Below are 144,179 nucleotides of genomic sequence, written 5' to 3' on the forward strand. Positions count from 1 at the left end.
AAAAGAAAGACAGCTATAGGGGAGTAAACTAGAGATACTATTACCCGTAATCCACTGCTGATGATGTCACATATTACATCATTCATGACATGCTCAGTGACATCATCAGCAGAGGATTGCGGGTTTTTTGGCAACGTGCCTTATCCACGGTTTAATAACGCTGCCTTTTGCTTTATATAAGTTTTCAAATTGTATGAAATATATACCAATAGGTCGTTATGAACCTTTAGGTAGTGCTTTTCTTCATGAGGTCTGGTCGCTTCCATACACATACAGATGTTTCAAAGATGATCAAGAAGTTTATCTGAATGGAGAGGAATGCACTGAGACGCCAGATCATTCACTAATGTGTAGGCACATACAGTTACACGGTTCATGCAACAAACACCGACCAAATATGGCTTGCGTGTTGCAAGGCACGCCAGTTCCTGCTATCATCCCCACGTTCAAGTTGTTGGAAAATGGTAGTTATTTGATGCTCAATAATGAAGATTGTTCTGAGTTAATTAAAAGTATTCCTTTTATCGTAACAGTAAGTGAACGGGTTATTTGCTGCAGAAATGTTCTATTTCCTCCCACACATGAACATAGGGAGTTTTCAATCTGGCCACAAATACCAACCTTGGGACAGATTTCAACGGCATGGCAAGAATAAGAGCTCTTTTGTCTCAGAGAGAGGTGGCCTTGAGTTCGGCCCGTGAAACTTTCGTGCTTCACATAGCGAACACCCGTACAGAGGTGCAGACCCTTTTCAATTCAGATTTGCCTTTCAATTTCAGCAAGATGGTTCCGACTATCTTTAACGCATCCTCCACAAAGACCCTGGCGCACTTTTTTAAAGTTGTTACCAGTGGTCTCGTGACTTCATTTGAGAAAATCTTTGGAGTCATCCCTGCTTCCTTTCATTCTATTTTCTCCACTCTGGTTCGTGGATTGGCATTTTTACTTGCATTACCAGCGGACGCTCTTGTGCTTTTTTACATTTTTAAATATGGATGTCCCTCCTATGCAACCTCCCACCCTGCAGCTGCTGACACTGTTCCGCAATCGCATGCTAGAATATTATGGCACAATGCCGTTGGCGATATTAAGCACGGCATATGGATTATCTTTTCGATTCTCCTACTTCACCTGTGTCCAGCCTGTATTTCACTGCCTGACCTGTGATTTCGATTGGGCCATTGATTTGTGTCTCTGCGGACCGGTTTCTCCTGACGTCGACTTTAATCAGCTGATGACTCCTATCATTACTCACGAGTTGGTTTGTCCTGGCGAAAGGATTATGGCTGTGGCATTGATGCATGGACTACTTGGTCCCTGGAATTTACTGGCGGCAGCACAGTCTTTCTTGGAACAGAGCTTTCTTGAAAACCCACTGAGCTGTCCTCTGATGGTGATAGAGGATCCGGTGCTGGGAGAGCACGTATGTTCTTTTCCGCTTTTAAATTGGATGGCTGAACTGTTTTCGGATGAAGACGGTGACTTCCTATTGGAGGCTGTTGCAGCTTATTTTGCATACACAGTTATGTCATAGACCTTTTTCATGTTTGATATGCTGAGTACTAGCATTTCATTGACAATTCATTGACTTATTTGTCAAGTTTTTATTATTTACCTTGCCTATTGGCTTAAGACTCGATAAAGTACTTGGCTGTTTTATTTTTCTTTAGCATTAAATTTTCCTAGTTTTTAATGCTTTACCTTGCGGACCGTCCACATATAAACTTGCAATCTGCTCTCATGAGATGGCACTTCTATTATCTTATTCAGTTCGTTTCCGGATCATGGGGAGGTGTCATCTAGGTCCTGGATATCTTTACACCGTGTTAAGTTAGCATGGGCTCATTACCGGTTTAAACGCCATTTTTCCTTTTTTGCAACTTCTGCACACGACACTTAGTTGTTGCTTTAGCTTTCCACCTAGTAGTTCATCGTGGTTTACATGAGAATAATATGTTATTGCTCTACTATCTGCTTTGCTTGTTAAACTATATCTGTACAGCGAGTGCTAAAGTTTCAAGAACAACACGATACAGAATTGTTATGAGGTCTGATCTCCACGACTTCATACTCATAACATAAGTGCAACTTCTGCCAATTCTGGGCATGAGGCGGGTTTTATATTGCTTTGCCGAACACACATACACAACAGTTGATGCGGTTCACATGAAGAGAGAGCTGGTGTATGCTGATGTGATTCCTTCAAATCTAAGACACTAAAGTATAGGCACGCCCTAAACCAACACAAAGAGACCTTCTTAGCAAATAATATAATATGTGTATTAGGGAGGGTGAGATATAAGCAGCCGTGGGCCGTGGAGGGAGTTACGGTGAGGCAGGGAGGCGGGGAGGGGGAGAAGCAGGGTGGAGCCCTCTCTACCTTGCCCCTCCCCCTCCCCGCCTCCCTGCCCCACCGTAACTCCCTCCACGGCCCGCGGCTGCTTATAAGTGTTGCTAACTCTTATTCATTTACAGCATGTTAACATACTGTCACCATTCGCTTTTTATGTACTAGTAACTATGCTGGTAATTTTGCTACTGATAATATGTGTACTTGTATTCTCCACCCTGCTTCTCCCCCTCCCCGCCTCCCTGCCTCACCGTAACTCCCTCCACGGCCCGCGGCTGCTTATAAGTGTTGCTAACTCTTATTCATTTACAGCATGTTAACATACTATCACCATTCGCTTTTTATGTACTAGTAACTATGCTGGTAATTTTGCTACTGATAATATGTGTACTTGTATTATCTAAGATACTACGCCTGAGAAGACGGCATTAGTAAATAAACATTTCAAATACACATGTGTTCTTCTTAACTCCATGTTCTGGTTTCTAAGAAATATATAACGACCGACTGTTCATGAGTTCCACGTATCCTGAGGTACTATAAGTTCATATTCTGGATTGTCTAAACATTGAGAGTTTGTTATATCCAATGTGACACTGTACCTAGCTTGCTAAGGAGTTTTTGATTACTAACGTGAGTTTTGGGACACCCTAATTCGCCGAGGTTCCAATCCTCTGTCCACAGTTCTGTGTGAGAACAGAAACCCTGCGACAGGGGCACCCCCGACCCTTGCTGGAGCTTCATCACACTTGCGATACAACTCCAGCAATGCGCCACCTTTACGGCACAGATACATCACGCATCTGTGCTGTTTTTGCCCCATGATGCGCCGCATTGTAAATGCAGCACACCATAGGTGACGGAACAGCGGCACAGAATGACTAACACATCCCTGGTGATGCGCCAGTCATCATAAATGTATCCCTATGCTTCTTATCTTGTTAGAGATGAACCGCCATATGTATCATCAAAGTTTTTTGCATTTCCTAAATAGCGAACTTTAAGGAATAAATAGCGATTCTTTACCATTCCTAGTTTGCGATTAGCTATTTGCTAATTACAAATTACCCATTCATTTCCTTCATTTCCATAGGGCGGTTGGACTCACTTTTAGCTCGAACGGCTGAATGGATTTCCACGAAACTTGGCAAAATTGTAGGGACTGGTAGCCCGATGTGCCTTTGCTATGTCTCAAGATATATGCTCCAGTGGTTTTTACGAAAATTAACTTTGAAAAATATATATTGGGCTACATTGGCCTATATATATGTTGGAGCCCAAATGTAGCCCAATGTAGCCCAATGAAGCCCAATGTAGCCCAATGTAGCCCAAAGATGGCCGCCAGACACACAAAAAAACAAATGTAGCCCAAATATCAGCCAGATGTAGCCCAACTATAGCCCAGTGACAGAATGACCAATCAGCTTCGCAAACCTCCGTTACGCGAAGCGGAGCGCTGTTACAGATATATATCTTTTTTTGAACGTTAATTTCTCAAAATCCACTGGAGCACATATATTGAGACCTAGCAAAGGCACATCGGGCTACCAGTCCCTAATATTTTGCCAAGTTTCATGCAAATTCATTCAGCCGTTCGATTATTTTTATTATTAACTTTTTTTTGCCCCGCGGGGCCCTTTTAAAACCTCCACATCAAACCTAGGGGGTCAGCGAGGATCTACTATGCCCCCTTATAGTTATTTCCCCCTTTGTTTTGACCTCCTCTTGTCTCTCGATCCTACCGAGAGACAAGATGGCGGCCGCTACGGACTTTTTGGAATGTTGACAGACGCCGGAGAACCAATCAGCTTCGCTTCACAAAGCTCCGTTGCGCGCAAAGTACGCGTCCTGGGACGCTGCCAGGTCCGCTGTTACAGATATATATCTTTTTTTAAACGTTAATTTCTCAAAATCCACTGGAGCACATATATTGAGACCTACAAAAGGCACATCGGGCTACCAGTCCCTACAATTTTGCCAAGTTTCGTGCAAATCCATTCAGCCGTTCGGGCTAAAAGTGAGGCCAACCGCCCTATGGAAAACTCAATGTTAAAAACACGTTTTGGGACCCCCCTTTTTTCTCGGCCCCCCCTTGACGAACCCCCCCCAAATTTTCAAGGGCTGCTCAGAAACAAAATGTGCCATTTTCCTGAAAATTTCAGCCAATTCCGTCCACAAACGCCAAAGTTATTAGACATAGAATTTTCAAAAATCCCATAGAGAAAAAATCCTAACTATATATACCTACTGGCGACCGCCAGTAGGTAATATATATATATATATATATATATATATATATATATATATATATATATATATATATATATATATATATATATTTACTGAAAAAGCCATAGGTTTCAGGCCTTATATAGTTAGGAATTAGCATTTAAAAACCTTTTAAATTCACTCCAAAAACTATAAGTTTTAGGGGTGTTATAGTTAGCTGGACATTTCACTCATACAAAACCATTGAAATTGCTCCTATATAGTTAGTTGTACTAACTATATTTCGCGCACCTGCAATCCACTGCTGATGATGTCACATATTACATCATTCATGACATGGTCAGTGACATCACTGATGACATCTCAAATGACATCACTGATGACATCATCCAGTGAATGTGGTTTGCTTCGTTATTTAAATATGCATTATATTTATAGCAATTTGCATTGAAGAATGAGTGGATATATAAAAATAAATATTTGGATGGAGGATTTAGTAGCAGTGTAATTGACTGTTTACTTGACCAATTTATAGTGTCTCACTAAATATAGTGGATAGTGACTAAACTGTTTGAATATCTGTATCACTTTGTCAGTTGTTGTGTAAACTGGTTCTCCAGTTGGTTACTAGCTATGTGAAAGTCTGTATTAGTTATTGATTAGTTAACTGAGTATTTGTATGGGAGAGTGAATGTGTGTGTGGTTCGGTGGGGGGGGTGTGACTGCCCAAAGATGTGTGAATAGTTGATTCACTAGATATATGAAGTTAAAACTACATGTTCTAACAGTTGTTTGGGTGAGTGAATATCTTTATGGGTGTGGTGATGAGCAAATATATTTCTCAATGGTACATGTCCAACAAACTAGAAAAATAAAAGGCAGTGTATGTGTCAGTTGTTGTATATTAATAAGTATACATAAGACTCAATGATTGTGTGAGTGACTGTATGGATAACTTTATACTTGTAATAATGATTTTATAATTCACTAAGTATGACTTACTATCTAAATGAATAGATGAAGTTGTGTTTGGATAAGTGTGTAGCTAAGTAAATATGTAAGTATGATCCATTGTTTGCATAAGTGAGTAGGATGACTTCATATGTGAATAGGATGTGTGCTGGTGTATAATGTCGATTTAGGTGTATAAGTATTTTTGATAGTGTTCTATTGTTCATTGACAGCATGTATGAGTGAATCTACAGGTAAGTGATTAGATGTGTGTATACATCTAAAATCACTGAGTGGGTTTTAGATACTTGTATTGCTGTAACAATGGATTCAAATATGATACTCTTTATTTTACAAAGAGTGATGAAAGATTTTACTAGTGTATGAAAAGGTGTATGTGATTGTCACGTGGATGATGTCATCAGTGATGTCATCAGTAATGTCATTTGAGATCTCATCAGTGATGTCACTGACCATTTCATGAATTATGTAATATGTGACATCATCAGCAGTGGATTGCGGGTGCGCGAAATATAGTTAGTACAACTAACTATATAGGAGCAATTTCAATGGTTTTGTATGAGTGAAATGTCCAGCTAACTATAACACCCCTAAAACTTATAATTTTTTAAGTGAATTTTAAAGGTTTTTATATGCTAATTCCTAACTATATAAGGCCTGAAACCTATGTTTTTTTCAGTGAATTTCAAACGTTTTTTAAATGCTAATTCCTAACTATATAAGGCCTGAAACCTATGTTTTTTTCAGTGAATTTGCAAGGTTTTTTAAATGCTAATTCCTAACTATATAAGGCCTGAAACCTATGTTTTTTTCAGTGAATTTCAAAGGTTTTTTTAATGCTAATTCCTAACTATATAAGACCTGAAACCCCACCAGGAATCTCCAGTGTGCGCCAGGGGACTGCATTGCAGAGAGGTGTAATGAAGCCACGCCCCTTTTTACACCTCTCTGCAACGCAGCCCCCGTGCATGTTTGAAGAGGGGGAACTAATTCCCCTTGCATACTGGGGGCCCCTGGGAGCCAACTAGCCCACCTTGAACCTCCAGTATGCGCCAGGGGGCTGCATTGCAGAGGTGTAATGAGGCTATGCCCCTTGTAACACCTCTCTGCAACGCAGCCCCCTGGCACGTTTGCAGAGGGGGAATTAATTCCCCTTGCATACTGGGGGTCCCTGGGTCATATCTGCCCAAACGCCGAAATTCCGAACGATTGAAAATGACTTTTCTTGAGAAACATTTGGATTTGGATTATCATGTCAAATACTTTGGAATTTTTGAAAGACTGACTTTGAGGATGCTATAAATTACTCAAGTCTGCCCGAATTGTGTGGGTAAAATTGATACCTAGTCACTTTGAATAAGAATGTACTTACGTCTCGTCTAACATTTGGAAGAAATATCTAGTTATATGACAACAGGATACCGACATAACTTGAAGGAAATAAGAATGCCCTGAAGAAGTTCTGTTGTACAGAACGAAACGCGTCAGCTGGCTGTGGTACAGAAACTTAAGGAAAATAAAAGCATTTGAATATACACCAAGATTCACCGCTTCAATAAGGACTCTAAGTGACATGATTTGATTGGACTTATTGTGCAAGTGGTGCTGTGCCAAACTTTGGAATATTCTCCACTACTCTCTACTACTTACTCTCTACTACTCCACTACTCTCTAATACTCCCTCTCTACTACTCAGTCTCTACTACTCTACTACTCTCTACTACTCTCTACTACTCTCTCTCTACTACACACTCCCTACTACTCACTATCTACTACTCTCTACTACTCACTCTCTACTACTCACTCTCTACTCACTCTCTACTACTCTCTACTACTCACTCTCTACTATTCTCTCTCTACTACTCTCTACTACTCACTCTACTACTCACTCTCTACTACTCTCTACTATTCTCTCTCTCTGCTACTTACTCTCTACTACTCTCTACTACTCACTCGTTACTACTCTCTACTACTCACTCTCTACTGCTCTCTACTACTCACTCTACTACTTACTCTCTACTACTCTCTACTACTCACTCTCTACTCTATTACTCACTCTCTTCTCTCTACCTCTCTACCTCTCTCTACTTCTCTCTCTACTAGTCTCTACCTCTCTACCTCTACCTCTCTACCTCTACCTCTACACCTCTACCTCTCTACCTCTCTACCTCTCTCTACACGCACACATATACACATATATATATATGCATATATATGCATATGCATTTATGTATGTGTATATATATATATACATACATATATAAACATATATAATCTGCATATCTATATAAATACAAATATAAATGCATGCATACATATACATATATGCATGTTATTTACATGAAAGTTTTAAAAACACTAATAAAAGCAAAGCTAAAAAGCCACCTCATTACAAATAGAATGGCTTTAACTTAAACGAGGGCGAGATCTATTGCATTTTCAATGCTTGTTTACTTTGGTTCCATCAAGAGGGCATTCAGATGTGTCACACATTTGCCATAAATTCTGAATGTTAGCACTCTAGTTGCTCATTAGATCACTGTAGTAAAGCTACTGCTCACCAGGGAAGTCTGCTGCTAATCATACTTTCTATGGCAAAATGAACCCCCTCATTTTGTTCCTTTTTAAATTAAATGTTTTCAGACTTACCACTTCATTCCATCAAGATGGCTTCTGGTGTGCCATACTTTTGTCATAAGTAAGACTGTTAGCGCTCTAGTTGTTCTTTAGAACACTCTGGGACATTTTGTCATTGGGCTATACTTGGGCTACATCTGGGTGATATTTGGGCTACATTTGGGCTCTTTTGTCTCTGGTGGCCATCTTGGGAGACTGCATGTCAGAATTGTTTTATGAAATAGAAGAGAATTTGGGAAGTCACTCAAAATGTGCCCTAATTTTTCTTTCTGCAGCACTAATCATACTTTCTATGGCAAAATATACCCCCTCATTGTGTTCCTTTTTAAATTAAATGTTTTAAGAGTTACCACTTTATTCCAATCAAGATGGCTTCAGGTGTGCCATACCTTTGTAATAAGTAGGACTGTCAGGGCTCTAGTTGCTCTTTAGAACACTCTAGGAGGCTGCAGTAGAACACAAAGGAATCAACTGACAGTCTCTGTCCTTGTTGGATGTACATGTTTTACTGAGAATGTCAGACTTCATGCTCACATGACTGAGAAAGATAATGTGAATTTACAGAAAATATGCTTTCAGTTTAGCTTATAGATCCCCTTCCAAACCACTGTGGGAAAAGCATGAGATAATAGTTTTCTTTCAAACATGATTCATGATATCCCAGTAGAAGGCTTTTTCACATGGTAAAATCACCTTAGAACACACCACAATTCCTAAAATGAGTATGGTACCATCAACAATTGATTAATAATGTAACTAAAGTCCTAAAACCCTCTATTAACTACAATGCTTTTTAATGAGGTGCTATCATGTATATTGGTCCCAAGATGGCTGCCAACACTTCTTGGACGAAGTGCTGACAGCCAATCAGATCTCACGATGAGATGTGTGGTTAGGCTCCGCCCAGATATATATGTGTTTTTGAAGTTAATTTTCATAAAAACCACTGGAGCAATTTTCACCAAATATAGCAAAGGCACTTCTGCGTACCAGTCCCTACAATTTTTTGGTGTAATTCCGTTCAGCGGTTCGGGCTGTAGCCTTGTCAGAACGTCCTATGGGAATGAACATGGGGAAAACACGTTTTGGGACCCCCCTTGTTTCTCAGCCCCCACTTCACGAATCCCCTCGAAACTTTCAGGGAAGGAGCGCAGCGGAGCTGGCCAAAGTTTTGGAAAATTACACGCAAATTCCTCAACCAGTGCCAAAGTTATTCCCAATAGAATGTTGCGGATATCCTATGGTAGCTAGGTCCTAACTATATATACCTACTGGCTATCGCCAGTAGGTAATATATATATTTATATATATATACATATATATATATATATATATATATATATATATATATATATATATATATATATAATGCAGCTCCGCATGGATAGCACTGTGCTAATCCTATGCCCAAAGACTTTGCTGTAGAAATGGTAAAACACTTTGTAACTTCCTATCTCTGCGTGGATGCACTGTGTCAATCCTCCGCTTAAAAACTTTGATAGAAAAGCAGACATTTGTGAAAAGTGACGCATCGCTGCGTGAAAACAGCGATGCGTCACTTTTCATTGCGCTCTCCTTGCGACAGGCTAGGTGGCCAGTAAGGACCCCCAGCAGCGAAGTGCACTTTAATCCTGATCAAAGAGCATGCCATGGAGCGCATTTGCAGAGTGGTTGAGAAAGCAGGTGTGGCCTGCTATGAGAACTCAGCAATGCTGCTGTGTGAGACTTACTTGAAGCAATAGGAGGGGTATTTGGCCCCCAGGTTTTCCCTGGGGGCCAACTACCCCTCCTGTTACCTCCACTGAGTCCCACAATGTGGAATTGCTAAGAGGTCTTCGGAGGCCACACACCCCCCTTTCTCCACCACTCTGCAAACGCGCCTCCTGGCACAGTACTGGTTAGGGAATGAAGTCCACTTTACTCCTGAGGGACTTTGGGGGCCAAGAAGACCTCCTAGTACCTCCCGTAATTCCCTCACAGCGGAATTCCGGAGCACTGGTTGGAGGCCCAGCCCCCTTTTTCCACCACTCTGCAAACTTGACTACCAGTTAAAGAAACATTTGTAATTTAATAGATCTCACATTTGCAAGAGTTAGAGCTATTGGCATTGTAAATGTGACAGTTATTTACTCATGTTTTTGGAGTGGAGTGGATGTACATTGTGTGTAGTGGAATTATGTGGTACGTTGTGCAGTGACATTATGTGGATAGAAAGTATGTGGTATTTAGTGCATAGGAATTATGTAAAGTGGGATTATATGTTATGGAGAGCAATTATGTGGTATGGTAGTGTGTGTTGTGGAGTGGTAACCTCAGGTTTAGTCATCCTCATTTCCATTGAAGCTAAACCATGAACTCAATGAGACAGAAAAATGAAGGAATCACAGAGGAGCACTTCTGGACCTAGTCAGAGGAATGAGCAGGGCCACTGCAATTATAAGACTGTTTGGCTGCACCAACTTTCGCACAATTATACATTTTCTGCATTAGCCACATATTCCATCATCTGCTGACCAATATGCAGATTTGAACAAAGAAAGCCTTGTTTCTAGCACAAACGGGTCAAACGTTACCAGAAATGCAGTGACAAGTGTTACAACAAGGTGGAAGGTCCTTTGCAAACCTAGAATGGTCAACGGTTACATATTGTGATATTGTGGGTGTTAAATTGGCACTAATGGTGTGCAAGCCACTCTTGCTTCTTTCTGCACCTCTCATGCCTCTTTCTGTATTTCTGTTGCTTCTTTCTGCACCTTTTTTTTCCTTTTTTGCACTTCTCTTGTCTCTGTCTGCACATCTCTTCTATTTTCTGCACCTCTTTTGTCTATTCATGCACCTCTGTTGCCTCTTTCTGCACCTCACTTGCATCTTTGTGCACCCTTCTTGCCTCTTTCTGCACATCTCTTACCTCTTTCTGCACCCCTCTTCTCTCTTGCTGCACCCCTCCTACCTCTTTCTGCACCTCTGTTCCTTCTTTCTGCACTTCTTTTGTTTCTTTTTATACCTCTTTTGCTTCTTCCTGCACTCCTTGTGCCTCTTTCGTCACCCCTCTTCTCCCTTTCTGCATGTTTGTTGCTTCTTTCTGCACTACTCTTGTCTCTTTCTTCACCCTTCTTCCTTCTATCTGCAACTCTATTGCTTCTTTCTGCACTTATCTTGCGTCTTTCTACACCTCTCTTGCTTCTTTCTGCACCCCTTGTGCCTTTGTCTGCACCACTCTTCTCTTTCTGCACTCTTCTTGCCTCTTTCTGCACCTCTGTTCCTTCCTACTGCACTTCTTTTATTACTTTCTGCATCTCTCTTGCTTCTTTCTGCACCCCTCTTGCCTCTTTCTCCATCCCTCTTCCCTCTTTCTGCACCTCTGTTGCTTCTTTCTGCACCTCTCCTGTCTCTTTCTCCACTCTCTTCCTTCTTTCTTCACCTCTGTAGGTTCTTTGTGCACCTATCTTGCATTTTTGTGCACCTCTTGTGCCTCTATCTGTACCCCTCTTCTCTCTTTTTGCACCCTTCTTGCCTCTTTCTGCACCTCTGTTCCTTCTTTCTGCACTTCTTTTATTACTTTCTGCACCTCCCTTGCTTTTTTCTGCACCCCTCTTGGCTTGCATTGAAGAAATATGTGTTGTAATGGTAGTCGTGTTGTAAAAGTATGCATTGTAATGGTGTGCATTGTAATGTCTTATATATTTGGCCAAAGACAAACATCAAAATTACAGAATGTTTTGAAAAAGAAATATCTCCATTCCTATGCGAGGAATATGAAATTCAAGGAACTTCGATGCAAGTTGTTTTGCAAAAGGGTAGTACACAGTATTATGAGATTTATGTAGCACATGAAGAGAAGAGAAGATAGAAATCAAGAGAAAGAGTTTGTAGATACTATTGTAGAGAGGGGTTTTGCTCTGAAAAGAAAGTCATTCATTCTCATTCAACCAAATGAGAAATTAAGACAGGTTATTGTCATCGCTTTCAAAAATGCAGACAAAAACAGCACATCAATACGCCAAAATGTTGTGCCATGTTTCAGGTAAGTGGAATCACACTTCCAGTTCCAAGGTTTTTTTAATGAAGAAAGTTATTTTCAAGAGACTAGTTTAGTGTTTGCAGTTGAAACAGATAGTTTGCATATGAAGTGCAACAAAGTTCAGCAACAGTAAAGGATAATTTAGAGCTTCATTAAAAGGGTGGTGGGACTGCCACCATCAGGCCTCCAGTGTTTGTCCCACTGCCATCAGACCCTGCATGAGCTCCTGCTGTATTATGATGGTAGGCGTAAAGTGACTTGGAGGCCTTTAGGGCCTCACTTCCCCCCTGGCCCCCTGATATAGGACCCTGGGTAGCACCGTATCCCTGCATTATGTGGCAGGCACCGCATGGTGCCTGCCACATAGTGCAGGAACATGTGCAATGCATTTATTTTAGACTGCGGAGTGCTGCAGCCCGCAGCACACGCCGTAATAAAAAATATACCGATTGCATCCTAATCCCAATGATGGGACCGCCAACAGATATTCACCAGCACCAGTCCCGACAGGATACCAGTTGTCCGCACGCTGTCATAAGCGGATCCTTAGTACCTAGAAACAAGGAAAATATAATTACAAATGATAGTGTACAACAGCGCCTCCAACTCCTAAGTATGAGTGGCAGTGCAACATTATTTGTAAGAAAAGACAAGATTAAATTGACAAGCTTAGGTTATTTTTTTTTTAAAGTTCAGCAGATGAACTATAAAACAGAAAATTAGGAGCCAGATGTAGGTAATTCTATTTTACCGACTCATAAATACCGAATTTTACCGATTCGGTATTTATGAATCGGTAAAATAGAAGTACCGAGATGTATGTAAATCCAGATGTGGATTTACCGAATCTGTAAAAGTCGGTATTTACCGATTCGGTAAATACCGACCGGTAATGCCCATTTATTCCAATGGGCTTTGAAGCCCATAGGAATGAATGGGCATTACCGATTCGGTATTTACCGAATCGGTAAATACCGAATTTCTCAAGGGTACAGGGGTGTCACTTTGACACCCTCTAACACCCCCAAAACAGGTTCGGGTGCCATGTGGCAGGCATACCTGCCCTAAGGGCAGGTCTGCCTGTCATATGGCACAGGTGTGCATGCACACATGTGCATGCACACCGGAATCGGTATTTTACCATCAAATTGATTTTGATGGTAAAATACCGATTCTGTAATGCTTGTGGGACTCTGAAGAGTCCCACCTACATATCGAATTTACCGAATCGGTAAAAATACGGATTCGGTATTTTACGGAATCGGTAAATTTACTGATCGGTAAATTTACCGATTCTGTAAAAATCTGCCCCTACATCTCAAATTCCATTTACCGGTCGGTAACGGCCGAATTCGGCCGTTACCGACCGGTAAATGCCTACCTACATCTGGCCCTAGAATTCTACAAAATCTTTAAGGACAGACATTGGCTTTCTAATATAAGCAGATCTGTGATAACACTTTACACCATTTTCAAATGCTGTCTGTTCATCACACAAAACAGCAGAATCTTTTCACAAGGTTGTATTTTATGAAAAGTCCAGCTCTGCATTTTTTGCATTAATAAAGCTCTTTTACATCAGATGTTACAAATATTACAGAAGATATTCAAATGACTTACTTTGGTCCTAAAAAAGAAAGTTAAAATTGAGTGGCAGTTGAGGGTACCACTGATAGGGAGAACACAAATGTTCTGCTACATAAATTTAGGAAAGAGATAAGTGATATTGCTGTAACATCAGAAGAAATTCGTAAACAAATATGTGTATGTTCCTGTCATACTCACTAAAAAGCAGAAACAAGAAAAGTAGATATGTGTGCTAAAACTGAAGAAAGTGACTTATCCAATTGCTCAGACTTGTACTGTATTTAATAGCTGAGTAGCGGTTTGATCGATGTATCATTAAGGTTGTGTACAAGTACAAACTTGATTATTATTATTATTATTATTAAATTAGTTTTGTAACGCGCGCAGCTACCCAAAAAGGGTTTCCCGGTGCCTAGCACACAAATTGCTAGAAAAGGAGCCGTCAAGAACCATTTGCTACTAAAAGAGCCAAGACGGGTCATTCTTCAAGGACACCGGAAGGGAATTCCAGATTTTGGGGCCAAGACAAGAAAAGGAGCGGCCTCCCATTCTTGCAAGTTTAAATCTGGGAATTACAAAAAGTCTCCGTGGGCTGTAGAGCGCAGGGGATGAGAAGGAATGTAAGGATGGACGAGCACTTGCAGATACGCTAGTGCCACACCTTGTTTGATTTTAAAGATGTAAAACAGGGTTTTAAATGTAATTCTTTGATCAATTCAAAGCCAGTGAAAGTCATATAAATACGGCAAGATGGAAGCCTGTCTAGGAACTTGACAAAGAATGCATACTGCAGAGTTCTGAACTACCTGTTTGGCAGCTACCGAGATAGAGAATATTGCCGTAATCGAGGCGAGAGGTGAGTGCCTGGACTACTGTGCATTGGGTTGAGGCAGGAAGCATCCAAATGATCTTACGAAGCCACCTCAAGATCGTGAAACAGATGGCAGCAACACTCGCCACCTGTTGTCTCATAGAGAGACTATCATCAATATTGATGCCCAGATTACGGACGTGGGTGACAGGCAGGGGAAAGGAACCCATTTCCTGAGGCCAATTGTGAGGGCCCCATAGGTCCTTGTGCTTGCCCAGGATAAGGACCTCAGTCTTATCCCCATTTAACTTCAAAAAGTTAAGGTGCATCCACTCTGTCACTTGCCGTAGGCCGCACTGAAGGGCAGATGTCGTAGCGTCTTTAGTGGTGGAAAGCGAAAAGACAATCTGCGTATTATCCGCATACGAATATAGGGAAAGGCCAGCCTCTTCCACTATCTCTGCCTGAGGTCTGACATAGATGTTGAAGAGCAGGGGGCTTAAAATGGATCCCTGTGGGACTCCATGTGCTGATACGCAGATCTTAGATGATGCCTTAGTAGAAAAGACTTGAAAAGTGCGACCATCAAGGAATGAAGCAAACCAGGATAGGGCAATGCCATCCAGCCCAAGAGACCTAAGGGCGTTAAGCAAGATGTTATGCGATACAGTGTTGAATGTGGCACTCAGATCTAATAGAATGAGTGTCGCAGTTTCCCCTTGATCTAAATGCTGGCACAGTTTCTCATTAACCCCAAGCAGAGCGGTTTCAGTTGACAAGTTGGCTATGAACCCGGATTGTGAATAATGAAGAAAGCCAACTTTGTCTATGTGTTGTGTCAGTTGAGTATTGATATGTTTCTCTACAATTTTGGAGAAAGCAGGAAGCAGAGATATAGGTCTAAAGTTAGATAGTACAGAAGGATCTGCTGCGGCCTTTATCAACAAAGGGATGACCATGGCTGGCTTCCACTCGGGGGGTACCAAGGCCTCCCGCATAGAGGCATTTAGAAGATCGATAAGGACGCCTTTAGATGTGGCAGAGAGCTGGCAAAGGATGTTAATAGGCAAAGGATCAAGAGGAGACCCAGATGTAATACTGTTTAAACAATTTTGGAAATACGCCTCTTCAAATGGGTGCCAGGAAGAAATCTTGGCTATCTGGTCACAATTACTGTGACCAGACTGGATGACAACAAAGTGCTGGCCATATGAGTTCACAATCAGCTAGACCTTTCTCCATTCCCTCCGGCAGTTGAATGTGTAAGGGAGTATCCTGATCCAGACAATGCACCTTTTCCAAATAACAGTTCAAAAGCTGCCAAAATCTGAAATATTCCCTCCAACCAAATTTGTAAAAGGTCTCTAATGAAAAGTTGAATTTCTTCTACTATAATTTAAACAGCATGTTGATCACTTGGGGTAGACCGAGAAGTAGAGGAACTGCTAATGGGTCTTTTAAATGCTGTGAAAAGAAATAATAAAAAGATTTGGAAGGAATTGGTTAGCATAGAGAAAGTAAAGAAAACCATACTATACCTTACAACAAAAAAACATGCTACAAGGAAGTAGAAGTAGATCAGCATGTTAGTTCACTGGGCACTTACTCTTCAATGTCAAGTGACAGTGGACAGTTTGAAAGGGTAGATTCTGGTAAAGCATACAAAATATATGAACATTACAGTATTTACCCTCTGCAATCAAGAGATATAATGTGTGACACATTAAAATTATACTGAATGAAACATGATACAAGTTAAAAATGAACTCATTAGTATGTGGAAAAGAGTTTAGAAACTTGCTGTTTTCCACATCTGTTTTCAACAAGGAAAGGAGGTCACTATGATGATCATCCATTGCAATTTCCTGCTTCATGAGACAGATCTACTAGAAGATTCATGGTTCAGACAAAGTATTCCTCATCTTTTTAAACTTATCTTTGAAAGTGATTTGTGTGTTTTGTCATATGCTGTAGCTCATGTTGTGAAAACAGGAACTTAAGACCTCATTATGATCGTGGTCGGACTTTCGTCCAACCGCCTTCCTGTCAGGAACGGGACTGCCCGACTAGCTGTCGGCAGTCCCTCCATCGGTATTAGGATGCGATCGCCTTCAAGGTGGTCACATATATATTTTGTATTGCGGTGTGTGCTGCAGTACAGAATAAACACATTTTGCAGCGTGTGCTGCAATACGGAATAAACATATTTTGCATATCCCTGCACTATGTGCAGGCACCATGTGGTGCCTGCCACATCTTGCAGGTATATGGGGCCAATATCGAGGGCCCGGGGAAAGGGGGGCCTGATAGGGGCCCCAAAGTCCCTTTCTGCCTGGCTTTTCTCTCCAGAGACCATCCATCCGACCGCCATCATAATGCAGTGGGCGGTCAAGCCTGATCGATGGCAGTAGGACCACCACTGATGGCCTGATGGTGGCGGTCCCACCACCAGCGTAATGAGGCCCTTAATTCTTAAATATGACTGCCAAATATTTTGTTCACAAAGTGTATGGCAAAGATGAAATTCTTGAGTGCAACCTTATCAATCTGATGGCATGTCACTGTGTAACTGATTCAAATTGGGTCCATCACCACACTGAGCTAAAGTGCATGTTGTGTAGCTTAGGTGTACCTACCTGGTTCAAAACTGTGCACCACTTTCTCACAGAAGCTACCTCAAACATTACTGGTATGATTTTTAAATTCTGAAAAGATTGTGATGTAGGGATCTAGCAAATGTTTGCTGCTACTTTATCTATAGATTTCAATCTAAACTTCACTTCATCTGTAGCAAAATAAATCCTACTCTAGGAGAGACCATCGACTTCTTCTGGAGAAAAGAATATCAAGCAAGAGGTATTCCATATATTTACAAGTTGCTGTGGGTAAACGATTCACCAACGTTTGATCAAAATTAGGCCTATTCGGAGATCGCAGAGCTTCACTCCATGGAATTCTGCAGAGGTAATGAAAACCTCTGTGAGATTCCATGAAGTTCAGTGAGCGGGTAGAGTACTAGAAATGTGTGCCAATGGATCCGAACCCGTGCAGCAACAGAGGAAAAAGCAGACTCAGAAATTTTAGAGAAACTGAAACACAGAAGATGTCCTGAGGCACATTTGTGGAGAATGTGGACAGAGCAAACTTTTAGCTTACATTAGAAGAACATCATGCTCATATTTATATTATTCACATCGCTATGATCAATAGTGTGAAACCGGTGATCTCTCAAGGTGGCTCACAAACTTCTTCAGTAGAAGCATTAACAAGGCAATCTCCTAACTGTAAGCAGGCGAATCCCAGATAAGGGCGGAACTGGATATGGAAATAAAAAAAAAAAATGAAGATGGGATAGTTTGGGACAGAGGGAGAGGGGTGATACACATAAAGCCTTCATGTTAAAATTGTGCTTCGCATTGTCAGTATGGGCTCTCGTAATCTGTACTTCCACTCCTGTGGTCCGAGTACCTACTGGGCTCGAGTCTGTTTCTCTGGGACCTTTCCTGACCCCTTTATCAGCCGCCAACGGACTAGGAATAAAAGAGAGAGAAGCCTGGTCCTGGCAGAACCCCGCGCATAGTAAACACGGGTGGGCATTGCAGCATTTTTGTGCAGTAAATAGCGAGGAATGCACTGCACACAGCTGGTGAGAGGATGTACAGTTGGTGTGATTCAAACAACGGGGAGTGCAGTGCAGCCTAACAAGGGTGGAGTGTGAGTGAACATTGTGAGAGCTGTGCACAGTGAGGTTTGCAAGCAAGATTCAGTGTGCGCTCTGCAATGTGACTGTGAGGTTTGCTAGTTTTGAGTATAGTGTGTGTGTGTGCATGTGTGTGTTTGTGTGTTGGTGCATGCTGATATAGTGTGCACTACTACTGGACGGTATACTTTGCAGTGAGATGGGCACCGTGTGAACAGTGACTGCATTGTTAATATTTCTTGTAAAGCGCAACATTCATCCTGGAAAGGATATCACGGCGCTAAATTTGCTAGTGAATGGCAGGGGGCACCAATTTGAGTAAAGCAATGTTAATCCAGTTTTGGGAAAAGTATGGTTTTTAACTTTTTTCTGAAAGTTAGATGACAATCCGTAAGACTAAGATCGATTGGCAGATCATTCCAAATAGTACCTGCCAGGTGGGAGAAAGCCCACCCTCCCATCCTGGCTCTTTTTACTCGCCAAGTAACCGCTCTTGCTGTAAATTGAGAGCGAAGGTTACGATAGGGAGCGTAAAACTTGATCCTATTTTTTAGGATACTTGGACCGGTGTTGTGCAATGCCTTGTGCGCTATACATAGCATCTTAAAGGAGGCTCTCTGCCTCATTGGAAGCCAGTGCAAATCCCGGAGGCAGCTCTTGGCTGGGTCATATTTTTTCCTGTTGCATATAGCCTTTGCTGCAGCATTTTGCACCAATTGCAATTTTGCAAATAAATAGTCTGCCATGCCAACAAATAGGGCATTCCCATAGTCCAGCCTGCTCATCAGCAGCGACTGGACCAAGATCTTTCTACATTCGATAGTGAGAGAGCGCAAATCGAGAAAAAATTAGAAGTGCACCATATTTACAAGCACGTTGCATTAGTTTAGTAAAGATTACATAAGAGTGTCGAATTTATAGAGTGAAAATACATAAGAGTGTTTAATAAAATAGAATGCATGTATCAGTGTGAAAAGCTAATGTAGAAGTGTGTAGAGGTGTTATAATGATGTTGAAATACCATGTTATGTGGCTGTTGTAGAGGAGAATGTAACGCTGCTAAACGTAGAAATGTGTAGGCCACATGGCAGTTCACAGAGAATGGAAGGGGTTGTTACACTTTCACCTGATATGAATTTTAATGTTGTTATAATTCAAAGTATTATTGATCATAGAACTGAAATATATGTTTTATAGAAGTGTTTCATATAACCATTGTGTGTAATGAGTTAGAATACTGTTTAGACTAAGAAATTAAAGGTTTACAGAGTGCACAGGCCTGTTTCATGTAATTCTAATAGGCTTGAATAGATAAGTTCATTTCCTTTGATCTGCATGTGTTAGTTACAAGAATGTCATGTTAAGCATAAATTGCGGAGCCTGCTCGATGGTTTACGACTTAGAAGATATGGTGGGGGCCGGAATTTGGGGCCCACTATACAAGTGTCTGTTTGCAGGTGCGAGGAGGTTCCAATCAAGAGAGTGATGAATAGGGTTTTGTTCAGAGAGCCAGGCACAGGCCTGGAGGAGGGTTCAGGAATTTCCTGGGGGGTACCGTCCTGCCGGAGAAGAGTCTGAGAAGCAAGGTCAACGCTAACGATGGGCCCAGAGGAGTATCAGCATGGAAAATGCCAGAACCAACACCACGTGAGGGGCGTCTCTAAAGGGCGTTTCTATTGTAAATGTGATTTTTGTATTAGGGACAGCACCCCTGGGTGGAGTTAGGACAGATGGTCTGAGGAACCTAAGAGAGCGGATGGGTAGGCACATAGGTTAACTGCGAGACACCGATTTACAACGAAGACTAAGGGAAGTGAGTGATCTTCTTTGGAAGTCACCACGGCTGACACCTTTTTAGGTTAAGATTCTATTAAGTAGGGATGTCACTTAGTCTAGTGTAGGGACAGTCTAATCTGAATTTTCTTCCTTTCTGTAAATGACTCATAAGCTACAGCTTGTGTCTATTCTTGCAACTCTGATGATTTTCGAATTGGTTTTGGTGATATTCTTCTGCCGACTAAGAGCATTTAGAAAATTTATGTTTGTATTGATACCAGTATATCTTTTGAACCTTATTTTAAGATGTTTGTATCTCCAGTTAACTTTGGCTTTATAATAAACTTTTAAACTTATTTGTAGTAAGTGGTTCTTTAGTGTGTGGTAAGTCCTTAACTGATTGACCTAGTAGTGGATTGCCTTTTACTCTATGACAGGCATCAACGGTTCAGTCGACCTGAGTGGGATCTAGACCTATAGAAATAGATCAGAAATCCCGCCGTAACAGTTGGTAGCAGACAAGGATGGTTACCTTCTAGAGAAAGGTGATCTAGACTAGGTTAAGATTACCCCAAGGTCCCTAGAGATCGAGAGATGAACAGCGGAAGAATCGCCTGCCGAAGAAGGTGCTGACGGTGCGAGAGAAAAGCAGCAGGGTCGGACGAGAGTGAGTATAACAAGGGTCATGCGTTGACAGATTGCGGTGTTTTGTGTTGTATCTGTATTGTAATGTCATGCGGAGTTGAATGCCTGTAGTGTGATTGAGAGAGGGTTGTGAGCGCGCGCAACCTGGCTGGGGGAAAATCTTAAGTTCGGGGAAGAGCTTAAGTGGTTCGGGTGTATCGAACATCCAGAGTAGTTGTCGACCAGAGAAGGGGGTCATGAGGTACCATTGATCGCCCGCAGGACCGAGATAGGGGGAACGCAAGAGTGAGTGTGTGGGTAACGGACGCAGGTCGAAAGTTACCGTGTGTAAGTAACCTATCAGTTAAGGCGATTGTCTGGACGTACACGGAAAGACATTTCGTCAGTTAAGGTGACAATTACAGTTAGACTATGGGCGTACAGTCAAGGAAAGTGATTGCTTGGTCGGAAGTAATCATTTTTCAGAGTATGAATGGGACGCATGCATGACCGGGAGACGAGCGGAGAAAGGAGGGGAACTGCTGCGAAGGGGGACGAGTGACGTCAGCGAGAGCCGCGCTGAGATAGGCCGGTTGGTGTGAAGCCGCGCTGTGATAGGCCAGTAGGAGTGACATCAGCGAGGGCCGCGCTGAGATAGGCTAGTTGGTGTGAAGCCGCGCTGTGATAGGCCGGTAGGAGTAACGTCAGCGAAAGTCGCGCTGTGATAGGCCGGTTAGCGAGAACCGCGCTGGGATTGGTGGATTGTCATCAGGAAGTAAACGAACGCGGAGAAAATAGAAATTTTGTAGATTTTGAACATGAAGTGTTTTAAATGTTTGAGAGCGATCTTTAAGAGAAAAAGAAGAGAATCTTATTACGGGGAAGAGGCACCGCCAGAGGGTACACCAGCTCACTATATGGCAACGAATGTTGGGTTGCATACTATACTGTGGCTTAGTACTTGGAGTAAGATTACAGAAGGGAATGAGGAACTGACTTTTCCGAAATACGGAACGTTTAGACTAGAAGTGTTGCATCAGCTGAAAGCAGTTATGTCCTCATTGAGACCTTTGCCTAGACCAACACAGTTTGAGGCGCTTAATGCGTGGATTAGGGCGGCGCACGACAGGAATCAGAATAGGCGCCAAGAAAGGGTAAGGTGATCAGTAAGGGCAGTGCAAGATGCCAAGTGGGATGCGGAAGCTAAGAAATGGAGGGTACAGACGATTGAGGTGGATACGTTGTACCCAGTGAGAGAGGTTACAGGAGAAAAGAGACCCATAGAAGAGGATGACGAGAGCGAGTCGGAGGATGGCCTAATAAATAGGTTGTTGATAGATAGACCGCCTCCGGACAATAGGGAGATAGAAGGTACTGAGCTCCCAAGGGAAGATAGGGTTGACATAGAAGAGAACAGGCCACTCCCTATAACGAATTGGGTACCTACCAAAGGTGAGGAGACACCTCAACTTAGTCCTGTACAGAGAGTAGTCGGAAGGGTTGTGGTGCAGAAGATGCCAGCAACAGAGAGGGTTGAGTCTTATGGATTGCCAGATGCTCTTCAAGTACCCGTTACCAAAGGTCCTATAGTGTCGGTTTATCACCCAGAGAAAGGGAGAGAGGAAGAACAGGTACGGCTAGACAGAGAAAGAGTTGAGATGGAAAGAAGGAATAACACGACAAATGCCTGGAGGAAATTGCCAGGACCGATAACGTGGAGCACCCCATTGGATTCAGCAGTGGATCCCGTAGCAGAACAGGGGGGTCAGAGAGGACCGATGGACCTGAGGGGACCACGGCCGAAATCCTATAAAGAGTTGAGGGCTGACTTGAAGGAATGGGATAGGTCCACAGAAGCACCGAGCAACAGGTCAAGAGCAGAAGCTGGATGGGGAAGTCGAGGCAACGGGACATTATCTCACTGCGGGGCTAGCGAAAGCAGTCAAGAGTGGGACGGTAAAAGTCAGGAGAGTAGAGGAGTTACACGTCATATTGACGGTGGAAATGGGCAGGAGCAAAAAGGTAGAAGTGTGGAGAGACGTCTCGTCTCATTCAAAGTGAGGGAGACCAAAGGACACAAGAGTACAGGGATAGGTTTAAGTGCACTCTCCACGCACCTGATGATAACGTACAGTATTGGAATTGTGGGAACATGGGGAACCACGAAGGATCTTGCCATGCGTCGAGTGATCAGAGATCACAGACAAATTGCGAAAGCATGGGGAATAATGGGATGTCTTACCATGCACCGAGAGAAACCAGGCAGAATGGGAAATGTGGGACTATGGGAAATAGAGAAGTGTTTCACTATACACCCAGAGAGGATGGAACTGCATGGGACCTGGAGAGATGGGAGCATGGGAGGACTCCCCATAACACGCCTGAGCCCAGACGTAGGACTCAGAGCTGTGATGGGAGAGATGTTAATGGGCTCTCTAGAGATAGCATACTGAAAGCTGTGATAAAAGCCAAAAGACTCGATGTGACCAGCTTAAAATCTGACCTGGACGAGATAATTGATGGTGTGTTGCCTTTAGAAAGGATTGACATGTACGAACAAGATGAGCTGCTGTTTATAGCAAAGGATGTTACTCGAAAGGCAAGAGCAACTCATGAGAAACTGTCTGAACTGGCAGACAAGTATATGGTAGATTTGTCCAGAACAAAGGCATTGCAGGGTAACCATAGGTTGCATTATTCAGATCAGGACTTAGATGAGAGGAGGACAACTGGATTAAAAACACACATAAGGGAACTGATCACAGGAATAAGAGCATGGAGAGATCTGGACAAATGGGAAGAGAGGTGGTCCAAGAAGGGAACTGTTAGGCGGAGCGCAAATGTGATGTCTCCGGAGGGAAGGCTACTGCAGATGGAGGCATTCCCTTTGCGAGAAATAGCGAATGGGAGTTATGTACACGTGCCCTGGAGTAGGGGAGATTTGGCTGCATTCACCAACTCATTTCCGAAGTTAAGGGAAAATCCTGTAGAGTGGTACAAGCAGGTAGAGAGGTTTGTCAAGATTTCAAAAGTATTGTGGATTGATTTGAACACCTTATTTGACATTGTGGTCCCAGGAGACTTGTGGATAGCATGCAAGGTTAGTGGTGAATGGCCAACTGCAGAACCAGAAAGGGATGCTCGTACTAATGGACCGTCAGAAACAGTAATGTTAAAATATGATAGGGTGATGACATGGTTGAAGGAGAAGGTGCCACCACAAGATATAGATTGGGTAAAAATAGACCGAACACGCCAGGAACCCAAGGAGACAGTTCATGAGTTTTATGAGAGATTGCTGAAAACGTTCAAACAATACAGTGGGTTAGATGTAATGGATCCCAAAGATATAGGACAGTTTGTATCGAAGTTCGTTTTGGGGTTGAGACCTGATATTTGTTTGATGATTCAGCAACATTTAATTTGTTGGCAAAACAAACCATTGGATGAAATTTTGAGATACGCAAGGTATTGCAGTGATGAAATAGATTCCAAAGCAAAGAAAGTAAAGAAGAAACTGATGATGGTGCAGATGCAGTCGGCTGGAAAGGGTAGACAGCAGCAACAGGGAACAGGGACGATGAGACGGAAACCAAATAGTCAGAATAAGGTCAGCGAGGAAAACTCGAGACCTAGAATAGACATTGCTACATTTAAAAAAACGACAAAGTGTCACCAGTGTCACCAGGTGGAACATTGGAAACGCGAGTGTCCCTATAACACTGAAAACGGAGAGCTAGAAGTAGAGGAGGAGGAAGTTCGAGAAGTTCCAGTTCAAGGGGTGACAGTGTCAAAGAGTAAGGTGGCCAAAGGGGGGATTTCGGCTCTACGAGCCCAGTTCCCGCAGCCACCAAAGATTACGACAGGGGGAAAGATCTATAGACAAATGCCTCTTTTTATAGACGAAGAAGAGTGTTACTACGTTGATCCATTGACGGGGCGACGTGTAAGTAGAGAGGAGGACTGTACCCTCGGGGCAGTTCTAGAGGTGGATCAAAGAGGACCGTTTGTTGAGGCTGAAGTGGCAGGGTGTCCTACAACATTCTTAGTAGATACCGGAGCTACTCGATCAACTTGGAGATCGGCAGTGGTTCCAGATCTACCAATGTCGGGGGAAACAATTCAAGTGGTAGGAGTTGCAAATAGGAGAATGACCAACCCTTTGACGGAACCGGTGCTAGTGCGAATAGGAAACCACAACTATGAACATCAGTTTGTAGTATGTGATTCTAGTCCTGTGTGTCTGTTAGGAAGGGACTTATTGTGCAAACTGAACTGCACAATATACTGCACACCTCAGGGAGTAGAGGTACAGACTACAGACGAGGATGCTACCTTTAAAGTTGCAAATTCGAGAGTATGCGTAGAATTGTATCCTACCCTGACTGTGGGGGACCTTCCTCGGGATTTGCGAGATACAGTGTCATCAGAGGTATGGGATTTTACTGGAGAAGAGATAGGATTGATCAAAGGAGTAGAACCAGTGAAGATCATGGTAAAACCAAATGTTGAATATCCAAGAACGCCTCAATACAAATTGACCCCGGAGACGATTGCAGGAATAAAACCCGTAATCGACTCTATGATTCAACAGGGAATACTGAAGGAAGTCGTGGGTAGTCCATGCAACTCCCCGATTATGGGTTTGCAGAAACCTAGTGGGAAATTTAGAATAGTGCAAGATCTTCGAAAGAATAATAACATAGTTGTTTCATGTTGTCCAGTGGTACCGAATCCATCAGTGATATTGTTTCAGATACCATTCCAAGCTGAGTGGTTCACCGTGATAGATCTTTGTCAGGCTTTCTTTTCAATTCCATTAGATGAGGAAAGCCAGTATCTTTTCGCTTTTAAGCTGGAAAATCGTGTCCTAACATGGTGTCGTATCCCACAAGGGTATACAGAAAGCCCATCAATTTTTAACCAGCTATTAAAGAAAAATCTTGAAAGTCTAGTACTGCCACAGAATTCGGTTCTGGTCCAGTACATACACTACCTACTTGTTGCGTCAGGAACGGAAGAAGCTTGTAAGATAGATACCATCGCCTTGCTGAACCATTTAGCTGAAAATGGACATAAGGTATCTCCGAGCAAATTGCAGTACTGTCTGACGGAAGTACAGTACTTGGGTCACCGGATAGAGAAGGGAAAGCGCAAGGTGTCACCAGATAGGATAGAGGCGATAATGACGATGAATGCGCCTACGACACAGAGAGAAGTCAGCATGTTCCTAGGAATGGTTGGTTATTGCCGACAGTGGATAGCTAACTTTTCCCTGAAAGCAAAACCCTTAAAAAAACTGACGCACAAGGAGGTGAGTGATCCGGTACCATGGGACAAGGATTGTTTGATGTCGTTCCTACAGCTGAGAGAGGACTTGTGCCGTGCTCCAGCTTTGGGGATGCCTGATTACGAAAAACCATTTTCACTTTACTGCTGCGAAAGAGAAGGTTGTGCTTCGTCAGTTTTAGTACAAACTCATGGAAATGCCCGTAGACCAGTTGCATACTTTTCGGCTACTTTAGATCCGGTAGCCGCAGCGTTGCCCGGATGTCTCAAATCCGTTGCTGCAACAGGTGTCAGCATCGAACGGTGTGAAAATATCGTCATGGGACACCAACTAGTGGTGTATGTACCTCATTCTGTAGAACTGTTAATGACCAGGACCAAGACACAGCACTTAACCAATAATAGGCTCACGCGCTACGAGCAAGTTATTCTTGCTGCGGAGAACGTGACCATTAAGAGGTGCCCTGTTTTGAATCCTGCTACATTGATGCCACTTCCAAATGATATAGAAGGCGAAGAATGTGAAGATCACGATTGCCTTGATGTGACTGAACTATGCACCAAGCCAAGACCAGATATTGTGGATGAGCCGTTGACTGACCCTGACGAAATTTTCTTTGTTGATGGCTCATGTTTAAGAGACGATACTGGTCGGTTGAGAGCAGCTTATGCTGTTTGCACCATTACTGGAGTTGTGGAAGCCGCTTGCCTGGAAGGAGTACACTCCGCTCAGGTAGCCGAAATCATTGCATTGACACGTGCCTGTTTAGCAGGTAGCAAAATTAGAGTCACCATTTATACCGATAGCCAATATGGTTTCGGTGTGGTTCATGATTATGGGCAATTGTGGTCTCAGAGAGGTTACATGACTTCCTCTGGTTCGCCTATTCGAAATGGGGAATTTGTGCGACTGTTGTTAGAAGCATTACAAGGTCCAGCAGCAATTGCAGTTGTTAAATGTGTAGCCCACACCAAAAATACAGATTTTGTGTCGCAAGGAAATCGATATGCAGACGAAGTTGCCCGCTACTGTGCGGAGCAAGGATATTCTTTCACGGAAGTGGAAGTAGGTGGGACTCAGGAAAAGACAGAGTTAAACATGATGCTAGAAACGGTTGATACTTGGGATGATTTAAAAGACCTGCAAGAGAAAGCACCAGATTCTGAGAAAAAGGCATGGGAAACAGCAGGTTGTGGGAAAAGTGAAATGGATTTGTGGGTTTCAGCAGATGGAAGGGCGGTATTACCTGATGAACTAGTGAGTCCAATGGCACGACAGATACATGGTCCAGTACACTTAGGAAGAGATGCCATGCTGAGGTTATTTAGGCAGACTTGGTATAATCCTAGGTTTAGGATTGCCACAGAAGCAGTGTGTCGGAGATGTGTCACCTGCCAGCAATTGAACGTAGGGAAAAGAACACCAGTTACAATGAGTCACATTGGGAGGTCTGGGGGGCCTTTCAACAGAATGCAATTAGATTTTATTGAGATGCCGAAAAGCAACCGCCTCAGGTATGTTCTGGTGGTTGTATGTATATTTTCCAGATGGGTCGAAGCATACCCTACACGCAGGTGCGATACACTCACAGTAGCAAAGTTGTTGCTTAGAGAATTGATCCCGCGCTTTGGGGTGCCGACCTCTTTGGAATCAGACAGAGGAACTCATTTCAAAAGTGAAGTTGTGAAGATGCTTTGCTCTGCATTGAACCTTGATCAGAAGTTGCACTGTAGCTATCGACCAGAGGCTTCAGGTATCGTGGAGCAGATAAACGGAACTCTAAAGTCCCGAATAGCCAAAGTATGTTTATCGACGTCCTTAAGCTGGCCTGATGCTCTGCCCTTGGTACTCATGAGTATGCGTAGCACACCAGACAGGAGGACAGGTCTCTCTCCACATGAGGTTTTAATGGGGAGGGCAATGAGACTTCCGTCTGTTCCAACTACAGCTTTGTTGAATATTACAGATGACCTGATCTTGGATTATTGCAAGGGACTTTCTGATGTCATTAATTCTGTGTCTCTTCAGGTGCAGGCTGCTGAAGTTCCATCTTCAAGAGACCTGTGTCACGACTTGTGCCCTGGAGACTGGGTGCTTATAAAAAGCACGTCCGGAAGAACTGCCTAGACGTGCATTGGAAGGGGCCCTACCAAATAATCCTGACAACGAACACTGCTGTAAAGTGTGGAGGGCTGCCAAACTGGATCCACGCTTCCCATACTCGAAGAGTTCCAGCACCCTTAGAAGAAACAGCTCCTCTCACAGATGAAAATCCAACTGTGGATGGCGAACCACTAGAGGGGATCAGTCAAGCTGTGGGGGTGTCGGAAGAAGTTGGGAGTGCTACAGATCCAGAAGAGGAAAGACAGGACGACAGTGAAACTGAAGTTGCCACCGAAGGAGAAAGTTGTTGTGAATACGGCTCAGAGACAGATCAAGACAAGAGTGATCATGAACCGAGTGTGAGGACAAGAAATAGGAGAACAAGGCGTGGAGAAGCTAGTTGGCCTGAAAGAAAGAAGAGGCAGAGCTTGAAGCCAACTCCAGAGAGAACTCTTGCTCCTATATCTGAAGACTCGGATCCGGACGAAGGTGCACAAAGACAGGAACAGGAAGGTCCGAGAAGATCGAGGAGGGTGCGAGTGCCCTGCAGAAGATACGCTACTCCTGAGTGGGCCTACCTAGCTGCAGATGTCCAGTGCACGGAGATCCGGGAGGTTGAGGGAAGTGACATTGACCAGTACTGACCCAATCATAACAGTGGAAATAGTGTTGGTGATACCCGGAGTGGAGGTCGAAGGGTTGCTGAAACTCACTATCCCCAATCCTCCTTATCTGAGCGGGATAAGAGACATGGTTTTAAACAGAATAGAATTTCCGACTTTTTGTTCAACGAGGCCAACGCATGAGGAGATCACTCTTTGTTTGGAAATATTAGAATACGTGATTAGAGCCGCTGGAACGCGCCTGATTCCAGATTGTTAAAGACTTTGTAAATAAACAGATTGAAAGATGACCTAGCGCCAAGTGGAAGAAGAAGAAATTTAGGGACTTCCCATTTAGTGGACGGAGAAGGGCTAGGGTTGTCTTTTGCTTTAGAACTCAAAGACTGATCTTGCTGAAGGGATTATCAGCTTCCAGATGTGGTTCTGAAAGACTGAATAAGCAAAGAAAAGAGACTTTGTGTTGTGATAGAAAAACAGAACTACACTGTCTTGAGATCATGGAGGCTGGCAACCCAAACCGCAGGACAAAATGCATAGTAGGCACACTTTTAGTGGGAGTAATTTTTCCTATAGTTTTAGTAGTTACTATATCATATGTAGTGGGACATGAAAATGAAGAAAAGGCTACAAAGGAAGCAAAAATTGTATCGATACAGAAACTTAATACTGCTGGTCAAAAGGGGGACAATACAGAGAAAGATAAAGCTTTACTAGCAGCAGAGACTCGTAGGTTGCATGTGGATGAATCACAGGGAAATTTCAAATCAAATGCATATGCTAAATTGCTTTATGAATATATTGATGCTATGGAGGCGAAAGATTGCTATGTCTGCATGCAATTGCCAGCCTCTGTAGACGAAGGTATTAGATATCATCATCTTCCATTGACCTATGGAATCACATGTAGTTTGTTGCTTAGTATATTTTATGAACGTGATGGTTTTGAATATTATTTTTCAAACTTTGATGCTGTTTTACCAGAAGTTCCAAACTACAAGCATATGAATACGTGGGATTGTTATAAGAGTGAAGATAGACTAAAGAAATTTTTCATTCCTTGGAAAACGTTAGATACTTCACATGCCCGAAGAAATAATTTGACTTGTAAAGTGTCAGAAATTGAGAAAAGGTTTATAGGGCAGGTGGATGATCGGTACAGGAGACAGAAGATTTTAAAAGCTTCAGGCCAATGGAAAACAGATTGGACAGAGGAAGAAAGGTCACACTAAAGAAAGGGTAGTAATGGTCCAATAGCTTTAGATCGAGAGAAGAAAGGGAAACTGTGTATATATAGGGGTAAAACCTATGATGAGAATGTGTTTGTGGGAGAAGTAAATTGTGAACATGCTTTCCAATTAGAGTATTATACAAAGGATTTCTTGAAGGGAATGCAGGTGATCCCGAATGTATATTTTGTTTGTGGAAGAAATGCATACGTGAAACTACCAGATAATTGGTATGGATCATGTTACTTAGCAATTGTCTTCCCCAAAATATACCATGCTAAGGATTTGGAAATTATAGAGGGAAGAACTCAAGCTAGAGGAAGAAGGGATGTAAGCGATGAGGAGGTAGTTGGAGACGTGTTTGGTGCTATGTTTCCTCTTTTAGGGATAGCACTGAATGATGTCAAGATCACAAGATTGGCAACAGTTGTGGATAGGTTGTCCGCCAGTACTGCTAGATCATTAATGCTGGTGGAGGGAGAGATGCAATCGATAAGGGCAATGGTTCTTCAGAACCGACTTGCTCTAGACGTTCTGTTAGCCAAAGAGGGAGGAGTCTGTAAGGCTTTGAAGGTTCAGGAATGTTGTACTTACATTCCAGACAATTCAAAACCTCTAGAAAAGTATATACGGAACATCACTGAAATTCATCATGAGATTGAGGATTTGGCACAGGTAAATGTGTGGGAAAAAGTAGGTCATGGAATGGATAAAGTTGGAGGTTGGTTTGCCAACCTAGGAAAGGGTTTCATTTGGTACATACTGAAACCTATCATCATAATAGTGATTTGTATAATCACTTTGTGGGGATTGGTGCGGCTGTACCAATGGTATAGATCAAATAGGTTGCAGAGATCCATGAGAGAGCAGGAGAGGAGATTAGCTGCGATGCAGGATAATCAGTACAGGAGTCTGAGGGCTCTAGAGATGATGAAACGAGAGAGTACTACAACGAGTGCAGTTTGAGTTAGTTCATACCTCAGGGATGGTGATGACTACTGAAAGTCATCAAAGGGGGGAACTGAGAGAGCGCAAATCGAGAAAAAATTAGAAGTGCACCATATTTACAAGCACGTTGCATTAGTTTAGTAAAGATTACATAAGAGTGTCGAATTTATAGAGTGAAAATACATAAGAGTGTTTAATAAAATAGAATGCATGTATCAGTGTGAAAAGCTAATGTAGAAGTGTGTAGAGGTGTTATAATGATGTTGAAATACCATGGTATGTGGCTGTTGTAGAGGAGAATGTAACGCTGCTAAACGTAGAAATGTGTAGGCCACATGGCAGTTCACAGAGAATGGAAGGGGTTGTTACACTTTCACCTGATATGGATTTTAATGTTGTTATAATTCAAAGTATTATTGATCATAGAACTGAAATATACGTTTTATAGAAGTGTTTCATATAACCATTGTGTGTAATGAGTTAGAATACTGTTTAGACTAAGAAATTAAAGGTTTACAGAGTGCACAGGCCTGTTTCATGTAATTCTAATAGGCCTGAATAGATAAGTTCATTTCCTTTGATCTGCATGTGTTAGTTACAAGAATGTCATGTTAAGCATAAATTGCGGAGCCTGCTCGATGGTTTACGACTTAGAAGATATGGTGGAGGCCGAAATTTGGTGCCCACTATACAAGTGTCTGTTTGCAGGTGCGAGGAGGTTCCAATCAAGAGAGTGATGAATAGGGTTTTGTTCAGAGAGCCAGGCACAGGCCTGGAGGAGGGTTCAGGAATTTCCTGGGGGGTACCGTCCTGCCGGAGAAGAGTCTGAGAAGCAAGGTCAACGCTAACGATGGGCCCAGAGGAGTATCAGCATGGAAAATGCCAGAACCAACACCACGTGAGGGGCGTCTCTAAAGGGCGTTTCTATTGTAAATGTGATTTTTGTATTAGGGACAGCACCTCTGGATGGAGTTAGGACAGATGGTCTGAGGAACCTAAGAGAGCGGATGGGTAGGCAGATAGGTTAACTGCGAGACACCGATTTACAACGAAGACTAAGGGAAGTGAGTGATCTTCTTTGGAAGTCACCACGGCTGACACCTTTTTAGGTTAAGATTCTATTAAGTAGGGATGTCACTTAGTCTAGTGTAGGGACAGTCTAATCTGAATTTTCTTCCTTTCTGTAAATGACTCATAAGCTACAGCTTGTGTCTATTCTTGCAACTCTGATGATTTTCGAATTGGTGTTGGTGATATTCTTCTGCCGACTAAGAGCATTTAGAAAATGTATGTTTGTATTGATACCAGTATATCTTTTGAACCTTATTTTGAGATGTTTGTATCTCCAGTTAACTTTGGCTTTATAATAAACTTTTAAACTTATTTGTAGTAAGTGGTTCTTTAGTGTGTGGTAAGTCCTTAACTGATTGACCTAGTAGTGGATTGCCTTTTACTCTATGACAGGTATCAACGGTTCAGTCGACTTGAGTGGGATCTAGACCTATAGAAATAGATCAGAAATCCCGCCGTAACAGTAGGAATCCATGGGAACACTCTTTTCAGCATTTTCAGCAGGGCAAAACTTTTACCACAGATTGACGATACCTGGTATTTCATGGATAGCGTGTTAGCGTGATAGCATTATATGTGTCCGTGCTCGTTGGTATGGGCCTGTGCACAGTGAGGCTTGTGTGTTGCGCGAGGTGAGCTCTGGTCTTTACAGAAAGTCTGTGAGGCATGTGTATGTGTGTGTGTGTGCACGCTACTTCAGCATGCACTATGGGGTGGGATCCCATGCAGGGAGATGGGCACCCTGTAAACACTGTGAGTGTGTTTTATGTCCATGCTCTTGTTCCACACTGTGAGCCTTTGCACAGCGAGGCTGGAGTTCAGTGAACAAAAAGAAGAGAACAGTGAGTGTATGCAGACTGCTGAACTGAATCTCACCGGCACTGAAACCGTCCCCTCCTTTGCAGGGGGCTGGACAAAGAAGCGCAGGGGGCTGAGCCGGACCGGGCTGTAAGAGGACATTATCCCCTTGAGGCTCATGGCTAGAGGGTACTGGATGCCACAGGAAACTGCCAAGTTTTGCTTCAAGTTTGGGTCAAGAGGCAGCAACATGTGGAGAGGCCACACGAGATATTTTTATGCAGTGACTGCTAAGGGGAATGGCGTTTCCTGCAAGAAACAACAGTCTAGAGCAGAGGCTAAGGGCTCTTTCACAGCTAGAAAGAAGGACGTGTCTCGGGCCGCTGTCGGCTATGGAGTGGGAATCTCCATCTCCGATCCTACCTGATTCAAAGGCATAGAAGCTCCTTGATGCTCTAGGCAGCAGACTCGCCATTTCATTGGCATCCAGAATAAAAAAAAGTCTAATTAAAAACTCGGAAAAATGTAATTTGGCCAGAGGTTGGGAGCAGACTACAGTCTGACCTCAGGAAGGGGACTGCTGCCCCTGCATATCAAGGTCCCTCCCACGAGTGAGTCAGATAAATACCCAAGTTCAAATGATGTGCTCTCAGCCTTTAAATACCTTTTCACTGGAGGCTTCCTTGCGAGTGGTTCTCGGACAATGCATGCCTGTACCTCACATGGAATTACCGATACCGGGCAGTACAACAGGCAGTTTGGTATTTCATTGAGCAGGAGGAGTATGTCACATTTGACATTACAAATGAGTCTCAGAACAGAACCCGTACACACCTAGTATTGCAATCTGAGTACCACAAATGTATAAAGTGCTTTCATTGAAGAAACAGAGCCAAAGGGAAGTTCTACACTAGGGCCCGATGTAGGTAATTTCGATTTACCTACTCCTAAATACCGAATCATACCAATTCGTTATTTAAGAGTAGGTAAATATGAAGTAGGCAGATGTAGGTAAATTTTCTTTTTAAATTACCGAATCTGTATGATTCGGTATTTACCGATTCGGTAAATACCGAATCAGTATTTGCCATTGATTCCTATGGGCCTTGAAGCCCATAGGAATCAATGGCAAATACCGATTCGGTAATTACCGAATCGGTAAATACCGAATCCTGCCAGGGGGAACGGGGTGTCACTTTGACACCCTGTAGCACCCCAATGTCAGGCTTGTGTGCCATGTGGCACACAGACATGCCCTAAGGGCATGTTTGTGTGTCACATGGCATAGGTGTACATGCACAGATGTGCATGTACACCTGAATTCGTTATTTACCATGCAATAGTATTACATGGTAAATAACGAATTCTGAGGGGCCTGTGGCACTGTTTAAAGCGCCACCTACATCTGCATTTACAGATTCGGTATTTTTACCGAGTCTGTATGTACCAATTCGGTAATTTTACCGATTCGGTAAATACAGATTCGGTAAAAATACCGAATCTGTAAAAACATGCCCCCTACATTGGAAAAGGCATTTACCGGTCGGTAACGGCCGAATTCGGCCGTTACCCACCGGTAAATGCCTACCTACATCGGGCCCAAAGTGTTGCTTACTTTTTGTAGGCCTGATATCTTACTAGGGAAAGTGAACAGTTTCATGTTAACAATCATACATACAGTCACTGCCAAATCCCTAAAGAATACATACAACATTAAGAGAAGAGAGGCTTCAAAACTAATCATCGACTACAATACTGTCATTTTGTCTAAGTGGAAAGCAAATATGGACATTCAGGGGCCAATTCATAGAACTAACTTACGACAAAATCCTAAACTTACTACTTTTGGTATTCACAGAAGGCATTTAGTAGTCTTAGGTTAGGATTTTGTCTTAAGTTAGGATGTTGTCCTAAATTAGGAGTTTGTCTTAAATTATGATTTTGTCTTAAATTAGGATTTTGTCTTAAGTTAGGATTGGGTCCTACATTAGGATTTTGTCTTAAATTAGGATTTTGTCCTAAATTAGGATTTTGTCTTAAATTAGGATTTTGTCTTAAATCAGGATTTTGTCTTAAATAAGAATGCTGTCCTAAATTAGGATTTTGTCTTAAATTAGGATTTTGTCTTAAATTTGGATTTTGTCTTAAACTAAATTTAAGACAAACTTAATTAACTTAAGAAAAAATCCTAATTTAAGACAAAATCCTAATTTAGGACAAAATTCCTAATTTAGGAAAAAATCTTAATTTAAGAGAAAATCCTAATTTAAGACAAAATCCTAATTTAGGACAAAATCCTAACTTAAGGCAAAATCCTAGCTTAAGACAAAATCCGAACTTAAGACAAAATCACTTAAGACTACTAAATGCCTTCTGTGAATACCAAAAGTAGTAAATTTAGGATTTTGTCGTAAGTTAGTTCTGTGAATCGGGCCCTTAGTTTGTAGCAGATTATTCCATTGCAGTTGCTTTATACATTACCTCATACATTACGAATTCTGAAAAGGTGGGGAAAGATATTCCAGCAGAGGCATCTTTAACTAACAAGTTGTATACATATATTTTGAAAATGCTTTCCCTCAGGGAAAGAAGTTGTTCTGAGGCCTGTGTTGATTCAGTTTGTTTAGCCTATATGGTAAAAGCAAATTGATAATCTGGATTAGTTTAAGCCCAACTTCTACATGCAAGTGAACATTGAAGTCCTTTGCTGATATTGAGTATCTTGCTCATGGTGATCCAAATGGCACTGAGATTATCAAAAACAACAAGATGGACACATATTACCCCAATCATAGTGTTCATTTTGAAAACCTCTGTTTGTATGAAGTAAACGCAACAGGATGATGGATGGAGTGCTGAAACTTTTGAACCACTCACCCCCAGTCAAGAGATCTAGGGTTAATCCACTGATCTTTTGCTCACGATGCCACCCCAGTTTGGACCCAGCCATATGCAAATCAGTCTTGACCCTGCTCCTCACGGGACCACTCCAGCCTGAACTGCCAGACCAGGACCTCCCTGGAATGGAAACAAGGATCCTGGGACTAGTTTCAGGGTATCAACCATCATCAGCCAGGATTGCTTGAATCCAGTGGCACAGTGAACAAAGGACCAACTTTAGGGCAAACACTTGGCCAGTTAGGGCAACCACAGCAAACCAACAAGACGGTGGATGGAGTGCTGAAACTTTTCAACCACTCACTCCCAGTCAAGAGATCTGGGTTTAATCCACCGTCTTTTGCTCACCATGCCACCACAGTTTGGAGCAAGCCATGTGCAAATCAGCCTTGACCCTACAGCTCACTGTAACAGCCCAAACTGGTAGGCCACGTCCTTCCAAGACCTGAAACAAGCATCCTGGGACCTGTTTGGGAGTGTCACCCCTCATAAGCCAGACTAGCTTGAATTCACTGGCACAGTGAGCAAGGTATCCTCATCCGGGCATACCCTCGGCCATTTAGGGCAAACTTAGCACACACAGCAAGATGATGGATGAAGTGCTGAAACTTTTCAACCACTCACCTCCAGTACAAGAGATCTGGGTTTAATCCATTATTCTTTTGCTCGTTATGCCACCCCAGTTTGGACCCAGCCATATGCAAACCAGCCTTGCTCCTGCCCCTCACAAGAACATTATAGTGCGAACTGGCAGGCCAGGTCCACCCTGGACCGGAAACCAGCATCCCTAAGTGGCCAAATAATGCTTCTCACTACCAGGTAGCACTGGGGCTGGCTCCAAGCAGCCATATCCACAACAGCGGAACAATGACATGTGTGATTTCTGTAACTGGATGACATTACCATTTCTGAAGCAACCTTAAGGGACATGCAAAGGGCAGGGACAGGCTTAGAAATGTCCTCAACTTAGAAACCAGAAAGTACAGTCCCATCCGTCAGCACTATCATCTACCAAATAGCCTGGCTCAGTTAATAAATAGTTAGCACCCCTTGCTAACAAAGTTAATGGAATAGCCAAAGGTACAACAACACCTTCTTTATTTTACTGTCTGGGTCTCCACACTCCAGTCAATGGAGGTAATACACTTCCAATGTCTGGGGAGGCTATTTTTACCCCAGCTTGTGTCAGGACACAACCAAGGGCATCCACCATAGATCCAACTTCACTCTTGTAACAAATCTTCTGAGCCAAACCTTGAGGGCAAAAATCTGAAGAAATTCACTCCATTAACTACTCTCAAATGTGTGCATTACTTAGCCTGCACACTCTCACAATGCTATGGTCATAAGGTTGCTGCTTCTGTGAGTGCAGCCTAGAGCTCTTCAAATGTTCCTGTATAAGCCTCCAGGCATTACTTTACACTTCCAGACCTTCATCTGATCTACTTTTCTTACTGAAGCGATGGCCGGTGATGACCTTGCAGGGGATAGAATGTTTGTCTGATTTGTGGGCTTTTCAAAAGTACCTAATATAGCATTGTCTCACACACAAATAATGCAGTTCCTTTCTACAGTTGTAAATTCTCAGTTTGCATGCCATCTCAAAGAAACCTGCTCTGTATTCCCATGAAATAGAACTCAATTTAAAAAGTCTAATTGTTGCCTCTCCTTTTCTTTCAAATTACCCTCTAATTCCATGCCATCCTTGTTATGCCTCCTCTCTCTATCTTCACAGCTTACTCTAAGTAACATGCATGTTGCTGTAATCTCTATTATTCTGTTTCTACAAATTGCCACACCTCAATTGGAAGAACACTACCTTCCCTTTAAAGTCAAACCTGTATGCTCAGCGTGAATCTCTTCGAGAGTAATGAGAGCTATATATATGCAAATGCAAAATAATACAATCTATAACCCTCCCTAATATTAATAGCATAACACTCAGTTAATTGTAGTTCACACAGGCTCCATAATAATTCATTTATGTTGCTTCACACTCTCACACTCATAAGACAAAACTACTGTGCATCATAGGCGTTGCCCAGTAATGTACCAGCCCACAGCAACAAATTACCCATCACAAAATGAACAGGCATGGAATAATTGAAGGTATCAGGGGCATGCCACAGCCCAATGGAGGAATTTAATTCAGTCCACCAGTGCACTTCCCAACTAGCTACATACTGTAACCACTTCTTGACACTTCCCAACAACAACCTGGTTTGGAGTGATTTCAAGAATATCTATCATGGCAGATCGCTCCACCGTTTGTCCCCTCCAACCTATACCTGCTCAGGACCTTAAACGTTAAACAAATTATCTAAAAATGGCCAACTAGTGAGCGAACCAGCTTAGTGGACAATGGTCATAAAAGATTACCAAAAGGGACCTGCAGATCTGTCAAAAATGCCAGCTTATTGAACACCATAATCGTTGCACCTCTGTATTGTAAGAAATTGAGTTGTTGGTTGACAGGTGTGTGAGCCGTGGTCAAGCAGCAACCACAATCCTTTTCAGGGTGAGGCATAAGACAACTCTGAATGAATCTGTGTTCAACCCTCTGTAACCTGGCGCAGAGAAGACGCAATGTGCATCAATTCAAACAGTAATACAGTGAAAAATATCACACAAAAGAGATTCCACACCAAGTTAGAAATGTATTTTTCTAATCCGCACTTTGCTCGCCTAAAGCAGACACTGCCTCATCACCAGGCATGTTTTAGGTGATACGGATCTTTCGCGCCTTCATTTGCCACTAGAGGCCCTCTCCCTGTGCCACCTGCCCCTGCCCCTGCTCCCCACTGCCCATGTGGGGCCTCTGCCAACACTGCTTGGTACGAGACGTTGCTAAGGGTGACACTCAGAGTTCGCACATCCCGTTAGCCACTAGTAGCCCTTCTTCCCAGTGCCACCTGCCCTGGGTCCTCTTGTGCGGACGCTGCCCCTATTCTGTATGCTCACACCCGAGATACGGATACATCCACGTCTCTCACAGCCACCAGGGAAAGTTTTTTCCCCCCACTGCCTCTGGTTTTTACTACGTGCACACACGCACGCATTACCTCCTCGTCCTGTCTCCCCGTCCCATTCCTTACATGTGAGCAGCTAGTCTGCTCTACAGAAACCCCTAACCTAGCTGAGCTGTTTGCACTTCCCCCTAGGATGACGTCACCCTCACGTGACTACAAAGGGGGAAGTGCATCAGAGAAACATCCTGTTCTTTTTTTTCTGCGATCTACGACCGCGTTCCTGGCTGTGCTGTTCGGGGGCTGCTGGTGTTCCGGGTAAGTTCCCTGCTGTTTGTGTTTTTGGTGCGGCGGCGTGCTTAAGCGGCCGCCTTGGTTCTAACGATGCCAATTTCCACGCTCTGCCTATTGTATTTGGGGCTGTTTTATTGCACGCGGCTCGCGTTAGCGGCCGTCTCTGTTTTGGGCACTGGTTTCTCACGCGGCTCGCGTTAGCGGCCGTTTTTTGCTCGTCTCCCTCACCGGGCTTGGGTTGGCCTGCTCCAGCGGCCGTTCCTGGGTTTCCTGCGGTCCTTTTTCGCCCTGCTTTTGCAGGCAGGGGCTTTTATGGTGTTGGTGTTCTGGCGCTCCGATGGTTTGTGCAATTAGGGGGCGTGTTGGCTGCTGATTGGGCTTTTTATGCCGGCCCTTTGCTTTTCCTGCCTCAGGTGTTCGGGTCCTCGGCCTGTATGTATGGGGTCCTTCTTGGGTGTTTTTTTGTCCTTGTTTTTGCCTGTTGGTGTGGTTTTTGGACTTGTGCTTCTGGAATGAATGCTGAGGCTTCATCTTTTGCGGCCCCTCTGGGTGCCCTGCGCCTCCTTGTCAGTGAGGCTGTGGCTGCTGCTTTCCTGGCTAGGGATGCGGCTGGGCCTCCTCCCAAGAGACCTCGTGTGTCTGTGGACCCGCAGGCTGACCCTGAGGATGACTTGGGTCCCGAGGAGGATGAGGGTGTGGGTGGTCGTTTTGTTCAGGGTGCTGAGCTCACTGAACTGTTTGCCCATGTTCGGTCCAATTTGGGGTTCTCTCCTCCTGCCGCTGATGTTTTGGAGGATGACTTCTTCACGCAGTATGTCCAGCCTGATCCGGACTCTTTGCCTTTGCACAGGGCGATCCGCAAGGTGTTGTCTCACGAATGGAAGGAGGTGGACAAATCTGCTTTTCCTCGTTTCCTGTCTCGGCGTTACCCTCTGGAGGGTTTTGCTGCTGAGTTCCCTCAGGCTGTGAAGGTTGATAATCTGATGGCTGGCCTTTCTTCTCAGGGTTTGGTCCTTTTTGAGGACGCCCTTCCTGCGGACGCTGTGGATAAACGTATTGAGGGGGCTGTGAAGCGTTCTTATGCTGCTTCCAATTTTTCTATCCGTGCGACTGCCTATTCGAATTATATGGTTCAGTCGCTCCTTAAGGATTTCCAGTCCCTGTCACGTCTGCTGCAAGACGGCGAGGATGCCACGCCTCTTTTGTCTTTGATGGAGTAACAGGTGCGGTACCTGTCTGATATTTCCTTTGACAATTTGGGGGCGGCGGCAGCTGCTTCTGGTGCTTCCATCTCTGCCCGTCGTCATATTTGGATGCGTTCCTGGAAGGCGGAGTCTTCCCAGAAGTCTGTCCTCCTTAAGTTGCCCTTTGAAGGTTCCAAGGTTTTCGGTCCTCGGTTGGAGGATTTGGTCAAGCAATCTGTGGAGAATCGCAAGCTGGTGGCTCCTGTCTGCCCCCCTTCCCGGGGTCGTGGGTTTGGTTACCGTCGCGCCTTTGGGCCTCCTGCTCGTGGCGCTTCTCAGCCCTTTTGTGGCAGGGGTTGTAGCCGGGGGCCCCTGGAAGTGTCAAGCCCCGGGCCGCTGCCGGTGTTGCCGCGTCCGCTTCCTCCTCTTCCCAATGACTGTCTGCCTTTGCCGGTTGGTGGTCGCCTTCAGTCCTTCCGAGCCCAGTGGTTGTCGATTCCAGATGCCTGGGCGGTTTGGACTGTTTCGGAAGGTTACCGGCTTGAGTTTTCCTCTCCTCCTCCTCCGGGTTTTGTTCGTACCCCTCTGCCCAGTCCTCCTCTGCGGAGAGATGCTTTGTTGGCCGGCGTACGGCTCCTGTTGGAGAAGCGAGCTATTGTGGAGGTGCCTCCGCTGGAGAGGGGCATGGGGTGCTACTCAATTCTCTTTCTGGTTTCCAAGAAGGACACTTCGGATCTTCGGCCTGTCCTGGATCTGAAGCGGGTCAATCGCTTCGTGCTCCATCGTCCCTTCAAGATGGTGACTCTCCAGTCCATCCTGCCTCTGGTCGTTCCGGGTGGCTTCCTGGCGTCCCTGGACTTGATGGACGCTTATCTTCACGTTCCTGTCCATCCAGACGACCGGGGTTTCCTCCGGTTTGCTGTGGGGAGCCGGCATTATCAGTTCAGGGTGCTCCCGTTCGGCCTTTCATCGGCGCCCAGGGTGTTCACCAAGCTGTTGGCCCCTCTGGTGGGTATTCTTCATTCCATGGGGCTGCTGGTTTTTCCTTACCTGGATGACTGGTTGATTGTCTCTCCTTCTTTTTCACAGGCTCTGTTGGATGTGGACCAGGTGTGTCTTCTGCTGGGGTCCTTTGGGTTCCTTATCAACCACAGGAAGTCCTCCCTGTTGCCCTCCCAGTCCCTGAAGTTCTTGGGGCCTCTCTTCCGCATTTATTTATTTATTTTATTTTAATTGCTTGTATCGCGCCAGAATCGACCCATGAGGTATCTCCGCGCTTTGCTCGCAAAAATTCTAAAGTATATTGTCTCTGCGGAATACCACAGGGAGGGTTATGCTGCCTGAAACAGAAAAGTTTTTAAGGCCTTCCTAAAACATAGATGGTTGTCATTGTGTCTAAGGTCAGATGGAAGTTTATTCCACATGGTTGGGCCTATAAATGATAGGGCACGTCCTCCTTGTCTGACTCTTTTTACAGAGGGGATTTCCAATAGACATTGGTTACTAGAACGTAATAAACGTTCAGGTTTGTATATCTGAAATTTTTGTGCCAGATATCTGGGGCCTTGCCCATAAAGACATTTGTGCAATAAGCAGCAGATTTTAAATGTAATACGTTGTCGTATAGGTAGCCAATGGAGGTGACTTAGCAGAGGTTTGGACGGGGTCCTTGCGGGAGCATTTAGAACTAGTCTGGCCGCAGTATTTTGGACCACCTGCAAACGGTTTAACGCCTCCTCATTTGCTGATATGAGGAGGCCGTTGCAGTAGTCTAGGCGACTTATCACCAGTGCCTGTACAAGGGTCTTCTTGTGATTGTCCGGCAGCATAGGGAAGATTCGTCTTAACTGGCCAATTGTTCTGAAACAGGCTCCTGTAACATAGTTAGCATGTTCCTTTAAACTCAAGTTCTGATCCAGTTTTACCCCCAAGTTCTTAACAGTTGGCTTTGGGCATGGGACGGGGCCAAGGTCTAAAGGCCACCAGTCGGGAGACCAAAGCATGTTAGCTTTCCCAAATAGCATTACCTCGGTCTTCCCGACATTACACTGGAGGCAGTTGGTAGCCATCCAGTGGGACACGGCTCTCATGCCCTCGGCGAATTTGTTCTTCACATCGGGCGTGAAGGAGTTGAAGGGGAAGAGCAGCTGGGTGTCATCAGCGTATGACACTGGGGTGAACCCAAACCTTCTCACAATCGCTGCAAGGGGGGTCACATACACATTAAATAATGTGGGGCTTAGGCATGAGCCCTGTGGCACCCCCTTAGTGAGTACCCTCGAGGTGGAACGATAGGGTCCCATGCTAACTGATTGTGAGCGGCCGGAGAGAAAACTCTCCAGCCAGGACAGTGCCAATCCTCCAATACCCACTCTCTGCAATCGGCCGAGAAGAATCTCATGAGACACAGTATCAAAGGCTGCCGACAGGTCTAACAGCACCAGAATCATTGATCCTCCTCTATCCTGTGACATCTTGATGTTATCAGTCACGTAGAGGAGTGCCGATTCTGTGCTGTAGTTGGGCCTGAACCCAGATTGTGATGGGTCCAGTCCCCCTGTCGCCTCTATGAACCTGGAAACATGGATGTTAACATGCTTCTCGGCCAATTTACCTAAGAAAGGTAGGAGAGAGATGGGACGGAGGTTGGAAAGTTCTGTCCATGGTAAGGCCGTGTTCTTCCGTATTGGGTTCACAACTGCCTCCTTCCACTGCCGTGGGAGCTGACCTTCTTTAAAAGAAAGATTTAGAATCTTTTGAATTGTGGAGCAAAGGATTTTATTCAAGGTAACAGTTAGTTTAGCTGGTATCAAATCAAGAGGGGATCCAGTTTTCATATTGTTTATTAGTGTTTGGGTGTCACTATAATTAATCTCAGGGAAGGTATGGACTTGGACATGGTTTTTCTCTCGCAGGACTGGCAATTGAACTTGTTTCGTCACCTTTCCTGGCTTCTGTCCCAGTCCCGGGTGTCTGCCCGTCTCTGGTTGCGGAGTCAGGGGGAGATGGCGTCCACTCTGCATCTCCTTCCTTGGGCCAGGCTACATCTGTACCCCCTGTTGCATCATGTCCTGTCTCACTGGGATCCTGCCTCCTTGGACTACGAGACTCTGATACCTGTCTCTCCGGGGATTCGGGAGGACCTCCAATGGTGGTTGTCCCCCTCTCCCTTTCCTGGGGGTTTGATCTCCTTCCTCCTCGGTCTGTGGTCGTGTTGTCCACGGATGCCAGTGCTCTGGGGTGGGGTGCCGTTCTGGGTGCCTCCAAGGCTCAGGGTCGGTGGTCCGGCTTCGAGTCCCTCCAGGCGTCGAATTGGAAGGAGTTGAGGGCGGTTTGGTTGGCTCTTCTTTGGTTCGCCCCTCTCCTTCGGGGTCGGGCGGTCTCTCTGCAGACCGACAATCAGGTGGTTCGTGCTTATGTGAATCACCAGGGTGGGCATGTGTCGTGCTCTGTTTCTGCTTTCCCGGAAGATCGGCCTGTGAGCCGAATCGAATTTCTTGTCTCTGACGGCGGTCTATCTTCCGGGGAAGGAGAATGGGCCTGCGGACTCTTTGAGCTGGGTGTTCCCTTCCTCAGTGTCCCTCTGTCTGTCCCCGGATCTGTTCGATTTGATTGTCCTCCGGTTCGGCCTTCCTTGGCTGGATCTTTTTGCCTCGGAGGATTCCGCCCTTCTTCCTCGGTTTTGCAGTGTCGTTCCCTCTCCACAGGCATGGGCCACCGATGCTTTCTTGATTCCTTGGTCGAAGGGTCTGCTGTTTGCCTTCCCTCCATTTGCCTTAATTCCGAGGGTCCTCCAGAAGATTCGTTGGGATCGGGCGGAGGTTCTCCTGGTTGTTCCGGAGTGGTCTCAGCGGTCTTGGTACCCCCTTCTGCTGGCCTTTTCTGTTCGCCCTCATTGGCGGTTTCCCCTGTGTCCCTCCCCTCTGAGGGTTCCTCTTCTCGGCCTTGCCTCCCTGCGTCGCCTCCGGCTGTGTGTTTGGCACTTGAGAGGTTGAGTTTGCTGGATCTGGGTTGCTCGGTGGAGGTTGCCCAATGTCTTCAGCTTTCTCGGCGTCCTTCCACTTTGAAATCGTATGCCCGTCACTGGAAGAGTTTCTCTTCTTGGTGCCTTGGGAAGGGTCTCTCTTCTGCCTCCTGTGAGGCGGTGAGGGTGTTGGACTTCCTGCGGGATGGTTTCCTCCTGGGTCTTGCGGTTTCTTCCCTGCGGGCTCAGTGGGCTGCCATTCTTGCTTTTCGGGGTTTCTCCGTTGCCTCTGTCTCCCCGTTGGTGGCTCGCCTTCTGAGGAGTTTCTTGCTTCAGCGTCCTGTCTCCCGTTCTCCTGTGCCTCCTTGGGATCTTCCCCTGATTCTGCGGGCTTTGACGGGTCCTCCTTTCGAGCCTTTGGACTCCGTGGCACTGAAATTCCTTTCTGCTAAGGTTATTTTCCTGGTGGCCATTACTTCTGGGCGGCGGGTTGGTGAGATTGGGGCGCTGATGGCTTCCCTGCCCTTCTTGCGCTTTTGCGAGGATACGGTGATTCTCCGTCCGAGTCAGTTCTTTCTCCCTAAGGTGGTGTCTTCCTTTCACTGTCAGGAGGATATTGTTCTCCCTGTGTTTTTTCCGGCTCCTGCCTCTCCTGAAGGAGGTGCTCCTCCATTCGTTGGATGTGCTGAGGGCCCTCCGCATCTACTTGGAGCGTACGGCTGCCTTCAGGAAGGTTGATTCCCTCTTTGTCACCTATGGCCTCTCGGGGCTGGGGCTTTGTCCTTCCTTGTCCACTTTGTCTCGGTGGATCCAGGGTGCTGTGGTTTCCTCTTACGACTCTGCCCGCTGTCCTCTGCCTTCCTCTGTTCAGGGTCGGTCCAATCGGAGCGTGTCGTCCTCCTGGGCCATGTTCAAGGGGGCCTCCTTGAGGGACATTTGCAATGCTGCCACATGGGCTTCTCCCCATACTTTTGTTACCCATTACCGGCTTCAGTTGGGGATGGCGGCCTCTGCTGCGTTTGGGTCTCTTGTCCTTTCTGCGGTGCATGATGTTTGAAATGTACTGTTTTCTGTGAATTAAATGGACCTGTTTGTTTTCTCGAACCTGTGTGGTCTGTTTTTTTCTGACAATCACTGTGTGCTTGGGTATGGGCTCACATGTAAGGAATGGGACGGGGAGACAGGACGAGGAGGTAATGACCGGTTACTCACCTGTAATATCCATTACTCCGAGTCCTGGTCTCCCCGTCCCATTCCTGTGCCCTTCCCTCCCTCCCTGGATTGGGTTTTCTTTGGGTGATTGTCTGTTTTTCGTTCTGGTTTCTTTGGTATTCTCAGGATGTTTCTCTGATGCACTTCCCCCTTTGTAGTCACGTGAGGGTGACGTCATCCTAGGGGGAAGTGCAAACAGCTCAGCTAGGTTAGGGGTTTCTGTAGAGCAGACTAGCTGCTCACATGTAAGGAATGGGATGGGGAGACCAGGACTCGGAGTAATGGATATTACCGGTGAGTAACCAGGCATTATGTTTGCCCCCTCTTTCTCATAGTATATATTTGGCTTCTCGCCTACCCGGCATATCATACTACCACCCGGAGCTGACGGCTACTACCAGTTTGTCATCAGGTATGTTTTGTACATGGCCGATCTTCCCGTTTAGGGGCCCGACCTGGCATTTCCAGTGCCGGCATTTTCCCCAGACCCTAACCTTCACCAGGCCCGGCGCGCAGTTCTTTATCAGTATTGCCTACATTGGTGTTTTTATATTCATTAGATGTATGCGTCGGACTTCGCGGCACCGGCACCTGCCCTCAGACCCTGACTCTCGCCCCGCTCAGCGTACTGGCCATTTTTCTCTTTACAGTATTTCCATTCAGTAAGTGATTCAGCATATATGGTTTTGCATTTCACGTTATGTGCGAACAGGCGTACCCCTGACTTTTTGCTCTTTTTGTCCTCACCTTGCCTCGCTCGGCGTAAAACCACTATTGTTTCCGTCTTCACATTGTCTCTTTTCCCCCCAGTGTGTGAGCCTTTACACTTGTCCCCTCACATCGACCTGGCTTCACAGGAGTTCCTCCCGCGCCCAGTGTACAGGCTGTTCTTTGATGACATCTTCGCCCATTAGTTTTTTTTTCATATGTGAACACTCATTTCATTTCTCCGAATCAACTAGCAATCTCCTGGGCCAACTTCTTGTGTCTTCTCCTCACCTTTATTCTCGTTCGGCAGGCAACCACCCTTTTTAATATCATTTGTGCATTGTGACTTTTCCCGCCATGGTGTGGGACCTTACTCTTTTCCAACCACACCTAGGGTGACCAACTGGCATGGGTGCAAATTCAGGACGGTGAGTGTAAAAATTCAGGACAAAGGGTCAAAATTCAGGACAAAAATTCAGGACAGGAGGTCGAAATTCAGGACAAAACTTCGGTACAAAAGGTACGTTTTACAGGCACATCAGAGGAGGTCGCACTATAGTATATAAGTAATCCAATCTATATCCAAACATATTCATCCATTTGCAAACCTATCCATCATGTATCCTTCCTTCCATACATCCCTCCAGCCACACTTTAACTCATCCATCCGTCCACCCTTTCACCCTATCCATTCGTACACTCATCCATTCAGTCTTCCACCCATCCATCCACTCATCCATCCAGCCATTTACCCTTTCACCCATCCAGCCATCCTTTCACTTATTCATCCATCCACCCAGTCACTCATCCTTCCACCCATTCACCTTTTCAGTCATCCATCCATCCTCCCTTTTTCTCTCCATTGACCCTTTCACTTAGCCATCCTTCCCTCCATCCATCCACCCATCCTTCTACTCATCCACTCATGAATCCATGCATTGACCCTATTAGTCATCCATCCTTTCACTCATCTATCCATCCTTTTCCTCATTATCCATCCATTCACCCTTTCATTCATCCATTCACCCTTTCACTAATCCATCCAGCTGTCCACCCATCCCTTCACTCACTCAATCGCCCACCTTTTCATATTAATTATGAGCGGAGTCTTTATCTGCAGCGTTGCATACAGAGGAGGACCATCAAGAATTTCACCCTTGTTATAGTCCCTAAGACAAGTTCCAGGATAGGCCATGGGACGGACATACCCCTCACCCTCAATCTAAAATGGCGAGCTTCTTCTCCGGATATCGTTGAACACAGAAATTGAGCAGGCAGGTTGAGTTCAGTAACTTGCGGGCAATAAACACCACCCCTTAATCGGTCACAATGAACTGAGGGACTCCTAAAGTTGCAACCAGGCACAGGCTGCTGGCCGCCTTCAGTACACACCGAGGTGCGCCTCAGATGCTTACCTCATTCTTGACCAGTGAAAGTTGAGGTGGAGAGCCATAAGGAGTCCTGGGCAAAGGTATGGGTGCCGATTGCACAGCAGACTTCTCTATGTATGAGGTGGGGTAAGAGCAATGCAACCGCCATAGTAGTGCTTCCGAAGACCTGCTGAAGCATGGAAATATACAAAAAAGTGACCCCAAGCCCTGGAGCTAAAGCGTGGCTTGACCTTCTGTTGGCAATTCATTGTACAGTGTATATACATGACTAGCTATATGAGCTACACATTAAAAACATGTGAGAGAGGGGCTAAGAGAAATGAGGGGCACCATGGTGGGCGGTAGTCAGGGAATACATAAAGACGGTCATGAAAGGGGCACCAACAAAGATTGTCGCCCTGGGCTCCACTAATGCACATAGTTTAGAGTTCGGCAGTTCTTCCAGAACCTTTGCAGCAACTACCTATAACGTTTTTGTCCTGTTTTAGTGGTACACAGTTACACGAAAGCTACGCCTCATTATTTAAAATAAGTTTGCCATTTGCAAACAAATACAGAGCAGAGACGTTTTAAGGCAAGGGCAAAGCGTGCAACTTCCAAGGACCCCAAGCTATAAGGCCCCCTCCCTCCCCTAGGAAGATGATCTATTTCTATATTATTTATGTCTATTTATTTCAACACCCCCCCTCTCCTATGTAGTTTTAAGGCTTGTTGGGCCCCAAGGGAAGATATCAGCTGTTTCTGCATGATTCAGTTTCTAAAATTCTAACATAGTTTAATATTTTTGTGCATTATGTAAGCTTCAATTTCAGAAAATGGTTAATAAAATTCACAAATGTTCCGAACAGGGGGCTACTAAACATGTCATGCACAGGGCCTCGAAAATCATTAAGATGACAATGATACAGGGCAGTAGCTATCAACGGTGGAGAAGGAGCATCGACACCGGGTCCATTGCACCGCAATTACTGTTGCCTTTTACTGTGCAGACAGCGGGGACTATAGGAAACCTCTAAAAATGCATAAGGCTCGGATTCTGACATTAACAGTTCCCCAGCCTCCAATCCAGCCAATGGCGCCTTGAGGCCTAGTCCCTTTATAACGCGTTTTACTGAGTCTACAGGTCAGGGGTCGAATGAGGGTCCTGGAAAATGTAAAAGAGGAAGGGCTCAAAACGATCCCTGCACGTCCAGAAGTGCTGTGGATGGGTACCCTAAAGCTGTTCTCATTGGCCTTGAATCAGGGACAATGGGAACAGCACTCCTGCAGTGTACCAGGGAGTTCTAGGATTGGCTGATGGCTTTAAATCCAATTCAATATCGCTTTGTTTGGTCTCCACAGCAAACGGTTGGTATTAGAAAGGCACATGATTGGCTGTCACCCAACAGCTGTTAAAATTACGGACAAATGGCGTCCGTTAAAGAAACCTTCACGGACAACGGACAGACAGACGAAATTAATAATAATAATAATCCACATTTGTATAGCGCACAATCACCCGTTAGGGTCTCTAGGCGCTGGGGGCCGTCGGGGAGATTAAGCAAGCTATTGCCCAGAGTCGCATGGTGCTGGGCTAACCTGTCCGTGAAATTTATGGACGGTTGGTCACCCTACCCACACCAACCGTACTCACGGGATTTCCTCCCTTCACTCCCTGCACTTCACACAAGTGCAGCCTTTAATCGCATGCTTCGCACATCTTTGCGGCTGCCCGAGGCAACCCGGTGGCCATCAGGAGGGCGGGCCCCTTAGTTCCAGAGGGCTTCCCCCACCCCCTTACCTGTGGTCCTCCACTCCTCCCCCGGGCAGGGGGAGCCTAGTGGGCTGTGATGCGCGTCCGGGGCGGCAGGCAAGGCGACGGGGTATATATCTCCCCCTCGCCATTTTAGTTGCCTCTTTGCCGCTCCGGACGTCGTGCATTGGGACACTCTTTTTTCTCCGTCCCCTCACCCTGACGCTGTTTATGGGGCTCTCTGGTAACTACTTCCAGAGGCCTGGTCTGGTGTCGGCGGGCTGTGTTGTCCGTCGTCCACCGGCGCGTTCTCTCTTGCGGTGAGTCGGGGTGATTAGCTGGTTTGTGTCCTTTTTTCATGGCGGCGGGACTGCCGGGCTCCAGTGCCCGGTCGCTGGTTTCCGGGGATAGGTGTGCTCACGTAGGTGGAACCGAGTTTGTTGAGTGGGCGCTGATGTGGGATCCCACGGAGAGGCCCCGGAAGGCAAGAAATAGATTGCCGTCATACTCGAGCGACAGATGTTGTTCTCTCTTTATGTAGGGGCAGTCGTTTCCCTGCCCCCCGGGAGGTACATCTGCCATGTTTGGGGAATTTTGGGGGTCACCGGACCGGGCCAGCGCCTTTTTGTTATGGAGTGTGCGTTGTGCCTTTTCCTCGGTGAGGCCAGGTTTGGCGGGAGGGGTCTTTCCGATTACCTTGTGCGCAGATTTGTGGCTTTGAGTGCGCTTTGACCCCCCTCCCATCGCCCCCCTTGTGTTCGGCAGTCCAGGGAGGTATGCTGGCTTGGTAATCTATTCTCCCCACAATTTTAACTGGGACGCGGTACTTTCTCTTGGACAGTGTCTGCCCTTTGGAGTAGGGCTGTTTTATTGCTTTTAGCGCTGCATGTGCACTTCGACACTAGTGTTGCTATACTGGTTCCGATTGCAATGGAACTTTTCATCGGCTCTGTTAAGAGGTTTTGAGATAGCGATCTGTATGCTGTGGCACTTTTCATCGGCCCTGCCACGATGTTATGCAGTAACGGCATGTAGGCTGTGGCACTTTTCATCGGCCCTGCCACGATGGTACGCAGTAACGGCCTGTAGGCTGTGGCACTTCCCTAGGCCCTGCTACGAGGCTATGCTATAGCGGTCCGTATGCTGTCCGTTTTTTGGGAGGCTATTCGCACAGTGGTGAAGGGATGCTGCACTTGCATGGGACCTGCCCTTCACATCCGAGCAGCTATCTTTTAGGTGAGCGCACCATCACCTCTGTAGGGCTGATGCACGTCTGTTGGGACAGTATAGGCAGAGCTATAGGACAGTGGGAGCACTTCTCAGCAGTGATGCAGTTCTAGCAGCTAGCTTTCACATCTTGGGGCAAATGCGGCATTTTTTGCTTGACTATTGGGCACTCCATCTTCCTAGTTATCTTGTTTTCATTTTGAAACCGGCAGACCACGTTTTACGCTTGTTACCTAACGGGTGCAGAGGTGGCCCATCAAAATATTTGGACGTGCAATGTAAGCTAGTCTGCGGCATGTTGGCTCCTTCAGCTATGTTTAGAGATTCATGCTTTGTGAGTTATGTTTACTTATTACCCTTTATGTAACCTCTAGACGACATGTTTATCTATCGGTCTAATCAGGCTGCATGCCCCGTCCCTGGGACAGGCAAGATGGGTGGATTGGAACCGGCAGCGCTATTATCGTTTCTAGCAAGCGGGGGTCAGTTAACAGTTGCGGGCTACCTTTTGTTGGGTGGGACCGCTGCTTATCTTTGGGTCTCCCGGCTGGCTGTCCACTGGACATAGGAGGGGCATGCACCTGGAGTCAGGGTGGTGCAGCCTGCGCCACGTGGTGGTGGCCATCTTGGGCCCGTCCTTGTGCAAGGCCACCGGCCCCACTGCAGTGTGGGCTGTTGTAGTTGTATACGAGCCGGTTGGCTCAGTGAGTTTTTCGATGGCAGAAGTGAATGCGATGATATTCACCTGGTGTTCGAATTCACGCATTACTTTCCCTTTTCGTTTTCCGAGCCCCGCATTCGGTAGTGGTGCCGGGCAGACTTTTATTCAGCGAGCGGAGCATTGTAGGTCTATGTAGACTGTTAGGTATTATTGGGGATGTTTATGTTGATTGCTCGTGCATGGGGTTACCCGGGGTGCGTAGGGCATGCAGACCACAGGGTGGCACTGCTCTTCAGTCTCGGCCTTTCCACGGCAGAGCTTTGTTGTTGTTAGCGTTAGGAGTTCCCGGATTGCAGACGCTGTGCCATAGTTCTCGGGGCGCTCTAGGAACATCTCGATGGCCAGCTATGCTCGGCGCAGGCCAGACTGGAATTGCGTGTGCAAGGGAAACGGGCCTTGTTTTGGCGCATACTGATGGCTGCTGACACGGCTTAGTTGCGGTTGGCCGGGCTTTATGTGAACTTTGCTTCTATCCCCCGTGTTGCACGTACACACCAGGCCTTGCCTCTTGAGGCTGGTGTGGGGGCCTCCTGGACAGGCAAGTGAGGGCACTTCGACTCAGGCTCTCCGCTCTCCGTGGCCCCACCGCTATGTGCCCTTTAGAGTCATTGCTTGATCAGGGTCATCGCGCTTTGTCGGCAGGTCATTAGGGTTGGTGGCCTGGGCTGCGTCCTCCACGTGCGGCTAGACTTGCCCGGCCCTGTAGCTTGCTGCAGGTCCACGGGGATACTAATGGATTTTCGGGGACCGTGCTGCCTTTATATGTACCAACTACCTTGCTGTAACTAGTGCCGGCGTTCTGATCATTGAGGTAGGAAGTGGTTGGTGCTTTTGTGGAGTGTTGGATTATGCTCTCAGTTGGAGGTGTAATACACTGTGGGTGTAAAGGCTCAGGTTTCTCCGAAATGTGATCCCGTATTTGCTCAAGTGGCGCAATCGGTTAGCGCGCGGTACCTATACAGCAGTACTTGCATTAGCAAAGCCGAGGCTGTGAGTTCAGGCCTCACCTGGAGCAGGAGATTTTTTACATCAGGGTTTTTGACCGGTCTGCATTCACAAGTCTAACACCCGTCCTCGTTTTTACACTTTTAGTAGCTGTTGTGTCCGGGTAGCTCAGTGTTTATGTGCCCATGCTATTTAACGGGAAAAGAGTTTTTATACACTTTCGTGAATTAGACTGTCTGGTTTTCCGCAGGGGCTATGGCGGGCTGAGCAGTCGAGAAAATAGGCGCGTTCCCTTGCACAGCTGCACGCGCGTGTTCTTTGAGGGTATGTTGTATTACTTCTTGGCAAAAGACGGTTTGGTTAGTCTGTCTCTGTGTACACTTCGCCGGGTACACATGAGTGCCGAAGTCAGCCCGTTTCTCAAGTTTTAGAGACTGCTGGGGTAGTATGCCTTCTGAACCGGGTAGCTTGTAGACATTTGACTGACCGTGGCCTGATAATCAACAGCACTCACACTGACCTGCCAGCTGGCCTGCAGCTTTGGGCGCTCTACCTCGGGAGCTGGGTTCCAATATCGGTCACGACAACGAACGTCATGTGATTCTCGGCAAAGAACTTCATTGCCCCATGCCGTAGATGTTTGTGTCCCTCGTTCTCCTGGCGCCTTGCCGTTGGACTCGGTTTCACTTGCCGGCTCGCACCTAGGATAGGCATTAAGGTTTTATTAGCTGCTACCAATCGGGGCATGGTAGGATGGGGTCGGAGCGGCTCGGCACGCTGGTGGGGCGATCCACGTCGGGGTTAGGCACTCAAAGAGGTCCGATTTTGCTTTTTTGGGCAGGAGTTGGACCGGGCCGGTGCCAGCGGGTTCAGTGGTGCCTGTTACAAGGAAGGGTAAGCTCTTATGCTTTTCCAGGCAGTAGGCTAGTTGGAGATCACCAGGACAGGCATGGCAGCGTGTTAGGTCCACCTTATTTAGGGAGAGGGTGGGGCCTTTCGGGAAAGCGGTCGACTAGGTTGCGGGGGAAGCGGGTTCCTGTCTTGGTCTTAGGCCCCGCATCCCACTGCAGTCGACAGTCATGCACACACTTCCCCCCCCCCCCTTTGAGCGCGGACATTACCCTAGGTGTCAGTGCGCTTCACATTGGGAACTGACATGAGGTAGGTCGTTCGTGATCAAACTATTCAGGAGGTAACAAACGGTAGCTTTAGGAGCGCTTCGCAATAGGAACGGAACCGATACTTATGAGCACAGTCTTGTGAACACTTCTCATGTTTTTAGTCAAGAAGAAAGTGACAGCCGTGAGCAATCTATACAAGTGGTAGTAAACGGCTCATTCAGGAAGTAAGTGTCATGTGTGCAAAGTTACCAATCACATATTACAAGTCGTGGTTTGTCTGAAAGAATTAGATCTCCATTCGCGGGAACTTAGGTTGCTTAGGCTTTGGGGCACTGGTGCAAGTGCCAGAACATATCCCATGTAAGTGGTAGCTAACAGGGGGTTACTTAGAAAAGTTAGTGGGCATGTTCTATAGAGTTCAGTCACGGGTAGAAGGACTATACTATCAATTCACAGACGCTCAATTCCAAGTCCACGGTGGAATAACTGGGTGTTTTCCCTTTTAATTGACTGAGAATGTACATTTTATTTCCCTGGACAATAGCGGTGTGCTCTTGTTGTAACAATTTCTTGAACCCCCTGTAACCATTAGTGTATTGTGTTTTCCGTTAGCCTTTGGGGAGTCAGGGTTATTTCAGGCATCTCCCGTGCTAGGACAGTATGTGTTCTTTGTGCAGCAACTGGTGCACAGGTAAGGGACCCGGATCTGCGAGCGAGTTAGCATGTCGCTTTCCGGTATATGCTGGTTCAGGCTGTTTTCATGGATCTTCTCTCTGTTCCAGAAACGCACAGTCTTCATCCTTTTGGTCAATCCCTCGCCTTGCTGGATGGCCTGCTGGGCGCGGAGCACGATCAAGGGAAGAATACACAGGGGGCCAGTGAATGGGTTTCTGTTCAGCACGTCCAGGATTTAGTGTAACTGTTTTCGAATTACAGGACAACGGGAGCAAGTACACAGGCTCCACCCGTAGTATACAGTTAGGGCCTCAAAAGTTTGGGAACACAAGGGTGTGCTTGTTGCACGTAAGTACTGGGGTTTATTGCCTCTGACTGTACTTAAGGTTATACTCAAGTTTACATTGGCTTGTGATCTCATGCACAGGTGACTGGCAGGCTATGTCTAAGTATCCACTGACAGGGCTCGCTGGAGGGCTGTACTTTATAAGTGCAGCTGGTGGAATTGTCTATTAAGCTATTACTGGGTTTTGAGCTACCTCGTGGAACCATTCTCACTTGTGGTTGCAATAATACACCGGTACTCACTAAGTATAACTATTTTATGCTTCCTGTCATGCAAGTCTGCTCCGTCACATATAGGGGGGGGTGCCCGTACATATTCCTCGCCACTTGGTCTCGGGGTACACATTGGTCATACTGGCATTTGCCTAGCTCAGCCAGGTGAGAATGTTTAGGCTTGGCTTCCTCATGCTGGAGACGGCCCGCCGATGCTACTTTCTAGAACAAGATAATCGGTGCCTTTTTGCCCAGGGGGGGTTGCTGGGACACTGCACCATTCCCCAACGGCCGTTAAGTAGCACTGCTGGGCTCTCGGATATGTCCTCTCAACAGGCACGGAGTAAGTCAAGACCATGGGTGACCTTCGCCGTTGAGATAGCGTGCTTTGATTGCTGGGGCCCAGTATAATTCGACTCTTGCTGGCACGTCCCCGGCCAGATAGGGTTATGTCTCGGCAGGAGGACCTGCATTTCTCTTGGCAGGAGTTGCTGGTACGGCCCAGAGGTGGGCAAGCATCAACATTTGTCTATCGAACGGCAAGGGTTTACACGTGGTGGAGGGCCCTCGGTTAGGTAGACTGGTGAGCGTTCGATCAGAGACAGCATCTGTATGGTTTTTCGGGTTGAACCCGGGTAGCTCTGAAAAAGTGGTGGCCAGTTCTTGATTGACTATGCGAGAAAGCTTTATTGTGGCCCCTTAGCTTGTGCAACTAGCAGCTTTGACCATGCAACAGATGGGCTGGTGGAAGTGTAGTGCTCCGTTTGTAGAATTTTAGGGAGGCTATGGCGTGCAGCTATTACCAGGCTATGTTCAGCACTTTACCTGACTAGATGGGCAGCCCTGCATTTAGATGGGCCGGCTTGAGCCACACAGCTAACCCTTACTTCCTGGCCCACGCCGAGACACTCACTTAGTTGTACCACAGCATTGTCAGTTTGCGATACTCCGGCTAATTGACACTTTGTGATGCATTGTCTATTTGCTCAGACTTTTGGGCCTGCATTAGCCACACATACCTCCTCCAGTCTGATCCCACGAAGACCTAGCAGCTCTAACTCCACTGTGGTTCAGGCTGACACTTTTAGCCTCTACTTGTTAATTTCGTGGGACATTGGGTGGTCCACATGCGGCTAGGTAGGAGATTGCTTTACCTGTTTTTACGTGTCCGCAAGGAGCAGGCAATTTCCACAGCCTAAGTTCCTCAACAGGGGTTGTCTCACAGTGGAGGGCCCTTGGCTAGGTGCTTGGGTAAGCTTTTCACCCAGACCGTATTAATTTAGTCATTTTCAGGTACGAAAGTTGGGATTCCTTGTGCAGCGCTCACTTACCAGGAAGTAAGAGGAGGAAGTATTTCCCCTAGTTGCACAGCATGTATATACAGCCAACTTTATAGTCAAGCTATCCTAGGGTAGCATGGACTAGCTGCCTATGGGCTAACTCTCGAGGGCAAGACGCCAGTGTTTTACCACTGCAATCCTGTCATAGCAAAGGTAGTGACCCCACACAAGCTATATATTATAATATATAGGCAATTTTCACCAGCATGATCCCCAGTTGTAGGGACTCCACACAAGTTATTCATTATGAAATATATGTAATTCTCACTAGAATGATCCCCTGTACTCTTTTGAGTACGGAAGCTCAAGCGTTTAATCAGTGGCACTTTTTACTGATTACTCGGGGGACCGCGTTACGGCAGTAGTTGAAACTTTCCGAGGTGTAGGCTGCTGACGCTTTGTGTAGGTGTGTGGTTGGGTCTCAGTGGCGTGCGATGGATCTCCTATTGTGCAGATTACAGGAAGCGCTTTCAGCAATGGGGGCCCCTCTTCAGCGCTTGGCCCTTCACCTGGGGGTATGATCCCACGTACCTGGGACGGTCTACTCTAATCCTGTGGAGGCATTTAGACCTGGGGGTAATCTGCAGATTAGTGACAGAGGGGCTTTGGTTCGTCAGGCATGTGTTGATTCAGGACAGGATCAGGTCACTTCGAAGTGGAAGGGGTCCAACTCTCTCCTGTTGGTTTGACTTGTTCCTATTGGACTGACGAGTAGCTCTGCAGAGCAAGGGTTGCAGGTTTCCCTAAGTAGCGAAGTGGTGTGGGGCCCGGGCGGCGACAGTGGCCGCCCGCCGGGCTGTGGCGGAGTTACAGGGCGATCCGGAAGCAGAGAGGTGCAACATTGTACTTCAGCGGGCACATAGGGGTGCCAGAGCCTAACCTCGAACCTCATGGGAGGTCCGGGAACCGTGTCGGCGCCCCAGTAGTCCTTCGGGCGGTTGTGGGCCTGTGCAACCAGGGGTTTGCCTAGATACTACGCCCCGCAAGGGGCGTGAGTAGAGTGATTACCATAATGGCGCAGCAGATGGGTGGCTCGCCACTGTGCTGCTTGGCTCATCAGGCGGGCCGGTGGCGAGAATGCAGCCTGCCCTTGGATTGTCCGTAAGATATCCCACAGTGATTACATAACGTTGTATGTAATAAACCTGCAGCAACTTTTTCCCAATCTAACACTGGTGTCTGTGTGTTATTTGCGGGATGTTGGGTATGCTGGGGGCGGGGGGTTCTGTTGACCTGATGGGACTATGCGGCTGCCCGAGGCCACCCGTTGGCCATCAGGAGGGCGGGCCCCTTAGTTCCAGAGGGCTTCCCCTGCCCCCTTACCTGTGGTCCTCCACTCTTCCCCTGGGCAGGGCGAGCCTAGTGGGCTGTGACGTGTGTCCGGGGCGGCAGGCAAAGCGAGGGGGTATATATCTCCCCCTTGCCATTTTAGTTGCCTCTTTGCCGCTCTGGACGTCGTGCATCGGGACACTCTTTTCCCTCCCTACCTCTTACCCTGAGTGTCTGCTTGGGGGGGTGGGCACCTGGGGGAGCTTTAATGTGTTCTTTTTCGTTGCAGGCAGATTTACAGGGTGATCCGGAAGCAGAGAGGTGCCACATTGTACTTCAGCGGGCACATAGGGGTGCCAGAGCCTAACCTCGAACCTCATGGGAGGTCCGGGAACCCGTGTCGGCGCCCCAGTAGTCCTTCGGGCGGTTGTGGGCCTGTGCAACCGGGGGTTTGCCTAGATATGCCCCGCAAGGGGCGTGAGTAGAGTGATTACCATAATGGCGCAGCAGATGGGTGGTTCGCCACTGTGCTGCTTGGCTCATCAGGCGGGCAGGTGGTGAGAATGCAGCCTGCCCTTGGATCGTCCGTAAGATAGCCCACAGTGATTACATAACGTTGTATGTTATAAACCTGCAGCAACTTTTTCCCAATCTAACATTGGTGTCCGTGTGTTATTTGCGGGATGTTGGGTATGCTGGGGGTGGGGGGTTCGGTTGACCTGATGGGACTAAGACACGTCTTAGGCACGACAGTCTTGCGCTTCGTACGCATCAGGCACGACATTCACAAGGGGTCCGGGACAGCCAACTTGCTTTTTTCTCCTTGCGCACACCCCCTTCTTGCGCCACTACTTTCCTTTTGTTTTGTGTCATGTAGGACATGTGTTCACACGTTCCCTTTCTCCTAACAGACTCATCGCATGCTGGCTCTTATCAAGGAGGCCTATGCAGCCATACTGCACACATGCATTTTCTCTCCCAGGACCGTCATTCTATGGTATGTACATGCCCTTATTTCCTGCTACCCCTTGTGCTTGCTTCAGATCTATGTATTCTGGTACCTCACCCAGTGCGGAATCGGGCCAATTGGCGGCGGGCCCCCTCTGCCCCTCAGTGCTCTCACTAAATAGCTTTTTAGATGGTGGGGAGGAGCAGGAATATGCATTATACTCCAAATGCCAAATACCCACTGTGTCCAACACGTGCATGCACTCCATACACGTCCTACATGTAACCCTGTCACCTTGATGCTGTGTAACCCTGTTATGTTATCTTATCTTAGTTGTTTGGGTATCATGATGCACCCAATGTTCTGATATCGTAATGATGTTCATATTCCTTCCGGTTCTGTTTTGAACTCACCACCCGCACTGCATCTTTACCCCCGTGCTGCCCCCTTTTCCTGCATCCTTGCATTTTTTATCCTTTCGCATTCGCAACTTTGCAAAATTCCATGGAGTTCTATGTGCAGGTGTAGTTCCAACCGTTGTGGCATGTCATCAGTTTCCCACTTTTCCAGCCGACCCTGCAACAGCATGAAGGCCAGGGGGCTGTTGGGTGGGGAGGTCAGGGGCAGGGTGCATTTAGTCAGGAGTGCGGACACTCTTAAGGGCACCGCCTCAGCTCAGACAGAAGAGCCCTTTACTCTGGCGGTGAGGGCAGTCACGGCATGTGCAGGTAAGATTGGTGGGGCAGTGCGATGGGGTTGGAAGATAGTTGACAGACGATGAGGAATAATACAATTTAAAAATGAGAAAAACATTTACCTTGCACTTGCCGCATCGCCGACTCAGTGATGCAGCAAGTACAAGGTAAGTGGTTTTCTTTTTTTTAAATTGTACTTTCTCTCATGGTCCTCTGTCGACTCCCCCGCTCCACTGCTCTTACCTGCACTGTTTTTTGACTGCGTGAGGATCTCCTCACTGCAGCTCGACAGACTGCATGAGGATCTCCTCACTGCAGCTCGACACAGTCGCTCGAATCTGTGTGTGAGGGTTTCGGGAAGTGTTTATTTATTATGATTAAGTTATTTGAACGTTGGTGCTGCGCCTGGTATCATCTTCAAAAGAGGAAGTTGATTGAATAATACTATGCCCTCGCCTCATCCCTCCTCCTGGAAATCTCGTGGAGTGCAATACCTGATTCACTTCCGTTTTATAGGAGGGCACAATGCAGCGTGTGTGCAGATGATCGAACTTCACTGCACACATGTTCAGTGAAGGCATGGTATCTGATGACAGCCCAGCCAAGTAACTGTCACTCATCAGAGGTTAGTCTCAAGCAAATAATGTGATTTTCTAGCAATCTCATTGAGTTTTTCATAACTCCGCACTCTATATGGAGTGTGCAAAACTCTGCGAACTCCGCCAGCTGAGCAGCGTTCAATGGCAAATTCTACTTAGGTCCACTAAACAAAGCACCTTGAATCTTGATGTGCAGACTGCTTGGCATTGCTTTGTGTGAATTCAAATTGTCCTCAGTTAAATCCGATGAAACTGTGTGGCAAGATTTTGCAAGGCCTTGCGTCCATTCTGGTTATCTGTCCAGCGTAGCTTGAGTAAGCTTAGCATCTGTTCCAACAAGCTGGCAGCCGTGTAAGAGCCTTTGGGGGGCTTTGTGCCACTTTGCTTCTGTTCTGGTGAGGTATGCGTGATAGCTTGGTGGTGCTTTGCATCGGTTACAATGAACCTGATGCTGTGCTGCAAGGCTTTGTGTTTCACAGCTTTGATTCCGATAAGGCTTGCAGCTGTGCGGTGAGGCTTTGCGAGCTTTACATCGGTTCCAATGAGGACCATAGCTGGGCTTGGCAGATCACCTTCAGGCCCACTTCCAAAAGTCCAGGAATGGTGTCTGAACTATTTGGGTGGGCTGGACTGACCAATGGCAGGGTCCAGTTGCTAGGTTGAAGGTTTTGAGAAGCCTGTTGCGTCCCTTAGGCTTCTGATCAGGATGCAGGCCAACTAGCCCTTGGAGTCAGTCTGTGGTCCTGAGTTCAGAATTGAAAGCTCACTACTTCTGCCCCAGACAAGATGGCATCAGGTCAGCACAGCAGGGCAACAGTCCTTCAGTGCCACAGTCCAGCAGAGTGGCAGTCCTTTAAGCAGCACAGAAGTTCTTCTTCCTGGCAGAGTATCCACTGGTCCTGAAGTGTACTGAAGAGTTGGTGTCTGACCTCTAATATTTCTATCCAGTTGTGCCTTTGAAGTGGGTAGAAGCTTCTAGAGGCATGCCTTTAAAGTGCTACAGGGGTTATTCAGCCCTTTGTGTTGAGACAGGACACAGCCTATTCAAGTTACAGTGGGGCTATGCCCAGCTCCTCCCTCCCATCCTGCCAGTAATGGCCCATCTGGGCACACATAAACTCCCCATTGTGTGTGGGTTTCTAGGATGAATACACAAACCACAACTGCCAACTGAACCTAGTCATGTGACCCAGAGGCAAGCTGCAGAAAACGGATGTCTAAGGCAGAAAATGCCAACTTTCTAAAAGTGGAGTTTTCAGAATTATGATGTAAAATTCAACTTCACCATAAGTTAGATTTTTTATTACAATTCCAAAGATATCAAACATCAAGCGGGTACTTACTGCCATTTGCAAATTACAGCATATTAAATAAAATACGGTAACTCCAATGTAATCCTATGGAAGAGGTCGACTTTGCAGCAGTGAAAAACAAATGTAATTTTGATTTACTGACAGTACATGTAAAACCTAAAAGTACATATGCAACATATAAAATACACTGCATCCTGACCTATGGGTTAACCAGGACCTATGCTAGGAGCGACACATGTATTAAAATGGAAGAATTGGGCCTGGTAAGAGGTTTATTTTGCTAGGTCAAAATAGCAGTTTAAAACTACCCAAGTAGGCTGCAATGGCAGGCCTAAGATACATGTAAAATACTACTTAAATGGGTGGCACAATCTGTGGTATAGGTCCACCAGTAGCATTTAATTTGCAGGCCTTGAGAACAGATAGTACCACTATACTAGGGACCTGCAAATTAATTAAATATGCCATTTGAGTTTAAGGCAATTCTACCATATTTAGAAGAGTGGACAACACTTGAGCACAGGTTAGCAGTGGTAAAGTGTGCAAAATCCTAAAAAACAATAAAATCAGGTTTAAAAAATAGGAGGATGGAGGTAAAAAGTTTGGAGATGACCCTGCCTAAGGGGGCCAAGTCCAACATCTCCCACAATTCTTCATCTGTCACACTACTAAATGCTCTGTCCCATAATACTATCACCACACATATGCAAATTCACACCTTACACAGTGTAGTGAGCTACCCTAAAGATATATGTCTCAACACCCCATGTAGGTATAGTAAGCGCTATATAAATGTTGCAATACAATGTGAACACCGCAAGGGATCAGAATAAGACTTAACTCCAACTTAGCTTTTGAAACAGTAGGCTTCATTCTGCTTGTTTAAACCAGATCTCGTTACTTTCTTTTCACTCTATCACTCTTCTGACATCATAGGGCACTGCTGCATCACTGTTTGCCTGCAATGTATTGGTATCACAGGCTCCTTCTGTGTGTTGCTGCAGAAAACTGTAAAATGTGCAAAGGGTCTTTGATGCCCCATCATTCCCTTGGCAGTAGCTTCAGGGAGGTGTTAGGGATTTTACACCCCGCTAATACATGGATTCTCCAGTAAATAGTTAGGTTCAGGTGCTTTCAGTCGGGTATGGTGACTGCATGTTGGATTTCACCTAGGATGTTTACATGCACATACAAACAAAAACATACACACACACACTCTCTCTCTCCTGTCTGTTTTCAAATTCTTAAAACTGTTGGGGCATATTATCAAGAACGACAAAAAAATTATCGCCACTTTAGGAGCAGAAAACTGCCGCTAAAGCGGCGATAATGTGCTTGATAAGATGCCCAGGAGAATTCCAATAGAAGCACGATATTGTCACCAAAACATGGACTTCTATTGGAATTCAAAAACATGAAGATAAAATCAAGGAACGTAAGCAATGGAAGCTTCATGGAGACTGTGAAGATTATAATTACGGTTGCATACTGACATTCAGTAGAAGTATGATCACATCTACAAAAATCAGATGCTAAGTACGGCTCTTACAACCAGAATGTCAGAAAGCTTGGTATCAGAAGATGCATCCATCAGTGGCAATGAGGCAGATAATTCAGCGACATTGAGTAATATTTTGTCTGAAAGGGAACAGGGTAATATAACTGTTACCTCTTTTAGACGAGTACAGGCACCTACGTCGGGCCGTCAAACACTTAGCGGAACACCAACGACAAACCCCAAGGGTCAAAGAGGATGAGGCAGAGGAAGAGGCGTAAGAAAGAAAGACAAAAAAGAATCAGACAGAGGTGGAAGAAGAGGCAGAGGACGGGGCGCATAGGGTAACAGCCAAAAAGCTCCACGACAACAGAATGATGGACACTGAAATGGTGAATAAAACTATAATGAACCTATCAAACAGATCTATCAGTGATACAGAGAAAAGCACCCTCTGCTTAGGACTTTCCTTTTGCCCCTCAATTCCCTCTCAACTATCTTGAGACTTGTATCAACCTTTTCAAATTCATACGCAAGCTGAAACTTAAAAAATGGCATTTACTCAAACCTACCAAAAACCATGACCAACAGGATCTGGGTCACAGAGACACAGACCTTGAGCTCAATATCAGTGATGTTGATACGCTTGTAACCCGTCATCAGTTAGAAACTAATACTGTGGAAAATATGAATGACATGATGATTGATAACGTATTAAATGACTCAAATATATCATATGACCACACTTCCCAGACACAATTTGGACCATGTTCCACTTTTTATCCTCCGCTGTGATATGATAATATTGACACCTTTCACGAGGTGGTCAACATGACTCTGATCAAGTTTAGACGCAAAAAATGGTTCAGGGAACAGCAAGCCCACAATCTCATTTTCCCACAAAGACAGCACTCAAGTCCTTGGCAGAAGACCAAAATATTGTGATCCACCCCTAGACATTGGTGGGAACGTAGTGATTCTCAGTAGAGAAAAGTATGTCACAGAAGCTTCGCGTCAACTAAGTAATTCTAGTTTTTACACTGTTGTCAATAAGGAGGTCTATTCCCTTAGTGTGGAGGACGTTTGGGACAATCTTAAGAACTGGAGAGACATGGGTATACTGGAATGGGAAGCATAGTGCTATCTCAAACGGGATTATCCTATTCTCCCAGTTTTGTACCTTTTGCCAAAGGTGCACAAAGATAAGATTAATCCCCCATTGTATCCTCTAGGAGCAGTACCACAGAAAGCATGTCTAAATATGTGGAACATTTTTTACCTGATTTTGTGAGTAATCTCCCTTCCCATGTTAAGGATACCAAAGATTTCCTGAGCAAGGAAGAGGGTCTTCACTGGGAAAAGGACTTTCTGCTAGTCACGCTAGATGTGAATTCACTCTACACCATAATCAAAGATGACTAGGGCATAGAAGCATGTAAACAATTCCTCCAAACTAGACACATCAGATTTAACGCCCATACCACAATGGTTTTGGAAATGATTGAATTCTGCCTTACCAATAACATCTTTATCTTTGATGGGACACTGTATAAACAGACTACAGGAACCGCGATGAGGGCATGTTTTGCCCCTAGTTTCGCGAACCTGTTCTTGGCCAAATGGGAGAAAGAAATTTTCATGGAGAATTCCAACTTCCCTGAGATAGAACAGGTAGTGCTCTAGTTACGTTATATTGATGACATCTTTATGGTGTGGAAAGAGAAGGAGGATGAAGCCAATGATTTTGTCAATAAGTTTGACATCAATAATTATAACATCACTCTCACCAGAACGATCAGCAGGCCATCAGTGGATTTTCAAGACACCAAAATTGAAGTCAGTGGTGATACCTTGCTTACCAAACTCTTTTGCAAAGACACAGCAGGCAACACCTTACTCCATGCCCTCAGCTGCCACCCAGATACATTGAAATGGAGCAAACAATACGGGGACCTACTGAGGGCTAAACGTAACTGCAGCACTGACACAGCCTACAAAGAGGAAATGTGTATCATGATCGGCAGGTCCAAAGATAGGGGGTACCCACAATGGGTACTCAATAAAGCCATCAGGAAGGTTGAACAGGTACAAAGCAAGTACACACGTTACACTAGACCAGACATGCCGTAGGTGAGAAGGAACAAGAGAATAATACCAGGACCATTCTCACATATAACAGGAATGCAAATAATATCAGACGCATTCTCTCGAAGCACTGGGATATCCTCAAGAGTGACCCCATCATTGGTTCATTGATCAGTGAAACACCTAGTATCACCTTCAGAAAAGGCTACAGTCTTAGGGACAAACTGGAAGAAAGACATCACTCAGTTCCTCACATGTGGAACATCCTTTGTTATATACTGTCTTGAATGCCCATGTAAACTTAGGTACATAGGTAGTACTAATCATGGGCGTAAAATCCGTCCGCTCTCGGAATTTGTGGATTTTCGGCAAATTCGCAATCTGCAAACTCTCGCGAATTTGCTGAAAATTCGCAAATTCGCACAAAGCGGATTTTTTTGCTTGGGGTCACGCTTGACAAATACAATATTGCGGCGCGCGGCGTTCACTTACCGTTATTCAGCGTTTGAAGAGTTGTTTTTCGTTTTTCTCCATGTTTGCGTGTGCTGCGCCATTTTGGATCTTGCTGCGGGATCCCGCGGGAGTTTGTCGATCGCGAATACGTCATCGCGGCTTGACACCTTGCACAGCGAGAGTTTGTCAACGCGAGGACGTCATAAAGGCCCGTGATCACGCATCACGGGAGTAAACACTTGCGAACACGTAGATGCGGCGGGCAGCAACAATCTCGCGTTTGCGAAATTGCAAAATTTGCAATTTTGCCCAAGAAATCCACCAGCAGGCAGCATAAACCTTCTGAAAATGATGAATTTTATCAGAATACCTCCTCAGGTTTACATTTGCCTGCACTTTTTTTTGCAAGGAGTCCATTTTGGGGGGGGGGAAGGAAGTGCCCCACAGTCTCCAACTTCCTGTTCCAGCAGGCTCCTCCCAGTGCTTTGTTCATGTCCTGGTAACTTTGATTTGGATCTTGACCTGGAAGGATTACTTTTTGTGGATGCTGCTGGATATTTGGATTTGAGGCTTTTTTGACTTTCTTTGGATCACTTTTGGATTAGAAATTTCACAAGTAAGTTAATGTTGTTTGTTTGGGGCATTACAGTTGCTGCAACTACAATTTTGGAACTTTTTCAGAACATTAAATACAATATATTGTGGGCAGCCACAGTATATAGTAGGACCAAGGTTAGTTATGGGTGCATGATGCAACTGTTTTGTTGAATTTCAACATCATTTAGGGCATGGATGGCATTGGATTGTGGTGATTTTTGTGTGTTTTTCGATTTTATGGCTGATCTAGGGGCCTTTGCCCAGGGGTACTCAGTGGGGCATGGACTGAGTCTTTCTGTGGGGTCTCTTTAATGTAAACATCATGGAGGGCATGGATGGCATTGGATTGTGGTGATTTTTGTGTGTTTTTCGATTTTTTGGGGTGTTGATGGGGCATGGCCATGTGAGTGGGGGGCATTTTGAGGACTGGTACAGGGGTGGTAAGGGGCCATTTTGAATCCAGGCAGGGTGCTTTGTGCCATAGGCCTGCATCCAATGTGCCTTGCTTTCATCCATTATGCCCAGGGGTACTCAGTGGTGCATGGGCCTAGTCTTTCTGTGGGGTCTCTTTAATGTAAACATCATTGAGGGCATGGATGGCATTGGATTGTGGTGATTTGTATGTGTTTTTCGATTTTTGGGCTGTTGTTGGGGCCTTTTGCCCAGGGGTACTCAGTGGTGCATGGGCCTAGTCTTTCTGTGGGGTGTCTTGAATGTAAACATCATGGAGGGCATGGATGGCATTGGATTGTGGTGATTTTTGTGTGTTTTTCGATTTTTTGGGCTGTTGATGGGGCATGGCCATGTGGGTGGGGGCCATTTTGAGGACTGGTACAGGCAGGGGTCAAGGGGCCATATTGAATCCAGGCACTGTGCTTTGTGCCATAGGCTTGCATCCAATGTGCCTTGCTTTCATCCATTATGCCCAGGGGTACTCAGTGGTGCATGGGCCTAGTCTTTCTGTGGGGTCTCTTTAATGTAAACATCATTGAGGGCATGGATGGCATTGGATTGTGGTGATTTTTAAGTGTTTTTCGATTTTTGGGCTGTTGTTGGGGCCTTTTGCCCAGGGGTACTCAGTGGTGCATGGGCCTAGTCTTTCTGTGGGGTGTCTTGAATGTAAACATCATGGAGGGCATGGATGGCATTGGATTGTGGTGATTTGTGTGTGTTTTTTGATTTTTTGGGGTGTTGATGGGGCATGGCCATGTGGGTGGGGGCCATTTTGAGGACTGGTACAGGCAGAGGTAAAGGGGCCATTTTGAATCCAGGCAGTGTGCTTTGTGCCATAGGCCTGCATCCAATGTGCCTTGCTTTCATCCATTATGCCCAGGGGTACTCAGTGGTGCATGGGCCTAGTCTTTCTGTGGGGTCTCTTTAATGTAAACATCATTGAGGGCATGGATGGCATTGGGTTGTGGTGATTTTATGTGTTTGTCGATTTTTGGGCTGTTGTTGGGGCCTTTTGCCCAGGGGTACTCAGTGGTGCATGGGCCTAGTCTTTCTGTGGGGTGTCTTGAATGTATACATCATTGAGGGCATGGATGGCATTGGATTGTGGTGATTTGTATGTGTTTTTCGATTTTTGGGCTGTTGTTGGGGCCTTTTGTCCAGGGGTACTCAGTGGTGCATGGGCCTAGTCTTTCTGTGGGGTGTCTTGAATGTATACATCATTGAGGGCATGGATGGCATTGGATTGTGGTGATTTTTATGTGTTTTTCGATTTTTTTGCTGTTGTTGGGGCCTTTTGCCCAGGGGTACTCAGTGGTGCATGGGCCTAGTCTTTCTCTGGGGTGTCTTGAATGTAAACATCATGGAGGGCATGGATGGCATTGGATTGTGGTGATTTTTGTGTGTTTTTCGATTGTTTGGGGTGTTGATGAGGCATTGCCATGTGGGTGGGGGCCATTTTGAGGCCTGGTCCAGGCAGGGCCTGGCCATGTGGGTGGGGGTCTAGGGGCCATTTTGAAGCCAGGCAGTGTGCTTTGTTGTGCCATAGGCCTGCACCCAGTCTGCCATGCTTTCATCCATTATGCCCAGGGGTACTCAGTGGTGCATGGACCGAGTCTTTCTGTGGGGTGTCTTGAATTTCAACATGATTGAGGGCATGGATGGCATTTGATTGTGGTGATTTTTGTGTGTTTTTCGATTTTTTGGGCTGTTGATGGGGCATGGCCATGTGGGTGGGGGCCATTTTGAGGACTGGTACAGGCAGGGGTCAAGGGGCCATATTGAATCCAGGCACTGTGCTTTGTGCCATAGGCTTGCATCCAATGTGCCTTGCTTTCATCCATTATGCCCAGGGGTACTCAGTGGTGCATGGGCCTAGTCTTTCTGTGGGGTCTCTTTAATGTAAACATCATTGAGGGCATGGATGGCATTGGATTGTGGTGATTTTTAAGTGTTTTTCGATTTTTGGGCTGTTGTTGGGGCCTTTTGCCCAGGGGTACTCAGTGGTGCATGGGCCTAGTCTTTCTGTGGGGTGTCTTGAATGTAAACATCATGGAGGGCATGGATGGCATTGGATTGTGGTGATTTGTGTGTGTTTTTTGATTTTTTGGGGTGTTGATGGGGCATGGCCATGTGGGTGGGGGCCATTTTGAGGACTGGTACAGGCAGAGGTAAAGGGGCCATTTTGAATCCAGGCAGTGTGCTTTGTGCCATAGGCCTGCATCCAATGTGCCTTGCTTTCATCCATTATGCCCAGGGGTACTCAGTGGTGCATGGGCCTAGTCTTTCTGTGGGGTCTCTTTAATGTAAACATCATTGAGGGCATGGATGGCATTGGGTTGTGGTGATTTTATGTGTTTGTCGATTTTTGGGCTGTTGTTGGGGCCTTTTGCCCAGGGGTACTCAGTGGTGCATGGGCCTAGTCTTTCTGTGGGGTGTCTTGAATGTATACATCATTGAGGGCATGGATGGCATTGGATTGTGGTGATTTGTATGTGTTTTTCGATTTTTGGGCTGTTGTTGGGGCCTTTTGTCCAGGGGTACTCAGTGGTGCATGGGCCTAGTCTTTCTGTGGGGTGTCTTGAATGTATACATCATTGAGGGCATGGATGGCATTGGATTGTGGTGATTTTTATGTGTTTTTCGATTTTTTTGCTGTTGTTGGGGCCTTTTGCCCAGGGGTACTCAGTGGTGCATGGGCCTAGTCTTTCTGTGGGGTGTCTTGAATGTAAACATCATGGAGGGCATGGATGGCATTGGATTGTGGTGATTTTTGTGTGTTTTTCGATTGTTTGGGGTGTTGATGAGGCATTGCCATGTGGGTGGGGGCCATTTTGAGGCCTGGTCCAGGCAGGGCCTGGCCATGTGGGTGGGGGTCTAGGGGCCATTTTGAAGCCAGGCAGTGTGCTTTGTTGTGCCATAGGCCTGCACCCAGTCTGCCATGCTTTCATCCATTATGCCCAGGGGTACTCAGTGGTGCATGGACCGAGTCTTTCTGTGGGGTGTCTTGAATTTCAACATGATTGAGGGCATGGATGGCATTTGATTGTGGTGATTTTTGTGTGTTTTTCGATTTTTTGGGCTGTTGATGGGGCATGGCCATGTGGGTGGGGGCCATTTTGAGGACTGGTACAGGCAGGGGTCAAGGGGCCATATTGAATCCAGGCACTGTGCTTTGTGCCATAGGCTTGCATCCAATGTGCCTTGCTTTCATCCATTATGCCCAGGGGTACTCAGTGGTGCATGGGCCTAGTCTTTCTGTGGGGTCTCTTTAATGTAAACATCATTGAGGGCATGGATGGCATTGGATTGTGGTGATTTTTAAGTGTTTTTCGATTTTTGGGCTGTTGTTGGGGCCTTTTGCCCAGGGGTACTCAGTGGTGCATGGGCCTAGTCTTTCTGTGGGGTGTCTTGAATGTAAACATCATGGAGGGCATGGATGGCATTGGATTGTGGTGATTTGTGTGTGTTTTTTGATTTTTTGGGGTGTTGATGGGGCATGGCCATGTGGGTGGGGGCCATTTTGAGGCTGGTACAGGCAGAGGTAAAGGGGCCATTTTGAATCCAGGCAGTGTGCTTTGTGCCATAGGCCTGCATCCAATGTGCCTTGCTTTCATCCATTATGCCCAGGGGTACTCAGTGGTGCATGGGCCTAGTCTTTCTGTGGGGTCTCTTTAATGTAAACATCATTGAGGGCATGGATGGCATTGGGTTGTGGTGATTTTTATGTGTTTGTCGATTTTTGGGCTGTTGTTGGGGCCTTTTGCCCAGGGGTACTCAGTGGTGCATGGGCCTAGTCTTTCTGTGGCGTGTCTTGAATGTATACATCATTGAGGGCATGGATGGCATTGGATTGTGGTGATTTGTATGTGTTTTTCGATTTTTGGGCTGTTGTTGGGGCCTTTTGTCCAGGGGTACTCAGTGGTGCATGGGCCTAGTCTTTCTGTGGAGTGTCTTGAATGTATACATCATTGAGGGCATGGATGGCATTGGATTGTGGTGATTTTTATGTGTTTTTCGATTTTTTTGCTGTTGTTGGGGCCTTTTGCCCAGGGGTACTCAGTGGTGCATGGGCCTAGTCTTTCTGTGGGGTGTCTTGAATGTAAACATCATGGAGGGCATGGATGGCATTGGATTGTGGTGATTTTTGTGTGTTTTTCGATTGTTTGGGGTGTTGATGAGGCATTGCCATGTGGGTGGGGGCCATTTTGAGGCCTGGTCCAGGCAGGGCCTGGCCATGTGGGTGGGGGTCTAGGGGCCATTTTGAAGCCAGGCAGTGTGCTTTGTTGTGCCATAGGCCTGCACCCAGTCTGCCATGCTTTCATCCATTATGCCCAGGGGTACTCAGTGGTGCATGGACCGAGTCTTTCTGTGGGGTGTCTTGAATTTCAACATGATTGAGGGCATGGATGGCATTTGATTGTGGTGATTTTTGTGTGTTTTTCGATTTTTTGGCTGTTGTTGGGGCCTTTTGCCCAGGGGTACTCAGTGGTGCATGGACCGAGTCTTTCTGTGGGGTCTCTATAATGTAAACATCATGAAGGGCATGGATGGCATTGGATTGTGGTGATTTTTGGGTGTTTTTTGACTTTTTGGGGTGGGGTGGGGGCCTGTCCATGTGGGTGGGGGCCATTTTGAGGCCTGGTCCAGGCAGGGCCTGGCCATGTGGGTGGGGTCTAGGGGCCATTTTGAAGCCAGGCAGTGTGCTTTGTTGTGCCATAGGCCTGCACCCAGTCTGCCATGCTTTCATCCATTATGCCCAGGGGTACTCTGTCAGTGGTGCATTTTATTGGTCTTTCCATTTTGGGGGGGTGGGTATAATAAAAATGCTTACTTGCAAACTATTAATTGAAGCGCTACATATGCAACATTTATTTAACTGATGTTCCTCTGGCTTCGTTTGCTTTTAGGTGCAGAAAGACGAATCATCAGCCTCATCGTTCCTTATCAGTGCCAGGAAGAAGTTCTGCTGCAGTGTGTGCAGCACAATGTCACGTGTGGCCACAGACAACTCTACAACTTGTGCAACTGCGGCCTGCTGTTCTGACATCTGAAGAAGATGGCCCCCAAAAAAGTTGCCTGTAGCTCCTCTAGCAAGAAAGTTGCCAGTAAGGAGCAGAAGAAGCAAGTGGCGCCACTTACCAAGGAGACTGTTGTGACGACCGCCACATTTTTTGGGGGGAAAAAAAGTACGCCTGCAGCAGCAGCGGGGTCTGCTGGGGACCAAGCTGGGAGCAGCACCTCCGCTCCATTGGGCTCAGTGCCACCACCACCACGCCAACTTAGGTCCAAGCCCTAGAGTGCTGCAGAGGCAGCCAGTATAGTTGTTCAATCACCATCGACCAGTGATGTTGGCTCATCGCAAGAAAGTAGCAGCATCCCTCAATCAATACAGGTTGTTGTACCTCATCTGACGCGTGTTCAACAACCACAGCCGCAACAACAACCACAAAAGATCTAAGGATATTTTTTCTATCCTTAACGAATTGACAAATTTGGACAATGTCCGCCCCAAGATTACTCCCACCCAGTCTCTCTGTGACTCACTTAACACCCACTTTAGCGACAAAATAGCAGACATTAAAGCTAGCATTCCCCAACCTGCGATCCCAATCATTACCGGTATGGCAATCAAGATGACCCCTGGCACCCTTAGTAGTTTCTCGCCCATAACCCAGGACCAGTTTCTGGAACTACTGACAAGAGTAAAATCCGGTTCCCCCTCGGACAGCTGCCCCCCCCCCCCACATCCTGAAAGAGTGTTTTTCCATCCACTCGGTCCCTTACACTCTTGAATGACTCCCTGACTTCCGGCATAGTTCCTTTAGCATTAAAAGAAGCTACGGTCATACCGCTCCTGAAAAAACCTGGGGCTGACCCAGCTTGTAAGGCTAACTACCGGCCCATTTCCTTATTGCCCTATTTGGCAAAAGTCCTGGAGGCCCACGTGGCTAAATGCCTATCTAATTTACTTGAGGAGTCTTGCTGCTTTGACCCCCACCAGGCTGGATTTCGGCCGGCACACTCAACTGAGGCAGTAGTAACCACAGTCCTGAACACGCTGCGGGACTGCGCTGATAGACGTTCCCCTCAGGCTCTGGTGCTCCTGGACCTGTCGGCCGCGTTTGACACGGTCGATCACAATATCTTGGTCGATCGTGTTGGACAGGCCGGCATACGGGACACGGCGGCCTGCTGGCTGAGGTCCTTTTTGGAGAATCGCACTCAAGCAGTATGCCTGGGAGACCTAGCTGGTGCCAAACAGTCCATCACATGTGGATTACCACAGGGCTCCTCCCTGTCACCCCACCTATTCAATCTATACATCCTCCCTCTGATCCAGACCCTTAGAGACGAGCAGGTGAGGGTTTTCAACTATGCAGATGATTTACAGTTACTCTTCACTATCGACAATACTGAAAACTCCATCTTGCACTTCAGTCGACCATGAGGTTCATCAAATCCTGGATGGACCAAAACCAGCTGAAACTGAACCCAGGAAAAACCGAGTTGGTCCTTACGGGGGACAGCGCCAAGCACTGGGGCCCCCACTATTGGCCATTGGAGTTAGAGCAAGCCCCGTCCCCTTCACCATCGGCTAAAACACTTGGGGTCACCATGGACTGCGATCTCTCATTAAAAGCACAAGTGGGCCAGGTGGTCTCCAAATGCTTTTTTCAGTTAAAAAAATTCAAAAGGTTCGGCGCCTACTCACTTCGGAGGCAATCACCCAGGTAGTGATCGCCACTGTTCTGTCCCATCTGGACTACGCGAATTCCATTTATCTAGGTCTCCCCAACTACCTATCTAAACGTCTCCAGATGGTACAGAACTATGCCGCGAGGTTGATTTTGAATCAACCGAGGTGGGATGCAGCCACTCCCCTACTCATGAAACTGCACTGGCTTCCTGTCACCCAACACTGTGCCTTTAAAACAGGATGTATGATCTTTAAATCCTTCTACTGCAAAAGCCCCAAATTCATTGACCAACTAATCACCAGGTACGTACCATCTCGCAACCTCCGCTCACTCCACCAAGGTCTCCTCCAGACGCTCCCTTTCAAACTTAAGCCTTCTGGAGGCCGTAGGTTTGCAACACTTGCCCCCTGCTTGTGGAACACCTTCCCTCTTGAGATCCGGTCCTGCCAAGACCTCCTCTCATTTCGGAAAGCCTTGAAGACCTGGCTCTACAGACAAGCATTTCAATAACTCCCCACCCCTCATCCACGTTTATGTTACTGTTGATCTCAGCGCCAAGAAACTAATCGGTGATAGTGCGCTTAACAAATGCCTTATTAACATAACATAACATAACATGTGCAAGTACAAGCCCAAGTACATGTGGAAGGAGAGGCGGCGCAAGGAGAGACGCAAGCAGAGGTGCATGGAGCAGCACAAGTGCCCACAATAGTTGTTCCTCCCGAAGTAGGGGCACATCAGGAAATCGACATTCAAGCCGAGGTATCATATGAGGAAGCCACTCCTCCTGATGATTCATTGTCTTCCAGATCCCTAGCAAGGAAAACATCAAGGATGGTGTCTACATCTTCTTCAAGCCCCCTTCCTTCTGATGATATGGATGAAAATTGGGAACCAACAGGCCTGTCTGAGAGTGAGGCACACCATGATCTGACAAAGGTAGCTAAGCGTAAAAGGAAGGTCCCCGAAAGTCTCATAGTTATGGAGTGTGATGATGACGCTGAACAAGACGTGGCGTATACTCCTGCTGATGAAGACTCTCACGATGACGACGCAGTCATCATAGACGTCACTCCAGCCTCAGCAGGCATGCAGCAAACAGACATTTATACCCTATCCCGAAATGCTGCTGAGCGTGATGTTGGCGACGTGTCAATGGGACCACCACCAATGCAGTTAACTAGTACACCACCACCTACAGCTTCCATATTTTCTCGCCAGAAGGGACCTCCATCCACCTCGACCTCCATTTCCTCAATTAGTGGTGCTGTAAGTGCTCAACGTACTAAATTTCGGCAACACACATCCTCCACTTTATCTGGCATTAGCATTCCCAGTACCGCCTCCTCCTCCCCCCACAGACATTTGAAGTCCGCAGTTTGGGACTTCTTTAGTGTTAGCCCAACAAGGGAAAACATGGCCATTTGTACCATTTGTAAGGTTCGAGTTAGTCGTGGTAAGCTTGGTACCAACTATGGTACCGGAGGCCAGAGAGGTCATCTTGAAAGACAGCACACTGTCAAATGGCATGCGCACCTAAGGGAGATCAAAGCAGCACGAATTGCAAGTCAACAAATTGTATCCGTTGATGTTTCATGTGATGATGACGAGGTTCCAGCGGCGATGGGTAGGTGCTTGTAACGCAGCTCAGGAAATCACCAACATTGTGGTGGAAGATCTCCCTGAAGCTTTACCCGCTAGACACTGTCGTTGTCGTTGTCTGATTGTTTTTAACTCTAGGTATTAACAATCACAACCTGAAGAAGGGTAATATAATATTGTTCTTCCCTTCACCCACTAGTGTGGTAGCCAAACGAGCTTACATACACCATACTCCGTGGTAACAGTGTAGACAGTTACATACATTTCTAGATACTTGCTAACTAGTCCTCCTGGTCCTGAAGAATCGCTCAACAAACTTTAGAGTAGCGAGAAACATGTTGACTGGACTGCAATAAATTCCAGATGAGAGCGGGAAACATTACTTTCCACCACTCTCCTCTGGGAAATCATTTTTAACCAAAGCAGTGGCCCTTCTGAATAAAGCTTTTCCGGCACCACTAGCTTTATTTTAATTTACAAAATCATGTCTACCCTGAATTCTGGCCCCATACCCGCACTTCATCCATACGGCAGTTGGAAAAAGATCTCCGCTAAAGAGCCCCTCTATGAGGTGTTGCCCGTTGGGTATTGCACCGCCGACCCAACGAGGAGCAGGCCCAAATGATGAAGCATGACACCTGAAAGGGTGTGTGAGGGCATTAAAATCCAACAAAATGGATTCCCAGTGTGACCATCAGGCTACCCTGTTCTAATCCACTTGCATTATAGACTGTATCAGTATTTCTCTCTTTCATGAGGAACAACACGACAACCTTTGTGTATACGTATTATTTGGGCACGTCGTGTGTGGACCTTCTGCTCTGGCGAGAGCAGTAACAGCCCCTTACGCCTTCCTTTTGATACCAAAGAGGAGGAAGAAGCGTCAAACATTTCTTCAGTTACACCCAGTACCCCTGTCAGCAGCACACCCCCTGCAAGATATATTAGCCACACTAAGAGTGTGGGAGAGAGTGAGACACCAATGCGAAAAAGTTCATAATCATCACTGAGCGTAACTGGGTCGAAAAAGTCATCATCATCCTGTAAAATGGTCCAGCCCACCATTAGAAGCATGTTGTTTTCAGATGCGCCATTTGAACGCAACCACCCAACGGCGCGTCTGTATAACACTACGCTGGCTAAAATGCTAGCGCTGGACCTTCTCCCTTTTTCTTTTGTGGAAGGGGTGGGTTTTCATGAAATGGTGGCAACGCTCTGCCCTAAATGGAAGGTTCCTAGCCGGTTCTATTTTGCCAGAGTTGCGGTTCCAGCAACTACATGAAGATGTGCTGGAGGTGATTGGGGCAGCTTTGCAGAAGTGTGCTGTTCACACTACACATCTGACAACAGACATGTGGACCAGTTGCGCAGCCACTGATTACATGTGCATCACTGCACACTGGGTCTCTTTTTCAGGGGTTAAAGCAAAGCTAAGCGCAGGTGTTGACACGGACAAAGTTTATAAAGCTGCTCGGAAACATGCAACAGTAGCCATGTTTGCCATGGAGAAAACTCATACAGGAGAAAACATTTTGCATGAGTTTAACACAAAGGTCTTTCAATGGCTGTCCCCAAGAAAACGCATGATTGGTTATGTTTCCACGGATAATGGCACCAATGTAGTTAAGGCCATGGATATGGGTAACTATTTCAGAGTGCCGTGTTTGGCGCACTGTATAAACCTGGTTGTTAAAAAATTCTTGCATGAAGAAAGTACAGTCTACGAGTTACTGACCACCTGCCGAAGAATGTGCACACATTTCAACCATTCTTTTAAGGCCCGGAAGCAGCTGAGGTGCCTGCAACATGAACGTAATGTGCCAGTGAAAGCACTCATCCAGGAGGTGGTAACACGTTGGAACTCAACCTTCTACATGCTTGAGCGTCTGTATGAGCAGTCTGCGGTAGTCGATCAGTATTTCTTTAAACTGGGTACACCTATGATAGTCCTGAGGATACAGGTGGAGCAATGGGAGCTAGTTAAGAGCCTGGCAGACATGCTTCGTCCTTTTGAGGTCTTCACGCGTGCAGTCAGCAGGTAGGACTGTAATTTGGGAAAAGCTATCCCATTGTTGCGCATGCTAGAGGAAAAACTGAAGGCGGTGTCTTTGAAAAAGATGGAAAGCAAGAAGCATTTGAGTTGGCGGAGAAGTTATTACAGCGCCTACTTCGCGATGAACGTCTTCAAAAGATCCACAGAGAACAGCATTACATTTCTGCTACTATTCTGGATCCATGGTACAAAAAGGCAGTGGCAGGCAAAGTATTCTTTCCTTTTGGTGACGCAGATGTTACAAAGTACAAACATTGTCTAGCTGTGTCAGCCACTCGGTTTGAAAGAGAACGGCAGTAAATTGGAGGAAAAGGCAGTACATCAGCATCAGCAGGCTATCCGGAGTCAAATAAATCCACTTATGCATCTGTGGCTGTGGCAGAAGTGAGTGATTTTCCCTCTCAGCCGTTAACTACACCATCAACCATATCATCTGCACCAGACACAACAGTAATATTGTGTGAAGAAGAGGTTTGGCTAACTCAGCTTGGGTTTGCTTCTCAAAAGGTCCCAGAAAAAAGTAAGCAAAGTGGAGGAACCCTGGAGAACCTTGAGTCGATGGTGCAGGCCTTTCTGAATGACTCAACAGAGGTCTATGTTCATCATGACCCATTGGCGTATTGGCATGGGAAAAGAAATGTGTGGCCAGAGATCACCAACCTGGCTATAAATTACTTGTCTTGCCCACTCACAAGCGTGTCTTCTGAACGTGTTTTCAGTGCTGCCGGTGGCATTGTAACTTCCAAAAGGACCCGCCACTCGCCCAAAAATGTGGAGAGGTTAACAATGATCAAGATGAATCAGCACTTCATACCACCAGATTACAAAATACGAGAATGCACGCAGGAAGAAGACAAGGAGGACACCAACTTAGATGAGGGAAGTTCTTCTCTGTTAACTGACCTACTCCTGTCTGAATGCTCAGAGTTTGAGGACGAGCTCTTCTTCCCTTACACCGAGCCCGGAAAATGAGTCAATGAATCACTAACTTTCTTTTTCGTCCTTATTCACTTTTAGTCCTGTGTGTCTGTCTTTCTTTGTTTTGCAAAATCTATATAAAAAACTTTAATCACCTAATCACAAAAACAAGCCCATCAGCAGAACTGTCTTCACTTATTTGCTTATTGATTTGAAGGTGCCGCAGTCTGCATTCCTCAGGTTCACAAGTTCACAAGAACATGCTCCTCTATCCTCCTCCTCCAGACTCCTATTTCCCTCAAAGCAGATGGCTGGATTACGCTCAATGAAGAAAGACTCTGCACTTGTGGGGGTGTTCTACTTCTTTGCGGGTGAGTTGACGGGTCTGGGGCATTGCTGTGAAGGTCTAATACCGGATAAAAGTGGTTTGGAGAATATCGGAGGTGAAAAAGTATATTGCATTTTTGCTCACTTGCCTGTCTTTGGGGTGCTGTTTGGGGGGCTTCCAGGTTTTTGGGGGTGGGTTTTGGGGTCTGGGAGCACTGCTGCCACAGTCTAATGTTGATTGCATTTGTTTTTCTGAAAATCCGTGGTGGAAAAGGGGAGTTAGGGCCTAGCTGCAGAGCTCATTTGGACTGCATTCCAGGTAGGCCCAAAGTTTCCTAAGTGTGCCTTTTCCCGGTTTTGCTTTTCGGCCTTTTGGGGGGTGAAACTTGTTTTTGCCCGGGTTCACGGGTCTGGGGGCCTTGCTTGGAAGGGGTACTACCGGCTAAAAGTGGTTTGGAGAAAATCGGAGCAGAAAAAGTTTTTGCGCTTTTGATCACTTGCCTGTCCTTGGGTGCTGTTTGGGGGGCTTTTAGGTTGTTGGGGTTGGGTTTAGGGTCTGTGAGCACTGCTGGCACATTCTAATGTTGATTGCATTTGTTTTACAGGAAATCCATAGTGGAAAAGGGGAGTTGGGGCCTAGCTGCAGAGCGCATTTGGACTGAATTCCAGGTAGGCCCAAAGTTTCCTAAATGTGCCTTTTCCCGGTTTTGCTTTTTGGCCTTTTGGGGGGGGGTGAAACTTGTTTTTGCCCGGGTTCACGGGTCTGGGGGCCTTGCTTGGAAGGGGTACTACCGGCTAAAAGTGGTTTGGAGAAAATCAGAGCAGAACAAGTTTTTACGCTTTTGATCACTTGCCTGTCCTTGGGGTGCTGTTTTGGGGGCTTTTAGGTTGTTGGGGGTGGGTTTAGGGTCTGTGAGCACTGCTGGCACATTCTAATGTTGATTGCATTTGTTTTACAGGAAATCCATGGTGGAAAAGGGGAGTTGGGGCCTAGATGCAGAGCGCATTTGGACTGAATTCCAGGTAGGCCCAAAGTTTCCTAAGTGTGGCTTTTCCCGGGTTTTTGCCTTTTGGCTTGTTGGGGGTGTTAAACTTGTTTTCGCCTGGGTTGACAGTTCTGGGGCCATTGCTGGGAAGGTCTAATACCCAAAAGAAAGTGTTTTGGAGACAATCCCTGGGGGAAAAGGTTTTGCATTTTCTGAGATTTCGCTCACTCTACCTTTTTCGGGGGGCTGTTTGTGGGGTTCCTGGTGTTTGTGGGGGGGTTTGCGAGTATTGGAGCCATGCTGGGTATGGATACTTTTGCTTGCTTGCAAGTGGTTTGAACACAATCCATGGTGGATTAGGGGGGATTTGGGCCTACTTTACTTTCAAAGTACGTTTTGTCACCATTTTCTACTAGGCCTCTGACAGGTAGCAGTATCGCACGTTTTTTGAGATCTGATTGGGGGTCTTCTACATTTTTGCGACTGGGTTTAGTAAGGGTCTGGTAGCACTGCTGGGAAGGTCTAATTTTATTCTAAAACACAGTTTACAGTACACCTAGCTTTAGACGCTAAATTAATTCGCCCATACTTATTTATCCTTCAAAAGGAGACTCAGACAGAGTACGCACTTTCAAAAATATTGTACTGTCTATTAGGAAACTAAAAGTGTGACTTTTTGCACTACACAGCGTACATACCTTATATTTATTTGTCAGTGGTGTTCTAATATCACTTCCTGTTTTTCCTTCAATAATTACAGGCCGGGTTCCAGCCTGTGCAATGGGAAAAAAGGATGAAGTCAGGCTTCATATTAGCGAGCCACAATTCAGCATCCGCCAGGCAGGCAGTGGACAGGGTGTCTTCTGGTCACCAACATTGATGGACGGAGCGTCAGATGGAATGGAGGAATCCCACTAATAAGAGGAATGGTTGGATGCATGCAACTTCCCAAATTCAATAGGACAGCTACAACAACATACAGATACAGTATCCGTTCTTTTCTAATGATCTTTTAAGTAATGTTATTGCTGTGAACTTCTATGAGTGTGACTCTGCATTTCTTTGATCTCTGCTTCTAAATTCATCCCTACAGCCATTGTATAGGTTTTACTTCTGCTATTTTTCAAACCTAATTTAATGTAAGAAGTGTTTCTCTGAGTGCAGAGATAGGCAAGTGAAAACGCATAATTACTGCAGCCCTGTACTGTCGCATTCTTTCATTCACGGTTGTCTAAAGTACTACTTACTTTTCAGTAACCATGCATGCAGTAGTGCATACACTTGCTTTATGTCACTTAAAAGATTTATGGATAGCTTTGTACCCAAAGATTTATTTATCTTCAATTATTGTTTGTCCATGCTGTTGTGTTTTTTTTCTTCTCTCATCAAAACTTTCCCAAAAACCCCCATTCCCATCCATTTTCCAAACCCTAACCCTCTTCCCCCGGGCTGTGTGGTTTTGATTGATGTGTGACTAAATGACAGCAATAATTCCACACACTTGCTGGGGAGGATAAGGTCATAGCAACAGGCTGGTGAAGGAATCCGAGAATATATTCTTACTCAGCTTGACACAGACCCATGACTATTGTCAAATGAAAGCAGATTTTCATGTGCGCCATCAACTTGATTGCTCATCAAGAACATCCTCCTCCTAGGCGTGGCAAATGATTACGCTGCTGTGTCCTTCATCTTCAGTACTATTTCTTGTAGTAGTAGCCAATGTCAAAGAAATTCAACGCAAGTAGTAGTTATACTTTCAATACTTTACCATTCGTTAGGCTACATTGTGGCACTGTTCTAGTGTACTGTCACCTGCTATATTCTCTATCGTACCGTTCAAATGCTACGGTAAGGACAAACAAGGTTTCAATTTCTTTTTTTTCAGATGCTGCAACTGCCACTGTGTAACACCACTAGTACCACCGCAATGATGACATTTCATCCGCCCAGGATTGCCAACCTTAATCGCCATTTTCCGTGCAGCCAGCCCTGTGCCTAGCCCTATTTCCGAACACAAATTATAGGTAAGATAAGCGTTTGGGGGGAGGTAGTATAATGGAGTATTAGGAGAGACGAGAGACTGACAGTCCTAGGACTATTGAATTCACTTACTCTGTGAGAGGCACTTAGTTTTGAAAACATTTGGGAAATTACTTACACAACTTGAATCAAGATGCCACTTAAGTTTCAGGAAAACAAACTTACCACCCACCAGCCTCAAAAGCAGTAAAAACATGTATGCTAAGATAAAGTTTAAAGTATATTTATATCCCTAACATAAATAATCTCCCGCAAGACCCAACCCACCCCCCTCCCGAACCCCAACGAATGTCCGTGAAAACTAAGTCCAAAAAAGTAGAAAACTAAACTCCCAATTCCCACCCCCCAGAAGTCTTTAAAAAAGGGGCAAGGGACAGTCTCCTCCTACTGCTGGCTGCTGTTGACTTTTCAGGCCAGGTCGGCATGCTCCTTGCGGAGGGTCTCGAGCAGGGTTTTGGTGTTGAGCAGCTCCTGCTCGAGGTAGGACACCCTGAGTGAAAGGCGGTGCAACCTTTTTTTAGTACTGCGGTGGGGGGCAGCTGATTTTTTTGCTGCTCGGCGGTGGCGGTTGGCTGCATTACCCCGGCTCCGTACCGCTGGAGACCTGCTGCGCTGACTGGCTGACCCAGGGAGCGCGGAGGAGGATGCAGCTGTACCGGTCGATGTTGTGGTCGACTGCGTGTCCCCCTCCTCCAGGGCCACCAGCCGCTGATATTCGGCGATAGTTGCCTCCAGCCTCCATTGCTGGGCCCTTTTAGCCAGCTTCTTCCGTGTTGGTTTGGAAGGAGCATCTATATGAAGAAAGAAAGACATAGTCTGGAACCAATGCTCTTTAAGATTAACACAAAATGATTCAGCAGAAAGTTGTGTCACAGTAGAACTAGCAACTTGCAAGCGCAGTACATAACTATTGTGACCAGTATCTATCTAACCTCCCACTTCTTCATCCTTGCTCTAACATTAGTGGGAGTTTAAGAAATCAATTCTACGAGCACTATGGACTCACTCCATTAGAGTCGAATATGACAGTACACCAGTCTTATTCTTCTTCTTCTCTCTTGTTTAGCAAAATTGGTACGTTAACTCCTGCAAGCCGGCATAATGCAAGAGCAGTCAACTTGCACCCGAGAAAAACAGATGCCCGCCATGATGAGTGAGACAGACTTGTGTTACTGTACCGGTCCAGTACATGCAGGTGGTGATGCTCTCATTGCTCTTACTTTTCAATTACGGGTGGCACTGAGAATACTCTGCTACAAGGGCTACTGCTTAATTAATTTAACTTTCACCCTACAGTGCCAATGAATACTAGAAAAGGAAAATGAAGAACATAAAGAATCTGATTATCTATCACTGCACATGGTATGTATTTGCTTACATATGGGATGACTTTAGGTGCTTTGCTTTTTATTGAGTGAACTGTGATACATCCACACATGAATGACCGAGTTCTACTAAACTTATTAACAGAGGTAGTGAGTGGCCATTGTAATAGCCGGATATATGCTGTGCTTGCAATACAAACTACTGCTACTATTCATGGTAGTATTCGGACAAAATTAAAACTTCTTTTCCTTGCCTTTCCTATACTGGAACGGACGTGCAGGTGCGGTGTTACATGCTCTTCAAAGTAACACTTATTTCATCCAGTGACCGTCTACTCTCTCTAGATACACATATGCTATCTAAGAGTCAGATAGTACCATGATCCAGGCATCCATCCATTCAAACTATATGTCAATCATTCTTTTTCATGTCTCTCACCTGGACAAACCTTACGTTTTCTCACGGGAAATCAACCTTTTCATTTTATTTGGGAAACCGCAAGCCATACAACCATGCTTGGCTTGCATTTGAATTTCAACCAAAGGATATATTGCGCACACATACAGTTTCTGTTTCACCCACCAAGGCTGTTCTCCTTCCACCCATCCTTGCTTCATCCTTCACCCATCCATGCATCATATTCCTTCCCAGCTACCTCGGGCACCAATCAAACACGTATCATTCTTCTTTGTCAGTCATCATTACTTTTAACTTGCTCGTCCTTCCACACTTACTTACAGCCTTCTTTCGCTTTTCGTTCATCCCATCCATCAAGTTCATCTAAGATCTGATTTGGATTCTCAAAAAAAAAATTCACCGCTGAGTTGAAGTACATTTAGAGGAGGCTACTACCTGGTTGATAAAAACTTTGTTCTAAATTTGAAAGTCTTCTTAACAGTATAGTAACTTAACTGTACAACATATATACTACACCCGTGCAGAGAGCACACTCTGCAGTCTGCAATCTCAATAAGTAAGGAATATAAGAGCTTACCACTGCCCGCCACTACAGTGGCAACCCTCACAGCAGTTTCCTCCGGCACTTGCACCGCCTCCTCCCCAGAAGTGTCCTCCTCCATCTCCGCGCTGGCCCCAGCACCAGATGTTCCACCTACAAAGTACTTTTAAGAATGTTAGATGTCATAGACATACACCACTCACTAGTATTTTGTCTAGGAATGAAGAAATGTGAATACAGAAACCAATCTAATAATTTGTGACTATCTACTCTAAAGTAAAAATATCCCTTTTTCCAGGGAACGGTGTTGTCTTGCTGTACTTTTTGGCACAACTGATGAATGCTTGCTTTTTAACACGCACCATTTTTCTCATAACAGACAGAAGCTTCACTTCTAAGAACAAGAGCAAGATCAGATCATCATCACTAGGACGGAGTGACCAACGATTCAGCACCAAAAAGAAAAATTAAAGTTCAAACCAGGTGAGGGCTCGGCTCGCCCACAATAAATGTGTGAAATAAATCGCTAAGCACTTTTCCATTTTTAATCAACCGTTTATGTTTTATGACAAACTTGATTTTTAATAAATGTTTTTACTTTTAATAAAGCTTTAAAACTTAAATAGACTCTGTGGTTTTTGGTCAAGAGTGACTGAGCAAAAGGTTTTGCAATTTGCACGCATGAGTCCGTGCCTCTGACACTTCTGGACTCTGACTCCGTACTCTTGTCCTGCGTTGGATAATCATCATTGGGGATCAATCATCGATGAATTCGGGAGCTAAATGACTCTGCCACACTATCTAGTCAGTAAGGAGATTGGGGGTTCTTCAAAGTCTGTTATCACTGAGGTATGTGGAAAGTCTACCTGCGCCTATTATAATTGATAAACAATGCACTATTTAGTGTCCATAGTTCTGTTTGTGCAGATTTGTCCCTGCAACAGTAGTAGTATGGATTGTCCTCCTATCCAAACCAAAAGTAAAGTAGTATCTTATTCTTTCTTGGTGGTCATTCGCATTTTATTGTTGGGAATTGTCAAAGCATAAACATTTTGAAGACTTGAAAAGACATTATGGACAATCCCAGAGGACTGCACTCAGTTCATAGAGCTATTGATGACTAGAATGGGAGTTTTGTTTGATATCTTTTGCCAACTGTGCAATCTTAGTTAGCTACACAGACAGACTAATAAGAATAATCTAGTAATACCACAGGGAGTCATAGTAGAGGCAGGATAAGAATTTAGATACAGTCTACAAGAAGATCAAAGACGATTTAGAAAAAATCGAATGAGGAACGCTAGGAAAAAATAGGTACTCTATATTAAAATGAAAACTTACTGGGGCCAGCAAAGGAGCTCTCGCCTGACCGATCCTGGCCTTCTACAACAGCAGCAGCAACCACCTCCTCCTCTGTCCTCTTGCCCCTGGGGGAAGCTGATGTACAACATGAAAGAAAGAAAGACCTGAAAACACGGATGATTGTTGTCAACCAAATCAAACATTTCAAAAGAACAATAACAAATTATTTTGGCAAAATAGCAAATAGACAACTATTCCACGGGATATATTGACCTATCTCATGTGGTCTACTACGATATTAGTATTGCTTGATTTGCGGACCGTCGACTTGGAAAGTTATGTAACTCACTAAACAAAGAACTAAAAAGGTTCACCTAGGACTGGCAGGCAGCAGTCCGCAGCACGCGAAGTGACATACAAACTCCATCGTGATTGCAGATCAGTGACAACACAAAAAAGTTTCCTACTACATTAACCAGTCATTAAAATACTCAAACTATCAATCCACCACCACTATTTCTTCTTATTGCCAGGTGTACAAAGGAAGGACTGGACTTGAGTCTGTAGGGGCAGATTTACAAGCCCCTTGCGGCTCTTTTGCTCCGTTGTTGCGTGACTTTTGTGACGCAGCAGCAGAACAAAAGAGGCGCCATGGTGCGGCGTATTTTAACAACGTGACGCATATGAGAGATGCATCACGTTGTAAAGCCCTGCGCCATCAGGGGGCGTTCCGGCGCAAGGGAGGGCGTTCCTGCGCAGAAACGCATCCTAAGAGTGGCTGAGGGAAATCTACAAGATTTCAATCAGTCACTTTTAGGACAATGATGCGTCACTCAAACCCTGCGCCTGCTTGAAGCAGACGTATGGCTTGACGCAGCATTGGGGAGATAGGGCCCCCCAGAGCATTGCTGGAGCTGCGCCATCGTTGCGACGCAATCCAGCAATGCGCCGCCTTTACGGCACAGATGCGTAACGCTTCGGTGACGTTTTGGGCCCATGGTGCGCCGTATTGTAAATAAGGCGCACCATGGGTGCTGGTGGCGCATAATTACTGGCGCATCCCTGCTAATTTGCAGGGATGCGCCGTTAATTGCAAATCTGCCCCTTAGTGTCTAGCATTACGCAGTTCTGTAAACTACACTCATACATAATTTCTCAGGCCAATGAAATGAACACAAAATCGAAAACAAATAAGCATAGTAGCAACTCTACTGAGAAGGAGAGCAGTGCACCTGAAATGCACAAAAGATTTTGAAATATAATTTACCTACAATGTAATCGGCAGCATTATTGCTCTTGATAAAAAACAAAAAATTGCAATATAATAACACACAGAGCAGGAGAAAACAGAGTAGTGATGAGATAGCTACTACTACTCACCTAGCCCGGGGATCTCGACGCCGAGCAGGTCGAGCAAGTCACGTTCCCGGTCCAGGAGATCCGTCCAATGGTGGGTGGCCTGGTTGTAGGTGCGCCGGACCCGAGAGTGTTCAAACATGGCCCGGCACACCTTCTCCCACCGCTTCCGGCACTCCCGAAGCCCGTAGCCGCTTGCGATCTTGCCGCCTGCCGCGATGGTCCTGGGGAGGCGGCGCTGTACAAAGAACACTAGTGCGGCCACCTCCTCCGCGCTAAAGATCTCCCGTGGCATCACTAGCTCCCCCCTCAAACGCCCGCACAGGAGCCGGGCACGGGGTGCAGGGCCCTTCCCCTTCTCGGCCGGTGCTCCCTTTACCATGGTCTGGGCAGAAAGGAAGGTAAATAATAAAGAAGAAATAGAATAGGGAAGAAGAAAAGAAAAGAGTTACAAAAAGTAGTTTAAAATTAACCAAAAGTAGCAGAAAACACAAAAATATAGAGCTAGAAAAATAGAGGGATAGATAATAAGTAAAATAGATTAAAAAAAACTTCAAACAAGCAAAGGATGGCAGAGATTGATAGAGGATACAGAAAGGATGCCCAGAACCATAGCAATGAATGAAAAACAAGATGGCCGCGCCCGTTCACGACCGTGTGGGTAGGTTCGCGCGAGATTTCCCCCGCGATCACACGCGAACTTGTACTAGCGAGCCGCACACTTTGCGAGATTACACATAGCGCCCGGAAACGGAAATACGTCATGCAAACAAGATGGCCGTGCCCATGTACGACCGCTAGGGTAACTTCGCAATGTTGCGCTACAAGCGGCTTGCGAAAACGCAAAAAATCACGTGAACTAACACGCCGCAAAAAAACAAATCGTATATTCGCATGAATTTGCGGCTTCCGAATTCGATCTCGTGCGAATTCGCGCCCCGCGAATCGCGCGAAATTGCAGAAAAACGATTTTTGCAAAACTGAAAGCACTCAGCAGGTGCAAAAGTTCAAGCTTATCATTAGTAACCATTCCCTGCAGTGCTTCCTGAGGGGCCCCTCCAGAGTTCAGTTGCCTACTTGAACTATTCTATGACCCTGCTCTGACCCTCACAGCAGGCTCAGAGAATAGCTACAAGTATGCCACAAAGGTCCTGTTAAAAAAAATTACACTGCAACAGAAAGCAATTACAGATAAGGAATCAGGTGCCAGACTGGAAGTTCACATTCAGTGACACATTAATCCGCCCCTAATTCATTCATGTCAGTTGAGGCAGGGCAGGTGTGCTAACGAATTTTGCAAAACTGAAAGCACTTAGCAGGTTCAAAAGTTCAAGCTCATCATTAATCAGGAAGCACTTACAGCTAAGGAAGCAGATGCCAGCTCAAATTCAGTGACACATTAATCAGCCCCAAATTAATTCATGTCAGTTGAGGCAGGGCAGGTGTGCTTTTACCCCCATAATCTACAGTGATGAACCAGAGGGTGGCAGTGATGAACCAGAGGTGGCATGGGCGAACGAGAGGGTGGCAGTGGTGAAACAGAGGGTGGCAGTGGTGAAACAGAGGGTGCTGTGATGAACCAGACATTGAAACAACATAGTCGCGACCGTTGCGACCCGACAAGTAAGTTCGCGTTTGCGAACTGGTAAAAAACCCTTGCGAACATAAAAAAAAAAAATCTGCAAATTTGCGAGAGTTTGCGAATTTTGCGGATTGCGAATCCGTAAATACGCAATTTTGCAAATTGCGAATTCGCAAAATTAGCCCATACTTAGGTAGTACCACCCACCCAGCCAAGAAACGTGTGCTAGAACATATGAGGGCGATCACCAATAAAGATCAGCAATACCGGGTGGCAGGACACTTCCAACAACAACATTTCTCAAACTGTGCAGTTTCTTTGCACTTGAACACATCCCTAGAAAGTCCAGAGGTGGGGATAGGGCACTGAAATGTAGACAATGTGAATCCAAACATATAATTAATCTTAAGACAAAAAGCCTTGGTGGTCTTAATCTTGACGAAGAGTTATGAATACATTTGTATGTGCACCTAAGGGCGTTTTTTTCTGCTTTCCGTTTTTATCCTCAGTCTCTAAGGGATTATGCAATGCACATACAGAAGCTTTGTTTTGTAATATGACTTTGTCACGCACTTCTGTTTTTTAACACTTACTATTTCCTTTTTCCTTTTCTTCCCTTTCTCACTGCAGGAGGAAAGGAAGGGGCCCACACTACCCTGGTAGTTTACCTTCACGGGTTCCCTAACGTTCTTTTCAGAGGCACATGGTGACTTTGTATCACGTCAGTCAAGAACACACACCTGTGGTTTGATTTTCTTTGCTAATCCCGGTCTCTTATATTGTTTCTCTTAGAGTTTCCATGTGGACATTGACCCTTTACAACTGGGTTAAATATATGTATGTTTTGTAGTGTCAGGGCACATGCCCTTTACCCTTTTGGGCACTTGCCCCTTACCTGTCATTCGGATGCCTGGGTGCGCTCGTACCATTTATTGTGATACACCTCATGGGCATATGCTGTATATTACATTGCAGCCAGGTTTTACACATAAGGTATTTGTGCATCAGGTTCATGAAGCCCGGAATACGCCTTGAGTGTGGCACATGCCTCGCACGCTCATTACCTCTTTGGACCCTTGCCCAGTACTCATCCTTCAGACATCTGTTTGCATTTGTTGTTTTTTATTGTGATTCGCCTTACAGCACATGCCGAACATTACAATGCCTTTTTCACATATATGATTATCTGTGCACCAGGCTCTTGAAATCCGGCATTCACATTTTTGTGGCACATGCCTCGCAAGCTCAGGACGGCACTACGTGCAAATTGTCAGTCCAGGTGCCCCACAGTACTACATTGCACCTTGGCTGCCGGAACATGCACTGAGGTACCCTTAATCCTAGGTGTCAATCTAGAACCTCAGAGACTATGTATTAGTCGTGTTATTTATATATTAGTTTCACTTTCACAACTACACATATTTTGTTACATGGGTTAGTGTACATTTACTAGGTTGGGCCACAGTTGTAATGACATAGCGGTACTGTTCCCTTGCACACTTTGTGTTACTCCATCACAGCCGCTATCATCTGGTAGTTTAATGGGAACTTGCCAACAGATCTATTTTACTTTAGCTCATGTACAGAGTCTGCTAATGCAATGTATTTGTAGTTGATGTTTTAATTTGGGGCATAGATGTTGCTGTGTCAAAAATGCTTCACTGTTGTTCCCTCGGTGTACATGGCAAGGAGTGCATGTTTAGTAATGGCCACCACAATTACAGACCTACTCCCTTGTTTCGACATTCCTATGTTGATTTTCTTTACTTTGGTGGCTCAATCGTGTATATGACACCGTCTGTTCTTGGGCTATTCACATGTGAGCAAAACGTAATTGCCGAAATGCGTAGCCTCAGAGCAGAATAAAGTTCCTGAACTTTCTATGGAGTGTGTCCTGTAAGTGCATTATTTTTGTGAAAGGTATTTTTGTGAATTTACAACCGGGTCCCAAGTCTTCTGAAGAGCGTTTCAGTGTTGTATATACATATATATATACACTGAGAGAGCTCTAAACAGGAGCTGCTTTCCACCTAAACTTGAGAACTACTGTGCTAGTCCTATGCTTAAAAACTTTGCTGTAGAAATGGCAAAATAGTTTGTCCTTTTCTATCTCGGCGTGGATGGCACTGTGCTAATCCTATGCTTAAAAACTTTGATAGAAACGCAGACATTTGAGGTGAGCAGATCTAGAGTATCGCTGGTGTTGAAAGTGCTCTATGCAGGAACTGCCTTCCACCTTAACTTGAGACCTACCCAGAGTTCTCTGCTTCTTTTTTGCATAATTTATTCGTCACTCTATGCCTGAAAGGGTATTTTTATTATATTTATATACATATATTCACTGAAAAAAACATAGGTTTCAGAGACGTTATAGTTAGAAATTAGCATTTAAAAAACCTTAGAAATTCGCGGAAAAAAACATAGGTTTCAGGGGTGTTATAGTTAGCTCAATCAATCAATCAATACATTTATAGAGCACGCTACTCACCCGTGAGGGTATCAAGGCGCTGAAGGGAGGGGGGGTGCCGCTACTGCTCGAATAACCCGGTCTTGAGGTGTCTCCTGAAGGTGAGATGGTCCTGGGTCAGTCGTAGGTGTGTGGGGAGGGAGTTCCATGTCTTGGCTGCCAGGTAGGAGAACGATCTTCCTCTGGTGGTGGCTCTGCGAATCCGTGGGATGGTGGCAAGGGCGAAGCTGGTGGAGCGGAGCTGGCGGGTGGGAGTGTAGAATGAGAGGCGGTTGTTGAGGTATTCGGGGCGCATGTTGTGGAGCGCTTTGTGTGCGTAGGTGAGCAGCCAGAACATGATCCTCTTGCTGACGGGGAGTCAGTGCAGGTTTCTCAGGTGGGCGGATATGTGGTTGTGGCAAGGGATGTCGAGGATGAGTTGTGCGGAGGCGTTCTGTATGCGCTGATGGCGTTTCTGAAGTTTGGCTGTGGTTCCTGCGTATAGGGCGTTCCAGTAGTCCAGTCGGCTGGTGACGAGGGCCTGGGTGACTGTCTTTCTGGTTTCAGTGGGGATCCACGGAAGATCTTTTGGAGCATGCGCAGGGTGTTGAAGCATGAGGACGAGACTGCATTGACTTGGTTGGTCATCGTGAGGGAGGAGTCCAGGATGAATCCCAGGTTGTGTGCATGGTCCGTGGGTGTTGGTGCGGTGCCCAGCGTCGAGGCCACCAGGAGTCGTCCCAGGCAGATGGGGATTGTCCGAGGATAAGGACCTCCGTCTTGTTCGAGTTGAGCTTCAGACGGTTGTGCTTCATCCATTCTGCGACATCTTTCATTCCGTCCTGGAAGTTGGCTTTGGCGGTGAGAGGGTCTTTGGTAAGGGAGAGTATCAGTTGGGTGTCGTCGGCGTAGGAGATTATGTTGATGTTGTGTTTGCGTGCGATGGTGGCGAGGGGGCTCATGTAGATATTGAAGAGGGTTGGGCTGAGTGAGGAGCCCTGGGGTATAGCTGGACATTTCACTTGTACAAAACCATAGTAATTCCTCCCTTATAGTTAGTTCTGCTAACTATAACTCGCGAGCCCACAATGCTCTGATGATGATGTCATATATTACAACATTCATGACATGGTCAGTGACATCACTGATGACATCACTGATGACATCTCAAATGACATCACTGATGACATCATCCAGTGAATGTGGTTAAGTTTGAAATTTAAATATGTATTATATATATACCAATCTGTATTGAAGATTGAGTGGATATATAACTGTCTGAATGGAGGATTTAGTAGCTGTCTAACTGTTTAAGTGAGTAATTAAAAGTGTCTCAATTAATACATGGATTAGTAACTAAACTATGCGAATCTGTGCATCACTCTGTTGTTGTATAACATGCTGCATCAGTTGGTCACTAACTAAATGAGTGTGTATATTAGTTATTGATTAGTTGGGTGAGTATTTGTATGGGACACTGAGTTTGTGTGGTTGGATGGGATGTGTGTAACTCTATGCATAGATGTGTGAATGGTTGATTGACTAGGTGTATATGTTTAAGAGTGCATGTGAAAACAGTTGTTTGGGTGATTGAGTGTATTTATTTGTGTGTTGGTGAGCGAATATATGTTTTAGTTGTACATCTTCAACACAGTAAAAAAATAAAAGGCATTGTTTGTGAGAGTTGTTGTATATAAATAAGTATATGTAAGAGTCAGTGATTGTGAGAGAAACTATATGAATGAGTGTATAATTGTAATGGTTATTTTTTCACATAGTAACTATGAGTTAATATGTGTTTGAATAAAAGAGGTGTTGTGGGTATAATTGTGTAAGTGAGTAAGTGTAAGTGTGATAAAAAAAATTCATGAGTGAGTAGAATGACTGCATAACCAACTAAGATGACTGCTGATGTGTCAATGTCTATATATGTGCATAAGTGCATTTGATAGTGTTCTATTAATTAGTGACTGCATGTATAAGTGATTCTGTTGTTGAATGGGTAGTTGTGTGTGTAGACTTAGGAATCAGTGAGGGGTATGTAGTAACTGGTATTGGTGTGTCAATGGTTTCAAATATGGTATTCTGTATTTTAAAGTGAGTGATGGAAGGTTCTACTAGTGTATGATGAGGTGTATCAGATTGTCACATGGACGATGTCATCAGTGATGTCATTTGAGATGTCATCAGTGATGTCACTGACCATGTCATGAATGATGTAATATGTGACATCATCAGCAGTGCATTGCAGGCACGCATGTTATAGTTAACAGAACTAACAATAACAGAGGAATTTTTATGGTTTTGTATGAGTGAAATGTCCAGCTAACTATAACAACCCTGAAATCTATGTTTTTTTCTGTGAATTTCTAAGATTTTTTTTAAATGCTAATTTCTAACTATAACGTCTCCTAAACCTATGGTTTTTTCAGTGAATTTCAAAGGTTTTTTAAATGCAAATTTTTAAGTTTGATAGTAGTTATACCTATTTTTTTGTACTGATTGTCTATAGTTTTTTAACTGTTTATTAATAAATATTTTATTCATTAAATAACATTATATATTTTTCAGGAAATTGAAAAAAATGTTTTTTAAAAATCATCAAACTGAAATATTGTTTAATTTTTTTGTTTTATTTTTTGTTTCAATATATGTATATTATTTTCTTTTTACATTTTTTCTTTTCCAATTTTTTTTCTGAGTCATGTAACCAAAGGGTACACATCACGGTGGGTGCGCGGATTGTAGCCGCCATTTTAGAAAAGTCGTGAAATATCCACTGAGTGTGTGCGACGGCTGCGTGTTTTTCGGTTACATCATATACATTTAATATTACGTGATGTGCATGATTGGTATGCACCCAGTCCGCGACTCCTGCTTATTTGCGACACATGTGCATTACGGTATGTGAAGCTTGCGCAGTGGCGGTCCCGCATGATGTCATATAAGTGCTGGGGAGTGCTGGGTGCGCGACTCTCTCAATTTATTTTTATGTCCTAAAATTATGTATGTGTCTTTAATATACATATTAGGGCAAACAATTATCTAAGATATTCATAAAAATAATATATTTGTACTCATAATAAACGTATAATATTTTAGAAAATATTTTCGGAAAGTCACGTCGGGTGAGTGCTTGTGACCTAAAAAAAAAGATTTCATTGGTTCATAACATGTCCTACTGTAACTATTGAAGGACCCCACCCATTTTATTCATTCTTGTTGGAGCATCTTTAGAGAGACAACTCTTTTTCTACAAGAACCGTTTTTGCTTCTTGCTTTTGGTGTTTTTCAAAAAATTTCAAACAAAATGGCATCTGGACAGCAGCAGGAGGAAGTATCTTCTGAAGAAGAATAATTGCAGGAGGCACCACGTCCACAGAGGCCGGAATCTGTTGTGTGGAAATTCTTCACATTTCCACCTGGAGAGCATAAAGTAAATGCGAGAATGGTGACGTGCAAATTTTGTAACCGAGTCCTGTCAAGAGGCAGTGAAAAAAAAATACTCTTGTGGCACTATGTCTATGTACAAGCATCTCCAGACCACAAATCCTCTCAATCTTGCTCGGGAGTAAATGAGGCAAGCTGGTCTGAACCCCTCACCTGCTGTGGGAAGTATGTCTGGAGCGGCCTCAGGAACACCTGCAATTGACATTAGACCAGAATTTGCGTTTCTCAAGCAAGTATGGTGAATTTACAGGTGAAGATTTATGAGGAAGTACTGCAGCTTGACACTGCAAGCTCTTTAGCTGCACTGCACTGCACTGTGGCACATCCAAAGCATAGGGATGTGACATATGTACATGAATATGTTAAAACTCTGTGCTTCGCTCTGCAATGCTGCACAAACTGAAGCCATGCGGTGACACAGGCACCCTTGCACCATGGTGCAAGGATGTCTGTTTCGTGCGGAGATTGTTTTTGTGCAGTAAGGGACACCTCCTGCACAAAAACAATCAGTAAAGGCATTTTCCTCTTTCAATGTATGATGTGGAATGCAGCATGCATTGAAAGAGGAACAATGAGTAGAAATGAAAACAATTCTCGTTGCGCCTTGCTACACCAACTCTAGGATGGAGCAGCATTCACACACATCTCCAGATTTATGATTTCTCATAAATCTGGAGATGTGTCTTGTTCTATGGGTATTGCGTGGGAACACCCACAGCAACACCTATGGAACGCCCTTTCAGCGCAAAGTTCTGTGTATAAAGGGGTCGTATTTACAAGGAGAGGAAAAACCAAGCAGGGTGGCTTTTCCTCTCCCTGTAAATATGAAGGAGTGCCTGGCGCCATCACTACGTTACAAAAAGTGATGTACTGGTGGCGCAGGGTGCTTGTAAATCTGCCCCCTAAGTGGTTAGGTATTGGCAGACTGATACAATAAGAACATAGTGCTGGATGGGTGATTGAAGAATTGCATGAGACTGACAGGAAGTATCCTATGCTGCATGGCTACTACTTCAGTATTTAAAAAGAGTGGACCAATAGTATGTATCTGCTTAGAGATTTGTAGGGATTATGCACAGAATATTTCATGTGTACTTGTGTTGGTGCCTAGGTCATTTTATAAGAATACCACTAGTAACTAGAATGATGACAGTGCTGCAAACAGAGTGAACACTTAATTTATAAGTGCTTACGTATAGGTGGAGTGATAGGATAAGTAGATAGTGGTAGATAAGTGATTAAATAAGTGCATAGGACAGACTGGATGATACCTACACTGCATGAGTACTAACTGGGTATTTAGGAGAGTGTATCAATAGTATGTAGCTAGTTAGAGGTCTGCTTGGATAGTGCACAACATATTATAGCTGTACTTGTGTTAGCATCTAGGCCATTCCATAAGTTCATAGCTAGTAGCTAGAATAATTACAGTATTACAAATAGAGTGTACAGTGAATTTATAAGTGCTTAGGTATTGGTGGAGTAATAGGATAAGTAGATAGTGCTGGATGGGTGATTGGAGAAATGCATGGGACAGACAGGAGGATTCCTACACTGCATAGGTACTAACTGGGTATTTAGAAGAGCATAACAACAGTTTGTAGCTAGTTAGAGGTGTGCATACATAGTGTACAACATATTGTACCTGCACTTATGTTAGTGACTACGCCATTCCTTAAGTATACGACTAATAACTGGAGTAATTTCAGTGTTGCAAAGAAAGTGTTTGCTGAATTTATAACTGCTTAGGTATTGGTGGAGTGACAGGATACGTAGATAGTGCTGGATGGGTGAATGGAGAAGTGCATGGGACAGACAGAAGGATTCCTAGACTGCATAGGTACTAACTGGGTATTTAGAAGAGTGTATCAATAGTATGTAGCTGGTTAGAGGTCTGTTTGCATTGTGTACAAAATATTGTACCTGCACTTGTGTTAGTGGCTAGGCCATTCCCTAAGTATATGACTAAGAACTAGGATAATTTCAGTGCTGCATAGAGAATGCATGTTGAATTATTAAGTGCTTAAGTATTGCGGAGTGATAGCATACGTAGATAGTGCTGAATGGGTGATTGGAAAAGTGCATGGGACAGACAGGAGGATTCCTAGGTTGCATTGGTAGTACTTTACTAAGTAGCTGGTTAGAGGTTTTTATATATAGTGCACATCTGAATGTAGTTGGGCATTGATAGTGTTTGGATTATTTAATCTTACCTTGACAGTAGTACATATCAAAAAATGCTAAACATTTTTTTTCAGTTAGTATAAGTGCTTAGGTATTGGTGGAGTAATAGGATAAGTAGATAGTGCTGGATGGGTGATTGGAGAAATGCATGAGACAGACAGGAGAATTCTTACACTGCATAGGTACTAACTGGATATTTAGAAAAGAGTATCAATAGTATGTAGCTGGTTAAAGGTCTGCATGCATAGTGTACAAAATATTGTACCTGCACTTGTATTAGTGGCTAGGCCATTCTTTAAGTATATGGCTAATAACTGGAGTAATTTCAGTGCTACAAAGAGATTGCATGCTCAATTTATAAGTGCTTAGGTATTGGTGAAGTGACAGGATACGTATATAGTGCTGGATGGATGAATAGAGAACTGCTTGGGACAAACAGAAGGATTCCTAGACTGTATAGGTACTAACTGAGTATTTAGAAGACTGTATCAATGCTATGTAGCTGATTAGAGGTCTGCATGCATAGTGCACAGAATATTGTAGCTGTACTAGTTTTTCTGACTAGGCCATTCTTTAGGTACATTACTAGTAACCAGAATAATTTCAGTGCTGCAAAGAGAGTACATGTTGAATTTATAAGTGTTTAGGTATTGGCAAAGTGATAGGATACGTAGATAGTGCTCTATGGGGTATTGGAGAAATACATGGCACAGACAGAAGGATTCCAACACTGCATAGGTATTAACTGGGTAATTAGAAGAGTGTATTAATAGTATGTAGCTTGTTAGAGATCTGCATGCATAGTGTACAAAACATTGTACCTGAACTTGGGTTAGTGGCTAGGCCATTCCTTAAGTATATGACTTATAACTGGAGTAATTTCAGTGCTGCAAAGAGAGTGCATGCTATATTTAAAAGTGCTTAGGTATTGGCAGAGTGATAGGATACGTACATAGTGCTAGATAGGTGAATGGACAAGTGCATGGGACAGACAGAAGGAATCCTAGACTGCATAGGTACTGGTATTTTAATGACTGTATCAATGCTATATAGCTGATTAGAGGTCTGCATGCATAGTGCACAGAATATTGTAGCTGTACTAGTATTGGTGTGTCTATGGTTTCGAGAATGGTAGTCTGTATTTTAGGGTGTGAGAAGGTGCATCAGATGATCATGCGGATGATGTCATCAGTGATGTCATTTGAGATGTCATCAGTGATGTCATCAGTGATGGCACTGACCATGTCATGAGTGATGTAATATGTGACATCATCAGCACTGTTTTGCGGGGGCGTGAGCTATAGTTAGCACAACTAACTATAACGGACGAATTTCTCTTATTTTGTACAAGTGAAATGTTCAACTAACTATGACCTTCATGAAACCTGTTGTTTTCAGTGAATTTTATATATGTATTTAATCTCCTCTCACTCTTACAATGAAGGAATCAGCACTCATGTGGTAGTTTGGAAGTATTTCATCTGCAAAGGACGTGATCCACGAGTTTCGGCTCGTCCGAACCTTGATAACGAAACAAGACGTAATTGTAGCATCCTTATTTAAATGTACAAATGCCTCCAGTTGCCAACATTAACAAAGGACTACATATTACTCTAACCCAAAAAGCTGGCCGCCATATTTGCCTGGTCACGATGTGAAAATTCAGGAATTGATACAATAAAGAAAAGAAAACAAGTGTTATTATGCACACAATGCATAAGGCGGGGTACAAACTGGAATGGCATGGTGAGCAAAAAAATGATGGATTTAGGCCCAGATCTCTGTACTGGGGTGAATGTATGACATTGTTCTGCATTCTGTCCATCAACTGTTGTTTTTGCATTTATCACCCCGAGTTGGACGGGTATGCTCAGATGTGAGTCCCTGTTCTCCATGCCACTGGAATCCAGTTATCCTGGCTGAGGAGGGCTGAAAGCCCGAAACCAGTTTCTAGGATGCTTGTTTCCAGTCCAGGGAGGACCTGGCTTGGCAGTTGTGGCTGGACTATTTCCATTGGGCACAGGGTCAAGACTGATTTGCATATGGCTGGGTTCAAACTGGAATGGCATGGTGAGCAAAAAAACAATGGATTTAGGCCCAGATCTCTATACTCGGATGAATGTATGACATTGTTCTGCATTCTGTCCATTAACTGTTGTTTTTGCATTGGTCACCCCGAGTGGGACGGGTATGCTCAGCCGTGAGTCCTGTGCTCTCCATGCCCTGGAATCCAGCTATCCTGGCTGATGAGGGCTGAAAGCCCGAAACCGGTCCTAGGATGCTTGTTTCTAGTCCAGGGAGAACCTGGCTTGGCAGTTCGGGCTTGACTGATCCATGGGGCACGGGGTCAAGACTGATTTGCATATGGCTGGGTTCAAACTGGAATGGCATGGTGAGCAAAAAAAGGATGGGTTTAGGCCCAGATCTCTGTACGGGGGTGAATGTATGAAATTGTTCTGCAATCTGTCCATCAACTGTTGTTTTTGCATTTGTCACCCCGAGTGGGACGGGTATGCTCAGACGTGAGTCCCGTGCTCTCCATGCCACTGGATTCAAACTATTCTGGCTGATGATAGCTGAAAGCCCGAAACCAGTCCTAGGATGCTTGTTTCCAGTCCAGGGAGTTTGTTGACATGTTTGGTTGTACTACCACTGCCTCTTCCTTCTGCCCACAACGGTCTATTATATTGCCACAGCCTCTCTTGCCAGTCCTGTATTGTTGGTTTGTTGCCCCTGCCCCCTTTCCACTGCCCTCCATAGTGTGTTGTGCTGCCACTGCCCTTCCTGCCTGCCCAGTGTGGTCAAATTGTTGCCTCTGCACCCTCCTACCGCCCTTCAATTTTCAGAGTCCTTGCCCATGGCCTCTGCCTCTCAACAGTATCCTAATTAACAACTAGATTGCTAACATGATATATTTATTACAAAAGTGTGGAACGCCTGACGTCATCTTGATGTAATCAAAACTGTAATACCTAGAGCATTTTCTTTATAAAGTACATATATGAGAGGGTCTTATTTACATAAAAATTATGATTATTGCTCGAAAAAATGAAAATGAGGACATATTTTCGGAGTTTTCAAATAGCGACAAAGCACTTTTAAATCATTTGTTATCTTTATGTTTTTTTATTCAGTTGACCACTTGATTAAATGTTACACTTAGGGGAGAGGATGTGGTGTTACTTTCAGAGCTGCAGACTTTGCAACTGGGGAGCCATGTTGGAGTTTCTGCTTCAGCTCGACATTCTGTGATTCTGGTCAAATCACTTAATTTCCCCATGTCTACAACCAAAATGAATTTGTTCTTGTGTGATGTAACCAATGCTCATGTAAATCACTCCAATACCTGACAAATCTGCACTATATAAAACTGCAAAAACACAAAAAATAAAAAGTGTTTTGCCCACTTCTGTCATTGGGCTACATGTGGGCTACATCTGGGTGATATTTGTACTACATTTGGGCTCTTTTGTCTCTGGTGGCCATCTTGGTAGACTTATTTGTTATGAAGTTTACTAATTTCCTCATTTACTACAGTTTCCTCAGTAGGAAATACTTTCAGTTTTTTAATTTGATTCCATCAAGAAGGTATTCAGATGTGTCACACATTTGCCATACATTCAGAATGTTAGCACTCTAGTTGCTCATTAGATCACTGTAGTAAAGCTACTGCTCAGCAGAGAAGTCTGCTACTGGTAATGAAAGTGAATTTTTCAGTCTGCATGTCAGAATTTGCTTTAATGAAATAGAAGAGGATGTGAGAAGTCACTCAAAATGTGCCCTCATTTTTCTTTCTGCAGCACTAATCATACTTTCTATGGCAAAATGAACCCCCTCATTCTGTTCCTTTTTAAATTAAATGTTTTAAGAGTTACCACTTTATTCCAATCAAGATGGCTTCACGTGTGTTATACTTTTGTCATAAGTAAGGCTGTTAGCACTCTAGTTGTTCTATAGAACACTCTGGAAAGCTGCAGTAGAACACAAAGGAATCAACTGACAGTCTCTGCCCTTGTTGGATGTACATGTTTTTCTGAGAATGTCAGACTTCATTCTCACATGACTGCGAAAGTTAAAGTGAATTTACAGAAAATATGCTCTCAGTTTAGCTTATAGATCACCTTCCTATCCTCTGTGGCAAAAGCATGAGAAAATAGTTTTCTCTAAAACATGATTCATGATATCCCAGCAAAAGGCATTTTTACATGGTAAAATCACATTAGAACACACCACAAGTTCTAAAATGAGTATGGTACCATCAACAAATGATTTATAGTGTAACTAAAGGCTTAAAACCTTCTATTAACAGCAATGCTTTTTAATGAGGTGCTATCATATATATTGGTCCCAAGATGGCTGCCAACACTTCTTGGATGAAGTGCTGACAGCCAATCAGATCTCACGATGAGATGTGTAGTTAGGCTCTGCCCAGATATATATATATATATATATTTTTCCTTTACTATCTAAAAAACTACTGAACAGATTTACACCATTTAAAAAAAGGGCACTTTCTGAACGAAGCTCTACCTTCTTGCCAAATTTGGTGTAATTCCGTTCAGCAGTTCGGGCTGTAGTCGTGTCTAAATTTCCCTATTGAAAAATACATGGGGAAAACATGTTTTTGGCCCCCCTTTTTTCTCAGCCAAACTGGATCCGCCAGGCAGGCAGTAGCATCCAAGATTGACGGACGCAGCGTCCATGGAAGCTAGGACCAGGAGGAATGCCGAGATGCAACTCCCCAATTTGACCAGGATAACATACAGTAACACTTTAGATTAACATTCATCATCTTTAAATAATTTGATTAATTTTTTTCTTTCAATCATTACTACTGTGTGTTGTTGTTGTTTGCTCTCTGCTTATATTATAATTGATCCCTATCGCAATTAAAACATTTTTTTGCTAGCCTTAAAAAGTATCCCAGGTACATCAGAATTAAAAATGTATGTAATTTGGGTCTCTATGAGGGCAGACAGGCATGGCAAATTGCATATTAATATACTGCCGCCCTGTATTGTCTACTAGTCTAGTTAGTAAGTACTACTTATCATTAACCATCAATTAATCATCATCATGCATGCATTTCCTTTTTCTCCCTTAACAGATTTATGGATATGATGGTCGTTGTCTGCCAAGATTGTGTTTTGTTGTTTGTCTATGCATAGTGTTTTTCTTTTTCAAACCTTTTCCCAAACCCCCCTTCCCAACCATTCATCAAACCTTAACCCTCTTCCATCGGCTGTGTGATTTATATTGAGGTGTGACTAAATTAAATGTACACCAATAATTGATCACACTGTTGCTTGGGAGGATGTGGTGAAAGCAACACTAATTCAGTTTCAAGGCGGGGCGAGGATCTTCTTCTGCTTGCCCACCCATGCTCAGTATATTGTAATTGTGCAACATTCCGTCCATCATCTTGTGTGTTTTGCTGTTCACCCTATGTGGGAAGGGTATGCCCAGATGTGGGTTCCGTGCAAACTACACCACTGGAGTCAAGCTATCCTGGCTGAAGATGGCTGATAGCCAGAAACCGGTCCTAGGATGCTTGATTCCGGTCCAGGGAAGACATGGCTTGGCAGTTCGGGATGGACTGTTCCCATGAGGCACAGGATCAGACTAATTTGCAAATGGCCATGTCTGAACTGGGGTGGCTTGGTGAGCAAAGTAACGATGAATTAAACCCAGATCTGTGACTGGGGGTGAATGTTTTGCCATTGTGCAACATTCTGTCCATCATCTTGTGTGTTTTGCTGTTCACCCTATGTGGGAAGGGTATGCCCAGACGTGGGTCCCGTGCTCACTACCCCACTGGAGTCAAGCTATCCTGGCTGAAGACAGCTGATAGCCAGAAACCAGTCCAAGGATGCTTGATTCTGGTCCAGGGAAGACATGGCTTGGCAGTTCGGGCTAGACTGTTCCCATGAGGCACAGGGTCAAACTGATTTGCATATGGCCATGTCTGAACTGGGGTGGCTTGGTGAGCAAAATAACGATGGATTAAACCCAGATCTGTGACTGGGGGTGAATGTTTTGCCATTGTGCAACATTCCGTCTATCATCTTGTGTGTTTTGCAGTATATTGTAATGTAAATTATTTTTCCAAAGGAACCTAATCCATCATAAATATTGCAGGCATCGATTGAATTCATCATCCTCCTACACAGCAGCACTAAAGGTTACGCGTGTGTCGAGTGACTCAACATAATAACTACAGTTTGTAACTTGTTGTACTAAGCTATCCCCGCCATCATTATGTATTATTTTACTTTAGCAATGCTAATAAGCATTATTATTATTGTTTGGCAGTCTTCTGTACTGTACTCTACTTCATTCTACTTCTCCTACCAGAGTCTCGCTCAGGCAACTGACTGTCTCATTTTCTTTTTTGCAAATGCTACTGTCAGTCTATACTACTCCCACCACAACCATGGCATCTTGGGGAACTAGACCATCCTCGCCATGCAGCCATCGCTGTGCCTAAGTTAACCATCAATCACAGGTAAGAAAAGAAGTTTGGGGGTGGTATAGTTAATAATATTAAATTATTATTTCTCACACCCCTTGAGTCCAGTTGCACAATGCAGAGACTAGGAGGAGATCCTGACAGTACTGGTAGGACAAGTCACTCAGTACGGGGTACCGCATCTATCTGTTTGTGTGTTACAAAAAACGCAGATTATTTAAATTAAACACTGGCTGTGGCCCTGCAGCAGCAAGGAAACAGTGTGACATAAAACAGTAACCCCCACAAAACTTTAAAATTGTATGTAAAGTATAAATATAATTTGATCCGTTATCAAAAAATAAACTAGGTAAAAAATCCCACAAAGCACCTGACCCACCCCTTTCACTAACCCCAACCAATGTCCAAAATGAAAAAGTCCAACCAATTGTCCGTAAAACCCCAACGCCCAATTCCCACCCACCAAAAAAAGGAATACAAAAGGGGCAGTCCAACAGAGTCTCTATCAGTGGGCTCCTCACTTCGCCAGGACCTTTATCCACTCCTCTAGGTGGGCATTCTGGAGGAGCATGCAGCCCTGGAATTTCCTGCAAATGCACCACGGGGGGCAGCAATGCTGGATGAAGTGCGTCTGCGGGCGGCTTCCAGACCGTGGCACCATACCACTTGAGGGCCAGAGGCCTGTCTGGGGCCCTGTGCTTTAGAGGAGACTGCAGCTGCTGCCGCCGCCTCCTGTTCCTCCTCCGCCGGAACCACCAGCAGCCAATACTCTTTTCGAATGGCCTCAAACTTCCGCCACCCGACCATGGCTGCCAACTCCTTCCTGACCGGTTTGGATTTGGGTTGGGAAGTACTAGCTATTTCAAGGAGAAAAAAGTATATTGTGACAAACTAACAATATACTCTTAGCAAAACAGCAAGACAAATTAGTTCGACACTGAGTGGCACAGTAGCACTGGCAAGCATAGTACATAACATTTGTGGTATGTATGTATTCTCCTACTTCTTAGGTCTCTAACATTTGTGGGAGTTTCAGCATTATACGAGGACTATGGACTTGAGTACACAGTACACCAGTCTTCTTCTTCGTCTCTCTTGTTTAGCCAAATTACGTAACCTTGCTATAGCCGGCCTGTCAGTCAGCTTGCGCCCACGACAAACATACTTGTGACACATACTCACATTAGTTTTATTTACTACTGTCTGCAGGTGGGGAAGCTGACTACACAGTCATCGTATTTTTCTATTACGGGTGGCACTGGTCATACTCTGTTACATGATCATCAAGGGCAACTGCTCAATTTCGCTTTCACCCTGCCCTGACGACTACAAAAGGGCAGATCATATCTGATCCAAATGATCATTGCTTATATATGGGATGACATGAGGTACTTTGTTTTGCTTGATTGTTTAACCTGCAGCCGATAGCTAGACCACCCATTGCAGGCTGATACAGTCGAAAAAAAATTAAAATAGGAAGGGAGTGGGCCTTGGAGTCGGAGGGAGGTGCTTGATAACAACATACATACACAATGAATATACTGTGCTTGCAAACTACTGTGAGTCAAGGGTGTATTTTGAAAATACAACTTCTCTTCTCCTTGGCTTTGCTACTCTGGCGCAGTTTCTTTTACATTCTCTTCAAAGTAAGACTCTTTATCCAATCACAGTCTCCACCTATGCTATCTATGATGAATACCATTCAGGCATCCATCCATTCAAAGTAAACGTGCCTATATTTCTTCTTAATCTCTCAACAAACCTTAGTGAATCTGAGTTTTAATAAAACCTTTTAAATAAAGAATGGCCAACTGGGCAAGCTTAGCTACAGACTGACTAATAGTAGTAGTACAGAGAGTCATAGCACAGGCAGTTAGAGGCAGGGATAACAAGAATTTTAGAAACAGATAGTCTAGATCAAAGAAGAATTGGTAAAAAATAGCATTAAGAAACATTAGTTAAGTTCTCTAAAAGAAGCTCTTACATAATCACGCTAAGCGAGCGCAAAGTTATAAACAAGTAAGATTAGTAGCGCCAAGCACCTGTGGCACAACAATCACAGAAGTTTTTTAACGTAAAATAACTGCAATCTTGCTATTCAGAAACAAATTTAATTCACAACATATAACACAAAGCAGAATAACACCAAGTAGTATTATTAAAAAGCTACTCCCCAAACTAAGGGACCTCAACTCCTAGCAGGTCCAGGGGGTCCTGTTCCTGGTCCAGGATATCAGACCACCAGTGTGTAAGCTGGTTAGGGGTGTGCTGGACCCCAGAGCATCAAAACACTGCCCCACGCACCCTTCCCCACCACTGGCAATGCTCACGGAGCCCGTACCCGACCCAGACTGCCGCCTGCTGCCAGGGTTAAGGGGAGATGGCGCTGCACAAAAAAAACTAGTGCGGCCACCTCCGCCTCACAAAATAATTCCCGTGCCTGCACCCCTTTTCGGCACCGCCTTCCGCAAGGAAGACGGTCGCTGCTCTGGCTGCGGCTATGAGCCATGCCCTTGCCCTTGCCCTTTGCCTTTGGCATGGTCCTGTGCTCGGGGGGGGGGGGATAAGAAAATTTTAAAAAAATGAGTGAAAAAGTAGTTGAAAACACACAAAAAGTAGAAAAAAACTCAAAATATAGAATCAGGAAAATAGAGAGATAGATAATAACTAAAAAAGATCAAAAATAGGTTTATGGAAACAAAGGATTGAAAAGATAAAGGGAGGATGGAAAAACAGTCCCAGAAACATTGAAAAAAAGTTGGAAACAAGATGGTCACGCCCATTGTGAACGCATGGGCAAGTTCACGCGACATTTCCCCCCGAGCATGCAAAAAGCATTGTGAACACGCAAAACAAGTACCCGAACAGGAAATACACATCGCGAACGGGAGCCAACATGCAATACGTATTCTGGAACACGAAATACGCATTGTGAGCCGGCGGGACAAGTGAAAAACAAGATGGCCTTGCCAATTGGTGACCGCATGGGCATGTTTGTGAGATATTTCCCCTCGAGCACGCAAACAGCGTCCTGAACACACAATCCCGAACTGGAAAAATGCATAACAAGCATCTCCGTGTGCACGTGGAATTCTTCTTGTCTCGCAGAGATTTTTTACAATTTTGCGTAACTCGGCGTAGCGCAACTACTCGAGCTCCGCGCAAGGTTAGTTATATTGTATCCACTATGAATGTCAAACACCACTGATTCTGTTTTCACTGTCATTTGCTTTGAGGTGTGTCACATGAGGACGCTCCGAAACACGTAGAGTGACTTGGCAGAGAAAATAAAATCACGCTAAAGGATTAATTTGTGGCTGTGACGTATTGTTTCCCGGGCTTGTGAATACAGTACTGTTTGGATTGATTGAGGCCGGTGACTACGCCATGGCCCGCCTTTGAAAGTGGCTTGGGTTTCTGCGCCTACTGTGTGTTGGGGATATATATATTTTTGGTTACATATTATGCAGCGGTTCCAGGCCGCAGAGGGATCGCACTGCCCGAAACTAATGGGCATTAGGAGGGAGGAAGTTTCCTCTTTCTGAAGCTGCAGGGCACCTTTAATGAAGCCGGCAGAGTCTCATCCAAGGCTCAATGGAGGGCGGAAAAAATTGTCCATAATTAGCTGCAACGGAGGTAACCCACTAGAGGGCGTTAATTGGCAAAATGAGACCTCAAATCCCAGCGTGCATTTAAAAAATTAACTGCCACCAATGGAGGAGCCCTGTAGCCCCCTATTATGGGAACACGCAGGGGAGATGCGGTAGCCACAAATCACCTCCGCTGACACGACCTCTGAGGAGATGCAAACAGCGGCATCGACACGCGTCAGGCCATGGACTTCAAAGGGATGTTAAGCTGCCTGCTTGGTTTAAATAGAGTTGTTACTCACCTGCAGTGCTGTGCGGTCTCAAGCTTCCGGGCGTTTTTGGTTACATATTATGCCGCAGTTCCTGGCCACAGAGGGATCGCACTGCCCGAAACTAATGGGCATTAGGAGAGAGGAAGTTTCCTCTTTCCGAAGCTGCAGGGCACCTTTAATGAAGCCGGCAGAGTCTCATCCAAGGCTCAATGGAGGGCTGAAAAAATTGTCCATAATTAGCTGCAGCGGCGGTAACCCACTAGAGGGCGTTAATTGGCAAAATGAGACCTCATATCCCAGCGTGCATTTAAAAAATGAACTGCCACCAAAGGAGGAGCACTGAAGTCCCCTATTATGGAAACACGCAGGGGAGATGCGGTAGCCACAAATCACCTCCGCTGACACGACCTCTGAGGAGATGCAAACTCCTCCTTGATGGACTTCAAAGGGATGTTAAGCTGCCTGTTTGGTTTAAATAGAGTTGTTACTCACCTGCAGTGTTGTGGGGCCTCAAGCTTCTGGGCGTTTTTGGTTATATATATATATATATATATATATTACCTACTGGTGGTTGCCAGTAGGTAGTTATAGTTAGGACCTAGTTTCCATAGGAAATCCGCAACATTCTATTGGGAATAACTTTGGCGCCGGTGGACTAATCTTTGCGAATTTCTCAAAGAAGATGGCCAGCTCCGCTCCGCTCCTTCCCTGAAAGTTTGGGGGGGATTCGTCAAGTGGGGGCTGAGCTAAAAGGGGGGTCCCAAAACGTGTTTTCCCCATGTTATTTTCCATAGGACGATTAGACACGGCTACAGCCCGAACGGCTGAATGGAATTATAAGAAATTTGGCAAAAAGTTAGAGTCCGGTTCGCAGATTACGCTTTTCTTTAAATGGTGTAAATCCCTCCAGTAGTTGCAGAGAAATTTAAAGTTGAAATCAATTATATATCTATAAACGCGCACGGGTGCGCGCACCCCTGGGCGCGAGCGGAATTCTGATTTGCTGTTTGACGTCTGTCAACATTCGATTCGGAGAAAATCAGGAAGTGTTGACCGCCATTTTGTCAGTGCGAGTCAACATATTGTAGAGAACAAAGGGGCAGAATCGTGGAAAGGGGCAGGGTGGAGACTCCCTGCCCCCTATAGGTTTTTTTTTAAAGTTGCGAGGTGCGCGCACCCAGTCACGCACCTCAATTTACAAGAGTGTGAAAAACTATAATGGAGATTGTGGAAAGGGGGTAAGGTAGAGACTCCCTGACCCCCTAGGTTTTCTCAGGGGGTTCATTAAGGACCCCCAAGGCCAAAAAAAATAATGTTTTTTTCTAAAAAGTTGCGAGGTGCGGGCACCCGGTCGCGCACCTCGATTTACAAGAGTGTGAAAAACTATAGTGGAGATCGTGGAAAGGGGGCAAGGTAGAGACTCCCTGACCCCCTAGGTTTCCTCAGGGGGTCCATTAGGAGGCAAGGTAGAGACTCCCTGACCCCCTAGGATTATCCACATTTCGTAAATCAAGGTTGAGAAAGCATCTATTTGCTGCATACCTTTTACTCCAGTATATATAGCTGTGTCCTATAACCCAAACTTTTAGCATTTTGAAGGCAGATCCAGTAGTACTCAGATGGGCTCTGGAAGTGAAATGGCAGTTAGAAGCTGAGAGTTTAGAAAGAAAATGTGGATGAGGTTCAGTGCACTTGAAAAATTAGAAATGATTGGTTATTTCTTGCAATTCAAGATTGAAAACTAGGGTTTATGCTAATGTTTTTTTAAAAGGAAAAATGCTATTGGTTGAGAAAAAATCATCATAAGTAACAAAGCAGTGGATAAGCAGGTGTATATGAAGGTCAAACAGCCTTGCTGGTTTTATTTGCAACATTGAGATATGAACTTCTGACCTGTGTCTTCAGCTAGGTGCAGTATGAGGTGTTACCATGGTAACAGGCAGAGAGGGCAGAGGGGGATGGTTGAAGTTTATGTGACTTTGAAAATATTGAAAGGTAGAACCAATTGAAATGTTAGTTTGATTTTGAATTTGTGTGGGAAGAAATTTGATTGGTTATGTACATGAATATGGGTCTGAAATGAGAGGGAATCTGTGCCATTATTCTGAGTCTGCAGTGACAGAAGCATTATTCAGAGATTCTGCATAAGAAAATCTGGTTTGTGACTGCCACTATTCTAAATCTTCAAAAGCATTTTTAAAGGTGAGCCTCTTACTCTTTTTCACTGCATTTCTCCTTTTATTATGCCTTAGTCACTATCACCCAGATTAATGAAAGTGCCATTCTGCGAATAACAAATTGCGAGAAATTGCGAATCGTAATTTGAAATTCGCAGAATGGCATTCATGTAGAAATGCGATTGAAAAAAGCGAATCGCAACCGTCCGCAATTGCCGATAGTTATTGTGCCACAATCGCTTAAATTTCACAGAATCTGCATTTTTCCATGTAGAAATTGCGATCTCGCAATTAGCGAAATCGCAATTAGCGATCTCGCTAACTGAGATCGCAAAAACGGGAAGTCGCATTTCGAGCCCATTGATGACATCACAACCAGGAAGTAGGCTTTTCCCACCCACAAACAGAACACAGAGCCAGAGAGTGGAATCAGCAACCTGAGGAGCTCCAAACCTTTGACTGTGCAGCACCCCAGCAGGACACAAATCCACAACATTTCCCAGGATGCAGCAGGGAGCAGTGGGCAGGAGAGGAAGCGGAAACTCAAGTTCTCAGAACTAGAACTGGAGCATTTGATTGAGGGGATCACCAAGGACCATGCACTCCATTGTAGGACCTCATTGAGGACACCATCGCACCAGAAGCCTGCGTGGGGGTGATCTAGCTAGACTCGTCCCGACCCAGCCAATAATCAGACGGTAAGTGCCATGCGACTACGACCCTGTCCCCCAACAATGCCCATGACTCCTGAGCTAGCAATATGACATCCCCAACAATGCAGGCCATGCACACCTGAAATGCCCCATTGCATTGTGGTAGTTGTAGTGAAATCATATATCCCCAGTTAGCTCAACATAGCCAGACCTGCCAAATCACAGTAATTCCAAAAGGCAGTCAGGGTAAGCAAGCCTGCATGCATGTATCAACATCGCATGTGCAAGATACATAACATTAATCATGCACCCTTTCACATTACAGGTGCTGTTGAGCAACCCAGCACAGATAGCGAGGCCCTGCACATCGCGGAGACCCACGAGGACACTGAGGGTGAGGGCCAGTCCAACCAATGACCCGGTCCATCACAGCCACCTGCAGTGCCACCACCACCACCACCCCGTGTGGACAGGGCCACCCCTGCAGCCACAGGTGTCCAGCCAACACCACAACAGACACCCACAGCAGTGGTACAGGTCCCACCACCAGCTCCTAGGAGGCAGACGAGGCGCACAGCTGGAGCACGAACACACTCCAGCGCACTGAGGCGCCAGCAGCGTCAGGCCTCAACAGGCACGGGAAGGGCACTCCTACTTCCAGATCCAGGACTGGCCATTGAACGCCGCATGCTGGCGGTGTACCGTACCCAGGCGTGTCACCTGGCAGCTATACACACACAGCTGCAGGCGACTGGCCAAAACATCGCCCAGATGACCGCTGCTGTCAGAGAGAACAGCCAGCTGCTGGTAGTCCAGCTGGACATGACCCGCCGCCGCCACCGCCAACTACTGGCCCGCCTGTTGGCCTACACCAGGTCGAACCACGTTGTTGGTAATGCAACGTCACAGCTGGCACGCAGGTCACTTGCCATATAGGCCCAGATGGTACAGTGTTGCCAGGATGTGGCCAGGTCACTAGACCTGCTAACAGCAGCAGTGCTCGGCAGCCAGCCCACTGCCCATGGAGAACCAGGGGGGCCTGGCGATGTGAGCGAGGTAGCATCGACAAACAGCAGCGCATCCTTGCCGCCTGTGCCTGTACGTCGCCGCAGCAGCAGGCCCAGAGCATCAACTCGGGCCGACACCGTCCCTCAAGACCCAGAGAGACAACTTGGTGCGTCTCGTCGCAACCGACAGTGAGAACTTGGACACTCTCAGGGAGGCCATGCAGAACACCCCTGCAAGCCCTCTACCCCTGCATGGGGAGATATGGAGTAATACTCTCTTCATCTGAGACCAAAGTTACAAGAGGCCAATTTATTGTACATTAACAATAAAGATATTTGGTCTGACTTGAATCAAACTCATGTCATTATTTCATTAGTCATGCATGAGTGCAGTGTCTTGTGAGGGGAATTAGTGCACTAGAAACAGTTATTAGTGATGTGGTTGCGGCACCTGTGTCCTTCTGCAGGATTTTCTCCGCGTGCATGACGCACATGTGGAGGTGGGCGGTTGTCCCCTTCCGACTCACTGCCAGATATCTCCACTGGTATCCTGCGCTTGGTAGCAATGTTGTGGAGTATTGCACACACGGCCACGATGTGGCAGCAGACCTCAGGTGTGTATTTGATGGCCCCACCAGTCTTGTGAAGTATGCGGAAATGGCTCTTCAATAGGCCAAATGTCCTCTCAATGCAATTTCTTGTGCGTATGTGTGCAGCATTGTAACGCCGTTGCTGTGGTGTGGCAGGGTTGAGGAATGGGGTGAGGAGGTACTCACGTAGACCGTAGGCGCTGTCACCTGAAGGTAAGAAGCACAGGGTGAGTGCCTGTTCTGCGCAGATACATGATCACAGTGTAGTATTTGGGGGCATGTGTACTTACCTAGTAGGTGTCCTTCACCAAAGTCTCCCCTGGCCAGTCGTGTGTGCATGCCGCTGTGCCGGAAGATGAAGGAGTCATGTGTGCTCCCCGGATATTGTGCCACTATGTCCGTGATGATAGTCTTGGCGTTGCACACCATCTGGATATTGAGGGAGTGGTAGGACTTGCGGTTGCGGTACATGTATTCCGTTTGTGCTGGTGGGCAGATGTGGATGTGGGTACAGTCAATGCATCCAATTACATGTGGGAATTGTGCAATGTTGTAGAATTTCAGCTTGGTGTCATTTAAGTCCTGTTGGGTAGTGGGGAATGAGATGTAGTGGTGTAGCCGGGTCAGCATTGCATCCAGGAAACTCCTTAGGCAGCGGGACATGGTGGGCTGGGATATGCCCCCTGCAACAGCGACTATCCCCTGGAAGCTTCCGGAGGCCAGTAGGTGCAGGCTGCACAATACCTGCACATGGGTGGGCACGGCATTGGTCCTCCTTGTTGGGTGCTGCATCAGGGGGTCTAGGTCCCGGATCAGCTTGATGATCATTGCCCCATTCAGGCGGTACTTCGAGTAAATTTGCTCATCAGTTTGGCCCAGGAGGGTGATCCGCTGGCGGAATATTCGCTCCTGGATCCTGCGCCTGTTCTGTGCTGCTCACTGTAGCCTTCGCCGCCTGACCACCATGTAGAGTCCTGGCATTGTGACAGTCCTCATGCTCCAGCTGCGTCCCCTTAAGTGTGTTTGGTCAGAGCTGCACCTGCTGGTAGTTTTGTAAAGTTGTTTTTTTTTAAATTTGTTTTCCTTAATGGTTACCACCTGGTTTGGGTTCTCCTTAAATTGCGCCTCGCGAATACCGATTTTTGGGTTTTTCACTGTTAGCGATTTTTCTTGAATAGCGATAGCGAATATTTAGCGAAATCCCAAATAGATTTGCAGATTCCATGGGATCGCGCATATTCCGAATCGCTAATGGCCTTCTTCCAGGATTCTGCGAATTTACTTGCGATTTCGCAAAATTTATTTAGCGAATTCTCAAATTTTGCGTTTTCACTTTCAAGAATTGCTTTTCTTAAAATTGTGCTTGCAATTGCGAATTCGCAGCCATTGCGAGCACAATTTGGCTTCATGAATCTATCTGATAAACTGTTTCACTCCTTCACAGTCTGTCACTGTCCTTATTTTTTCTCTCTTACTGTTTTCTTTTCTTTCCACTACTCTTCCTTTTCTTTCCTCTCTCTTTCTATAAATGATTTCCTTTCACTTACTACTTTTTACTTTCTCTTATTATGTTTTTTTATCTTACTCCTCTTCACTCATCCTGATATCTAATCCCTCACTGTTACTGCTTTTCATTCACTCTCAGTACTTTTTCCTTATTCTCCTTCCTCACTTTCTTTCCTTCAACTCTCTTTCTTGACTTCCTCACTTCATCTCATTTATTCCTTTTCATTTATTCGTTCTCTTTACTTTTTCCATCTTTTTTTTCCTTACAACTGTTAGAATTTTCAGATTGTCACCCTGTACTTTTGTAACCATTTTTGGCATACTGTAGAAATGTCATAGAAAATATTTTAAGAGCAGATAGTGATTATTTTACTGATTTGCAAGCTATACTGTCATGTGTCTAAGATCACACTGTGAGTGAAGCTTGATTTTAAATGAATCTGGGTGAATAATTTGCTTAGTTGATGTGTTTAAAAATATGGGAATACATGTATTCTTGAAGTCAGTTAAGGATATGTACTGCTAGAGAATCTTAGGCAGCTTGTCTGTCAGGCCGCTTACAGCCAGATTCATGAAAGGAAGTCCGGCTCGCAAAGGGCCAGATTCTGAGAATCTGGCCCTTTGCGAGCGCAATTTTTGCATTTGGGATTCATCATCCCAAATGCAAATATCGCAACATGTGAAATCGCTATATTGCTAAGAATAGCATTTAAGGAATCTCTATTTGAGATTCCTTAAATGCAATTCATGAACCATTACAGAATCGCGAATTCGCAATTTTTGGCCGCTATTTACCGCGAAGTCTGACTTTGTGGTAAATAGCGAAAACTTAGAAAAATGCAACATCAGTATACATTTTTATTTCAGGGGTGCTACAGGGTGTCCTTTGGACACCCCTGGCACCCTTGAAATCGCATCCTTATTTGCGATTAGCAAATTGCTAATTGCAAATAAGGAATGAATGGGGAGTAACAGCCTGATTCATGTACAGGCCGTTTTGCGTGGCCCTAATAGCGAATCATAGCGACTCGCTATTGAGGACACGCAAAACGGCATTCATGTAGGAATTGCTAATTAAATAGCGATTCCTACATGTTCTTTATTTGCGAGTAGCAATTTGCTACTCGCAAAAACTCCCCATTCATTCCTATGGGCCAAGAGGCCCATAGGAATGAATGGGGAGTATCCCTTATTTGCGAGTAGCAAATTGCTACTCGCAAATAAGATAGCGATTTGAAGGGTGCCAGGGGTGTCCAAAGGACGCCCTGTAGCACCCCTAAAATGCACATTTGAACAGGTGTTGCGCACACACATGTCCAAAGGACATGTGTGTGTGCAACATGCAACTTAGAAAAATGCTTTTAAAAGCATTTTTCTGAGTTTTTGCTATTTACCGACAGGTCTGACCTCTCGGTAAATAGCGGCCCCAAAAGTGCAAAATCGCAATTTTTTAATGTGTCATGAATAGCATTTGAGGAATCTCTAATAGAGATTCCTTAAATGCTATTCCTCGCATATTTGCTAATTCTTAAATAGCGATTTTTGCATTTGGGATCATGAATACCAAATGCAAAAATCGCACTCGCAAAGGGCCAGATTCTCAGAATCTGGCCCTTTTGCGAGCGCTATTGCCTACATGAATCAGGCTGTTAGTCCTTATTTGCGATTAGCAATTTGCTAATCGCAAATAAGGAAGCTGTAGGAATCGCAATTTTTTTTACGATTTCTACATGAATCCCGTTTTGCGAGTCTTTAATAGCGATTCCTTAATAATCGCTATTAAGGACTCGCAAAACGGGACATTGATGAATCTGGCAGTTAGTTCCCAAATAGGCTCTATGCTGTGCAATAAAGATCCAGGGTGTGCAGTTGAAATGAAAAAGGAATGTTATGTCTTGCTTATATATATATGGTCTGTTTTTTGCCAGTTGAGACGGTGAGATGGTATGAGCACGGACACAGATAGTGCAAGCAGACACAGACATGGTAGATTACATGTAAAATCCTGGTGAAAAACTTTAAAAGTGCTCATTTTACGAAAACCATTTATCACAGTCATTTCTTTAAGACAGAGAACACAGCCCATGTGTTGAATATTAGACTGATTTGTTGGCATGAGCTGGAAGCCATTTTGTATTTCTGGCAGTCATTTTGTTTCCCATGTGCTCTCTCCTACCTTTCTGTTAACTGTCCTTGTAGCCTGTCTAGAGACAAACTATGTTTAACATACTCCACTTCACACATGCCCAGAAGGGCCTAACTAACAGAATGCACCTACTTCTCTTATATAACACTCAGACTATTTTGACCAGGATCACAGAGAGTGTCTGGATAAAAGAAAGAATTATTTTGCACCTTTTTCTTTAATCTGTAAAGATGGTGCAGAGAGACGGTGAGATGGTATGAGCACAGACACACATAGTGCAAGCAGAGACAGACATGGTAGATTACATGTAACATCCTGGTCATATGTCTAAGATCACACTGTGAGTGTAAGCTTGATTTTAAATGAATCTGGGTAAATAATTTGCTTATGGGAATACATGTATTCTTGAAGTCAGTTAGGCTTTAGGATATGTACTGCTAGAGAATCTTAGGCAGCATGTCTGTCAGGCCTCTTAGTTCCCAAATAGGCTCTATGCCGTGCAATTAAGATCCAGGGTGTGCTGTTGAAATGAAAAAGGAATGTTATGTCTAGCATATATATATGTATGGTCTGTTTTTTGCCAGTAGAGACGGTGAGATGGTATGAGCACAGACACAGATAGTGCAAGCAGACACAGACATGGTAGATTACATGTAAAATCCTGGTGAAAAACTTTAAAAGTGCTCATTTTACTAAAACCATTCAACACAGTCATTTCTTTAAGACAGAGAACACAGCCCATGTGTTGAATATTAGACAGATTTGATGGCATGAGCTGGAAGCCTTTTTGTATTTCTGGCAGTCATTTTGTTTCCCATGTGCTCTCTCCTACCTTTCTGTTAACTGTCCTTGTAGCCTGTCTAGAGACAAACTATGTTTAACATACTCCACTTCAGACATGCCCAGAAGGGCCTAACTAACAGAATGCACCTACTTATCTAGTATAACTCTCAGACTATTTTGACCAGGATCACAGAGAGTGTCTGGGTGAAAGAAAGAATTATATTTGCACGTTTTTCTTTAATCTGTAAAGATGGTGCAGAGAGATGGTGAGATGGTAGGAGCACCGACACACATAGTGCAAGCAGAGACAGACATGGTAGATTACATGTAACATCCCGGTTATTTGTCTGAGATCACACTGTGAGTGAAGCTTGATTTTAAATGAATCTGGGTGAATAATTTGCTTAGTTGATGTGTTTAAAAATATGGGAATACATGTATTCTTGAAGTCAGTTAGGATTTAGGATATGTACTGCTAGAGAATCTTGGGCAGCATGTCTGTCAGGCCTCTTAGTTCCCAAATAGGCTCTATGCTGTGCAATAAAGATCCAGGGTGTGCTGTTGAAATGAAAAAGGAATGTTATGTCTTGCTTATATATATATATATATGGTCTGTTTTTGCCAGTAGAGATGGTGAGATGGTATGAGCACAGACACAGATAGTGCAAGCTGACACAGACATGGTAAATTACATGTAAAATCCTGGTGAAAAACTTTAAATGTGCTCATTTTACTAAAAACATTTATCACAGTCATTTCTTTAAGACAGAGAACACAACCTATGTGTTGAATATTTGACAGATTTGTTGGCATGAGCTGGAAGCCATTTTGTATTTCTGGCAGTCATTTTGTTTCCCATGTGCTCTCTCCTACCTTTCTGTTAACTGTCCTTGTAGCCTGTCTAGAGACAGACTATGTTTAAAATACTCCACTTGAGACATGCCCAGAAGGGCTTAACTAACAGAATGCACCTACTTCTCTTGTATAACTCTCAGACTATTTTGACCAGGATCACAGAGAGTGTCTGGGTGAAAGAAAGAATTATATTTGCACGTTTTTCTTTAATCTGTAAAGATGGTGCAGAGAGACGTTGAGATGGTAGGAGCACAGACACACATTGTGAAAGCAGAGACAGACATGGTAGATTACATGTAACATCCTGGTCATGTGTCTAAGATCACACTGTGAGTGAAGCTTGATTTTAAATGAATCTGGGTGAAGAATTTGCTTAGTTGATGTGTTTAAAAATATGGGAATACATGTATTCTTGAAGTCAGTTAGGCTTTAGGATATGTACTGCTAGAGAATCTTGGGCAGCATATCTGTCAGGTCTCTTAGTTCCCAAATAGGCTCTATGCTGTGCAATAAAGATCCAGGGTGTGCTGTTGAAATGAAAAAGGAATGTTATGTCTTGCTTATATATATATGGTCTGTTTTTTGCCAGTAGAGACGGTGAGATGGTATGAGCACAGACACAGATAGTGCAAGCAGACACAGACATGGTAGATTACATGTAAAATCCTGGTGAAAAACTTTTAAAGTGCTCATTTCACTAAAACCATTAATCACAGTAATTTCTTTAAGACAGAGAACACAGCGAACACAGCCCATGTGTTGAATATAAGACAGATTTGTTGGCATGAGCTGGAAGCCATTTTGTATTTCTGGCAGCCATTTTCTTTCCCATGTGCTCTCTCCTACCTTTCTGTTAGCTGTTCTTGTAGCCTGTCTAGAGACAAACTATGTTAAACATACTCCACTTCACACATGCCTAGAACGGCCTAACTAACAGAATGCACGGGGCTCACAGCTGATATTATTCACACAGCTCTGATGATACACCTCAGGCACGGGGATGACGGCTGTTGTTACTCACACAGCTCTGATGATGCACCTCAGGCATGGTGCTCACAGCAGTTATTATTCACACAGCTCTGATGACGCACCTCAACACGGGGTTAACAGTTGTTATTATTCACACAGCTCTGATGATGCACCTCAGACACGGGGCCGACGCAGTTATTATTCACACAGCTCTGATGATGCACCTCATGTACGGGGCTGACGCAGTTATTATTCACACAGCTCTAATGATGCATCTCAGGCACGGGGCATTTAGGCTTTAGGATATGTACTGCTAGAGAATCTTAGGCAGCATGTGTGTTAGGTCTCTTAAATCCCAAATAGGCTCCATGCTGTGCAATAAAGATCCAGGGTGTGCTGTTGAAATGAAAAATGAATGTTATATCTTGCTCATATATATATATATATATATATATATATATATATATATATATATATATATATATATATATATATATATATATATATATATATGGTCTGCTTTTTGCCAGTTAAACATAGTTTCAACTTGTTCCATCTCCTTTTCTGTGTGCAGTATGGCTCTCTCTGTGAATGCACTTTTTTTTATCTACAGAGGCCTTTTTATGATATGGGTGATTCTCTCCTTTGCTTTCTTAATAATACTCTTTGCTTTATGCAGCTCAGTGTCTGTCTGTAGTATCTCCTGAAAATGTTTTTGGGAAATGAGTCAGTTTTCTGCATTGTAATGTTGTGGTGATATACATGGGGTATATTCTGTGTCGTAAATTCATTTAAAATCAAGCTTGACTCACAGTGTGATCTTAGACACATGACCAGGATGTTACATGTAATCTACCATGTCTGTCTCTGCTTGCATTCTGTGTGTCTGTGCTCATACCATCTCACCATCTCTCTGCACCATCTTTACAGATTACAGAAAAATGTGCAAATATAATTCTTTCTTTCACTCAGACACTCTCTGTGATCCTGGTCAAAATAGTCTGAGAGTTATACTAGAGAAGTAGATGCATTATGTTAGTTAGGCCCTTCTGGGCATGTGTGAAGTGGAGTATGTTAAACATATTTTGTCTCTAGGCAGGCTACAAGGACAGTTAACAGAAAGGTAGGAGAGAGCACATGGCAAACAAAATGGCTGCTAAAAATACAAAATGGCTTACAGCTCATGCCAACAAATCTGTCTAATATTGAACACATGGGCTGTGTTCTCTGTCTTAAAGAAATGACTTTGGTAAATGTGTTTTATTAAAATGAGCGGGTTTAAAGTTTTTGACCAGGATCACGGTGAGTGTTTCTCTGAATGAAGGAATTGTATTTGCACGTTTTTCTGTAATCTTCCTTGTTTGTCTTTTTAGTAGCAGATAGTATTTATGTTAATGAATTGCAAGGCATACTGTCATGGGTGTAAGATCACACTATGAGTCAAGCTTGTTTTTAGATGAATCTATCTGAATAATTTCTGTTTAAAAATTTGTAAATGATGTATTTTTGAACTGAATAAGGTTTTAGAACATGTAGTATTAGTTATTTCTATGTAGCATGTAACATGGTAATGAAATTAGTGTTTTTTGTTTTTTTTGTGTTTGGTGCTCAAATCAAAGATTCTGGAGTGTGATTGAGAGTGTTTTGAATCTTCAAAACCATTTATAAAGGTGAGTTGCTAATTTGTAAAGGGGATCTATTTTTGTGCAGTTTAAGATAATAAGAAACATTTCTCCACTGTTTCCTGCATTTCTTCTGTGTTGTACCATTTTATCTTCTGTGTGTACAATGTCTGTGTCTGCTTGCACTATTTATGTATGTGCTCATACCATTTCACCGTCTCTCGGCACCATCTTTTTTGTGACTGCTCCATGTGTTCCTCTGCTTGCAGCCCAGCATCATCCATCCTCTGCCTGTAACAGTTTAGTCCCTGCCTGCGTTATTTCATTTTTTATCTGCATCATCTCTCTACCTCTGCCTGTACCATCTGTCTGCACCCTTTCATGTGCATTTGCAGAGACCTATTATGATATGGCTGCTGGTGTGTGTTACACAGTGCTACCATGATAAATCTTTTCCCTCTCTGTCTGTAGTTTCGCACCCTCTGCTTGTATTATTTTCTCTATGTCTTCTCTATCTCCGCCTCTGTGTGCTCAATTTAGCCTCTGCATGTAACATTTAAGTGTCTGTTTCCAGCATTTCTTCTCTGTTGTACCATTTTATCCTCTGTGTGTACTGTGTCTGCTTGCACTATCTGTGTCTGTGCTCACACCATCTCACCGTCTCTCTGCACCATCTTTTTTGTGACTGCTCCATCCGTTCCTCTACTTGCAGCCCTGCACCATCTATCCTCTGTCTGTAACAGTTTAGTCTCTGCCTGCTTTATTTCATTCTTTATCTGCACCATTTCTCTATCTGTGCCTGTTTGTCTATTATGATATGGTTGTTGGTGTGTATTAGACAGTGCTACAATGTTAAAACTTTTCCCTCTCTGTCTGTAGTCTCACATCCACTGCTTGTACCATTTTCTCTCTGTTTCTGCTATCTGTCCCTCTGTGGGCTAAATCACGTAAACCATGGACTGTGTCATGATTTAGGAGAGATAGTTGTAGAAAGTTCAGTGCAGTATGTATCTCAGGCCGCTTAATTTTCAAATTGTGTTCATGCTGTGCACTTTAGATGCCAGGTGTGCTGTTGAAATGCAAAAGCAACTGTCTCTGTAGCAAGTAATAATCATTTCAGTGAATTTTCATTTGTACATTCTGAGTCCCACCTTCACTCTCTACACAGCTTGAACATCAGTTCATTGTGCTAAATCCAGAAATTCCAGCTCTAGAAATAAATTATAAACTCTTTCAACAGTTCTACAGTTCTGAAAACCCTGAAACAACACTCACAGTAAGACCCCCTTTGACTGTAGTAAATATTTTACTAAATTGCAAGGGATAGTGTTATTTGTCTAAGATCACAGTGTGAGTCTGTTTTCATTTAAGAGGAAGGTGGCAGATTAATTTGCGTAGTTAGTGTGTTTAAAAGTATGGGAATATATGTAGTTATAAAATTGATAAAGGTAGTTTTTTATTATCTATTAGTGAAAACGATATAACTAAGTGTTTATAGTTTTTTTGCAAGGACCAGGAACATTATCATATTGGTGCAATGGAAGAGCATCAAGAGAACGTTGCTTTGAATTTTGAGATCTCATGCGAATTAATAGAGCATGTCAAAGATGGACCTTTTCCAGAGGAAATTGATACTGAAAATGAAGATTTCTTTGATGAGAGTTTGGACAGTGTTTTTGTGGAAGCAGTAGAAGATTTTCAATTTGAAGATGTAAATTTTGTATTTGATGAAAATGAAATACCGGACGAAGTCATGTTGGAAGTTTTCTTGCAATACGAAATGTTTGATGAATAAGTTTATAATTTATAGTTAAAAATTATTCGAATGAGTCTTTTTGTAGTATTGTAATAATTTGGATCATTGATGTGTTTAATAAAAATGAGAATATATATTCTGATGAAGTGTGTTAGGGTTTAGGGTCAGAAATATTAATCCCACTATGAAACCCTACAATGCCTGAAAACCACTGTACTGTTCTTAACCCTGAAATATTATTCTCAGCAAATAATTCTATAATGTTTAAACAGCAATGCACTGCCATAAAGTCAGAAACAGCACTCACTACATGATTTCCTACTCTGTTCAGAGACTGTTGCTATGCCTTAATTTTACTTATAAAGTGAACCAGTGCTTACTTTATTTAGTGGTTATAATTTCTATGTAGTATGTTAGTAGTGGTCTATAAAAAAAAAATTCTTTCTTCACAACAGATTGTAATTTTCTACAGGAAGAAAAATCAACATGCCGAACAAGAATGAAAAAAGAAAAAAATATAAACAGACTTACTTTTCCAAGAAAAAACAATTAGAAGATTTACGTAATCAACAAAGTACGGACAAAAAGAAGAGTGCTCCTGGTAAGACAACGAAGGATTTCATAAAGAAATTAACTCAAAGAAAAAAAAGTTTGAATAATATGGAAAATGAAAAACTCTTGTCAGTATCTACAAGGAGAAATCAGAAAAAAAGAAAAATGTTTCCCATCTATGTGGTGATCAAATTGTCTATAATAATAGACGTACTAATCAGTTTGCGCAAATCAGGAAGCGCATGTTTTATAACAGAGTTGTTTTGAATTTATTAAAAAATGTAAAGATTTCTAAAAGGAAAGTAGCTTTTTATAAGAAAAAAATATATTGAGAATATTGTTGAACGCACGCTTGACACAAAAAAGAAGTTGTTTGTTTTAGTAATTAATAGAATAAAACACTCAATAAGGCAATCAATGTCTTAAAAGCCAAGAGTAAATGGAAAAGAGAAATAAATAGAAGTAATTTTTGTAATGTTTTTTCTGGAAAATGGAAGCATAGTTCAAGTTGTGAGCCATTTTTTAATGAAGAGAGTTACTTTCAGAGTAATGATTTGTTGCATGCAGTTGACACCAGTGGTCGAGCATATGAGGTGAAGGACCGTTGTCCTATTGAAAAAGAGAAAATTGTGCTTAGAAATGCAGAAGAGGTGATAGCTGATGAAGTTTTAGGGAGACGTCCTAAGGCTCCAGTGTACATTTGGAATTGTAGTAGTATTTGTAGTGTCCGACAGGATTCAATTGATTTTTTTTGCAATTTCTTACGTAAGTATGCTAAGAAACGTCTTAAACAAAAGGTTAAAATGTTGCAAGAATTAGACCCTTGCAGAGTGAGAGAAAAAACAGGTCTGCAAGGGCATTCTCTGGCTTATCATTCTAAAAAAGTATGCCAGAGTGTTTTTCACCATTTCAGGATGTTAGCAGTGCATCATACCGAAGAGAGGAAATTAGTGAGAAGGTTGTATTATGCAAAAAGTCCAGCACTTAAGCTAAAACAGTTAAATAGTGCTCTTTTGCATGGATCTGAATTAGATGTTTAGAACATCTGTGAAGAAATTCAGGTTAGTTACTTTGGTCCAGAAGAAGACAGTGCAGAAACTGATACAGTAATAGAAGAAAATGTGGTAGAAAATTTACAGAATTTTAATACAGAAAATTTTGAACAAGAAATAACAAAGTTTAAGGTCATTTCAGGTGAAAAGCCGAACTTTTCTTGTGTGTGTTGTCGACGCACTCATTACAAAAATCAAACCACGTTAGTTGATTTATATTTAAAAAGTGAAGAGGAAAATAATAGTGAGTGGAAAGATTTTGCAACTTATTTGTTGGTAGAAAATTGCTTTGATTTGGGTTCTGATCAACGTATTTGTAAATATTGTTATAATAAATTAAATGAAAACAGAATGCCTGCTAGAGCTGTACATAATAATCTTGAGTTGGTAAATATTCCATCTGAACTGATGGATTTAAATACCTATGAGACTATTCTGATTCAATGTGTGCATCCATTTCAGGCTATTGTTCGTATGGAGCGAGCCTAAGACAGGGAAATTGAATCCTTCAGATTTACAGAGAGGATTAAAGGGAAGAGTTGTATATTTGCCTCTTGATTTAAAGAAAAACATAGAGACAATTGGTGTTGAAAATGTGGAAGAGGAACCTCTAGTTATTCTAGTTAATGGCGTGCCTACAAAGAGTAAGAAAATTTGGCAAGATTTAGTGGATGTTAGAAAAGTCAAAAAGGCAACGTTGTATTTGGTCAAAAACAATCAGTACTATAAAAATGTATACGTAGGAGAAGAGGAAACAATTGTAGAAGAGGATAATGATTTCTCAGCTGGACAAATTGAAAAAGTGGATGTGTCCAGAAGTGAAGAAATTTAGGAACATTATAGTGTTCATACACTGCATTCGAAAGAAGCAATGGGGAATGCTATTGAATTATTTCAGATGAAAAAAGCAAAAGGAAGTCCCATTATTGTATGGGAAGAAAGCTTGGAAGCTTGTTGTTTTCCTCAGTTATTTCCAACAGGTCAAGGTGCACAATATGATGACCGACCTATGCAGATTCCTGCATCTGAATACCGGACATCAAGATTATATGCAGAAGATCCGAGGTTCCGTCAATGTATTCCATATGTGTTTCATCTTCTGTTTGAGAGTGACTTGTCTGGACTTTCTTATGCAGTGAACCACATACTAAAATGTGGAGTACATCTGCAAAATGTTTTGGCAAAGGACTTTATGGATAAAGTCCAACAGAAAGACAGTGTTTTGGAATCTCAGCTAATTAATCTCATGGCATGTCAGCTTGGTACTAACGAGTATTGGTACGTCGTCATGGGGATTTGAAATGTATGCTAAGAAACTTAGGAACTCCTACATGGTTTCTTACTCTAAGCTGTGCTGAGTATGCTTGGGAAGATTTACTTGAATTTCTTCGAGAGACAAATGCAAACATAGAAAATATAGAGTACAAGACACCTGGAGAACTGTGCTATTTGGATCCAGTTAGTGTATGCATGTATTTTATTCATAGATTTGAAGCTATGATGTCATTTATTACAAACAAAAAAAATCCTCCTCTTGACGAGGTTCTGGATTTCTTCTGGAGAAAAGAGTATCAAGCGAGAGGTGCTCCTCATATTCATATGCTATTATGAATCAAAGATGCTCCCAAATTTGGAACAGACTCAGATGACACTGCAATGTCTTTCATTGAAGAATATGCAACATGTGATATACCCAAAAGTACAAAAGATAAGGACTTAAGAGGAAAAGTCTTACGATTTCAAAGCCATTGTAGTGGCAAATACTGTTGACGAAAGTTCAAATCAAAGGATAAATTCTATACCAAATGTTGTTTTGGATTTCCACGAGCAGTAATTTTAAAAGGAACAGTGAACAATTTTAGGTAATCTTTGCGACATACTGTTACAAGAAGATCACCAAAAAATACCTACAATTTAAGAAGAAGTGAAGAGTCAAAATACATAAATGACTATAACCCAGTCATTCTGTCCATGTGGAATGCTAACATGGATATTCAATATGTTGCAGACAACTCTATTGCTGTGGCTCGATATGTAACATCTTACATCACCAAATCTGAAAAGACGGAACTAAAGGAAATGTGGGAAGAAATTTTTCATGAAAAGAGCCTAAGTAAGAAATTGTATAGCTACAGTTTGAAGATGTTGTCTCATCGAGAAATTGGAGCATATGAATGTTCTGATCGATTATCATCTGCAAGTCTATATGCGAAATCTAGAACAATCATTTGGGTGAATTTAGGTCTTGCAAGAACATGAAACCAAGTTTTGAAACCTTTTCAAGAAATTGAATATTTAGCAGGGAAATAACCAAACAGTACAGACAACCTGAAGACAAACATGTTGGATACATACTATCCAAATAGAAATAATCAGCTTGAAAACGTATGTCTGTATGAAGTACTGCAAAGCTACACTTTTAAAAGGAATATTGCAGAAGATATCGATAAAGGTGTGTATGCTGTGATTGGATGTGAAGGATGTCTGGTGAAACAAAGAAAAGGACATTTGATTAATCACCGAAAACTGAGTTGCGAAACTCCTGACAAAAGGGAATTTTACTATTTAGCTCTTTTGCAACTCTTTAAGCCATGGCGTACAGAAGAGGAACTACTTGGAGACTTTGAGAGTTATGAACATTCATTCAACGCATCTAAAAATAGTATAGAATGTCCTGTTTTTAGTAATTATCTGCAAATGTTGAACGACGAAATACAGCAAGAAGCAACAATTGCAGCGGAGATTTCTAGAGACAGTTCTCAAGACAGTCAAAGTTCTGCTTCGTTGAGTCAAGATCCACTAGGACAACCGATTATCCAAAATGAAGCAGCCACTGCCATTGGTGAGGTGGAAAGAGCAATGGAACAAGCTCAAGAAGATGTAATAAACTTAGAAGAATTGGAAAAACAACTAAATCTTGAGTAAAAACAAATATATGATGAAGAGACAGAGCAGATTGAGCATGGTTTACGTCATGAGAAAAAGAAATGCTCATGTATGCCATTTCAACCTGTCCGACTACACGTGAGTGGAGAAGCCGGAACTGGTAAAAGTTTTCTAATTAAAGGAATTGCAACATATCTACAGCAAAGAACTGAGTTGTCACTCTCCTGTGTTGTCACTGCTCCAACTGGGTTGGCAGCACACAACATTAAAGGGATTACTTTACATCGTTTATTGATGCTGCCAGTAGAACATGAAAATAAATTAGAATACCACAAGCTATCTGGAGAAGCTTGTTGTGAAGTTTCTAGAGTCCTTAAAAAAATGAAACTTCTCATTATTGATGAGGTAAGCATGGTATCAAATGTAATGCTTGCCTTTGTGTATTTAAGAATGCAACAGATTCTTAAAACAGAGTATGATGTGTTATTTGGAGGCAAACACGTCATCGTTTTTGGAGATCTACTGCAGCTAACTCCTGTGAAAGGACAACCTGTGTTTAAAACTGTTACACATGAAGACACCAGAAAGTGCCTGGGAAGTATTGGAAATGTTAATATATGGTCGCATTTCAAATATACAGAACTCATTCAAAATATGCGACAGGCAAAGGATGCTGATTATGGAAATATTCTTCAAGATATAAGAATTGGAAAACTAAGTGAACATGCCAAAGAAACTTTACAGGCACGAATGAAAATGTTGTGGCAGAGAATATATATAGTAAAGTGGCAGAAGACAAGTCAGTTATATGGTTGATGCCAACTCTACAAGAATGTTCAATCTTCAATGAAAAAAATGTTAAAGTTAGAAAATCATGAAATTAAGAAACTGGAAGCTAAAGATAGAATAGAGCATGAAGGAAGTACTATTATTTTGTCAGAAAGGTTGAAGTTAAAATTGGATTCTTTAGAGAAATCAATATCTAAAACTGCTGGTTTAGAAAAGAATCTGTATGTATGTAAATTGTTGGATTATTTTACGAAGAAATTTACATGTGGAAAGAGGTTTGGGGAATGGAGCAATGGGTAATGTTGTTGGTTTTGTGAATTACCCAAATAGAGATGAGATTGAATTTTTTTAAATCAAATTTGATGGAATTGAAGAGGTACAACAATTCAGTCATGGTTCAAATCGATTTTTGCTTGTAAAAGGTTTATATGTCCGATGAAAACAGTTTCCTGTTTGTTTGGCATATGCGGTGACTATTCATAAATCTCAAGGTTTAAGTGTAGATAGTGCTTTGGTAAATATTGGAAGTACTGTGTTCAAAGAGGGTATGGCCTATGTTGCTTTATCTCAAGTTAGAACTTTATCTGGATTGTATCTGATTGATTTTGATGAGACAAAGATTAGTGCAGATCTAAATTGTGTGAAGGAGTATAACAGGTAAAGAAGAGAATATGCTCCAAGTTTACCTCAATATCCTTTAATTGAAAAGCGTGTGGTAGGTCGAAAAAGAAGATATGAGAAAAAATGTAGTGAAGTGGTAGAGAAAAGTAAAAAAGTGGATGAACCTCCGCTTACAAAGGTCTGTTCGTTGTCCCCTCATTTGAGAAGAAACGTCAGGGTGGCAGCTGTTTTAACTCTCTTGCTGCCTCCCTATGGAATTCTTTTCCACTCCCTTTAAGACAGTGTGATGATCTTCTCACTTTCAGACATGCCCTTAAGACGTGGCTTTTCAGACAGGCCTATCCTTAGATTAGATTTGTGCGGAGTGTGCTCTTAAAGTGCTATGTTGTGTTCCCAAAATTCCTATAGCGCCATGAAGCCCATGGGCGTACGTGCGCTGAATAAGTAAATATTAACATAACATAACATAACCTGTGATTGGAAGCAAAAAGAAAAAGGATACTACTGTAGAGGTTGTTGGATTTCAGTTTGAAAACAGTTCTGGTGTCAACTGCTATGCAAATGTAGTGGTTAATGTTGTTATTTTCTTAAAACTTTACAGCAACAGATTGTTGAAAATCGGGACAAAACATTTTGTTGTTTATTGAATTCTGTGTTTGAGAAATGTAGCAGTGATAATACTAAAATAGAAAATGTTTCTGATATTCGAAATGTTCTAGACATATGTGCTGGACCAAATCAATTTTCTCAGAATATTCAGCAAGATTGTCAGGAATTTCTAATGTATATGCTTGCTGTTTTACAAGATGAAGGTGTAGATATTGATAGTCTTTTTGGCCTTTCTTATAAATGGCAACATGACTGCGACAATTGTTCGTTTTCAAGTAGTACTGACATACACACTGAAAGATTTATATATTTAACATTACCAGACTGTAAAGCAGTGTCTTTCAATAATCTAGTTAGAGAAGCAAATCAAAACATGGTCTGTTCTCAATGTAACTCAGAAATGTTATCAACATTATTTATCCAAAGATATGGACAGTATGTAATTTTAATGCTCCAACGATGCAGACCTGATGGAACAAAATTGACAACTTCAATTAAAAATGTTGTGGCTTCTCAACTATCAATTTCTGGAAGAAATTTTGTAACTGTAGCAATTATCTTCCATGATGGTCCTTCTACAACAGCAGGACATTACACAGCTTATTTAAAATCTCCAAAAGGCTGGAAACACTGTAATGATACTCAATTGACTTTTAAAAAACATTTGGCTTTTGACTTACCAAATTCTTATCTGGTGTTTTTGCAACCCAAATTTTAGGAAAATTAATTGGCCTAGGAAGATTACTGCTGTTAAGAAAAGATACTCTGTTGTTCAGAATTACTTTGTGAGTGAGGGTGACCAAATTATAAAAAAAAACTTGTATTTGACATGGTGATAGCATCAGGTAGAGGTTTAACTAATGTTAGATGGTAGAGAACACGTTGGAACTTTTGATTCTAAAGGTCGGAAAAAGAAAGGTTAAGAGTATAATTAAGTAATTTGCAAACTAAGGACTTTACACATACTATTTGGCCATTAGGAGAAGTATCTCAGAACAGAATGACTACTTTGGGTAAATGTTGTTAGAACATGCCTGTATGGAGGTTTATTTAGAGGGTATACAAAATAAGTGATTTTTTTTATTACTTTGTGATTGTTGGAGATGTAGCATACTTAAACTAGAAATTGCGAATTTAGAGAAAAACATTTAAGATATGTTTTTTTCGACTATTTACATTATGTATTCAAATGTTGTATGGGTTTTTTAAACACAATCTTTTTGATTGTGTTTTTTTTTAGCCCTCTGTCATATGATGAGTAGTATTGCACTCACTGTTTTAAGTGAAATTCAATACATTCTGAGAACAGCAAAATAAATAAATTAAAATATTGCACAAATTATTTTGTATTTTGCATTGCGAAATATACATTATAACTGAATAGTTTCTTCTCTTCCACAGATATTCCCTTTCTCCTGCTACTATTTCCTAAGTTTCACTTATTTTCTTTTGCTCACTCCATCTGTCAATCCCTTTCCCTTATTCCCTTTTCTTCAATGTCTTTTGCCAATTTTCATACCTTGTGTCTCTCACTTTTTTCACTCCATTTCTCTCTTCCTCTCTTTCTCACTCAGTCTAACCACTTCATTTCCTTTCAGTCACACACTCTACCTCTCTTTGTCTTTCACTTACTCTCTTTCTATCTCTCTCTGTCGTCCTTCCTCTCTTTTCCTTTCTATTTTTTTCACTCATACTTTCTTTTGTATTATGAAATATATATTATAACAAAATGTTTTTTTTTCTTCCATAGATAGTATATTTTTTAAAGGAAATATATTATAAAGTTGCCATTATTTATAAGGTAAATTTCACAAACAAAAAATATTTTTTCATCAGTCTCTTACTTTTCTTTCTGTCTTTCACATTCTTTAATATCACTTCTTCTAACCTTGTTTTACTGATCTTACTCACCTTTTCTTGTTTCATTACTGCCCTTCATCCACCTCTACTCTCCAAAAGTACTCTTCCTTCACCATTGTCTGTTTCTTACTTATGTTTCCTTTTTCCTTAATCACTTCCTTGTGTTGCTGTATCGCTCAATCTCTTCTCACTCCTCCCTAACTTTCTTTCTATTACATCATCCCTCAGTGACCTTCAGTCACTCCACTTCTTTCATTCCTTCACTCCATTTTGTTCACTACCCTTCCTTAATTCCCTTTCTCACTATCTTTTGCTTCGTCCATCTCTAAATCTCTTCCACAATTTTAGTCACTATAACTCAATTTTTCTCTCACTCACTCCCCACTTCTCATTTTCACTTACCTCCCTTTTATCATCCTCATACCCCTTCCCTCACCATCACTCCACTTCTCTTAACCTTCACTCCCCTTACCCTACTCTATTTCCCTCTCTCCGTCCCTTACACTCCTTCCCAGTCTCTGCCCCGCTCCCCTTCTCTCACTCACCCTCCCTCACTCTCTTTCCCTTAGTGCCCTTCCCTTACTTTTTCACTCCCCTTAACTCACTCTCCTACCCTTAGTCCCTTTCTTTTAGTCACTGTTTGTCTCACCTTTCCTCACTCATCATACTCTCCTTTCCTCACTCACCATACTCTCCTTTCCACACTCATTCCCTCAGTCCCTTCCTCTCCTTCACTCAGTCATTTTAGTCATTCATTTATACACTACACATTCTCTCCCTCTCTCTCTCTCCCTCACCCTTTCTTTCTTTCACTTTCTGTTTCCTTCACTCCTACTTTCCTTTGTATTATGAAATATATATTATAACTCAATTTTTTCTTTTCTTCCACAGATAGTATATTTTTTAAAGAAATATACTATTAATTTGTCATTATTTATAAGGTAAGTATGACAAACAAAAAATACTTTTTCATCACTCTCTTACTTCTCTTTCTCCCTTTCTCATTCTTTAATCTCTCTCTTATTCCCCTTCCTTTACTCATTTTACTCTCCTTTACTCATTCTCATTACTTCCCTTCATTTTTCTTTACAGTCTTTCTGTCACTATCAGTACTCTTTCTTCACCCTCACTCACCTTGTCCAACTACCTCTTTCTCTCTCTATCCCTTACTTCTCTTTCCTATCTTCCTCTATTACTACCTTTGTCTTGTTCTATCCCTCAGTATCTTCTCACTCCTCCTTACTCTCTTTCCATAACATCATCCCTCAGTCACCTTCACTCACTCAACTTATTTCACTTCCTCACTCTCTTTTGCTCACTTCCCTTTGTTTATTACCTCCCTCACTCTCCTTTCCTCCATCCATCTCTAAGTTTCTTTTTCCTCAATCACTACCTTGTGTTGCTTTATCGCTCAACCTCTTCTCACTCCCCCTTACTATATTTCTATTACATCATCCCTCACTGATCTTCAGTCACTCCACTTTTTTCACTCCTTCACTCCCTTTTGCTCAGTCCCCTTCCTTTATTCTCTCCATCACTCTCCTTTCCTCCATCCGTCTCTTAGTCTCTTCCTCTGTTTTAGTAAGTGTAAGTGTTTTACTCCTTCATACTCCCTCAGTCTTATTGTGTTTTTCTATTTCACTGTCTCCGTCTCTCTTGTCTATTTTTCATTTTCTTTTCTCTCTTTCCATAAATACTTGTCTCTCATTTACTTATTTTTCTTTTCTGTTAATATGCTTTTTTCCATTACTCCTTTCCCCTCACTCTTACATCCCTTCCCTCACTATCACTGCCCTTTACTCAATCTTACTCCTCTTCTCCCACTTCATGTTCTCTTCTCTGTGCATCACTCCCATTCCTTTTCTTCTTCTCCAATTTCATCATTACCCCTCAGTTTCTTTTCCTCACTTCATCTGTCAATCCTGCTCCCTTATTTCTTTTTCCTCATTCCCTTCTGCTAACTCCCTTTTATTTACTCTCTCACTCATCTTTTGAACATTTCTCTCTCCCTCTCTTGCTGTGTCTCACTCAGTCTAACCTATCTTCCTGTCTGTATCTCACCCCTTTTCTCTTTTCCACTCTCTTTCCCTCAGTCTCCCTCACACTCTTTCACTCATTTAAATCCAATGGGGCAGATTTAGAAGCCCCTTGCGCCTCTTTTACACCGCCGCTGCGTCACTTTTCTTACGCAGTGGCAGCGCAAAAGAAGCACTATAATGCAGGGTATTTCGAACGTGACGCATCGTACCACGTTGTAAAACCCGGCACCACATGAAACCAGTGTCAGGTTTCATGTGGGCGTTTCCACGCAGGGGTGGGCGTTCCGTCGCTGGAACGCCCTTGAAAAGTGATTCTGTGAAATCTACAACATTTCACTGAGTCACTTTACCAATGCTGATGCGTCAAAACCTTGCACCTGGTTGAAGCAGGTGTCAGGCTTGACGGACCACGTTACAGATAGGGCAAGTTGGAAAAGTGCTGGAGTAGCGTGCCGCATGCAACACAATTTCAGTACTGTGCCAACTTTACGCCCTAGATGTGACACGCATCTGTTTATTCCTGCGCCATGGTGCACCGCATTGCAAATGCGGTGCATCATGGGTGGCGCAAGGATAAACTTGTGTGCCGCGTCTTTCCTGGCGCATCTCTGCTAATTTGCAGAGATGTGTCAGGTAACATAAATCTGTCCCTCAGTCCCATTCCCTCTCTACGCTTTCCTAAGTGCCCCATTCCCTCACTCAAATTTTTTTCCCACTCACTCCCTACTTCTCACTTTCACTTACCTCCCTTTTATCATCCTCAAATCCCCTTCCCTCACCATCTTTCCATTTATTTTACCTTCACTCCCCTTACCCTACTCTATTTATCTCTCTTTGTCCCTTACTCTCCTTCCATATGTCCATCCCCACTCCCCTTCTGTCACTCCTCCTCCTTCAGTTTCTTTTCCATACTGCTCTTTCCATACTTTTTCATTCCCCTTAACTCACTACCCTACCTTAGTCCCCTTGTTTCAGTCAGTCTTTTACTCCCCTTTCCTCACTCACTATACTCCCTTTACCTCACTCATTCCCTCAGTCCCTTCCTCCACTTTAGTCAGTCATTTCAGTTATTCATTTATACACTGCACATTCATTCAAAAAAATGATGACAGAGTGCATAAGAAATAGAGCTCTTTCTGAAAATAACTTTTTTTCTCGTTTTAATATTTTATAATTTCTTTTTTCTTTTTTAAAAGTTTTATATATTTTTTTCAAACACAAACAGGAATCTTGAATTTCAAAAGTGTTCAACAGGAACAACGAAAATAAAAAATAAAAAAATATATCTTCTTTCACTGCATACATGTTCATTAATGCGCTTCTCAATTAGAACAAGGCTCTGTTCAGAATATACAATTACTTAAAAGCACTTGTTGCACCTTATGTGTAACTTCTTTAAAAAAGGCCTCAGGTCCAGTTCTGCAGTCGATGGAGATGGAGGTGGTGCCGATGAAGTGCTGGGCACAGCTGTTGGCATTTGTGTTGCCAGGGCTCTAGTGGATGCCTTCGCAAACTGCGCAGGGTGCACTTGCCTCACATGTCTCATCATCGTGTGAATGGAAAATGAATATTTTTTCGAAGGGTTACCCCTAGAAAGGACAGTGTCACAAATGGTGCACGTGACCTTAGGTGCATTCACCTTCTTTTGTTCTTCAGGATATCCCAAAAATTGCCAAATAAAAGATTCCTTCACTCGCCGTTGAGGAAGTCGATACTGTTCATCAGAATCAGATGATGATGATTCCTGTCTGGCAGCCATTTCAGTTATTTCTCAGAGAAGCTGGAGAAGGTCCTTCTTCCATGAGACTGAAACAGATAGTGAGGGAAATGGGTGTATAACCCGATTTACATAAAATTTGCGAGGTGCGCGCACCTGGTCGCGCACCTCACTTCAAAATGGCGTTTTACCCGATTTACATAAAAGTTTCAAAACATGAAAAGAAGGCAAGGTAGACACTCCCTGACCCCCTAGAGCTTCTCAGGGGGTCCCTAAAGAACCCCGATGGACAAAAAAAAACTTTTCTTTTTTTTGAAAAAATTGCGAGGTGCGCGCACCCCACTTTAAAATCGCAAGGTGCGCGCACCCGGGCGCGCATGGCTAAAAAAACAAATTTTTATTATTATTATTATTTAATTATTATCTAAGAAAACACTTGAATATATTTAATTTTTTTAAATCATATTTTATATAATGTGCACCATACTTTCGTAAAAGGATTGTTGGACATCAAAGAGCCGACGTCCATCGTATATCAAGAGAGATGAAACCATGCACTTTTTATACATTATTCACTGTCTAACTGACAATTTCAATAACACATTTAAAGCAGGCAAAATTAGTAAGATATGGACTGAGAATTGAATTACCGCTCCACACAGTAGGTAAGAACAAACCAAATCTATAAAGAAATGCCTCACCCATCGGGCAACTAGTAAGTCATAGGGAAGTGTTCACAAAGACTTCAGAGCTTTATTGCATCAGTACAGTCCAAAGAGGTCTGAGACAAGTGAACGTAGCCAAGACATGAGTAGGACCCTGGAGGGCAAGCAAGAGTTCATGTCAGACCCTGTTCGGAAGAACAAAGTCCAGATTCGGCCACAATTGTACTACTTGGGATCGTCTACCACTGGAGTTCTGGGGTCCAGTCTATTGTAGCTCTGCAAATAGGCCATTTCGACTTAAGTCTCACAAAAAAAAACTACAAAAATATCATTTTCACACACATAATAGTTATGAATTAGCATTTAAAAATGTTGTAAATTCACCGAAAAAAACCTTAATTATCACGCACGTCATAGTTAGAAATTAGAATTAAAAAACCTTCAAATTCGCTGAATAAAAAATAGGTTTAAAACACGTTATAGTTAGGAATTAGCATTTACAAAACCTTTGAAATTCACTGAAAAAAACATAGGTTTGACACACGTTATAATTAGAAATTAGCATTCAAAAAACCTTTGAAATTCACTGAAAAAACCATAGGTTTGACATATGTTATAGTTAGGAATTTGCATTTAAAAAACCTTAGAAATTCAATGAATAAACCATAGGTTTTACACCAGTTAAAGTTAGCTGTGCATTTTAGTCATACAAAACCATTGAAATTCCCCCGTTATAGTTAGTTGTACTCATTATAACTCGCGCGCCCGCAATCCACTGCTGATGATGTCACATATTACATCATTCATGACATGGTCAGTGACATCACTGATGACATCACTGATGAAATCATCCATGTGACAATCAAATACACCTGATCACACACTAGTATAATCTTTCATCACTCACTGTAAAATAGTAAGTGCCATATTTGAAACCATTGACCCACCAATAAAAATTTCTAAACACCCACTCAGTTATTCATAGAGCTATACACACATCTAATCACTTACCTATAGATTTAGTGTTATATGCAGTGAATAATCAACAGAACACTATTAAATATACTTATACGCCTATTTCAACATTACACACCAACCCACATTGTATTCACTTATAAAGACATCCTTCTGACTTATGCAAACAATTGATTATACTTACATTTAGTCATCTACACACTTATACAAACATCACTTCATCTATTTATATAGATAGTAACTCACACTTAGTGTGTTATAAAATCACAATTACAAGTATACAGTTATCCATATAGTGACTCATACAATCACTAAGTCTTAAGCACACTTAATTAGATATAACTGTCACATACACTGCCTTTTGTTTTCAAGTTTATTGGAGATGTACCATTGAGAGAAATATTTCATCACCACCACACCCATAAACTTATACACTCACTGAAAAAACTGTTATAACATGTAGTCTTAACCTCATATACCTACTGAATGAACTATTCACACATTTTTGGGCAATCACACACCCCCACCAAACCACATAGACATTCATGTACCCATACAAATACTCAGTTAAGAAATCAATAACAAATATAGTCTTTAACATACCAATTAAGACAAAGCAATAAAGACTTTCACACAGTTTGATAACTACACATTATATATAGTGAGACTCTACAAATTAGTCAAGGAAAGAATCAATGACACTGTTACTAAATCCACCATTCACACATTTATATTTATATATCCACTCATTCTTCAATGCAAAGTAGTCTATTTATAATACATAAATATCAAAGCAAACCACATTCACTGGATGATGTCATCAGTGATGTCATTTGAGATGTCATCAGTGATGTCACTGACCATGTCATGAATGATGTAATATGTGACATCATCAGCAGTGGATTGCGGGCGCGCGAGTTATAGTGAGTACAACTAACTATAACGGGGGAAATTCAATGGTGTTGTATGACTAAAATAAGAGATCTAACTATAACTGGTGTAAAACCTATGTTTTTTTCAGTGAATTTCTAAGGTTTTTTAAATGCAAATTCCTAACTATAACATATGTCAAACCTGTGTTTTTTTCAGTGAATATATATATATATATTCACTGAAAAAACCATAGGTTTCACACCAGTTATAGTTAGGTGGAAATTTTACTCGCATAAAACCATTGAAATTCCCACGTTACAGTTAGTTGGACTCACTATAACTTGCGCGCGCTATGCACTGCTGATGACGTCACATATTACATCACTCATGACATGGTCAGTGACATCACTCATGACATCACTGATGACATCTCAAATGACATCACTGATGACAACATCCTTGTGACAAAGTGGCAGACCTCCTATCAGCATAAAATAACCTTTGACACACACATTCAAAAATAGAAACTAACATTTTCTTAAAAAAGGAGAAACCAATACCAATTACAACAACTTATTAGGTAATTCCAACATCTACATACACATCCACTCATTCACCAACAGTTCTATATAGTCACTCATGCATGTACTTACTCATTGTTAGAACTGGCTATTTCTGGTAGGCTAAGACTGACGCCAAAGCCAGGCAGAAACCACCATTCTAGTCTGGGCGAGGGAATCACACGCCAAGATAACCCCTGCTCACCCCCTTGGTAGCTTGGCACGAGCAGTGAGGCTAAAATCGGAGGCAATCTGTAAAGCATTTGCGCCAGCACACAACAGCAACAACATCCTAGGCACACCACAAAAGGAACTCCACACAAGGTTATATTAAAATAACTTTTGTATTGTCAAAACACATCAGATAGAAATCACACATGTACATTGTGCCAACTGGCACGGGCAATATTCACAAGGGATTATTTACAAGACAGGCCCACATGGGCCACTGTCAGAATCAACACTTTTAGAAATAGAAATACTGTCAGAAATTAGAATAAAAGGATATAAAATCACTGTAGCACAAAATAACAATTATAGATCACATCCAGTAACTACTGGGAACAGGTAAGTACACACTACGCAATACTGATACCAATAGGCCTAGATCACGCATGGACACATAACTAAGCATGGGCGTAAAATCCGTTCCGCTCGCGGATTTTGCGGATTTTTGGTAATTTCGCAATCCGCGAACTTTCGCGAACTTACCGAAAATTCGTAAATCCGTGCGAAGCGGATTTTTTTGCTTGGTCGCACTTGCCAACTAGAATACTATACAATTTCGCGGGAGTAAACACTTGCGAAAACGTAGATGCGGCGGGCAGCGACAATCTCGCAATTGCGAGATTGCAAAATTTGCAATTTCGCACAAGAAATCCACCAGCAGGCAGCATAAACCTTGAAAATTATGATTTTTATCAGAATAACTCCTCAGGTTGACATTTGCCTGCACTTTTTTTTGCAAGGAGTCCATTTTGGGGGGGGGGGGGGAAGGAAGTGCCCCACAGTCTCCAACTTCCTGTTCCTGTCCAGCAGGCTCCTCTCAGTGCTTTCTTCATGTGCTGGTCACTTTGATTTGGATCTTGACCTGGAAGCACTCAGCAGGTGCAAAAGTTAAATCTTATCATTAGTAACCATTCCCTGTAGTGCCTGGAAGGATTACTTTTTGTGGATGCTGCTGGATATTTGGATTTTTGCAAAACTGAAAGCACTCAGCAGGTGCAAACGTTCAATCTTATCATTAGTAACCATTCCCTGTTGTTCTTCCTGAGGGGCCCCTTCAGAGTTCAGCAACTATTCTATGACCCTGCTCTGACCCTCACAGCAGGCTCAGAGAAAGCAATTACAGATAAGGAAGCAGGTTCCAGCCAGGAAGTTCAAATTCAGTAACACATTAATCAGCCCCTAATTCATTTATGTCAGTTGAGGCAGGGCAGGTGTGCTTTTCCACCCATAATCTACAGTGATGAACTAGAGGGTGGCATGGGTGAGCCAGAGGGTGGCATGGGTGAGCCAGAGGGTGGCAGTGGTGAAACTGAGGGTGGCAGTGGTGAAACAGAGGGTTCTGTGATGAACCAGATGTAGAAACAACATGTTCGCGACCGTTGCTACCCGAAAAGTAAGTTCGCGTTTGCGAACTGGTACAAAATCCTCGCGAACTGGCAGAAATCCTTGCGAACACATAAAAAATAAAAAATCCGCAAATTCGCGAGAGTTCGCGGATTGCGAATCCGTAAATACGCAATTTCGCGGATTGCCAATTCGCAAAATCCGCCTATGCTTACACATAACCTCTCTAGTATAACTATACTAGGCAAAACACAACCACCTAAGAAAAAAATACATTTAGGAGTAGAAGCAAGAACACATTACACATGATGCATCAAAAACACATTCAGCGGTGTAGGGAAAAAGGTAAACACATGATGCATAAAACATTTAGAGGTGTAAGGAAAGAAAACACATGATGCACAAAAACATTCAGGGGTGTAAGATCAAGGTACGTAATCATATTAAATGCATTACATTTCCTAACCCCATATCACATTGCGCAAAACTCACATTAGGCAAATACCATCACATAGATAATCACATTGCACCTAAATAAAAGTCACATACCAGCCCCCATCTAAGAAAGGGACTAAGGAGCCCTGTGTCCAGAATGTTAGGGCGCGCTGCCATGCAGCGCCAGTCAGGGGTGCGCCACGGGCGCAAAACCTAAACGGTGCAGGTGCCTACTACTTGCTGGGCACCTGGGAACATCCCAAGACCTAAACGGTGCAGCTGCCCACTAATTGCTGGGCAGCTGGGAATCATCAAAACTGCACCAGGGCCGTCACTGGCCCTAGAATCAAAGCTGCGCCAACTGGGAGCCACACAGGCTCTGACACCAAACACTGCGCACGTTGGAGCCACACAGGCTCTGGTCATCACACATGATCAAACGTTGGAGCCACGCAGGCTCTAAAAACACTAGTGTCCCCCAAGAGCCTCACGGGGCTCTAAACATCTCGCAGGCAGGGGGGGCGGGCACCGGCAATGTGCCCCGACGCCCCCTCTAGCTAAAATGGCCCCTGGAGCCTATCTAGGCTCTCCAAACAAATGTGGCGCTTCTGAGCCTCTCGGGGCTCTGGACAAATGCGGGGCCAAACAGCGGCGGAGCCTATCAGGCTCGAAATCATAATAGCCCCCAGAGCCCTCTCGTGGGCTCCTCCACACATGGGCCTCTTGGCTCGAAATAACCAATCTGCCCCCTGAGCCTCAGAGGCTCTCTAAACAATTATGCCCCCACGTTGGAGTGGGAGCCTCGAGGCTCTAATTACCGTTGGGGCGACCCGCTGCCAACCGGGGCCGCCCTGACTCTGTGCCTCGCAACCGGCACTACGATAGTCCACTAGCTCCCTCGTGGAGCAGAACAGCCATGCCCTACTCTGCCCGGCCCAACTCAGACTCACCGGGTTTCCTCAGGCAGCGAGGGGCTCCTCTGGGCAGCGCGGGGCTCTCCTTCCTCCAACAGAGCCCCGCCTGCGCCTTCCGCCGCCTCAGCTATTCTTCTCCGGGGCTCCCTCAGCACATGGAAGCTCCGCGACAGGCCGCGCTACCTCTTCTCTTCCCGGGGCTCCCTCCAGATCACGGGAGCCCCGGGCGGCCATCACTCCTCTCCGCCTCTTCTCCCGGCCGCGCTTCCTCTCTCATGGCAGGCCCCGCCTTCGTCACGGCCGGGCCTGCCTGACTTACGGATTTCGAGGGCCGCCAATGGCAGCGCGGCCCTCGGTGGGGAGGCGGGCGCAGCGCCTCCTTCAAGGTCTCCGGGCCGGTGGCGGTGATTCCACGAGGCACAACATGAGGGGTGGGCACCCTCGATAATAAATATAAAAATAAAAGTGCTATTAAGCGCTTGGGGCAAAGTACAGCGCTCCTAGCGCTGTAAGCACAAATAAAGCGCTCTCAAGCGCTTGGGGGAAATAAAGCGCTCCAAGTGCTAGAAAACAGGCAGAGCACTCCCAGGCGCTCAGGGGGAAGCACAGCACTTCCAGGCGCTAGAAATACAAATCAAGCGCTCCCTGCAGGAAAATGCAGCTTCTCCATGCTGCAAAGGTCCCAGAGATTCCCAGGGGGCAAAGCCAAGTCCCCCCCATCAGCCCAAGCAAGGCAGAGGGGTCCCCCAGGAGTCTTCCAGGCATCCAGGAAAGTCCATCAGGTGTCCAGGGGCTGGGCAGGGCCCAGGGATTCCCCTGGGCCCAAGCAGCAGCACCCCCCTGGCAGATTCAAGTCCAAAAACAATAACATTTTGGAAGGGGACACAGCCCCTTCTTATACAGAGAAAAGTCTTTGAAGTCTTTGTGCAGGCAGTGTGAGAACCAGGTAGAACTGGTTATAGGGAAGTCCTTTCAGTATCAGGGACAGAGGTGACAGTCGCCCAGCGGGGAGGTGGAGCCAGCATTGTGGCAGGCAGGCACAGCCTCATTCACTCCCAGGTGCTATCTCCTCCCACTTCCCTGGCAGCAGAGGCTGCCTTTCATCCACGGGCTGACTCAGACAACCTCCTGGGGCTCCCCAGCCCCTGTCATCCTCAAACCAGACAGTCAATCCACAAGCAGGCCCAGGCACTCCTGGGCCAGGCTCACCAGCCAATCACACACCAGCCACAGACTACACAAATATGCCAACTTCTTAAAAGTGGCACTTCTAGACTAGACACAACCATGCCGCATACACCATTACGCAGCATTCAATCTCACGAGTTCGCACATATCAAACTCGACCCTGCACTCCCCACACATCAGGAACTACCATGGGCATACATGTTCCCCATTCATTCCTATGGGAGGGCAGGTCACTCACCACACATACACAGAGAGCTCACGCACTTTACACTGTATCACAGTGAAAAAGTGCGCCAAGGCCTAAAATCACCACCACCAGGTTCCTGAAACAGGCTAGGAAAAAGCAAAAAGTCTCGGGGTGAACCTGCCAAAAGGGCCAGGTCCAACACAACCCCCTTCCAGCCAAAACGCAGGGTAGACCAATCACTCCACTGATGAGCTTCACTGCTTTGGGCGACAAAACACGGACACGGGCCCGCACGGCAGGGACACCCTCCAGTTTTTCGCCACTCTGAACCCACATAGATTTCTCGCAACAAAAGCTCTCTGGCACAACTAGAATACCCCACTGGTACTCTCTAGTCATCCACAGCCAGGACCAGGCCCTAGGCCATCCACATATCACAGGTCCTAACCAATCCACAGAGTGGGGGGCAGTAACCCCTGGCACACAATAGCCATTCTCCACTCTCCCTCTCAGTGTAGCTACAACTACCACTGATCCTTCAACCCAGGGACCATACCCTCAGGCTGACCAGAGGTCACGGGCAAGAATGCCCCACCCTACCTCTACTTCTGGGTTTCCGCACCCTCACAGGGAAGCACCTACCAGAACACAATTCTCCTACCAGTTCAGGACATCACTCCATCACTGGTCTACCACCTGGAAACTATTTTACTTCTAAGGTACAAAGCACACATCACAGTTCCTCTTCAAGCAGGTGGGGGGACACAGCACACAGCAAAATCCCCTTTCCTCCACCTTAGTAGAAACAACAGACTGCAGGTGAGCCTCAGATCACACAGCAAGGGCAGCCCCCTCAATCTCTTCAGATGATCTACTTTGGCAGAGATTCCTTCTTGACCTGGAAGCTTCCTAATCTCCCAACCTAGGATCTTAACTCTCAGGTTGCACCGGGGTCATAAGTACACCGTCCCTCTGCACCCCCTTCCAGAGTTCTGCACCCTCCACTTAGGAGCGGTACTACCCAACACCAGGACCGCCGGAGTTCTGGTTACAGACACTCCCCGTCCTCTAGACACAGGAAGATCCTCCTCAAATGAGCTGTAAGTACAGACTAGGCCCCTGACCTGGCGCTCCCTGGGGAACCCTCCAGGCCCAGAGACAGGGTTTCGGGCCAATGTGGGACACACCGTCCCACACTCACTCCGCCTCCACTGAGACAGGACGTGAGCCCCTACACCCCTACCATCCTAATGGGACCTAGCTGGGCTACACATGAACCTCTTCACCTTAACAGGATCATCAGATACACAAGCCACTACTTTTAGAATCACTCCCTAATGCCTCTGCAAGACATCTAGCACACCGCCAGACATCCACCTTCTTGTCCAGTGCCTCTGCAGGACCTCCTGCACACCACCAGAGGTACACCTCCCGTGCAAGCTCCTTTAAAAAAAACTCACACCAACTCCTCCAGTTCACGACACCACTCATCCACACACTCCCCCTCCAGACTGGTGAGACAGTTCCCCACTGCCTCTGACTCTCCACCTGTACCCCTCTTACTGAGCACCAGGCACCATACTCTGGGAACTGGGAATGGGATTTCACTCACTGGACACCTTTTAGCTGCCACCACTGGATCCTACCATACTGGGGAATCCAGACACACACACACACTACACTCAGGGGATAACCACCCTCCCGAGCAAGTCATTTCTCCTCCACACTCCCTCTCTTCCATATACCCACACAGGGACAGGAATTGGGCACTGGACCCAGCAAGGGATTCCTGATCTATGGGAACCTCCCCCTCTACTGGCGTCCCGCCCTGTCACTTTCTCTCATCTGCCACTAAACATAAAAGCGCAGGAACACCATCTGAAAATGACACTCTTGAGGAAAAACAAAATCATAAACAAGAATCCCAAAAATGTGACTATCTAAAAAATGCAGAGTTTTTGTAATGTAGCCAGCTGCCGCTGTGGCACTGCGCAAACACAAGTCCAAATCCGCACCGCTGACCAACAATGTTAGAACTGGCTATTTCTGGTAGGCTAAGACTGACGCCAAAGCCAGGCAGAAACCACCATTCTAGTCAGGGCGAGGGAGTCACACGCCAAAATAACCCCTGCTCACCCCCTTGGTAGCTTGGCACGAGCAGTGAGGCTAAACTCGGAGGCAATGTGTAAAGCATTTGCGCCAGCACACAACAGCAACAACATCCTAGGCACACCACAAAAGGAACTCCACACAAGGTTATATTAAAATAACTTTTGTATTGTCAAAACACATCAGAAAGAAATCACACATGTACATTGTGCCAACTGGCACGGTCAATATTCACAAGGGATTATTTACAAGACAGGGCCACATGGGCCACTGTCAGAATCAACACTTTTAGAAATGTAGCACAAAATAACAATTGTAGATCTCATCCGGTAACTACTGGGAACAGGTAAGTACACACTACGCAATACTAATACCCATAGGCCTGGATCACGCATGGACACATAACCTCTCTAGTATAACTATACTAGGCAAAACACAACCACCTAAGAATAAAATACATTTAGGGGTAGAAGCAAGAACACATTACACATGATGCATCAAAAACACATTCAGCGGTGTAGGGAAAAAGGTAAACACATGATGCATAAAACATTCAGAGGTGTAAGGAAAGAAAACACATGATGCACAAAAACATTCAGGGGTGTAAGATCAAGGTGCGTAATCATATTAAATGCATTACATTTCCTAGCACCATATCACATTGCGCAAAACTCACATTAGGCAAATACCATCACATAGATAATCACATTGCGCCTAAATAAAAGTCACATACCAGCCCCCATCTAAGAAAGGGACTAAGGAGCCCTGTGTCCAGAATGTCAGGGCGCGCTGCCATGCAGCGCCTAAACGGTGCAGGTGCCCACTACTTGCTGGGCACCTGGGAACATCCCAAGACCTAAACGGTGCAGCTGCCCACTAATTGCTGGGCAGCTTGGAATCATCAAAACTGCGCCAGGGCCGTCACTGGCCCTAGAATCAAAGCTGCGCCAACTGGGAGCCACACAGGCTCTGACACCAAACACTGCGCACGTTGGAGCCACACAGGCTCTGGACATCACAAATGATCAAACGTTGGAGCCACGCAGGCTCTAAAAACACTGGTGTCCCCCAAGAGCCTCACGGGGCTCTAAACATCTCGCAGGCAGGAGGGGGCGGGCACCAGCAATGTGCCCCGACGCCCCCCCTAGCTAAAATGGCCCCCGGAGCCTATCTAGGCTCTCCAAACAAATGTGGCGCTTCTGAGCCTCTCGGAGCTCTGGACAAATACGGGGCCAAACAGCGGCGGAGCCTATCAGGCTCGAAATCATAATATCCCCCAGAGCCCTCTCGTGGGCTCCTCCACACATGGGCCTCTTGGCTCGAAATAACCAATCTGCCCCCTGAGCCTCAGAGGCTCTCTAAACAATTATTCCCCCACGTTGGAGTGGGAGCCTCGAGGCTCTAATTACCGTTGGGGCGACCCGCTGCCAACCGGGGCCGTCCTGACTCTGTGCCTCGCAACCGCCACCACGATAGTCCACTAGCTTCCTCGTGGAGCAGAACAGCCATGCCCCACTCTGCCCGGCCCAACCCAGACTCACCGGGTTTCCTCAGGCAGCGAGGGGCTCCTCTGGGCAGCGCGGGGCTCTCCTTCCTCCAATGGAGCCCCGCCTGCGCCTTCCGCCACCTCGGCTCTTCTTCTCCGGGGCTCCCTCAGCACATGGGAGTCCCGCAACAGGCCGCGCTACCTCTTCTCTTCCCGGGGCTCCCTCCAGATCACGGGAGCCCCGGGCGGCCATCACTCCTCTCCGCCTCTTCTCCCGGCCGCACTTCCTCTCTCATGGCAGGCCCCGCCTTCGTCACGGCCGGGCCTGCCTGACTTCCGGTTTTCGAGGGCCGCCAATGGCAGCGCGGCCCCCGGTGGGGAGGCGGGTGCAGCGCCTCCTTCAAAGTCTCCGGGCCGGCGGCGGTGATTCCACGAGGCACAACATGAGGGGTGGGCACCCTCGATAATAAATATAAAAATAAAAGCGCTATTAAGCGCTTGGGGCAAAGTACAGCGCTCCTAGCGCTGTAAGCACAAATAAAGCGCTCTCAAGCGCTTGGGGGAAATAAAGCGCTCCAAAGCGCTAGAAAACAGGCAGAGCGCTCCCAGGCGCTCAGGGGGAAGCACAGCGCTTCCAGGCGCTAGAAATACAAATCAAGCGCTCCCTGCAGGAAAATGCAGCTTCTCCATGCTGCAAAGGTCCCAGAGATTCCCAGGGGGCAAATCCAAGTCCCCCCCATCAGCCCAAGCAAGGCAGAGGGGTCCCCCAGGAGTCTTCCAGGCATCCAGGAAAGTCCATCAGGTGTCATGGGGCTGGGCAGGGCCCAGGGATTCCCCTGGGCCCAAGCAGCAGCACGCCAGTGGCAGATGCAAGTCCAAAAACAAGAACATTTTGGAAGGGGACACAGCCCCTTCTTATACAGAGAAAAGTCTTTGAAGTCTTTGTGCAGGCACTGTGAGAACCAGCTAGAACTGGTTATAGGGAAGTCCTTTCAGTATCAGGGACAGAGGTGACAGTCGCCCAGCGGGGAGGTGGAGCCAGCATTGTGGCAGGCAGGCACAGCCTCATTCACTCCGAGGTGCTATCTCTTCCCACTTCCCTGGCAGCAGATGCTGCCTTTCATCCACGGGCTGACTCAGACAACCTCCTGGGGCTCCCCAGCCCCTGTCATCCTCAAACCAGACAGTCAATCCACAAGCAGGCCCAGGCACTCCTGGGCCAGGCTCACCAGCCAATCACACGCCAGCCACAGACTACACAAATATACCAACTTCTTAAAAGTGGCACTTCTAGACTAGACACAACCATGCCGCATACACCATTACACAGCATTCAATCTCACGAGTTCGCACATATCAAACTCGACCCTGCACTCCCCACACATCAGGAACTACCATGGGCATACATATTCCCCATTCATTCCTATGGGAGTGCAGGTCACTCACCACACATACACAGAGAGCTCACGCACTTTACACTGTATCACAGTGAAAAAGTGCGCCAAGGTCTAAAACCACCACCACCAGGTTCCTGAAACAGGCTAGGAAAAAGCAAAAAGTCTCGGGGTGAACCTGCCAAAAGGGCCAGGTCCAACACTCATCATATGTACTCATACACCTATACATCCTGTTACACACTAATACTCATCCATATAGTTACTCACACACAAATACACACATGCAAATAAACTATCAAAAAAACATTTACTTGATTATACTGCTATATACACACCACTACACATACTTCTACAGAAACGGAAACATATTTACTCTCTTAAACAATCAATTATAAAAACACACACTCACTAACCCACCCATACACACAATCATCCACCCATACAGTCTTGCACACAT

This window comes from Lissotriton helveticus, chromosome 6, assembly GCF_964261635.1.
Source record: "Lissotriton helveticus chromosome 6, aLisHel1.1, whole genome shotgun sequence".
Taxonomy (NCBI): Eukaryota; Metazoa; Chordata; class Amphibia; order Caudata; family Salamandridae; genus Lissotriton; species Lissotriton helveticus.